A 144,179-nucleotide genomic window follows, 5' to 3' on the forward strand; every position below is an offset into this window, starting at 1 on the left:
CCGAGTCTCTAGGAAACGAACATTATCTGGGACCTCTCTTAGGTAGAGAATTTGCTCCTCCATCTCTACCAATCTGTCCACATGGGACTTGTTCAGGTTCTTCGTCGCCAACATGATCACTGACCTTCCCTCTGTAAGCCAACCTGGTCTCTGATACCAACTGTCACAATCGCTCTTTCGGAAGCTTCTCTTGGCGATTGTGCGGCACTTGTTCCCGCTCACGAACAAGTCAGCCAACTCGAATACGGACTGCCGATGGCACACCGAGTGCCTCTCGCAACCTCCACCCTCGTTTTAGGGAAAACGGTTTTAGAAAACGGGTTTGGAGAAAAGGTTTTCGTAAGGAGTTTTTGTAAGTGTGAATAAAGAAAGAAAGATTGTAGTAGACTAGAAAGCAATAAGCAACAACAACAGCTTTATAGAGTACTACTCCGGGTATGAGAAAGTGATGGTTAGTCTTATCCCCATATAGTGCATTCTGAACAAAAAGTCAACTGGCGCCTTTGCATATTCAAAAGGGCGAGTGGTCACTTACAATGAAAATGTAAAGAAAGCAAGCTAACTAAACTAATACAATACAAGATATGAAAGTATGCTAGAAGGGGGTTGGATCGGGCATGCAGCCATGGGCAACAGTCCCTGGACAAGCATGACCGTGACAAGAGACATCCCACATATCGTTGGATGATAGACAATCACCCAACTCTTAGCTGGACAACTGTGGGTTATTTTTTTAATTTTAATTTTTTTAATTTTTATAAAAGTTATTATTGGATTTTTTTTCTCCAAAATTTATATTGGAAAATTTCTCCAAAATTTATATAGGTCTACTTTAGCTATGTTACACAAGGTCCAAGCCCCTATTAAAATAAATTATATTAAATACTTTTTTGTGATTGAGATATGTTTCAATCATTGATCATATCAAATACTTTTGTAATCGAGAAATGTTTCATGTACTTATACTTTTAAAACATTTCATTTTTATCTTTTAACTTTTAAATTAGTTCTAAAAAGTATTCTGTTATTTGAAACTGCATCCAATAATCTATCTTTCTCTGAATAAATGATGAAAATATAATTTTAAGGGTGGTTTGGTTCATTAACGTGCATTGGTAAAAATTATAAACTCAATGTTTGACCCATAAAATTGAAATATTGATGAAATTGACTTAGTTATTTTAATAATCTCAACTCAACTCGCCCCAAAACACTTCAACCTACTCTCCCTTCAATGTTTTTAATGACCCATTTGCCAACTATCGTTGGAGACTACCACCACCTCTCTATGACCAACTCTAACAACAACCTCCCATGACAATTTTGGCGAAGATCAACCTCTGATGATCGTTTTTCACCAACAGCTACCTTCATTGCCCAATTCCAATCCAACCACCAATTTCATTGATCATCTCTAACGATTAAGTCTAATGACCAACTCGATCAATTATATATACTAACAAGAAGATTATTATTAACAAAAAGAAAAGGTTTTTAAATACAAAAATGAAATTATTAATTTATAGTGCTAACAGTAGTTTTTATATAGTAACTTGACATTAATAGAAGTATTTTGAGTATCTACTAAACCAAACAAACTTGTATACAAAATATTGTTAAGAAAATGTAGTCAAACACATGATAAAATAAATAATGACTTTGAAAAGTATTTTTCCTCGGCCCAATCCAAATGAGCCCTAATTCAAAAAGAAAAATGTCGAAAGAATATCAAATGATATGTTAAAAAAAAAAAAAAAAAAAAAAAATCAATTTTGTCCCTAAACTTGGTAGGTTACAATTCTAACCCTAAATTTTCGATTTCATGCGTTTAAACTTCAAACTCAGGTGAATTGTACCAATTTTAACCCTTAAACTCTCAATTTTATCAATTTAAACCTCAAACTGAATAGTTCAATATAAATTTTAAACGATAAAATCAATGATATTGGCGATATCTCATGATTTGTTTTGGAGAAAAAAAGAAGATATTTTCCCCTTATATCTCAATAGGTTGCATGATAGTAATGTATCACCAATATATCACAATTTTTTGATAATTGGTTTAATTATATATACAATAGTTGGTAATTAGATTTCACTTAAAACATGAACTATCATTGTAATTGTTGTAAAAAAGAACAGAAATAGGAAAAAGAAAAGCTCGTCCCGTTCAATCAATTACTATCACGACAGACAAAAGAGATTTTAAGAAAATGATGCAGTTCAAAAAAATAAAAAGAAATTTTGTTTTTAAGTTCGTAACTGATGGATACGTTTATTCATGTGTCGAGAACGTGACTAGTTTCTTTCTCGTGTTTTTTAGTTGAATAAAAAAATATATTATTTGTTAAAAAAGGTCAAAATAATTAAAGTGGGGATGTGAGACGGAAATAACGAAGCCCATATATATATAGAGATAGATGTTATACTGAATATTTAAATTAATAAATTAGTATTTTTTTCTCCTTTTTTAAATGAATATCATTACTACCTAGTTTACATTATTCATATATATGTTTATATATTTTTTTTTATTATCATCTAGATATAATAAAAATATCGATTTATCTTTCCTGTTGATATCAAATCATGAACATATGAAATATTGATGACAATTATTTGTGTGATAGATTTTTAATATAAAAATATTTGGTCCGAAGTGAAGTGTTATATAATCCTAATGATCACTTATTAAGAAATATTATTTAATATATAACTAGAGAAAATAAAATTTTAGTTTCATTTTAATTTCTTCTTCTAAATTTTTAAAATCTTCATTTAGTTCTCAAATTTTTATGTTAATTTTGAGAATATCTATTTTTATTTCAAAGTCTTCCCACATGGGTTAGAAGCAACTATTAAGAAAGCCAGTGTTAAGATTAAAAAAATAATAGATAATACAATAAGTAGTATTTTTAGAGTTAAAAATTAAGTATATAATAATATTTTAAAAAATTTTAAATATAACAAAATTTATTAGAGGTCGTTTAGTTAATTTCCAAAACAAAAAACAAAAAACGTAATGATTATCAGATCTTAATAACCTATTACATATTTTTAAACATTTAAAAATTCATTGAACATTGAAAGTTAAATAACCTATATTAAACACACTTTATAATTTATGGACTAAATGAACACAGAGCTGAAATTTAAGCACTTTTTGGCATCAATTTCATTTTTAACTTCTTTTATGAAATTTATCTTTCTATTTCCTCCCAATTTATCAATTATAATATCACATTTCTTATATGCACACTTGAACTTCTAGCAAAATTTCGAAGAAAAAATAATTAAATCTTTTTTTTTTTAAGAAAAAAAAACCTTTGACTTTATTTTTGAAAAAAATTGGTAGAAAAGTTAAAACAAAACATACAAATTTATAAAATGGAAGTATAAATAATAAGCTTAATTTTTTAAAACCAAGTAGTTATAAAAGGATGTCATAAAAAAATACATGTGTAATTTAAGAAGCTGTTTGGGGATTGGTTAAGTTATGAAATTTGAAGTTAATATGTTGGGGTTAGAAAATTTGTATTTATTGTGCAGAATTCTAAGATATACTTCATCGATAAATATGTAGACTTTAATAGTGTAGCGATGTAATGGAGAACTAATGAAATAAAAGAAAATCGAATCTCCCAAACGACATCAACATCACAGACATACGAGGAAGAAGAAGTTCTCTTCTTCTGGTAATCTTCTCCTTCTCCTTCTTCTGGTAATCTTAATAATCTTTTTTGGTAGAGACAGAGAGAATAAGAGGAGATGTGAGAGAAAGAGAGAGACAAAAAGAGGATGTGAAGACAAAAGAGATATTGGGAGTGAAATAAAATGAGAATGAAGGAAAGATAAGAAACCCTAATTATGATTGATGTGGTTCGATTCTTTTCAAATATGATAAAAACCAATCAAACTCTAATCGAACTTATTCGGATTATCGGTTTGATTTGATTTTCTACACTCTTAGTGAATACTATTAGAGTTGAATTATTTAACACTGATTTATGAAGTTTGTAGACCAAACACCCTAATGATATAGTTTTATTTTTTCAAACTTTCTATTCTTGTAGGGCTACTAAAGATTTAAATATGACAGCATTTTGGTAGATTTTATTCATTATATGGGTGGACAATATATAATATAGAAAGAGTCTAAATAATTTTTGTTGCAAGCCATTTATGGGTAAATAGAATTATTAGTTAAGGGCTTAGGTCTTAGGGTGGGGGTAATATTGGGCTAGTTGGGAAAAAAATTGACGCACATGACAGGGAAATAACAAGATACAAATTACAATAAACCACGTGCTTTTGGAGGTTAATGAAGACGATCCTCCCCCACCATGGGCACATGATTCATGTATAAACCCATCTCACAAGTTTTCTACAAAAACGAGTGGCTTTGTTTAGGGCATTTGCAAAGATCTTTGTAAGAGGTGGGTCCCACTCGTCACGTTGAAATACTACTTCCGTCCTTGCACTTTCAGCTTATTTTGGTTTTGTATTTTCAACATTGGTTCGTTTTAGTTCTTATACTTTCAAAGCGTCTCTTTTAATTTGTGTGTTTCTAAAAATTGAACATTTTGATCCTTTAATTTTTATTTTTATTTCGATTTTAAGAGACTAAAATGGTCACTTTTAAAGAGTATAGAGACTAAAACGAATTAAAGTTGAAAGTACAAGTACTAAAATCAGTGGTGAATCTAGGATTTTATGTAGGGGCACAAGTTCACGTGAATATAATTTTAGATGCTTCGATATAATATTCAAATTATATAATATCACTAAAATGAGAATAACTAACTTACATACAAACAATGACAAATCCAAAATTTTATGTTAAGAGGGTACAATTTTATATAAGGTTAAAATTTTAACACATTAACATCTCAATTTATGTCATATGTAGTTCTTGAACTTTAAAAAATATATACTAGTTCCTTGACATCTTGATTACGTGTCCAATATGTAGTACCAAATAACTTTTTAAAAAAAGAAATAAGATAACTATTGACTACAAAAATGAAATTTTGAGGTTCACATAGAAACAAAAAATACTTTTTTTGTCTTATATAATAGTTAATTTTTAAGTATTTTATATATTTTATGAGATTCTTAGATATTAAATTGTATCTTTATATATTTACTAGACATTTTTAAGAGATTTATTATATTTAAATTGAAATTAAAATTAATTTTAAAATAATAGTAAGTAAATAAAAAATAAATTATATGTGAAAATGGCGTTTGTATACCTTAATTTTTTTAAAAAAAAACTAAAACTAATAACTTAAAATATAACGTGAAAAAAGAAAATTTGTATATAAACATAAACGCATAGTGGAAAGAAAAAAAAATGGATTTTGGTTTTTCTAACACGTTATATATATATATATTTGAAATTTTAAAAAGGAAAAGAATTGTGACTTAGCAGATTCGAACCCTGGTTACTAGTGTAATGAAGTTCACCATTCACCACCGACTACTGTATATACACAATATAAGTAATATTTTTTACTTAATAAAAAAATAATATATTTATATGTAAAACAACACGATATGAGGGAACACATGCCTCCCTTGCTCCTTCATTGATCCGTCATCGACCAAAATGATCATTTTGAAAATGTAAGGACCAAATTAATCTAAAGTTAAAAGTATATAAATCAAAATGAATATTTTAAAAATATAAGAACTAATGAACTAATGAAATTACTAGGACCATAATAGTATTTAACCTTAAAAAAAATCAATTTATACATCTAAATTGTAGAGTTATACTAATTGAAATTTTGAACAAGTAATGATATTGATTTAAACTTTGGGATTGATGAACCAAAGTTGAAAGTATATAGATCAAAATAAACATTTTAAAAATATAAAGACTAATGAACTAATGAAAATTACTAGGACCATAATAGTATTTAAACCTAAAAAAATCAATTTATACCTCTAAACTTTGAGAGTTATACCAATTGAAAATTTGAACAAATAATGTTATTGATTTAAGTAAAATACTTAGGTGCAGGGTGTCACGGTCATGCTTGTCCAGGGCCTGTTGCCCATGGCCGCATGCCCGATCCAACCCCCTTCTAGCATACTTTCATATAATGTATTGTATTAGCTTAGTTAACTTGCTTTCTTTACATTTTCATTGTAAGTGACCACTCGCCCTTTTGCATATGCAAGGGTGTCGGTTAGCTTTTTGTTCATAATGCACTATATGGGGATAAGACTAATCATCACTTCCCCATACCCGGAGAAGTACTCTATAAAGCTGTTGTTGTTGCTTATTGCTTTCTAGCCTACTACAATCTTTTTTTCTTTATTCACACTAAAAAAAACTGCTTACGAAAACCTTTTCTCCAAACCTGTTTTCTAAAACTGTTTTCCCTAAAACGGGGGTGAAGGTTGCGAGAGGCACTCGGTGTGCCACCGGCAGTCCGTATTCGAGTTGACTGACTTGTTCGTGAGCGGGAACAAGTGCCGCACAATCACTAAGAGAAGCTTCCGAAAGAGCGATTGTGACAGTTAGTATCAGAGCCAAGTCGGCTCATAGAGGAAAAGATCAGTGATCATGTCGGCGACGAAGAACCTGAACGAGATCCCGGATAATAACCGTTTCCTAAAGACTCGGCTACAGGAAGTTGCTGAGAAAGCCGATGGAATTGATGCGGTAGTGGGCAGCCTAGACGGATTACCCGTCAGAGAATTGATGATGAGGGTAGAGACCCTCGAGACCAAAACAACACGGTCCGGCAGTTTTGAACGTGACGATAGCTCATCGGGCTCTATTGCCCACATAGAGGAGCGTGTCAAAGAGTTGGACGGCTCCCAAAAAGCAATACTTCAGATGGTAACCGATTTGTCTGAAGACTTTTGGTCGGCCCTTGACGTCGTCAGAGCGAGATAGCAAATGTGAGCGCAAGGGTGAATCTCACCATCCGAGCGGTAAGGAACCAAGCCCTATCTAGGGGAGCAATGACAGTAAGCAGAATAAAAATCCCAAAACCGAAACCCTTCAGTGGGGTGCAGGAAGCAAAAGCCCTGGAAAACTTTATCTTCGACCTTGAACAATACTTCAAGGTGACGAACACAATAACTGAAGAGTCGAAAGTCACACTAGCAACGATGCATCTGGCTGAAGATGCAAAACTATGGTGGAGATCACAATTTACAGATATACAGGAAGGACGATGCACTATTGATACTTGGGATAGATTGAAACAAGAACTTCGCTCGCAGTTCTTCCCTGAAAATGTCGAGATCTTGGCTCGACAAAAACTCCGAGAGCTGAAGCAAACAGGTAACATCAGGGACTACGTAAAACAATGTGCATGACTCATGTTGGACATACGAGATATGTCCGAGAAAGACAAGTCTTTTTCTTTTTCGAAGGGCTGAAACCGTGGGCGAAATAAAAATTATAAGAACAGAGAGTACAGGATCTCCCCTCTGCCTATGCGGCAGCTGAACGACTTTTTAAAATTTCTGGAAAGTACAGCGAATAAATTTAGACATCTATATATACTAAAAACAAATAACACAACAAAAATATTTTCAAAGGAAATTCTTATTATATAATACTTAAATATTTTTTTCTCAAAAAGCTAATTGTTATTTCTAAAAAATAGTCGTGACCTTTTTAAAATTCATAAATTTACAAAACACAAATTTGGAAGTCTATTGTCCTATTATATAAAATATATAATTTTATATCAAATAGATCCGTTAATTTTAAAAAAATATATTGGATATGTTAAAGTCTATTAGACACGAGAATGAAAGTTTAGGAACTTATTTAACAATTTTAAAGTTCAAAGAATTATTAAGCATAAAGTAAAAAGTTATGAGATATATTAAATATTTTGTAACGTTGAAAGACCTATTAGACAAAAGCATGAAAGTTTGGAAACTAAAATGTAATAACATATTTTAAAGTGTTGTCATTGTTAAATTTGTGACTATTATATGACATGTTGTGTTAATTAGACCAAAGATTTGTGAATTGACATACATTATCTAAAATAATAAGACAATAAAGACTCTTTAAACAACTTAAAAAAGCTAGAAGATCTTTTTTAGTTCAACAACAAGACCAAATCGAGCACAATTTAATCGACATACAAATGTACTAGTAATCGTAAAATATTTGGTTTAAATTCTCCTGTCCTAATTATACTAAAAAAAGTTCAACAACAACTTAACTAAATTTAAAACATAGTTAAAATTACACTTCTATAAATTTATGGGATGGACATTTTTCGTAGAATTATATATATATATATATAAATATATTTATCGAGTGGAAGATTAAAATTTTGACGTGGAGATTGAAAGTAGATACTTTGATATAATTGAGTTAGGTTAATTTGGATTACTAACATTTTTTTTCTTGCTTCTGTGGAAACAAACCAAATTAAAAAAATAAAAACAATAACTAATAAATCCCTGCCCAAGGCCTACTTGATTAATAAAAACTACAAATACATATTAGAAAAGAAGTATGACCACTAATATCTTTTGATATTTGGTGGATTGCACTTTTTTTTTTCTTTTCTTTTTAAAAATTCAACTGGTGGATTGCACTTTGCTTTCACTAAATATAAATAATATACTACAGAAGTGGACAATTTTCCCATCTGATTCTTGCCTTGAAGTGAGCAAAAAAAAAATTGTTAAGAGAATTTGGAAATTTTTTTTACCCATAAGGCTGTCCCAAGGGAACTTTGCAGAGATATAAAAATCTTGTCTAATGGGAATGGGTTTAGAATCTAAATAGACAGGGATGTACTTTGGGCATTGAAAGTGAAACATGAAGGCTCTCTTTTATATTATGGGTTTAATTACAAGTTCCGCCTTTGTATTTATTTAGTCTTTGAACGATCTCTGAATTTTTAATTACGACTTCTATAAGCCTCTAACATAGTCAAAATTTTAAAAATTTAATTTATTGGTTGGATATAAAGTTGAGTTTTATGTTTATTAGAGATCTTGAAAATTTTAATTTTATGTTTAATATGTCTGTAAAAATAGATGAAAAAGTCCATGACTTGTGTTGAGAGTTGCCCCTAATGCAAGCCCAAAGCCCACATGTGAAGCCAAACTCGCAAGGTACCAAGAGGAAGATTGAGGAAATGTACGTCTCAAAAGAGAAAAGTCAAAGCCTCGAGTTTCGAGTCAACCAAATAAGCTCCAGATGAGCTCAATGGATAACCGAGCCAAGCTCAATGCTCCAGCCCAAATAGACGAGCTCATTTGGCGCCTTGGAACTTTGAGACTCACGATCTCCCTGAATCGACAACGTTACACATAACCACATGCAAGTATCACCAAAAGGAAAACCATGAGTCTTGCAACCACCCTAACATTGTTAGCATTACATGTAATTAGAGGCGAATGTCAGAGGGATGATCTATAAATAGCCTCACTCGACGACTCCAAAGTAGAAGAGTAAGTAATATCTAAAAGAAGGCTTTGGTTTTACTTATTATGCGCTTAGCTAAACTATACGCTCAATATCACACCAATGCGAGAATTTCTCATGCAGATCAGGTCAGAAAGGGAGACTAGACAAGGAGAAGTGGACCGAAGGTCAAGCGCACGAGAGACCCGCAATGCCAAGGAACACGGATAAGATCCAAGCGCCAACTTGTTAGACAAAAAATTGACCACGACTTATTGCATGAATTTAAAATTCTAAGAACTTGGTTGACACTTTTTAAAGTTCAAAAACTTATTGGATACAAAATTAAAAATGTATAGACTAAACGGACACAAATTCAAAATTTATAAACTAAATTTGTATGGAAATTCTTTTTGTACTTGTGAAGATGTTCAAACTAACTTTTGAAGTTTGTGGTCCTTCAAGATTATTCCACATATGAGATGGCATTAAATAGTTTACGGTTATACTTTACCAGAAAAAGGACGATAAAACCATCAAAAATTTATTTTATAAGAAGTAAAGAGAAATATGATCTGACACAAGAAACTCATCATCATTATTATTATTATCTTTTTATTTATTTATTTACAACATGTGAGTTGGAGAATCGAACTCCCGACCTTGAAGTTAGTACTATAAATTCAAGCCAATTGAACTATAATCATGTAGGCCGAAACTCCTCACCTTTAATTAAAAAAGAAAAAGAAAACATATTAGGTGAAGAAAATATCTAAATGAAATCATATCCATCGATGTATTTGTTAGGCCCATCCAATGACCATAGTTTGTTGATTTAAATTTTAGAAAATATTGGAAAAAAGTAGATAACGAAATTAAAAATTTGGAGATGATATCTAATTTATATACCATTTTTACATATTCCTAATCATTTCAATTTTTTGTAAAAATTGGTAATATGTGCACATGTTATGCTTATAAAGTTAGATACAAATGTGTGTTAGTGAAGGTAAGGAAATGTTACTTTGAATCTGCTTTTGCCAAACAAGACATCTCTGTGCTTTCTATCAAGTACAGCTTTAAGAAGAAATTTCCCAAATAATTGAGTCAGCCAACTATTGTAAAGCAACCATGCAGGACGAAACTCACTGTTCGATTTACCCGAGGAATCAAAATCTGAAAAAACCGAGTCTCATTTCATGTTGTTCGTCTGCTCGAGTATGATTCTTTAGATCAGAACTAAATACACAATTCAACCGGTCGAGTCCGATGCTAATGACCCAATAATGGTGAACAAATCCAGCAAAACTTAGATGCAAACAGAAAAAGGTTGGTATGTTACATGTTCCAAACTACGGGGTCACTCCTAGTAATAAATTCAACTGTTTCTTTTCACTTTGTGGTGGCCCTTGCACTCATAGAGGAGTGGTAATTGGTACTTCTTTGCTTTCTATAAGAAGTATAAACATCATCATATTGACTATCCTCATTTGGATTGGCTGTTGCTCCGAGTCCTAACCTTCCTGAGCCTTTTCGATCTACACTTCCATCGGCATATGCACCCGTCTCTGGGTCAACCTGAAGGTTGGGAGGAGGAGGAATGCAAGCTCCGCCCTTACGTACCGGTGGTTCTCTCTCATACTCAAAATCGTCATCTTTGGCATCAGAACTCATGGGTCCTTCTGAGGGATTAACCTCACCAATCTCTTTAAAGAACTTAGACACTCTCTCAAGAACTTCGGAGGGAGATATATTGGATGGAGGAATTATAGTTGGAATATCCAAAGGGCTCATGGGAGAATATGGGACTCCACTTCCAATCTGCATTTTTCTCACCATTCCAGGAATGAGACCAGGAGGGAACAAAGGATATGGTGGCAATTTTTCACCCACAGCAGCAGGCTGTGGAGGCATTAATTGGGCATTGGGCTGTTGGTTTGGTGGTTGAACAGAAGTTGGCAAAGGAATGGAGCTTACAAAAGCAGCAGTTGGTATTGTACTTGGTAGAAATTGCTGTGGCGTCACGGATCTTGGCAGAGCCTGGCCTGAGGGAACAGCCTTATCGGGGTGCTCTTGATCAGGAAAACTTGGGATGGCGCCTTGCCTGTCAGGTTGCCATTGGTGCACGGTGTGGTTATTTGTATGCTGTGTCAATCCTGCATGGCACCAAGAAGTTTAACAAAAACTATAACCATTTAACCAGAAAATATCATTTTTGCACAATGGCACTCTCCAAATGAGAACAGACGTGAATGCATAATCCAAAATAAGGGAGAAAAATGAGAGGGGCCAACCAGCAGCTGAATCTACTGCAACGGGTAGCTCTTTTGGATGCCCTGGCAAAGCTTTAGTTGGTATCCCTTTAATCATTTCACTCTCAAGTGCGGTAATAGTATCCTGATCATAAATCTCCTTGGACGCCCAGAACTGTACCAACTTCTGTAATTTCAACTGGCTTTCCTCCTTCATTTGAGGGTTGTGATATACTCTTGCAAGCATGGAACCTAAAACTGGTTCGAATGCTAGAGCTTCGTTGTCAAGGTCATTTGAGTTGATTCTTCGCATCATGCTGCAAAATTTGGAAGAAAAATTAATGGGTTCATACACCTTGAATAATTATATTGCAATACTGCTAAAAGATTAGTTGGTCAACACGAAAGATAATTTATTGAATAAGCTTCTAAGAAAACAATCCACTGATTTGATTCTATTTAAGGAGCCAGACAGGAGAGAACATCCCTCACTTCACGAGCAGTTAGTTTAGACAAGTATAAGAAAATAAAGAAAAGCTGAAAATGGTATTCAACAACATCACGAACTTCAGCATGTTAAGTGCACTAAACCAAGAAATTATAAATTTGAAATAACAATAACGGAAGCAATCATATGGTAGCGAACCTCTCAAAAAGAATGTCATTGACAAGGTATATTATATGAAGTTGCTTCTCGGAATCATCTATGTTAAATATCATGTCTCTAAGTGCCTCAGCCATGGCTGGAGCAAAAGGAGACCGCTGCATGAACCAAGTTTTAGCACCTTTAATGGATTCTTTTGCGCCAGTAAGGTTACTGAGCACATTGTTGAGCTCCAGAGCAACATCTGAAGGAAGAGGTCCAGAAAGCCCTTTAAAAGATTTTGAAGATTGATCATAATCCGACCGACCAGGGATACCAAAAGCCTGTTGATGGTGCTGCTGCTCATAGAAAGAAGCAAAAGGAGTTTGATGCATTTGAGGACCCCCAATTATTGATGCAGAAGCATTCAATGGAGGAGCATTAAGGGGAGATGGACTTGTCATAGGATTTGGATGGGGGTGCAACATGGGCATAGATGAAGATGGGAAGGGAGAATTGAACGGTCCTCCAAGATGGGGGCGAGTCATTAGCCAAAGCTTATAACGGTAGTAACTCTGCCCCTCCCCGCCAAAGAGAAAGCCGTATGCTGGATTGTCCTGTTGTTTTTCTCGTATCATGGATTCAAATTCAGGGCCATTCTTTATGATATACTCCACGAGTTTGTCTATCCGTTTTTGGAGCTCAGGGTCTGAAGGAGGTGGAACTGGTGGTGGAGAAGCAGAATCATAGGGGCCATGGTAAGGTGAAGGACCCATGGGAGGAGGTAAATGAGGAGCAAAAGCTGGTGGTGGTTGCTGCTGCTGTTGAAGATGAAGAAGGTGAGGGTGGGGTGGATGATGTGGGTGAAGTTGTGGTTGCTGCTGCATAGGGTGGTGATAAGGGAACTGTTGCATCGCAGGATGTGGCGGTAGGAAAGGGGGACCTGGAACAGATGGAGGAAATTGTTGATGTTGGCCATGAAATCCAAAAGGCTGCTGTTGTTGAAGATTAGTCGCTTGTCTTTGCTGTTGTGCATACGCAGCCATAGCAGAAGCAGCTGCATAATCTTGAGACTGTCGATCCATTAGCTACTGAGAATTCTATATCGGTAATCAGCTGGATAACAATCTCGACAGAATCTCCAATCTACAGGCACAAATCTGGCAAAGAAAAAAAAAGAAAAGATCACTAATCATCCTCCAAACAATCAAAAACTATAATTTCGTATCACCAAACGAGTCAAATTTGGAAGTAGGTGTCAAACAAAAGCTATAATTGTCGCAGCCACATTTCAGACAATCAAACAAGTCCAAATTGAAAGTAAGTATCAACCAACTACATATTACTTAATCCCGAAAGTTCAACATTAAAAACCTCGAAAACGAGCAAACATACATAAACCGCTAGCTTGCGGTGCTTTCACACGGCATTTCAAGAACATCGTGAACAAAAATCCTATAATTTCTTTCTATCTTTGACATCAGAATCTCAGCCATGTAACGGAGATTCGTCCAAACTAGTTTTAAAAAAAAATGTCGAAGTGCCAGAACATATCTACACTAACCAGCGTTGTCTTTCACACAAGCCTCCGAGCTCCTTCACACTCTTTCTTGGTCCTCCTTTTCTTCTCTGTCTTCGTTGTTGCAATTCCACGACGACTCCGGCGAGGTTGTTTGCGGTCGCCGCCGTAATTTCCGGTCTTCGAAACGGTTCCTTAGGGCTCCAAGCGAACCCTGCGATAAACGGATTCGTCCGGGTCCTAGCTCCGAGATTGAACTAGGGAAAATGTATTGTTCTTTTTTACTTTTCTGTTTCCAGTTTTAATATTTAATAAAATGTTAAAATAACGGTAATTTCATTTCATTTTTAATTCACGTATTTTTATTTTTTAATTGTCAAATTTTAGTTTTATAAATCTTTGATTTAAGAAAACCGTAAATCTATAAATTTGATTAAATAGTAATAACACTTTTAATGCGAGAAAAATATACCGTGGTGATTTATTAAATGGTTTTAGAAAAATCAATAATGAACCGTGAAAACTAGTTTTTTAGATTTACTACGAGTATAGTGACTAAAATTGAATTCTGAAAGCATGTAAATCAAAATGGTATTTTATCTTTTATTAACATTTACATACATTTTTCTTTCACCGTTCAAATCGATAACATATGGTCACGTGTGAATAAGATTGAGACCAAAGTAAAATGGACCTCAAAATTTATATTGAAAGTTATTTGGTCAGTAAGAGAGATAGAGAGCTTGGGTTTTGGCATGATCTCTATCTCGACATAAGGGTGAGGCTAAGGTGCATAATTTAGACATGCCTCTAATATAATAAAATTCGTGTTGATTCTCAAGACGTAGGTAAAACTTTCCTTTTAAATCTATCATTATAATTTGAACCCTTGTTTTTACACTTTTTATTCTCCTTGACTTGAGTTCAAGGAATGTGTGATAAGCATCACGCCGATGCTGAGTATTTTTTATTGCATACTACAATCTTTTTTTCTAAATATATAAATTAATTGTTGAGACACACAAATGTCAAACACCTTTTCTCTTATACGGAGTTTTCATCAATAAAATGTTTGCTATTTGTTATTTAGTGGTGGAGAATGGCATGATGAAAAATTGCTCTTTTTCTTCCTATTTCATAATTTTGTATGTTTGGAATATAATTATATTGCCTTGAAACACTTTTTTATATGGTCAAGTATTTTGCCAAATTATTATTTGTTGTCAATGGTCATATTAGTAGTAATAAAACCGAAAAAAAGTTGATAAATATAATAGAAAACTTTGAAATTTTCTCGGTATTCCATTTCAGTCGGATGGGTTAATTGTGAAAAATACAAAACAAGTTGTGTTTTCTTAAAAGTTTAAACGGTAAACATACATAAGTTTTAAAAAATTGTGATTCTCATATTAAACACGTTGATGTCAAACTTTGGATAGAAAACAATACATTTGATCATCACATGACAGCAATTGTAAATTTGTAATATGAAGAAAACGTGAACGGCAAAACACAAAGAATATAGGCACCGATGTAGTACTTGTCAGATGTATCTAAATAATAATACGTCTAACTAGAGTATGAACTACGTAAGTTGATTGATATTTCATCTTGCCAGAACGCTTTGCCTCCAATGCATATGTCAGTAGGAGATTTTTGGTTGTAACAAGAGTTTTTTTCCCGGTGCAGAGGTGTAACAAGAGCTTTCAAGGACGATAATAAAACCACTTTGATGTATTTATGGTGAACATCAGGTCTAGCGCGTTCATATAGGGTCTTTAGGTCGTATTAGGTTAATTCTTAAACCCAATGGATAAACATGCATTTATCATGCCACATTCATCAAATGGGGAGGCTCGCCCTTGACTAGCTTAAGGCCGAAGAGGTTAGTTTGGACTTTCGACCTAAACTATCATCTTCTCAAGACCAAAATAAGTTGGACATGCCTCAACCATCAAATGGGGAAGGTTAGCATTGATCTTAGCCTCGTACCCGACTTAGATTGATCAAGTTAGTATGGGTCTTGACCCAAACTCCTATCTTCCCATTTTTAATTGGGCCATAAGGGGTGTGATTTTCTACCTCAAATTTCACGAGTTTCTTGATTGGATAGTTTGCAAATTATATAAATTTGATTACGTCCTCTAATCCAAATCGATCAATACCAACACACATACTAACTTTGTCGACCATGATTCTTGTTAACTTTTTGATTGAGTTAATTGAAGTGAGGATTGCATCACAAATTTAATTTGGAAGAAGTTTGTCTTATCCACGTATACAATACTATTCTAATTCATTATGAAACACGTATAAAGCTATAATTGGTAATCAGTTTTAAACTTGACATATTAAACGGGAAAAAACCCTTCAAAATAAGAAACAAGAGAGGTGAGAAAAAAATTATATATAAGAAAAAAAAATGTAAACTTTTGAATTTCGAGGTCATATTGATTTAAAATCGAAACTAACCACTGCATCAATTTAATTGTGAACTTTCATAAGTATATCAATTTAAACCTCGAATTCTCATAAGTATGTCAATTTAAATCATTTATTTAGATACATTTATGAAAATTTATAGTTTAAATTGATATATTTATGGAAGTTTAGAGTTTAAACTGATATACTTATGGAAGTTTAGTGTTTAAATTGATATAATTATTATTTTATAGTTTGAATTGATGGTACTAAAAACTTAAAGAGTTTAAATAGATAATAACTACAAAGTTTAAAAATAAAATATAATAAGAATGACACAGCCCTAATGGAGTGACGCGAGAATGGCTGCTTTACTTAATCCCAAAACCTCTCATCCAAAAACCCCTCTTCTTTGGCGCCTGGGTTCTTTCTGAAACTGTGTTCGTCTCACTCTCTCTCTCTCTGTACCCGAAAGTGAAAGTTTAGCCGAGACAAGCTTGGAAGCGAATATGGTCGCCAATTGATACTGTTGACGCAATGAGCCAGCTTCAGAGGAGCTTGTTATTGGCCACTTCTTCCAGTAACGCCATTTCTTCCTCTGTATTTTCAACAACTCCGTCTGCTTCATCCTCGCGACTCCGTCCTTTCATGGCCAAGGTTCTCATATTCCACCAATTGTTCTATGATTTTTTTAAAATATTTTTTTTTGCTGTTCTTTAACCTTTAAACTATTGCGTTTTGTCTGGCAGCAATTATTTCATTAGAGCTGAACCGTATGAATTTTTTTGAAAATTTATCTGGTAATGATCAATAATATATCTCTATAACGTTCGAAGAGTTGCAATTTTATACTGGCTTGAAGTCTTGTTAACGAACGAGCAAACTTCTGGTGTTCGACATTTTGGTTGCTTCCGCTCATTTGTTCGTTTTCTAATTGTTTGGGAGTGAATTTATATGTTTGTCAAGGTGGTAGTGTGTTTGCTACCGATTTTTCTCTGCTGTTTAGTATGCTGGTTTTGAATTATTTAAGTTATACTTTTACATTCTGACTTAGAGATTTGTCTCGCAGCATATACTAGAGATGAACGGTATGAAAATTTTAGAAACTTACGTAATAACGGTCTATGCAACCTTCATAGAGAAGAGTTGGAAGAGTTGCAGTTTTCATACATGCTTGATCTTTTGTTAACGAACGTATAAACTTCTGATATTTGACTTTTTGGTTACTTCCGCCTCTTGGTTATTTTTCTGAATGCGTTGGAGTGGCTCAGTGAATCTATGTTTTTATGGCAGTGAGACATTGTGTTTTCTACCAGTCTCTCTTTGTAGTTTCGTTGGTTGTATTCAGAGTTTTTTAATTTTCAGACTCACAAACTCCTGTTTATTGATTCGTTTTGGACTCTTGCAGCAAATATTAGGAATAGACTTTTTTGAATATTTTAAAAATTTATGTGGTAATGGGCAATCATATCTAATAAGGAAAAACATTCAAAGAGTTGCAACTCCAATGTCTGTCAATGCTGTGCAAATTTCTGCAATTTACAATTTAAGTTGCTTCCGTTGACCTTTTGTTTTTTCCAAGTATTATGTACTTGCCCGGTGGGTAATAACGTGTTATTTTGTTTGATGTTCGTGTTACAGTTGCAGAGCAGCACTATTCAAAATTATACTAGCAAATGCATACCCGTTTTACCTTTTAGCACTACTTGTAATTACGCTAGATGTTCTCAGCTTGTTTTTAGAAAAGGCAGAGTAACATTTGCTATCAAGACTGAACGTGCAAATGCTGGGCAGTATCGTACACGTGATGAGCCAAATTGTGTTTTCACTCTATATTCTCGCTTACCATTGGGATTTGTGCATTCTGTTGCATCACCAAATGCTCCTAATTGGCAGTTGTTAAATGGCACTTTTACACCTAAACTTCCTAATTATAGAGCGTTTGGAAAGAAGTTCTTTTCTAAAACTACAGAAACATTGAATGGAACTGAGAATAAGAACGTTAAATATGTAAGGAATGGAACAAGTACATTGCCATTTGAAGGATTGAATAAAAAATGGAAGGGTGCAAAACCTGTTGCTACGTCCAGGCTAAAGAGAATCAGTGCTTCAGGGCCCTCAGGCTCCACTAGTGTTGATGGAACAAATTCAAGCGATCAGTTGGTTGGGACTACAAAGGAGGCAGGTCTAGTTTCATCTGATTCTTCGTCATCCATTAGGAAAGCATCCAAGGGTTTGAAAGAAAAGAAGTCTGGGAGCAAGAAAAAGAAGGAAGCTATTTCTTCAACCAATGATGCAGATGTTGAAGCAGCATGCAAGGATGGTCAGTCAAAGAGCTTAGATAGTAGCAATATTGATCAGGATGTTGTACAAGATCCAAAGGTTTGCAAATTGTAATTGATGGATGTTTTTAATCCATCCCTCCCTCCCCCCCTCCCCCCCCTTCTCATTACATTATTTTAACTAACAGTGCAGTTTTTCAGAAAAATGTTACCGGGAGTACTTCCAAAGGTTCTGCTTCAACAAAACAACAATCCAATAAGAAAAAAGGTAACTCTAGCAGAAAAAGAGAAGCTAAAAAAGACGCTAATAAGTTGCCACAAAAGCCAAACTTTGTAGTGGATGCAAGGGGGAAATCTCAGGGAATAACAACTTTCAAGCAGCTATATCCCCCAATGGGAAAGTCTGTTATGGTGGTGGAATCTGTTACAAAGGCAAAAGTTATTCAGAATTATCTTGGAGATATGTTTGAGGTGCTACCTAGCCATGGCCATGTTAGAGACTTGGCTGCAAGGTCAGGTTCCGTAAGACCTGATGATGACTTCAGTATGGTGTGGGAGGTTCCTTCTGCTGCCTGGACTCATCTGAAAAGCATAAAAGTTGCCTTAAACGGGTATGCATCTGGGTTCTGTTGTTAGCTTGGCCTGCATGCAACTGTATTTTTGGCTAGTTTGATAATGATTGTTAAGTTTACGTGTACACACACATGGACGTTTGTATTTCTTTTATTAAGTTTGGTCTGCTTTTTGTATATGGTTTTCATCGTTGTGCCTGTGCATCTGTGTCATTTATTTTGTGATGTCTAATATGCCTTATTTTCTCTTACCTCCAATTATGTCATTTATTTTGTGATGTTGTAAGACCCCTAGTTCCTTTCTTTTCTAATATACTTTCTTTTTTCTTACCTCCAGTTCCTTCAGGTTTAACTTTCTTTTATTTTGTTTTGTGTTTATTCCTCAGAGCAGAGAACCTTATTCTTGCATCTGATCCAGATCGTGAAGGTGAAGCTATTGCTTGGCATATAATTGAGATGTTGCGGCAGCAGGATGCTCTACATGAAGGTATTAGCATAGCAAGGGTTGTTTTTCATGAAATAACTGAGACTTCTATCAAGAGTGCCCTGCAATCTCCTAGAATAATTGATACAAACTTGGTTCAGGCTTACCTTGCACGGCGTGCTTTAGATTATTTGATTGGATTTAATATTTCACCATTATTATGGAGGAAATTACCAGGTTGCCAATCAGCTGGGCGTGTTCAATCAGCTGCACTCGCCCTAATATGTGACAGAGAAATGGAAATTGATGAATTTCATGCGCAAGAATACTGGACTATTGACATTAAGCTGAAGCAAAAAGATCCTTGTTCTTCAGTGGAAGAATTTGCAGTCCCTGCACATTTGACCCATTTTGAATCTAAGAAGTTAAATCAGTTTGCAATCAGCTCCAACACAGAGGCAAAGAATATAGAAACTGCACTGAAATCAGTAAATTTTCAAGTGCTTAGCTCTAAAAAGAATGAAGTGCGGAGAAATCCTCCGATGCCATATATAACATCTACACTTCAGCAGGATGCAGCAAACAGATATAATTTTCCTGCAACTTACACAATGAAGGTACGTGGTAATCTTGTTTGCCCTCATCATGAAGTTCCCCATGATATAAGATAATGCAGTCACGTTGAGTTAAGATTACTTCTAATCACCAGTAAGCACCAAATAGTTATTCTCCCCTATTAATAATGTGGTATATACTAATGTGTTACTGAATGCCGGTGCCTATGCTAGTTGTAAGATCTTTATGGACGTACCAGCTGTAAGAGCCTTGTGGGTTGTTTGGTCAGTCGCCTCGCTGAAACTAAGGATGTTTTTATGTAGTAAGTTAGTTATCATTATTATTATTTTTATAATGAAAACAATTATTTTTATTGAGAAAAAAAAAAGAGCATAAAAAACCAAGGCCACTAAAGAAGGGAACTCCACTAAAGAAAGGGAGCCCTAGCTATACAAAATAGTGCTCATAGAACAGTAATAAAAAATCTTCGAAATTGAAGCTTGTAGGAAAACATAAAATAGTGCGTATAGAGAGTTATTTATTAAGTGGGCAGTTCAGATATTGGAAAACTCAGTTCTATTTCTCGCGTGGTTTGGAAATGACATTATCCTTAGAAAGTCAAATGCTTTTGCTGGTATATTGTGTTAGGGGGTCTTAATACTCAAGAACGGATCCAAATTAGGAATCTTGGTTTTTTGCTTGTCTTCAATACAGGAAGAAGTTGAAACATTAATTTTTTTTTAATAGGGAATGGAAGAAGTTGAAAAAAATCAAGATAATTTGTTCTTATGGCTTCCTTTTTGTGCCCTTAGAGAAAGTCTCTCTCTCTCTGTCTCCTTTTTTTTTCTGCCTCTTGGTAATTGTTCTATTATGATTACAGAGAAAATATATCAAGCCATAGATGGAAAGTGTACAAGCTAAACTAAAGGTTTGGGGTAGAGGAGACCCCCTGCGAAGGGAAACTATTACGATAAACACCTCCAATTGAGGTTGAGAAAAAAAAATGTCATGGCTAAAATAAAAAGTTGTTATTATTATTATTATTTGTTTTGGAAAAGAAACAATTTCATTGATAAATGAAATATTCAGAGAGAATACAAAATACAACCGAGGAGATACAAGTGGGAAATCCATTTAGAAAGATATAATAGAAACCATGGGCCAACAAAAGAATAGATAAATAGAAAGATGTATTGTGGATTGAAGCTGCAGAAAACCTTCATATCGAATGAGACAAACTAAACAAACCAACAATCCAATACATAAAACCATAGCGACCTAAAATCAAATGAGAACCTAAACAGATAAACCCCTGACGAGTAAAAAATAGCAATGTAGATACACTTGATGAAAAGGAGAAAGGAAAGCCAAAAGTTGGACAGGAGAAACGTAGAGCAATGAAAAGTTCAAGCCGATAATGATCCTTCTCTAAGCAAAGATGATGCTTTTTTTTTTCCATAAGAGATCGATCATTCCAAGTTTTGGATTTTCTCGAATATGTTTCCTTTGTTTCACCATTTGCTTGTTTTTCTTTGTCCTAGCGGGAATAGCCATAATACAAAGTCCATTTTCTCTGAACCAAGGTGCCAATGCATTTATGTGAGGACCCAGATGAGTTCGGTAGAGGAATGGAATAATACCATTATGCCTTTAGAGGCTCATAAAAGGATGGATGAGGAGAGCCAAGTGGAGTTGGGACGGGGCTTGTTAGGTAATCTTCCGAATCAGCATCAAATGGAAAAACCACAATGGCAGTGGAATGCTTTACACCAGGGCGAAATGTTGTCTTAAGATGGGTGTCGGTTGATTGGGATGGTATGGGCTTGTTGCTTATCAAAGGGAAAGATGAGGATGGGGGAAGAGACAAACTCTCGGTGAAGGAAGAAGGAAGAGTTTGAGTGTGGATGTGATTTTTCTTGAGAGAGAGGGGGGATGTGACCGGAGGAATTGTTGGGACTGGTGGAGAGATAATAGTGGACCAATGAATGCCTTATGCAATCAAATATGTGAAAGGGGTTATTTTGATTGGGGGAGAAGGTAAAGAAGGGGAAGGGAAGTCAAAAGTTGTTGGATGGGAAAAGTCAGCAGAAGAAAGGGTGTCATTGGGTGGATAAAACAATAAAAAGTTATTTTGAAGGGCACTCCAACAAGTGGGATATGTATTGTTCAAATTCAGGAAAAACTACCTAATTTTCTGACTACCTTGAAAGAATCTTTGGCTTGTTTCTGACCACAAAACCATGGCAAGTTGGCTTTGTCTTTCAGTAATCTTAACTCTATTGTTGGTTTGACACTAACTTCAACTAATTTGATATTAGATCTCATTTTTAAACATTGGAGAAAATATATAGAATAACTTATATAAAAGTTCAATATCAAATAAATTAATATATTGATATAACTATTTTTTTCCAACATATCTTACTCTCTTCTTTTCTAAATCCATTCTTAGTAAATAGTGCCTATTACTGAAGATAAATACCTATTTCTATTTCTCATTTAATTTTTTCCCACTACGATTTTATGTCATTGGAATTAGTTTGATCTTAATTTACGTTCTGAATGTTTTCCTAGTAGATGCCTTTTGCCTTTGGCCCTTCTCCTTTTTGTATAAATGTGTGTCTGGAGGTTGAGAAACTACTCAATGGAACATGAGTATAAGTGGTTTCATATGTGATTCAAGACGTTAGGCAATATTATTTATTTATTTATATTTTTTTTTTCCTTTCCTTTATTTCTTGACAACTTAGAAATATAGGGGGGGTATTTTATGCTCCTGCCACTTATATGACTTTCTATGCAGCTTGCCCAGAAACTTTATGAGGGGATTCAACTGGCTGATGGAAAGGCAGCTGGGTTAATAACTTATCCAAGAACGGATGGGCTACATGTAAAAGCTTTTTTCCTTCAACTATACCTCCATGCTATCTCTTTTTATTTCTTTGGCAAGACAGCTGGGTTTGTCTTGTTGCCTAAGTCTATTTTTACCAATTAATTACTATGTGATTTTATTCTTTCTTTGATGTTACTTGTGTAATTTCTCATAACAATGCATGGAAGAAGGTGAAATTATTTCTTAGGTTGATGTTCTATTTCACTTTTGTCCTGTTCATGCTGTTTTGCCATTTTTAAAAATCTTAGGTGGTGGTCTAACCCTCGTTGCTTGAACCACTTCCTATTCAGATCTCTGATGAAGCTGTCAAGGACATTCGCTCCTTGATTAGGGAAAGGTGAAAGTTTAAATTCCACTTCTCTTTTCTTTGTAACTTTACTAAGGCTGTAGCGCCCTTTCACTTGAGGATGGTCTATATTTCAATTTTCTAGGTGCAATTTGTATTCTCTCCATCCTAAATAAGGGTTTTAGTGCATCTAATTTTTTATTCTTGAAAAACTTACTGTTTACAGATACGGGCAGAATTTTGTATCAGAAAGTGGACGCAAATATTTTAAGGTCAAGAATGCTCAAGAGGCTCACGAAGCAATCAGACCCACTGATGTGCAACGATTACCCTGTAATTATATAATCTTCTGGCTAAATAATGCTTGATTTGGGAATATACATATGTGTTATTTTATCCTAGTAACCTACTCCAACTTTGTTAACTCGTAAGACTGTTGCTTTAGCCTTCCCATTTTGGTGAAAACATTTTAACCGATTATTGTTCATTTTATTTCATTGCATTCACTTCCAGCAATGCTAGTGGGAACACTTGACGAAGATTCTCACAAACTATACTCTCTTATTTGGCTCAGAACTATGGCATGTCAAATGCAACCTTCTATCACTGAACAGGTCAGGATGCATTGCATTACTGTATTTATTTTATCTTATTCAGTATTTTGCTTTCTTCAATTGTTTAAGGATAAATTTTATCATAGGAATGTGTGGCTTATATAATAGAACTATCATTATTGATTCCATTTATTATTTTTTCTTATTAAGATGGTACTAACATGAGACCCTATATCATACAAGTTCTTGTGGCTTAGAGAGGTAGAGATACCGAGGGCTAGAGTCACCCTGACCTAAAAATGAGATTATTGTGGCTTAGAGTGGGATTATAAATCAAGATAGGTTCTATATTACTTTCCAAATGTCAATGGATAATTTGTGTATCTTCTTTTCCGTCTGTAAGAAATGAAGTAAGTTGTGGGTGTCTTTTAGAGAAGACTATTACTGCACATTTTCTCTTTATAAAGGAAGTGCATTGTATTTGTCCGCTAGTTTTCTTCACTTTTGTTTCTAAATTGTAGTTAACTTCAATTTGGGTGTCCTTTTTAGCAGACTATGACTACACAATTTCTCTTTATAAATATATGTTATATGTTACCAGATTCAAATTGACTGTGGACTTGCGGATGAGTCCATCATTTCCCGATCTACATGCTCAAGAGTTCAATTTCGTGGGTTTCAAGAAGTTTTTGAGGTATGAGAGTCCTGCTAAGTATTCTTTGAGAGAGAGATTGATTAATTTGTTTACTTGCATGTAACGGATGCTTTCAATTATTTACCTTCCATCATTCTGTTAGTCAATCTCAACTTCCAGTAATCAATTATAACGCTCTTTATTGAAAAAAAATGTACTGGGGAGGGAGGAGGGAGGGGGGGGGGGGGGTCTTTTTCTTTTTCCTTTAAATTATTTGATTTTACTTTTGCTGAAACTCATGAAGTTTTTTGGTTATCCAATAGGAGGATGCCTAGAATTCAATGAATGGAATTGCATTCTTCGGTCAAAGTTCACTTTAATGATAGGAATTTCACTAGGGTATCATTAGGATATTAGTGGTACAATAGTGTGACTAGACAGGGAGTTTGTTATAAATAGAGGGAGGAGGGAAGGATAAAGATAGACATTATTTGGTTAGTACATTGGAGCTCGAGAGTGATCCCATGGAGGGTCAAATACCTCAAAACACTTGATTTTTGTAGTAGCTATTGTATCTTTTGTATTTCAAATGTTTGAACTCTATCATATAATTTAAGCAATCGGGTTTTTCTATAAATTTTGAATGAATATTTAAAGCCATGAAGATGGAAGAGAGAGTTGTCTGGATGATTGGAAGTTTCCCCTCCTCCCATTGAGTTTGGTTGCTAGACATTAATAACATCACAAATAAAAATACATTTCTGTTGGAAAAATGTTTCTGGAGTTTCCATCTTGGAAGGAAAGGCCTTTGGCAGAAGATCGTAATAATATGAGATTGATGAGAGAAGGGCGTTCAAGGATTTGTCTAGTTTTTTGGATTAACCTTGCCTTAATCTTGTAGTTAGTAGGTCTTTCTTTCACACATGTTTTCTCTTTCATATTTTTAATCTTATGTGGGTATTAGCTCTAAAACCAAGGTCTGCAAGGAATGTTTGTATAAGACTGTTTCCTGATTAAACTTGTTGATAGCTGTTTTCAGCTCTAACTGTCTAATCCTTGTATTGTAGCTTCCACAACCACTTGGAGTTCGCCTTCTAAATGTTTTTGATATCATTTACCAACTATTCATGTTAATTGGTCCTACTTTTAGAAGTTAAGGGCTTTTGCTTTGGGAGGACATCTTATCTACCCTCATGTTTGCCCATCATTTCACCTTGAAGACCTGTTTCTTACTTAATATTTCACTTTTGTGGGGTCGGGTACTTTTGGATTGTAAAGATCTAATAATTTGTCAGGATCCAAAAGCTGATGCAGTCAAACATAAAGACCATGAAGAAAACATACGGGATGAACTGTTCAGAATTCTGAATGCATTGAAGGTAAAAAGATTTTATATTATTGCTTCCGGTTGGTAATTGTTTTTCTGTTAATATCTACTAAAGTGTAACCTGTTTCTGTTTGGTAGAAGACTTTATGATGTTAAGTGTCTATGTATATGGATGTGCATCTGTTATTGAAACATCAAAGAAATTACTTCCACTCGATTTTTCCTGCTGGAAGTTTGCATGGAATTTTCAATTAATTGAGCAATTTTTTTTCTTATTTACTCCTCTCCCTTTTGCGTGCTCGCAATTTGTCCTTGAATATTATTTTCGAATGGTGATTAGCAGTACAAATGGCTCTGAAATGTATATTTATAACCAGTTATTTTTTAGCCAGGGGATCAATTGTCTCTAGTTGACGTTGAACTCAAGCAACATTTTACCCAGGCCCCACCCCGCTATTCTGAGGGAACATTGGTAAGTGCTACCTAACTGTTGGACGCGAAATTTTGTGCCTATAATAGTTGGAAAATATTATTATTGTCACCGTTTATAATTGAGATTCAAGAGCTTTTGCAATTTCTTTTTCTTTTGAAAAAAATTGGGTTCCTGTCAAATGCAGTAGGAGGTTGTATATCTCCGGGTTTTTAACTTTTTAAATTTAATTTAATTTTGATATATATATATATATTTATATAAATTTTAAAAGTACTATTATTAATAGTAATATCATTATTTACCATTTTTCATTTTGTTATGTTCACCCTACTGCATTTCATTATTTAAACGTATGCATGTGAAACATGCTTTCCATATTCTTCATTTTATCAACATATATGTTTATCACAAGAAATGGTTTCTCATTGATATAATGAAAGAGTAAATGTTCAGGGTACAAACTCTTGGAGTTGGAGGGAGTGAAAATGAAATAAAATATAAAATATAAACTAGAAACTTAGAGCAAATGCAAACCAAAAAAGACCAGGCATGATAGCAGTAAATTTTGAATGAAAGTTATAACCCAAAATCAATCCTGGAGAGACTAATAAAAAAAATAATGAAGATGAGTTCCTTTTCATCATATCTAAAATTTAATTCCAAACTGAAGACGAGTTCAAGAGCTTCAAGTTATTAATGGATGGCTAATCAAACAGTATAGAGAACCTGGGACTGGACTTCCCGTTTTTTAGGCTGTTTACTTGATGAAACCCATGTTCAGAAAATTTTAAGCTGCACATCTAGTTATGGAAATTTAAATTGTCGAGATTAGTCGTTTGATGTAAAACAATAAATTTAAGTACTAATTTTTGTTGAATATGTAGGATATATTTTCAATTCAGTTTTGTGCCGTTCTGCTATATCAGATGTATGATAGGATTTGTGGGCCTATTTGGTAGGTTATGATCTGATAGAACTTAACATATGTTTTCTCGTTCTGACACCATTTGCATAAGCGCCCCCATAATGTTAAGTGAAAAGGAACTTTTTGCATCCATCTGGTTTTCCTTTTGAAGTTCTTATTTCACTGGGTATCTAGGTTAAGAAGATGGAGGAGCTAGGGATTGGAAGACCTTCCACATATGCAACCACGCTAAAAGTTTTACAGGTTACTTTAGATCATCGCAAACTATAAATTTGAATTTCTTTCTTTTCTTTTTCTGTTTGATGAAGTTTCATGAATATGATGGATGATTGCATCCTATCACGTTGAGGAATATCCCACTCCGGCATCTTTTTTTCAATAAGAATATGCCACTCAGGGATTGCTCCCCTTCTTTCATATAAATCACATCAATGAAATCTTGTTTCTGCTAAAAAAAATTATGTTGAGGAATAGCTCAAGAAGATATATCTGTTCTGAAAAAATAGTACTTTTGCTACCATAACTTCCAAACTGAATGTTGAGACAACCAGCATGGAACTGCAATTACGTTTTGCAAGTGTTCTTAAAACTTGTTGCTGGGATGCATGTTAAATTTCCTACAAAAAGAGAACTTAGTTGGTACCTTGGTTGTGTTAGCATTTTAAATGTTACATGCCATGATACACCCGTTATGTATTTATCAATGATTTTGTTTATTGCCGTCCAAAGCGATAGATTACATCGGAGAGTAAGGCGATTAAGAATAGAACTTGAATCTCTTTTTGAGGTCCGTCTGTAACATATACTTGCTTTTGACTATTTGATTTATTTTACTATCAGGACAGGAAATACGTGTTGGTGAAAAGTCGTGTTCTACATCCAGAGTTTCGTGGGCGGATGGTATGCCAGTAGCTCTTAATCACTGAATTTTCTACAAAATTTAATTTCGTTGCTATTTTAATATCATAGCCGCATATAGGATGTAAAGAATTGCATCTTCTGAACAAGTCTTTTTCGACTCCTCGGCTAGCATCATAGAAAGTAGGTGGATGGTCAAAACAGAAGTTCCATTATCCACTATATCTTTTCCGTACTGGTCCCACCACAAAACTGCAGATTATTTATAGAAAGACAGAGAAAATATTCTTAAGGAAAAGAATAAAGGTTGCACTCGATATTATCTTTCTGCATTATTTCATAACTATAGTTCATAGGAGTTTCTTTTCTGAACTCATGGGGCTTTTTGGGTTTTTTTTCTATGTATCCAATGAAAGATATTCTTATTTTCTTGAAAAGAGAAAACTTAGTCTCAGCAAAGGTCATCGTGTAGATTATAATGAATCTATGGCTTTAAAGGTATTCAACTTTACTGTGAATGGAATTATGACGAGCAATGTATATGTCGACGGATTCATAAATCCAAGTTATGGGTATGAATAAATGGGGTGTGATATTTTTTCTTGAAAATGTCAATATTCTGTCAACAACATTGTCCATGACATATTCATATACCTTATATGTCATCCTTTTGTTATATTCATACATATCTCTGTTTATAAAAATCAACATCTTAATTTTAAGATATACCTTATATGTTTTCTTTTGTGACAAGGACACTAGTTTCTTTCTTTTTTTGACACTTATCTTACGTTGCTCCCTTGGCATAAATTCTCCCTTATTTCCATAGTTCTCATTTCCTCTCATATCTCATTGGAAGTGTTTTTGTAATTCTATTGGCACTTGGGCTTCCATTTTTTTTGTATCTTCATATTTTATGTGAGATGTTGGAATTTCTGTTTCTCATAAAAAACAAAAAAAATCATAAGTTGCTTTGTGCTATTATTAATTCCGTTTTTTGGTTTATGAAAAAAAGGTGAGTCAACTTTGGTGGTTTTTCTTTTATTATGGTGTACACGATTAGTACATGAGAGCCAAAAAGAAAAAGAATATAATTACAAAAGAATTTATTGTGCCCATCAGTTGGGTGTTGTATTACAAAAGTAAGCCACTGAAGTTGACTTATCTTAGGTAGCTTTGCTTTTAAAAGAAAAAATTGTATCTATCTCTGTACTTTTTATAAATGATCAAATTATTTCTTTAAAATTTACTAACTTAATGCATGAATTTATAAAGCAAATTACATCGAAGTTGTGTCTTTTTTTTTTTTAAATAAAAAAAAGTTATACAAAAGAAAATTTTTGATCTATTAATTTGGACAAAATTTACAAGTTTCCATTGTGTATAATTTTTTTCCTTCAAATATTGAAATCAGAATACTAAGTAATATTGATTTAAAGGTCTACCTTAATATTTTCTTCGTTAATACTTTTTTTTTTCTAATCACTATCTTAAGCACTTTGTTTTTGTTGGTTTCCCTGGTGATAGTGTTTATTCAATATTTGCCTCCTTTCACAGATTTTTGTTACCTTGGGACTTGGTGTAAATCCAACCCCCCCCTCCCCCGCCAACCCACAAGCCTACTCATCCTTCTCCAATCGGAGAAACCTTTGTAATCTCTTACCTGGGGGTTTCCTCTTTTTACCATGTAAGAGATGGCAAGGTTTGGGTTTTCGATAAACAGATTTTTTGTAATTATCTGAATATCTGTATGTAGTCCAAAAACAATTGTACTGTGCCATTGCAAATTGCTTTTATAGGCCCCATTTGGTAACCGTTTTGTTTTTACTTTTGAAAATTAAACCTATAGACACTACTTCCACCTCCAAATTTCTTCATTTGTTATCTACTTTTCACCGATGGTTTAAAAAACAAAGCCAAATTTTGAGAATTAAAAAAAATAACTTTGAAAAAGTTGTTTTTGTTTTTGGAACTTGGCTAAGAATTCAACCATTGTACTTAAGAAAGATGCAAATCATTGTAAGAATTGTGGATGAAATAGGCTTAATTTCAAAACCAAAAACAAAAAGCCAAATGATTATCAAACGGGGCTATAATGTACAAATTTTGATGAGTCCTATTATAATTCTAATTTTCCTTTCTATCTTTTTAATTTAAGGTGTCGGCATTTCTTTGTCATCATTTCTCTGAGGTCACTGATTATAGTTTTACTGCAGACATGGAAACTGAGGTGAGTCAATTGTTATTGAAGTTTTTCTACCCGCTACTGCCACTTATGGGATCACAATCACACACTTCCTGTGTTCTGCCTAAACTTTAGTAGCTCACAATTTGTAATTTTGTATATTGGGTATGGTTGACATTTACGGAAGTCGTGTATTATTTGAGCACAGAATACCTCATTACGACATTACCTTTACGGGAAGTCTTACATTTTAACAAATGTTCTACTTTAATAACCATATCTACTTTTTTTTCTTCAGCTTGATAACGTCTCCGCTGGTTTAACTGAATGGAAAGGCCTCCTAAAAGAATATTGGACCCGGTTCAGCTCATATTGTGAACGTGCTAATAATGTTCATATTCATCAGGTGAAACACCTTTTTGTTTAAGAGGTGGATACAACAAATGGTGTATTATAATTAAAAGTCTCCCTCCATCACCAAGAAAGAAAAAGAGAGAGAGAAGAAGAAGAAAACAGTTGTAATACTTCAGCTGTCTGATATTTCAGGTGGAAAAGATGTTGGAGAAGAAATATGGGGACTTCTTATTTTCATTTCTTCCTGATAATTGCAGAACATGTCCAAGGTATGTGTTTTGGCTATTGTTCATCCATTTTATCACCTGGTTTTGGTCTCTTTGAAAAGAGAAAACTATGATGTAGAAAAAGGGACTATTTTGTTGAAGGAAAAATTTCCTGTTCATTCAGGAAGAATAGGGAATCAGGAGGCTTAAGACGAGAAATGTACTACGCCATCCTGTTGTAAAGAATTGAACATGATCTTGATGCCCATATAAAGCAAAGTACTTTGCTTTTGCTTTCGTTGTACGAACAAATGTCTTGTGCAGAAAAGTATGGAAGGCAGATTAAACAGTCACTTAAATCTCAAAGAATTTTAGGCCTCCAGAGTACTGAACACTGTCAATTGTTTTGTCAAAGTGGGCTGATTAGTATATGAGATGATTGCCACGGGCCCATGCCAGACATCGGAAAACAGAAAGTTCTGAACAAGTATTAGAACATTGGCATACCATAATCATCATTTGTCGACTCATCTATTTGGTGTTGGCCTTCTTTTGTTGCTCTATTGTTTTCTTTCATGGTTCTCAATGAAAGTTTGGCTCCCTCCTTATCAACCGAAGAAGGATGAAAATCTGATTTTTTTTTTTTTTTGAAACAAGAAACAAGCCTCTTTATTAAGATAATGAAATGAGATTAATGCTCAAATTACATCAAGATATTAGCAGAACAAAACGGATCATGAGGTGCACCCAGGTATCTCAACTAGGTTGACACCCCATAGCATCCTCATCACATATGAGGAGAACAATATGAGCAAAAAATACACCTGGGAAACAAAACAAGGCCCAAACACTGAGGGTCCATCTAATACAAAGTGCTACAAGCAGCAAAACAAGCAAAATAATTTGATACAAACACCCAAAAGGGAACAAGAAACTCAAAGATCAACTCTAAAAAAAGAGTGTGCATGGTAGAAGAATGGCATATAAGTAGGGGTGGCATCTTAGAGGTCCGGGTTCATGAAGGCTCTCCAATTGATACATATATCTTGAATTGAATCATCTGCAAAGGCCTTTGATAGAGAACACCATGAGGAAGCATTCAGTTTAGTCGTCTCGAAGCGAGAAAACCAAGGAGTCTCTTTATTGTGGAAAACCCGTTTGATTTCTTTCAAACCATAAATCTGTAAGCAAAGCCTTAACAACATTAATCCAAAGGAGATTTGGTGTCGGTTTAAATTTTGGCCTCACGAGTACTTGTAACACATTTTCTTTAAAAACTTCTCCAAACACCCAACTAGTGTTGAAGCAAAAAAAAAAAAAAGTTTCTGCCAGCAATTTCTAACATACCAAAAGTCAAAGAAGAGGTGCTGCAAATCCTCTCAATCAGCTTTGCAAAGGGCACACATATTAGGAGCTAGACATTGTGTAGGCATTTTCTTTTGCATAACCGAGGAACAATTAAGAAGCCCAAAAAGCATGATCCAAATCATTATATTACCCTTCGAGGGCTCTTGGATGTCCATAAAGCTTTCTTTAAATGCTTATCTGGAGGGAGGCCAATGATGGATGTGTAACAAGAGATTTGACCAAGAAAGATCCATTAGATTCAAGCAACCATGAGCACTTGTCAAGGGCATCCCGCACTAGAATCTTAGAAATGATGCTCAACAAGTTCTGAAAGTCAATAATCTCTTCCTCTTTTAAAAATCTATGGAATTCGATGGACCATGAGGAGGTGGAGGAATCCCAATGCTCTATGACTGAACCATTGGGCTTAAGTGCTATTCTGAATAGATTCGGGAAACTGACCTTTAATGGAATATTATCTAGCCAAGAATCAATCCAGAATGCATTCTGCTCCCATTCCAAGCTTGTAAACCGCCAATGCTTCTACCTTTAGCCAAGATCTTGAGATACCTATCCATGGACTACGAAGGCTGAAGCTTACTTTTCCAGAAGTGTGCCAATTGAACATGTCCCTCCCATGAATACTCTTTACTACTTGGCTCCAAAGGGAATTTTCATTATTTATTAGATGCCACCCACCCCTATTTGGCTAGGAGAGCCAAATTTCTTGCTCTTAAGCCACCAAAGCCGAGCCTTGAGCCTTAGTAATGAACGACCATTTTACTAAGTGATTGATCTTCCCTCCTTTGTGGCCCTCCCAAAAGAACTTCATGATTCTCTCCAATATGATGATCACTTTTTCTGGCAACATAAATAAAGACATATAGTAAGTGGGTAAATTTGAGAGAACGGACTTACACAGTGTGGCCCTCTCTCCTCTAGATAAGTTAAACCTTCTCCATTTATCTAGCTTTCCTTGCAATTTGTCAATGACCGGTTGCCAAACTGACACTTTTTTTGGGGTATCCTCCCAACGGTAAGCCAAGGTACATCAAAGGTAGATGCTCCACTTTACAATTAAGTTGTGCAGCTACTGAATTCAGCTTATTGTCCTCTATATTGATCCCACTTGCAGATCTTTCCCAATTTACCTTTTGGTCGGAACACCATTAGAAGATTTCAATAGCTTTTCTTAGATTTTCGATCATCTCATCATCATATTTGCAGAATAACAAGGTATCGTCAACAAATTGAAGAGTGGAGATATGCACCTTATCTTTTCCCACAAGAAAGCCTTCATATTTCCCTTTTTTGTGCAGCCTTGCAATCAACGAACTTAGAACCTCACTGACCAAGAGGAATAGAAAAAGAGAAAGTGGGTTTCCTGCTTAATGTCTCTTGTAGCCTTAATTCTACCTAGGTCTTCCCTTTATAAAGATAGAGAACTTTGGAGTAGAAACACAACCCATTATCAAATGCTTTTTCTAAATCAAGCTTTACAACCCAACCTTTTTTCTTCTTGGATCTATACTCTTCCACGGCTTCGTTGGCAATGAGGATAGGATCAAGAATTTGCCTTCCTTCAATAAACACACTTTTTGAAGGGGCTATTATGCTTGGCATAATTACTTTGATTCTTTCGGAGAGGACTTTTGCTACTATCTTGTAAGTGTAGTTAAGCTAATGGGCCTAAAGTCTTTAACCTCACTACATCCACCTTTTTCTGAATTAAACAAATAAAATTCTCTTTAACACAAGAATTAATCTTTCCATTGCCATAAAATTCCTCAACCAGCTTCATGAAGCTATCATTTAATAAATCCCAGAATTTAAGGATGAACTCTAAAGTATATCCGTCCGGACCAGGGGCTTTATTCTTCCCCAATGCCTTCACTGCTCTTCTAATTTCTGATTGTCCACGAGCTGACTGTTTTGCTTCCTAGACACTTTTGCCCATTGTAGGTTAATAGGAATCGACCTTAATCCATCAGCCGAGTAGAGGGATGTATAGAAGCCTAAAATAAGGTCTTCAATTTCTCTAAATGATTTGGTTAGGATGCCCTGGTCATTGATCAATTCCGAGATCAAAATTTTCCTCTTTTTTGCTGCTAAAAACCGGTGAAAGAACGTTTTGTTTTCATAGCCCAAATTTAATTTAACCAATTCAGCTTGCTTTTTTGTAGGAGGTTTCTTTCATCCATTTGGTAGAGGGATATTAATTCTGTCTTTAGTGCTATTCTGATGCTTTGTTCCAGCTCATCAAGATCTATGTTTTCAGCAACAATTTCTCTTCTTTCTATTCTTTTAGCAAAAACTCTTCCTTACTCCTACTTTTCTCAGATTCGGAGTGCCATTTTTTAAGGAAGTTTTCAGGTTTCTTAAAGAAATAGCATAACCGGCCCATCCTTGCTGGCAGTCGACCACCAATTTCTTTCAATCAAATGACCAACATTCTTTGACATTCAACCAACTGTTGCAGACTTGAAAGGGGCTGGACCCCATTCGAATGCTCCGGCTTCAAACAATAAGGGGAAATGATCGGATAGAAGTCTAGCTTGCCTAACTCTTGAATTGTTGAAAACCTCCTCCCAATTGTTTGATATGAAGAATTGATCAATAAGTGATCATGAAACTATCGATTCTTTTCTTGACCATGTGAATCTTCCATTAGAAATGGGGCTTTCCAGCAAGTTAGTAGTATCTCCAATGAACTTATTGAATTTTCTCATTCCTCTTGTCATTCTTCCTATAGGGAATCTCTCTTGAACACAACGGGTCATATTGAAATCTCCCTCAATGCACCATGGCTCTACATAGTGATTAGCAGAAGAAGGCAATTTCGACAATAACCTGCTTCTTTCTCTATAATCTGTTGGGCCATAAACATTTGTTATCTAACACACTTTTTTGAAAATAGACAAGCATTTGACTGATAAGGACATTTCCTTTTTGATGACCTCTATCACTGAGATCTTTCCTTCGTCCCACATGGTTAAAATACCTCTTGATTCCCATCGCTTCAATATAATACCATCCAACATCCTTTGAGCTCCATAAGCTTTTGATGAACACTCAATCAAACTTATCTCTCTTTGTTTCTTGAATTGACACTAGGTCCGGATTTAGTTTCTTAAAAAATCTTTTAAGTGTCGCTCTTTTTGTCTTGTCTTCAAGTCCTCTTATATTCCATGAGGCCATCTTCATCGAAGTCAAACTACTATCTTAACAGAATATTCAATCTCAATTGTCTTCCACTAACAATCTTGATCATCCAAGAGTGATTTCACAGTCTTCTAATAGGGAATGCAAATTTTGGGGAATGTCCCTCTTGTTGAGGGGAGGGAATGAGAAGAATTCAGATTTATCCACTGTGGGAGCTTCCTCAATTGATCCATCTCCTTGCCATATTCATCCAAATCAATAGATTTCTCGTGTTTCTTCTGCCTCCGTATTCTCAATCTCTTCACTGCTCACACTTACAATTGAATCTTCATCAGAATCTTGCTGCCTCTGCCTTGACTTGGAGTACCTCGCACGAAAGATAAATCTGAGCTAGGTAGTTTAAGATCGGAGAGAGTAAAAGAGCACTGTTGTAAATTAGAATTTTCTAACTTGTTTAGGAATATGTCGGGGATCTAAATTTTAACACAACATTCTTCGAGAAGATTCGAGTTTGTAATTGATGTCCATGAATTAAAAAAGGTCATCTTCTTAGCAAAGTGTTTAGGAAATGGCTTCGGCCAATTTGCAAGTTTTTTTTCAATCTGAGGATGGTTTGTTCGTGCTGCTTTTTGTTTTTAGATTCATCGGAGAGAGACTTTTCTTCTGTTGGAACTTATCAATTTCTTTCTGTCCCTGAGAGAGGATTCTACTGTAATCACTAACTTTCATGACCTTACTGCGGAGTTGGCAACTTCAGAATTAGAAATATCACTCTGTGTTGGCTTTGAGACAGCTTTGGGCATGGTTTCATTGATTGGGGAGTGGTAATCGATAGAAACAGTTGTGTTTTCAACAATCTTAGACGTTTGAACTTCCTTCGAATAGCAATCAACGGACAAATTTTGAAAATACCTTTCCGCGCCTTTGCCAGCATTGTCCCTCGGATTTCCATCTGATTTTTGAGGCACAGTCGAATTCTCTCTCCTCATTAAGACGTTATCTTTGTTCACACCTTACTGGATTGGGCTTTTGTTGAGATGAACTTCCGCCTGTGGTTGGGAAACAAGTGCCGGAGATTTCCTGCGACCACACTCCGGCGATCTCCCCGGAGAACTCTATATCAGATCATTCCTCCGATTTTTCTTCGAGTAAGATGCAAAAGGGTTCCTTGAGAAGTTGTGGGGGGTTACTGGGAGTAGCACGAAAGGCCCATTCTTGATTCAAACCAGAGAAATCTATATCTTCATCTTTCAAAGCTTGTTTAACCGTACTAAGTCAATTGGGTTGGAAAAGTCTTTAACAAGCAGTGCTCCTTTGACTTCATTAGGGGGGTTTAAGAACTCTATATCTCCATAATTCAAGAAAATGCTACCTATGTTCTCCTCTGTAATTTCTATGATATAAAACCACGTAACTTTCGTTTAACTTGAATTTTTACTTCAGTAACATTAATAAAATTCAAAGTTTCGAGTGTAATAGATTCTAATCCGCCAAAGTAGGCCCCAATAGCTTCAAACGTTTGCCTGCTCCAGTAATCTAATGGTAGATTTCTAATTGAGATCCATCCTCTATATCCCTTTACGACATTTGGTCGACCATGCACTTGTTTGTTTCATTTTTCAAATTTCAAATGAAACTGACCACATTCTTGCTATTTCCCTGGATAATCTATTATTTCTTCCAAATTACCTTACTCCAATTTGATTAGAGCATTTTCTGTAGGCAGAGGGTTGATAATGACGTTTGTATCAAATTATAACTTCAGTGTGTGAGCTATTTTTGGCCCCCATCCATAAAATTCAAATAGTCGTGAAACAATCCAGAGGTTGTTCAAATCTGCCTTAAAAACGTCGTAGTTTTTCCGAATCCAATAGGAAGGTTTGCTCTATTTATCGGGTGCCAAAACGGGGGCGAATTGGGTGCTGAATTTGACGTCTTCCTCCAAGCTTTTTTTTTTTGCTGCAGTGGAACAGAGTATCGAATTTCTGGTGATTCCTTCATCTTTAGTGAATTTTTGAGCATTTCAGCAAAAGCCTGCCATCCTTGTGTTGAGACGTCCGCAGGAATATGTAAAAATTGTGTGCCTCTTAAAGATAGCCAAACTACAGATCTCATAATCCAACCCGAAGAGATGTGTAACTTGGGTAAGTTTGTTGCCCTGCTTCCATCCCTTGCATTTTTGAGGAAAAAACTAGATAGAGAGCTTTTGATCAAATTTGATATATTTTCCACGAACCAAAAAATTTGCGATTTTGTGAGGACGAGTTGTTTCCCTACAACGTCTTCCACAATATATTTGCCAGATTCTCGCCGTGTACAGAAAACAAGTTGTTCACCTTGCAACTCTTTACTTCCATGGTCAAAATATTTGGGGTTTCGGGTTTGGGGGACGATAGGTTGATGGGAAAGGAGGTGGATGCTGGTGGCTGGAGTTGTTGGATAGAGAGAGGGAAAGAGGTGGATGCTGATTGGAGAAGGAAGAAAGATGCCAGAGCTATGGTCGGAGAGGGAGAAATGGGGAGAGAAGGGAAGAGAGAGAAGAGAGCATTTTTCCACTAGTCTTCTCAACTTTTCATGGAAATAATGGATAGAGAGACTAATGCTCGATACAAGCTCCACAGAGGAGTGAAATAAAACTGTAAAAGACAATAAAAATAGCAATTACTATATATATATACATACATACATATATATATAATTTCTTAAACAGAACTCAAAGATTTCCAACTAGAAACTTTTTTTTGATAAGGAACAAATTTCATAGATGTATGAAATTTACAAAAGAATGCCAAAGCCGATTGGTCAAAAGATTTCCAAAGGAGTTACAAAAGAGATCTACAATTGGTCAAAAGGGAAGAAAGAGTGTATAGTTTAAATGAAGAAGAACATTTACACCAACTCATAGCATGAAAGATAATGAGTTATAAAAAACAAACAGAAGAGTTGCCTTTGTCATTGAAAAGATGATAGTTCCTCTCTTTCCAAGTGATCCATAAAAAAATACGGATTAGATGCATCCAGATGAGCTTTTTTTTTTGGCAAAGGGGTGTTCGTTGAGAGTATAGGATAAAGCATTTTCAATGTCCTTTTGGGGGGCAGAATGCCATCCAAATGACGAAAAGATCTCTTTCTAAAATCTCTCGGCAAAATGACAATGGATGAATAGGTGACTGGATGATTCATATCCAGACTTGCACATGGGGCAACATTGGAGCGATAGGGCCATGTAATTTCCAACGAGAAACTAATCCATGAAGAATAGTTTGTCTACTATTCTAGAGTATTGGACTAGTTTCATGTAATTATCTCTTGATAGGACCTTAGTCAAAACCATTTCATTGATAAGAATTTATCTGCTATCAATTATATGGTTCTGTTTCCTATAAAAAATGAAGAATAGTGGTCGATAAGCATTTCGTTTCTAAGAATTTAGCTGCAGGGTTTGGTTTTTCTCCACATTTCATCTATCTAATAAAATGTCTTGGTTTCTCAAAAAGTTAGTTAAGAATGCAGAAATGTTCTCGAAAAGGTCAAACAAATTGCGTACTTCTATCTTGCATATTAAAACTTGTCTCTTGTAAGTATGATGCTAACTTTTAGTTATTTTTATTTCAGTTGTCTGGAGGGCGCTCTGATCTTCAAAGTTAGTCGGTTTGGGGCAGGCTATTTCATAGGTTGTGATCAACACCCAAGATGCAAGTGAGTTTAAAAAAGAATACCTCACTTTAGTCTGGACGGCTTAAATTTTCCTAGTCTTCTCTCCGCTCTACCATTCGGGCATCAAGTAGAGAATTTGTTGCTTTTGCCACGTCCTACAAAGTTCATCCAAGCAATACATTCCTTATAAACATACTGAATGGTACTTAACTTTCTTGTTGTCATTAGATATATTGCAAAAACAATATATGGTGAGGATGAAGAAGTTACTCCTCAAAATAACAACAGTGTGGAAGAGCCAAAGTTGCTTGGTCTTCATCCAGTTTCTAATGAAAAGGTTGCGCTTACTGCTGATATATTTTTTCACACATTTGTTCATTCTATATGATTTTGTTAATTATAAGAATATTTCCTTTCAGGTTATTTTGAAGAGTGGTCCATATGGGTCTTATGTACAACTTGGTGAGGACACGAAAGGGTACTTGCCCAAAAGAGCCTCTGTTTCCCAGGTATGAGGTTCTCCCTCCCCCCCCCCGTCTTTTTTCCTTTTCTTTATTTTCTTCTGTTGACGCATATATATAAGAAATACTTTGTTCTGGATTATCTGAAACATAGTTTACTTCATGCAATTTCTTCTGAAGTAAGTTTATTTTGTTTTTCTCTTTCTCGTTTGAGACCTCTTTGTTTAAAATTGAAACGGAAATCACTATTTCTTTTATAATTTTGAATTTGACCTTTTTGTCTTTTTTTCCGGAGTGTGTCAGCATCTTACCTTGTTTAATCTTTTTGGCTTCCACTCTATATATTAGTTGTTAGGTTTAGACACGTCAGAAACAGAGAAAGAAGTTCCTTTAAATAAAACAACTCATCCAGTTTTTTAATCGTGAAATTTATTTTCATATATTCTTGTATCCCTATAGAACCTTTAAATCTTTTGCATTGCTTAAAATTCTTAGGAGGAGTTCTTTGTCTGCCACAATTTGCATACGAAATTCACTTATTCTTTCACATTAAAGGAAGCAATTTTTTTTCTTGGTTAATGTATGTGAATTAATGGGATTGGTTGTCTGTTCATTACACAAAATGATTATATATGCTTTCAATTTTGTGTTAGTTGATCTTTTTCTCTATATAAAACTTGTTTGATTATGTGTGTGTTTGGAATACATTTTCAAGTGTTTAATTTAGAAAATGTCATTTTAGAAAAAATTGGAGTGTTTAGCAACCACTCAAAATAGCTTTTCAAGTGTATTTTAATCCGTTTTTATCAAAAGTGTTTAAATAAAAATGAGTTTTTTTTAAAAACACCATTTTCTTAAGTCAATCCAAACGGGCCCTACATGTGTCAATTGAAGAACCAAGCTCTTTTGATATTGATGCATCGAATTTTAACTTTAGATACTTATGTTCTTCCATTCTCGATAAGAAAAAATCATATCAATTGCCAAACATGTAACGAAGAGAGGGGGAAAAAAGAAGACAATTTTCACTTCCTTCAAGTTTTCAAAATCCTGGCAGGGTTTATCATTTCCTGGAAGTAAGGGTTTGTCTACATGATAAAAGTTTTTGTAATTCTTCTTCTAAGAAGCATGGAAACTTAAGTTTGCCTAGCGTGTCTGTGTTCGACACATGGGACATTCCAACACTTGTTGGACACATGTCGAGACACTTGTTAGTGTCAAATGTGTTAGACATGCATAGAACACTTGTGGTGTAGACTAAAAAGATACATGTGGCTATAATGATAAATTTTGCATGAAAAATAAATTTTGTCAAACTATTTTTAAATTTTTTTTAAGCATATAAATGCATCTCTCTCCCACCTTGTCGTCCTTGCAACCTACCCACCCACCCATCCGCTCCTAGTGGTCATGAACACCAAGAAACTTTCACCATGTCGGCCGCAAACCCTTCTTCATATCAGATAGAGAAGAAAACATTCTCCATAGACCACCGAAATGGACCCGTTCGTACCAAAATCACTGAGACTACAAAAAATTGCTCTTTTTTCATCTCCGCAAAACAACCCATCGTTCACTAATTGATAAATTGTTTTAGAGCTCTACAACATGCCCCACTAAACCAACGATTCTTCAGAGAAACTAGACATGAAGATCAAACGATTTGGGTAGAGAAAACTACAAACCCCAAGGAGGAGTCGTCGAAATCGCAAAGCTAGACAATAACGGGGGATTAAATAAGCTTTTGATTCATGTGGGAGAAGACAGAAAAGGTTGGCTCGGTTCCTTAGCTCTCCTCACTGATTGCCCCAACCCACCAAACCCTTACACTACACCATAAAGAAACCACAACCTACAAAGATGTTCTTGGTAAGGGCCAACCTTTTGACAGAGTGACAACGAAAGAAGCCCCTACCATAAAGGTTACAACCACACACACGCGAACTAAGCTAGACACCTTGGTTATTGTCTACAGATTATCATTCCATGATGATTGGTTAGGGCACTACAACAACACAACTATTTTTGCATCGTTAACCCTTTCTTAGCTGATCGTGCACTCTTGCGGTGTGAAAATGATCAGGTTGATACTCTTTTCATGATAAAAGATTGGTACAAGGTTAGCCCCTTTCCTCCTGAAAATCGATTGATGGAACCTAACCACCGCCTTTCAGAAACAGATGATCCCTTCTTATGGGGGTTGGATCAAAATCCGAAATCTCCCGCTCAATAGATGGGACGAGGATACCTTAAAAACCATTGGTGACCAATGTGGAGGCTTCATTGAGACATCAAGGAAGACCGTTTCTAGATTGGATTTCTGTATAGATTGATCCCTTCTTTGTGGCTGAAAACCACATTGGATACATGGCCAGAATACAGGTGGCATACCACCGGAGAACACCAGTACTGATCATGGTGCTCCTAAACAGAAAGGCATCCTCGGTCCTTTCCTCGATGATGGGGCCCACGAGCCCTCAAACACAAGGACATCGCCCTTGAGAATTTCAGTCTGTTTGACTGCTGTTCCCTTTGCTCCGCCGGCTCCGACATCACATGGCCCTATTCCTCTTCCTTTTCCACCTATACACCCTACACGTCGACCCCTTACTCCACCCTTACCTCTATTTACTGAACCGGACCCGATCCCTCTTCTTATTGATCCAAGCCCATCCTCCCGTAACAACATGGGCCCAACCCATTTCTCCTAAAAACCCTTTAACTCATACAGAACCAATCTCTGACCCTTCGACCTTTCCTCACATTAGGCCAAAGACCCAAAAGCCCAAATGCCCAAAACATCTTGATCCAAAAAGCCCATCCAGTCCACAAAGCCCACCTGGTCATCCCAACCAAAATCACCCAGCCCTCTGTTACTTGACCCATCCACCTTACCCGACCCATCTATCTTACCCGATCCATCGACCACTATTTCTGCCCTGATTACCCGATCCATCACCATCAAAGAAAACCAAACGATCTTTGTATTGGGAAACAAATTTTCCACAAATCCACTGCCATTAGAGGATACCAACACAAACGGCTACCTCTCTAGCCCCATTCCCCTCACCATTGCCCCCCTTTCTCCCCTCCATCATCGCTTAATCTGATATAGGACACTATTGTTGGACAATTGCTGATGGAAACAATGTACACTTCTCCTCTGACCATGGAGCGATCTCTATCATGGATACTGACATAGAAGACACCACGGAGGATCTGAGTCACTACTTGAAATTCCTCCTCCCTTTGGCTTTTTTAATAAAAGGCTTTGTATCATGGCAATGCCTGCAGCAAAGAAAAATCATAAAATGGCCAAAAAACAGAAGCAATTCTTTAGGGAATTATCCGGGGCCTTAATGAATGGGAAAAACGAGCTCTCATTAAAAGGGAAATCGTGAAATATAATCTGACTGTTATTATCCTCCAAGAGACTAAAATGACTTCTTTTGGCCATTTGCTTATCCAATCATATGGATCTCACGCAATATTGGATGGACCTCTCTGAAAGCAAGCGGATCATCGGGTGGTATTCTCATTTTGTGGAGTGATTCAACTCTCTCTATCTCGGATATCACCAAAGGTTAATATACTTTATCCATTCTCATTTCTATTGCTTATGGTTTTAGTTTTTGGTTGACGGGTCTACAGACCTTGTTGTTATAGGGGCAGGCCTTCTTTTTGGCAGGAGCTGGAGGATTTATTGTCCTTGTGCATGAATGCTTGGATTTTAGGGGGGTGATTTTAATGTCTCTCGTTGGAGACATGAAAAATCTTGGGTTGGACTAATCACCAACGACATGAGACAGTTTTAACTCTTTCATTGACTGCACAAACCTTACCGATCTGCCTCTCAACAACGGCCTCTATACATGGTCTATCAGTAGGGACATCCCCACTTTGACCCTTATTGACAGGTTTCTTGTTATGGATCCCATTTTGACAAAATTCAAAGAAGCCACTGTGAGAAGACTTGACAGGCCTATACCCGGCCACTTCCCAATCTTACTGCAGTTGGGTTCTATTAAATGGGGCCCTCACCATTTCGATTTGAGAATATGTGGATGGAACACTATTCATGTCTTTCCCTGATTAAAAAGTGGTGAAGTGATAACCCTTTGACAGAATGGCCAGCCCATGGTATTATGCAAAAATTGAATGCTTTTAAAGGGATTGTCAAGGAATGGAACAAATCTCTCTTAGGATGTTTGACTACCTTGAAAAATCAGCTTCTCTTTGATCTTGTTGGACTTGATTCCATGGAAGAGCTTGGCCCGCTCAACCCATCTGACATTGAGAAAATGAGACAGATAAAGGCGCAGATTCTCTCCATTAATCCAAAGGAAGAAATTTCTTGGAGACAGAAAAGTAAGCATATTTCATTAAAAGATGGAGACTTGAACTCCTTTTTCCATCGCCATATAAATGCAAAGAAAAGAAAGAATACTGTGAAGGAGGTGTTATCGAGGGAAGAAAACAGTCTCCTTACCGAAGGTGAGATTGAGATTGAGTTTATTTCTTTTCATGAAGCTCTATACTCGAAAGATGATGGCCATAGACATCTGCCCCCGATTGACGAAGGGACCCTATCACCCCTCTACAAGCAAACGAATTAGAGCTTCCTTTTACTGATTAGGAAATATTTGCAGCCATTAGGGACTTGGTTCGAACAAGTACCGGGTTCGGACGGCTTCACTGCTGAATTCTTTAAAAAATATTGGAACATCCTTAAGAAAGACATCAAGAGCATGTTCTAAGATTTTTTCAAGAAAGTTATTATTAATGCAAGCCTGAATGAAACATACATCTGCCTTCCCCAAAAAGGTTGATGCTAGATCTGTGAGTGACTTTAGACCCATTAGTCTTATCTCTTGCCAATATAAAATCATTGCTAGAGTCCTTTCGGAGAGGCTCAAGAGGGTATTACCACACACTATTACTCCTTACCAATCCGCATTTGTTGAGGGTCGACAGATCCTTGATGCATCTTCGATTGCTAACGAGATCATTGAAGATTATACCAGGAAAAAGAAACAGGGGATTGTGGTCAAGATTGAGCTTTTGATAAAGTTGACTGGGTTTTTTGGACCTTGTTCTACAGGCCAAAGGTTTTGGCACCACTAGGCACAAATGGATTAGGGGTTGTATCTCTTATGCAAATTTCTCTATTTTGATTAACGGTCCTCCTAGCGGCAAGATCCGTGCTTCAAGGGTCCTTAGGACAAGGTGACCCTTTGTCACCTTTCCTATTTGTCATCATCATGGATTGTTTCAGTAGAATGCTGATTGAGGCTAGCTCTAGGGGTGAGATTAAAGGCTTCTGCATTGGACCGAAATCTTTATAGGTGCACCATCTCCTCTTTGCTGATGACATCATCCTTTTCTGGGACAATATTGATGACCCCTTTAAAAATCTCTTCGATCTCGTTAACACTTTTGAGAAGGCTTCTGGTCTTGATATAAACCACAAGAAGACTGAATTATCACTATTATCGAAGATCTGGAACAGTTACCTGGGACGTATAGCTCTAGAGTGAGTCATTGGCCTTGCTCTTACCTTGGTCTTCCATTATTTGATAAACCAAAATCGATCTCCTTTTGGAGCCCTATTATTGAGAAGATTGAAAAAAGGCTTCATACATGGAATCATAAACAGATTTTCAAGGGGGGTCGCCTCACTCTCTTACCGGCCACACTATCCAATCTTCCCACCTATTACTTGTCCCTATACAAGCCTGCCAACACTATGGAAAAATTATTCAAAAATTTTCTTTGGGAGGGTACCTCATCAAATGGTGGATCTCATCCCGCTAGATGGGATAAAGTCACCAAGACAGATTAAAGGGGGCCTCGGGTTACAAACACTGATTGATAAAAATCATGCTGTTCTTGCAAAATGGGTTTGGAGATACTTACCTGAAGATGGGGTCCATTATAGAAACAGATTGTGGATGCTAAATATGGGGTGACTACAAATAAATCATGGCCCAATACTCTTTTCCCTAATTACATCAAGGGTTCATGGAGTGCCATGATGGAACACTTGAACCTTATTAAAGACAATGTTACTATAAAGGGGAACGGGAAAAACACTTCTTTTTGGCATGACAGATGGATTAGAGCCACACCTCTTAAAGAGATCTACCCCTGTTTGTTTTTATTGACCAACCACTGACGGTCTTCTATACACGATCTTTGGGACTCTAGACAAGATTAGTCTCTTACATATAGGAGAAACATCAAGGAGGAGGAGATTGAAGATTGGCTTGACCTTTTGAACACCATCAATGGTATCCACCTCTCCATTGCAAAGGACACATGGATCTGGCAACCCGACTCCACCTGCTCCTTTTCCACCAAGTCCCTCACCCATGCTTTGGGAGATGACTCGGAAGCCACTGATCACATTTGCTATTTGGAAAGATTTTTACCCTAAAAAGATTAGATTTTTCCACTGGGAAGTTAGTTACAACCTCTTCCCCCAATGTTGCCTCATGTGTAAGTCTGGATTTAGATCATCTACTCACCTATTTATCCATTGCCATTTTTCCTGTGAGATTTTGGAAAGAGATCTTTTCATCATTTGGATGGTATATTGCCCTCCCAAAGGACACAGATAGTGCTTTATCCTACACTCTCAACGGACACCATTTTGCAAAAAACAAGCAGCTCATGTGAATGCATCTTATTCGTACTTTCTTGTGGATTACATAGAAAGAGAGGAACAATCGTCTTTTCAATGACAAGGGAAGCTCTTTTGATTTTTTTTAAACTCATTATCTTTCATGCTATGAGTTGGTGTAAATGCTCTTCTTTTAAATCATACACCTTTTCTTCCCTTTTGACCAATTGGAGATCTCTTTTGTAATTCCATTGGCTCGGGCTTCGGCCTCTTTTGTAAATTTTATTCATCAATGAAATTTATTTCTTATAAAAAAAACATATAAATGCATCGACACATGTATTTTGAATTTTCTTCTGGTATAAAAATGATATGTATTTTGATAAACGTGTCTTTGCCATGTCCGTATCCTAGAATTAAGAAATGATGCATCGTTGTGTTCATATTATGTCGTATCGGTGTCTTGTATATGTATCTTTGCTTCTTTGCTCTTTTTTAATTTCTTCCGAGTTCTGCTTCAAGAGTGGGTCTGTTTCTTTCAGATAAAGGATGTGGACTCTATTACTCTCGAGGATGCCGTTGAACTATTACGCTACCCAATTACTTTGGTATATTTATATTCTCCGGACGGATGATACTTTTTTTTTCCCTTGTCAATACAATTCTACTCATTCTTGTTTAACACTTCTTGATAGGGAAACCACCCAAAGGATGGTCAACCAGTGATAATAAAGATCGCAAGAGCTGGATTCACAGTTAGACATCGACGGACGATAGCTTCCGTTCCTAAGGTCATTCTTTTGTTTCCCCCCATTTTCAATTTTGCTATCAAATTCTTTAGGATGGTTAACTCGAAACTTGATAGTTATTTGAACACGATGTGTTAATCATTGACAACACAAAAACAAGAGAAAATAATCCCTTCTTTTATTTAGTTCTGGTATCGATGCATTAACCAGTTGAACACATGGATTGTTTTCTTTTCTTCGATCTTAGGGTGTAGCTTACAATTACTTAATAAATTTGAGTTTTTTTTTGACAGAATTTGAAGCCGAGTAATGTCGATTTAGCGAAAGCGTTGGAGCTTCTGTCAAGTAAAGATGTTAGAAGGTGTGGGCGACCTAAAAGCAAGCCCAAGGTTGAGGAAGCTGTTGAAATATTTTAGGCTTATCAAAATAGGGGATTCATGTGCTGCTTTTCGCTTATTTATTCATTTTTGTTACGAGGCAAGATTTTTAATAGGAATTGTAACTTTATTTTAAATTTATCTTTTCCTTGGGGCTTATTCCCCTTTATTTATTTTCTATTCGGTCTGTATTCATTCATGTGAAAGTCATTTTTTATTATTAATTTCTCTCAGGAATAGCTTTTAAATTACTCAAAGTTTTTTACACTAGAAAAAAAACTTCTGATTGTCAACAATCAATTAAAACGTATTTAAACCCACTTGAAATAATAAAAGGTTAAAATAACATTTTAGTTCTTATTTTTTGAAGTCTGTTCAATTTTAATCTCTATATTTTCGATGATTTAATTTTAATCACTATATATTCAATAAATCTTGAATTAATATTTTCAAAGGTGTTCATAGAAAATTCAATTTTGTTTATGTTTTTTTTCAAGAAAAAGTTGCGGATTTACAAACATGGTTAGCCCCTTCCATCTTTGCTTGTCTAATATATAATCATGAAATGAAATTATAAAATAATGATACAAAAACAGAAAGAGAATTTGTACATCATTGAAGCAAATGATGATCAAAAGAAAAATATATCCCAATTGTATATACATAAATTGCCCGCCCTTGGTAAAAAAAAAGGGCTTTCCCTTCAGCATCATACCTACTTCCAATAAAGCAAGACTTCACTCTCCACATTTGATCATCGTCTAAAGTTAAGCTCTAAAACACATTTGATGCAATTAAGTTCATCTCGGGCTATCAAATATGTTATGAATGATAATTAACATGTGTGGTCTAATAACATTTCAAAAAATAGTAAAATAAAATGCTTCTATCCCTTGTGTTTATTTTTTCCACCAACCAAAAATTAGCTGATGGATTTCTCGAGCCTTTGTATGATTGCGGAGATGAAGCCATTGCTCCCTGCAATAGATTTAATATGAACTAGTGTATATAAGAGTGCTTGAAAATGATTTTGACATCGTCTAATGAACTTATGCTTGAATGTATTTATTCATCAAAATCATTATGTTTGAAAGGACACAAAACGAGAAATCTTTCTATACTACGGGAGTGAGGAAAATTTTCCATATTCCCTCCATTTATTGTGTGTCACATTATGAAGATATTCCTGTAGTACTAAAATTTTCTTGACACAAAATGGACTAATGTTTTTTCAAAGAATACTTCAAAAGTAATTTTAAGAGTTCAAAACTTAATGCCAGTGTAGTTTGTTGTTAGAACACTTTTTAGAGCTTTACTTTTGTTAAAAACACCCATTTCTAAAAGGGGAAAATAAGGTTAAAAGTAGTTTTCTTGAATCAAAAGTAGAAATTATTCTCATGAAAGTAAATGATAATACAATGTTAAACTTACCAATTGAAGAGAAACTTGACTGTTGTTGTGAGAAGGACGTGTCTCCCATCAGTGTTGGGTGCATTATTTCTTCTGTAATAATTCTTAACCTATAAACTCTGGAAGGATGACCTTCCCAAGATCCGACCTATCTTTAAGTCTTAACTCGACGCATTTAAGCGACAACTTAGCAAAAGACAAAGCTTCTTCAACAGGCCAATTGGGGATGATTGGATTGAGAATATTTTTGAACGTTCCCTTCTAGCTCTTTAGACTTGTGAGTCAATCCCATTGGCGGCCTTGAAGTTATTAGTTGGAGAAACATGATACCTAGTGAGTATATGTCGGATTTCACATCGAGTGTACCGGTTTGCTAATACTCTGGATCAATGTAACAAAATGTTCTAGTAGTTGATGTCATTTGATATTGTGTTATGCTATCAGTAATCGACAGCGGTACAAGCCTGGCCAAGACAACATAACTGATCTTACGGACAAAGTTACAATCGAGCAAAATGTTAGTTGGTTTCACATCATGATGCACAAGAGGCTTTGGCTTTGTTTGGTGCAAGGAAAACAATGTTGTTCCAGTTTCGGCTGCAATTTTGAACCTAAGTTGCCATGAAAGCGGAGGCGTGTTTCCTCATCGCAGAAATCAGTCTTCTAAGCTCCCATTAGCCATGAACTCACCAGACGGCCGTACTCGGGGCAAGCTCCAAGGAGGAGAACCATGTTTAGATGACGTATACAACTGAGTACTTCTATCTGAATGGAATGATTATCTTTCAAATCGGTTGATAAAGTTCCAGGCTTTAATTTTCCAAAAAATGTACAATTCTATACATTTTAAGATTGACCTATACATTAAAAATTGTTAGCTGAGAGTTATGTTTGGTAATACACCTCTTGCTTAAACTGAGATCGTCCTTCAATCGCATTCGGATGTAAAACCTTAATGGCAATAGGATTATGATTCTTAAAACACCAATTGACCCAAAAGCTTAAGGTAGTGGGTAAAGGCGAATTTAATTATATCATCTAACACTCTCCCTCCTATGCGAGCTTGAAATATGAAGAAGAGCCAAGTAAATGGAAATGAATATTAAATGGGAAGGAAACAACGTTATAGGGGCTTGAACACAAAATATCTTGAACCAACATGCTCTGATACCATATTAAATCACCAATTTGTAAACAGGACCATATCCTCCTTCTCTGATTTCGAAAAGAACTCTGTTGCCGTGTCAATCTCCTCGATTGTTTACTTTCTATACCTTGTATTATCAGTTTGTGCTGATGTATCAAATGCCTTTTTCTTCTCTTAAGCTTTTATGAGTGCTTTCATTTCAGCCTTCCTTTTTTTTTTTCTGTGCGTCTAATTTTGCAATTCTTTTAGCTACTTCAGCCGCTTCAATGGCTGCTTTCGACTTCATCTTCTATTGTTCAGCTAGTGCCAATGCAACTTCCCCCGCCAATCTCGCCTCTTCTAATCTTTGTTCTTCTTCTAATTTCCAGCATTGTAGCTCAACGACCTGCATCACAAACAATAAATATGATTGCTGCAACAATTGAAAGTTAGTCATGATGTACGTTAATCAATCGACTTCTCTTACCTTTTGTTTTGCTGTAAGAGCTTCCTTACAAGTTGTGTACATTTCCATGGTTTGCTTGAGTTCTAGCTTCAGCCTCCACATCTCAGCCTCGACGTCTTCTTGGGCATATTGTATAAAAGTTAGAGACAATAAACAAAGCTTTATGGTTATTGTATATAAACTTAAGCATGTATATGAGATGTACAAGTGGATCATGTCTTAAGTGATAACCTAAAAAGGTGTGCAGTATAAGGATTAAGAAGAGATACTTATACTAGTGACACTACAGATACGACCCGCTTTGTAGAGGTTTACAAGTGTTGTGAACTACTACAGATGGTAGATCCTGGCCATTCATGTGGAGACATGTGAGCGGGGGTGTCCTATACAAAGAGTTTGTATAAGACCAGACCACGAGATGACTAGTCTCTTTATATAATGTCGTTGATACTTGAGACTTACATCTCACCTAAAAAACCATAGGTGACATGACCTTAATCCTGAATGTTTTGGAAACTCCTACCTTTGAGGGTAGTCCTTTGATTAGTATGGGTGAGAGCGGCCAGATTGCCAACTCAACAAGCCTACCTTTTTGGGGATTTTTCTGATTTAGGAGTTGGAAACTCAGTTACACAAGATGAAATTCACTCTTTCCCCGGGACAGGGGTAAGTAGATAGATTGCTCTCTTAAAGGCTGATTCTGGATTTTGAACATAGTGGCCATAACTTCTCTTTGGAAGAGATGACTCAGTCATAGTAGAACTATGACTTATGTTCATTAGAGGGATTAGTGGTGCTTAAAGAGTTAGATGTAACTACAGGGGCATAACGATAAATTGGCTCAGCTGTACTTACAAACGATCTATAAAGGGTTATCGCACTGTTGGTTGATATGGACACAAAATATATATGTAGTGAGAAGAGTGTAGCTGTGGGTCTTTAGTGAAGTGCCTGGCAGTTAATGGATGGTGAATCTTGTGACTAAAGAGTTTAGTAAGTTATTCACATACCATTGGAACTTCAAGCTACAGGTCCATAAGGTCCCCTTGGTAGCTCAATGGATTCAAGTTGAGAATCAGTTCTTGGTGTTGATTTGAAATGTTCAAGTTGACAAGAGGAAATTTGATTATATATGATATAATCGGTGTGATGTATGAGATACATCAAGTGGAGGATTAATGTAAATATGATTTACATTAAGTACCATGAAATAGAAAAAGAGCTATGGTTTATATGTTTCATGAGATTCTCACACTTTTGGATTCTCACACTGAGAATACCAAGGTAACCATTGTGGTGGTGTCCTGACTCAATTCAACTAAGTTCGAGGTTTTGAAGGCCGTTCATCGTGTGTTCGCGGTGTTCGTGTTGTGGTTGCTGTTGATCATGCTGTGTTATGGTCGTTGTGTTTGAGGGTTCGAGTATTGCTGTCTTGGAGACTGAACGAGCGTTCTTGATCGAGGGAGTTCGAAGAATGAGTATTCAAAGGTATGTGTACTGTATCCCTTGATCTCATCGGTAAGCATGTTGTAGTTTCGTATTGTGCATGACCTATAAGTTTCGTTTCTTGACTGTAATTGTTTATGTTTAATTTTGAATGGAATTTGGAACAATCATTCTGCTGCTCATAGAAATCCTCATGCCTGATTTCCTTCAATTGGTATCTGAGCCAAGTTTTTCTGATATTCCAAATTTCATCTCTGATTTAAACTTCTTTTACAGTTGTGGTTGGTTTTCTGCATTGCGTTTAAGTGATAAATGCGTTTATGGATGGATGTTGATGAACTTTTATGGGTTAATTGGCTCTGCTTAAAGCTTTCTTTTGATTACAAAGTGTTAATTTGTCAGGGCCCCTGTGTTTTTTGGGCATAATTAACAAGCAATCGAGCCTGTAATTCAAAGTGTTTGACTTGGTTGAGTCGTTCGTGATGAAGTTTTGAAGCAAGGAGATGCGGTTCTCAGCGGGGAAGAAAACCAAAAGTTGGTCGTATCGTGTAGCCTATGGTAAACAATCGTTGAGATTTGGCTAAACAATCATGTAAATTTTTCTACGCGATCGTGTAGTATTTACTAAATGATCGTTTAGTTAATGCTAAATGATGGGGTAAAGTATTTGCTCTATCGCGTAGTGTTGGTTTCCCGATCACGTGGACGCTGGAGGTAAACAATCAAGTGGGAGCATTTGATGCTCATCGTTTAATAAAAGGCACACGCACTAAACGATCGTGTAGTTAGCATGCCTCATCGCATAGTTATTGACTACATGATCATGCGATATACGATACTTTGGTGCTCGCTTAGCGATCGTTTAGACAATTGTGCTTCACTGCATCGTTGTCATTTAGACGATCATTTAAGGTTTGCATTATGCGTTGTGTGCTGCACGATCGCGTACCTCATGCTTCATTGTATAGTAAAGGTACACGATCGTTGCTAAACGATCCTTTAGCTCTGGAAGCATAGGTAAACGATTGAGTAAAGCATTTACTCTTTTGTGTAGGCGATCATAAGGAAGTTAGTACATGATCAGTGGAGACACGGACTTCGACCAGACAGTTCAAGACCCGGTTCGCCTGTTTGAACCGGTTACTCTTTGCTATTTGTAATAATTAGCTTTATTTTTGAGGATTTGAGGCAAATTATCCTGGTTCATCAACTTTTGTTTTATATACATGAGATGTATGTGGTTTATATGGCATAGTGTATGACATATAGATTTAAAACCCACCTTAGGTTGTACAATTATTCATGCATCATGTATTATAAGTGTTATAATATGACATGATGAAATTACAAGATAGCATGTGCATGCATCATGAAATGTAAGATTTATGTTTATGCATGCTGTAAGCATATTCATGCATCATCTTTATATTATTAGCGTTATAGTATAAGGGTGAATGGAAGCATGTGTGCTTGGTTCATTGCTTATTTGTATAAGAGTTATATAAAAGTATAAATGAACGAATAATGCATGGAGCATGACACTTAGGCTAATTTATAAGCGTTATGAATGCCTTGTATATGTTTGCTTCACATTGTAGTTTATTTTGGTTGTTTCTGTTATAAGCGTTATAATGGAATTAGAAATAAAATCGATAAGAAAGAGTTGCATGCGGACTTAGGTAAACTCATATTTAAAAGGGTTTTAAAATTGGATTGAGATAGACCTAAGTTCAAAGTTCTAATGGGATTTGCAACCTAAGTTTAATCTTTTAAATTGATTGGCATAAAAGATTAAAATTGTATTAAATCTATCTATAAGGGACTTTTTGTCTAAGACGGGTTCTGTCTAGGTTGGGGTACTTAAGCTGGCAGAAACGGAATACCCCTACTTGGGAACCTACCTGGAAAGGTGAATTAGATAGATTTTCTACAAGCATGCGACAATTGGTCAAAGACTCCGTTAAAGCGTTTAATGGATGATGATCAAAAGTTGTTTCAACTATCCAAGATAAATGTTACTCTTGGGCAAACCTAAAAAGTCACTTAGTTAAACTTCTTAGCCGTGATTTTTCTAAGTAAACTAAACCATAGGTTATAAAATATTCAGTGAGAGGAAGAGATATATATGATATGTCAATGATTCCACTCACGTTTCTCCCTGAATGTTCACGCCATGAGATTCATGCTTGGCCTCATGGTGCCCTGAGAGCATCCCCCTTCAGATGGTGTTTACATGAGTCAATATCAAGGTGGACAGAGAGAGTGTTTATAGTAAATGGATGAAGAGTGTGTGTCAACCCGTCCTGCGGTCTCCTTAATTGGTTTGCACCGTGAGATCATTCTTGCACTCCCTCGTGGCGCTCTGGAAGCGTCCCCCTTCGGATGGGTTTCGTGCAGTTGGTCAATATGAATGTGAACTCTAGAAATAGATAGGGTCACTTTAAGTTTTTCCCTAATCGGATTTTTTCCCTTTGGATTGGCTGTTTGCGGCGGAACTCTAAGGCATAAAATGATGGGTCACACTTATAAGAAATTGTGAAGTAAGTTAATGATTTCTTGACCAAATCAATGGCTGGTTGAGAATGTCTCAATTCGGAGGAGGGATAAATTGACCACCCTTCGGTGACTTTTGTCCTAAACCTTTGAAGCGTCATTGCGAAACTAGATGTCACACGGGGTTCATGTTAGTTTTTCTAAATTGTATTGGATGTTGTATGTTTTTTCAATGAGTATTTGCTTAAAACCTAACGTAGGTCAATATGTTTTTGTTTTTAGCGACATGTTTGATTTTTGATTAAATGCCTCTAGTTTGATCGATTTTATACAGTGGAAAGAGTCTTGTAAAACATATTTCATAGTAAACGACCTCGAGTTTGTCATGGTTGAAGAGTGTTCTCAAGTCCCGACCCTTGATGCACCGCGAAATATTCATAATGCGTATGAGGTGTGGATGAAAGCTAATTCATTGGCCCAACTTCACATTTTGGCTAGTATACTTGATGCTTTGGCCAAAAGGGTTGGGAACATGGTCATTGCATGTGAGATCATGGACTCGTTGCAAGAATTGTTTGAATGTCAGTTCTTACTTTTCGAGCACAGAGGGATGGATGACAAAGACACCAATAGTGTCAGTTCCCAAGTTAACCTCTAGGAAGTGAAAGCAAGTATTGCTGACTCTGTTAAAGTTCATCGACGAGAAGTGTTCTCTGAAGTGGAACTTGGAGCTTATTTAGGTTATGATACTGATCCCACTACTCTCCAAAAGAGGAGGAAGTCTAAAGATAGTAAATATGATTTATTGATCTTGGAGATGTGTTTGGTAGAGAATGATGATTCTGCTTGGATCCTTGATTCGGGTGTTACTAACCACGTCAGTTCCTCTTACCAATGATTTAGTTCCTGGCAAAAGTTGCCACAATGAGAGATGAATCTTCGAGTCGGTACTGGTGAGGTTGTTTCAGCTGTTGCTGTAGGTAGGCTGAAATTATTTTTGGACAAGAAACTTTATCTATTACTGGATTATGTTTTAGTAGTTCCTCATATCAAGAGGAACTTAATCTCGGTTTCTTGTCTCATTGAACAAGGTTATACCGTTTCCTTTTTTTTTAGAGTAAAGTTTTTATTTTCAAGAATGGTATGGAGATTGGTTTTGGTTCAATGGAATGTAACTTATATGTACTAAGGCCGTTAGTCATAAAAGCCTTGTTTAATACTGACATGTTCAGTACGACGACAACAACTAAAAGGCCAAAGATTTCTCCTAAGGAAAATGCCCATCTTTGGCATCTAAGGCTAGGTCATATCGACCTTAATAGAATTGAGCAGTTGGTGAAATGTGGACTTCTAAAGATTTTAGAAGAAAACTCCTTGCCGATGTGTGAATCATGCCTCGAAGGCAAGATGACCAAATGACCTTTTACTGGAAAAGGTTATAGAGCCAAGGAAGCTGATGCATTGTGAATGTGATGAAATAATGGTGTATAATTGCGATGATGGTCTATGCATTGCACATGCAAGTTTTCCTAGTAAAACCCAAGTATAAATCTTACTAGGTTTCCTGGTAAGTCCAAGGTCGAACACAGGGACTACTAAGTTACTATGCGACAGTAAATTTTTGATTCCTTTGCGGTGACAAAAACAAATAAGTGGTTGATGTATTGTGTAAGTATATTTCCTATGCGACGGAATTGAGTAAAAAGTTGATGAAATCGAGAATACAATGAGTATGCGATGAACGGGTTGAGAAGGGATTTAGCTAACACTTCCTAAGCTTCCGTCAAAGTTATGCGATCATGCTACACACACACAACAACATGCTATCTCTCAATGCAAATGTCATAGTTCCTATTTCTAGGACGCATGCGATGTATACGATAATGTCGATAGGACTTACGTTTAAGCATCTATTCTTGTCTATGCGATGATGAATGATACACACATACACAAGGTGACTGCATACTATAATATCCTATTTCTAGGGTGCATGCGATGCATAATAGCAAACAGAACTTATGTCTAAGTTTCTAACTCTTGCTTATGCGGTTCTAATCTGACTCTTTCAAGCCTAGATTCTAACCCGACTTTCTCAAGTTTAGGTTCTTTCTTTAGACTACTCTCTCAAGTATCTCTAAAGGGTAGTTGACGCATACATAAGATAAGATGATCGCATAAAGTGAAGATCTTAGGTCATGCTAGCTAAGTACTTCTCAACCCATTCGGAAATTTAGCTACTCATACGAAATGTGAAGAGGTTGAACAGATGTTGAGATGAGAGTTCCATTTTATAGATAAAGTCAGAATACAAAACAACAATGGAAAGTAGGGATAAGAAGCTCGATAGCAATGTCTTGCTTCCCGAGGCTTTTACATTGTCTTTATGCGGCCACCTGTTTGAGCAAATTCTCGCGAGTGCATACGATTGCATGGCTTTGCGGTCGCAATCTTTTAATGCGCGCGGTCGCCAAATTCCTTGGATTGTAATTTGCTGCGCCAACGCATTTTCCTACACAAAATGAGTAAATTAGCTGCTTTTATGCGATGGGCACATGCGATCGTAATATTCTTAGTTTAACTCTTTTGGACATGATTTTGTATATTTTTATCGTTGCATACTCACATTTTTTTACATCTTTGTGCTATAATAACGTGCATTTCTGTCCGTTATCACACCTCCAAATTTAAAACAATGCTTGTCCTCAAGCATAAACTAAAGATTTTCTTTAGAGAGTCAGCCGCCTTTTCCTTACCTAGATTTCTCAATGTGCCTTATTCAAATTCTATGAACCAAAATCCTCTTAATTTCTATCCTGGTCTCTTCTTAAAATATTTCTAAAACTTAGGGACCGCAAGTTTAATCTTAAAAAAAGCTTTACTTGTTTCCAGTACATCGCATGATTTATTTCAAAACTTTTTCCAACCGGTGTGTTTCCATATGATTTTTATCCTTGTGTAGTTTAGATATTTTTTGTGACCTTGCGCTGATCCAAGTGCCTTGCCTTCATTTTGGCTTTCCCCCAAGGGTGTCATGCAGACATCCAACTACGAGCAAGACGCTCTTTTTCAGTCTAAACTTATGCCCCTTTGGCAGCGGAGTTATGATCACTTGATTTATGTGTTGATCACGATTCCTATATTTGTTTTGGCTTGCCCCCACGGGTGTCATGCGAACATCCAACTACGAGTAGGATCCGATCTCAACGTTGTGATTTTTTTTTGTTGTTGAATGTCTAAAATGTAGCAAGGTTGAAAATAAATACCGGCACCTCCAAATTTAAATGTAACAATGTCCTCAGTGCTGATAGACTAAAATAATTCATGCAATGCTCTTAGAAAGTTTTGTAAAACTTATTTTGAAAGAAAACTGGTGGACCACTAACTTCTAGAAATATTTCATGAATTGACTGTCCTGAAATTAAGTTGATTCTAGTACATATGATGAGAAATAGAGGCATGCGTTTCATCATTGAAATCATAATTGGTACGGAAAAAATGCGGTGACTGACTAAAGTAATCAACATTTAATGATTGTGCCAACTAAAGAGGATGCGATGATAAAATGATCACTGTTAAAAATGAGATGCGATAATGCAAAATTTGGAATAAACAAAGTCAAAGAAAGATACAACTCCCAAATTTTCTCTGTTGCCCACATCATCTGTGATCGCATCCTTCTTTACGACGAGCTGATTTCTTCGATTGCGATGGGCTAAACGAACTGGTCGCGTATTTCGGTTATCCTGTAGCTCCACCGCAATCGTTTACCACGATCGTTGCTAAACAAAATTCGAGAAGGTAAAAAATATATAAAAGACAGAGTTGATAATATTTTTTTTTGAAGTAGTGGTGTAAAAAGGATATAAAAAGGTAGAGTGAGTTCATGAAATAAAGATATAAAAAGGATACTCTAAAAAATGCGTCCCTGATGAGTTTTTGTCGCCTATCAACGCAGGGACCGCTTATTCCTTTTTCAATCTGGACTCTTTACGTCCATGGAGGTTTTCTCTTCTTTTCTCGATCTTCTGGATTGTCTCAATCCGAAGCTTTTTCCTATTAATGTTTATCACGATTTCTCCCTTGTGCACATCAATTTGAGCGTGACCGGTCGATAGAAATGGTCATCCCAATATGATGGGCGTATCTTCATCCGCTTTGTGATCCAGAATGATGATGTCTTCCGGTAAAATGAATTTGTCAATTGAGACCAAGACATTTTTCAACTCTCCCTCAGGGTGTACTCGGGATCTGTCTACAAGCTGGAGAGTTTTCGTCGTGGGCGTTAGTTTTCCCATATTCAATTGTTTGAAAATTGAGAGTGGCATTAAATTTATACTCGCTCCAAGATCGCATAGTCCCTGACCGATGTAGACCCCTTCAATTGAGCAGGGTATCGTGAAGCTTCCTAGGTCACACATCTTTGGTGGTATTACAGTGTTTGCCCTTTGCGTTACTGCCACTGTGGCGATCTTTTCCTCATCATCCTATTTCTTTTTCAATCTTTGCGGGAATGGTGGTAGTTGTACTTCTTCTGTTTCGTGTTCTAGAGGCTTGAAGATGGGCGCAACTTCTGGGTTCATCTTCTCGTGCTCTTCTGATTCATATGTCAATGGGTTCTTGGGTTTTGTTGCATTTGGGTTGGTCCTGGTGGGCTCTTTCCCTTCTTTCGCTGTCGTTTTTCCACTTAGCAAGGAGACTACTAGGCATTGTTCCTTCATGCATTCCTCGAGTTGTGAGGGAGCTCAGTTGAGCTCGACAACGTCCATTGCGGTCTATTTTTCAGCTCGCTCGCAATCTGTCCTATATGGATTTCAAGATTGCGGATTGAAGTCCCCTGATTCTGAAGCACCGTCTCGTTCTTTTCTATGTACTGCTTTAATAGGCTCTCAAGGGAAGAAGATGGCGGCAGTTGTGAGCTGCTGGCTTGATTTTGTGCTTGACAGTTCATTCGCAGGAAAAATTCTGGCGGCCCTTTCTTTTGCGCCATAGGTTGATAACTCTGTTGTTGATTTTTCCACGCAAAATTGGGGTGGTTTCTCCACTCGGGGTTGTAGGTATCAGAGAACGGGTTGTTCTTTATGAAGCATACTGACTGCAGGTTCCTTGGGCATTCTTCAATTGGATGTGCTTCTCTACAAGTGGCAGAACTTGTGTTCGCTTGAACGATTGCGTTGACCTGCCCTTTATGCGTTCCTGGGCTATTAATTGCGATGCCCTATATCAGATTCATCATCGCATTCATTTGACTTTGTAGGGATGCGATGGCCACATTATTTACGTCACCTTAAGTCGTTGATCGCTTTCCCTCCAGTCTTTGTGATTCTTCGAAATGAAATCAAGAATATTTTTAGCCTCATCATACATTTTGTCAAGTAGAACTCCAGCTGCTACCGCATTGGCAGCCATCTGCGATGCAGGGTTCAAACCGTGATAAAAAATTTCCATTTGGAGATAGTTGGGTAAGCCATTGTGGGGACAATCTCGCATCAGTCTCTTAAACCTCGCCTAGGCATCGCTGAATGATTTGTCAATATCTTGTTCAAAATTTGTAATCAACTTCCTCCTTCTTTCGTTCTCGATCGGGGGAAGTATTTCTTCATGAACTTCTCTACTACTTGTTCCCAAGATGTTATCTCCTCTAGTTTGAGAGAATAAACCCATTTCCTTACTTGGTCGCACAGCGAAAATGGGAACAATGTTAGTCGAACTTCCTCAGCTGAGATGTTTGGGAACACAAAAGTATTGCAGATTTCAATGAAACTCTAGAGATAGGCGTGCGGATTCTCGCCACGCCTTACACCAAACTGTCCGGCCGTCTGAATCATTTGCAGCATAACTGGCTTCATCTCGAACCTCGATCCGTCCAGGGCGGGCCTCATTATTCCTGGGGAGAAATCATAGAGGTTAGGTGACGCATAGTCCCGAATGGGTCTATTGCGGTTGTTCGCCAAGAGAATGGGGTTTTCCATGATGTTATTTGCGTTTACTACTTTGTCTTCCAGTTGTTCCGCCATGTTGGGATTTCTCTCTGTTTGTCGGTGGTTGATTCTTCGTTTTCTTCGGAAAGTTCTTTCAATCTCTGGGTTGTAGTTGGCTCAGAAGCTTGTCCTTTGCTCATACGACACTCTTTTTCTTCCCTTACCAAAGGAGAAGCAGTGCACAGAGGTTGAAAGCTGCAAAGAAAATAAAAAAGTTACTGTTAGCACAATATGTACTGCCGTTGTCCCCGGAAACGGCGCCAAAAAATTGATGCATTGAAAATGGAGTAAATAAATATGTGTTCATAGTTCATTCTCCATGCGTCGGTGGACGTGCGCTAGACTAAGGAATATGCAATATGCGTCTAAGAACCTATGCGATGACCATGCGTTCCTGCCATAAGTTTTCTTGCTCTCTCGCCAAGTATAACGAGATCGCAAGTTTCTCGAGTGATCCGAGGTCGAACTCAGGGACTTATAGCTAAATGTTATGCGGTGATGTGTTTGCGGCGAAGAAATAAAAGAATGATGAGGGTTATGAGCTATGAACTACTTCTATTCCTAACTAAAAGATTAAGCGGTGGAAGTATGACTGAGATGTAGAGAACGACACTTGTTAACGCGTAGTAAAATGCACAGAAAAATAGATAAAATAGTGAGGATGCCTTCACTGCAACACTAAGCTTGACCGTTAGGGTAACCCTAGCCAACGCAAGCTATTCGAGTATGCTATACACACTTGACGAAGACGCATGCGAATGCGATAGCGTCGGGAGGACTTATGTCTAAGTCTCTATTCTTGCTCACGTGCTCCCACACATAAAAAAGATGATCACATACCATCATATCCTACTTCTGGACGCATGCGATGTGACCACATACTTTCATATCCTATCTATAGGGTGCATATATTGTGTAATAGCAAATAGAATTTATTCCTAAGCTTCTATTCTTGCTTATGCATTCCACTCTGACTCTCTCAAGCCTAGATTTGGTTTTTAGACTACTCTCTCAAGTATGCCTAAATGATGAATGATGCGCTCATAAGACAAGATAATCACATAAGGCATGGTTGACATAAGATTATTCCTATCTCTAGGAACACTGCTTACTTTGCTTAATACGTTCAACTACTTACCCTCTCGGGCAGTTAGTTGCTGCTGATTCTGCTCATAGACAAGCGTTGCTACAGCCTCACATTAAGCAAAGAGGATTTTCTCACAACACCCACGCAACGCACATCTCTCAGTGGTTTGCTACATACTTCATATGTCTATGCCGCATGATTAAGTATGCGATACTCTAGCAATCTTACTTAGTCATTGCAATGAAAATAAAGGATGATAAGAAGAAATAAATGAAGATGGAATCGAAGGAAATAGAGAAATGCATTGATCACAAAATGTATTAATCTCTTAAGCCACAATGTAATACAATATAGAGATAGAAGAGATATGGAGGGCCAGACGGGCAATGTCTTGCTTCCATCAGATGTGTGTCAAGGCTGCTGGTGGTGCCATGGATGGGCGACGAAGTAGTCTCTCTCAAGATCTATCTCCGGTGGAGCTCTAGTTGTCACTCGGAATGGTTGGAAGGATGAAGAACTCTCCAGAATATCTTCTCACGCTTTCGTCTGGATCACAAGGATCTGCCTTAAGGCAGAAGGTCGGATGATTGCAAGTTGTGCTCTAAAGCTTCTATTTATAGAGCTCGATCGCCGACAACATTAATGGTCCTTCTCTGAAATTCTGCAGCTAACGACATGATGAACCTGCTTTGAATCTCTGCTACTAACGGCGTGGTAGGTGAAATGTCAACATCGCCTTTTGATACTCCCGAGGTATGCGTTTATGCTTGGTTTCCGAAGTACCAACGCATTCCACCACCTTTGCATTCATCTCTCTATTATGATTATTACTCTGTAGCCACAATGTTTATACGATGGACGCAGACGATTAATGGTCGTAACATCCATGCGTCGAATGTACGCGATTTCCTCTGTGATAGCGAGATTCACCGCATGCGATCGATTCCTGCGTTAGCTACAAAAATAGACAATTGGATGTAAAATAACGCATAATAGTGGGTTAGCCGAGATTTTCATTCCTGGTTGACGCAAGCTCACTTTCTCATGGATTCTTAGTATAATCGCCACATATTCTTCTTAACAACCTTCATAATTCTAAATAATAGGCCTATAATAACATACATTTCTGCCCGTCATCACACACCCAAACTTAGAATCATGCTTGTCCTCAAGCATGCTTTATACTTAGGAAATTTATAATTCACCCTCTGGCTTTCCTTTATGATGACTACCCTCTCAGAATATAATTTACTCATACCTCTAACCTTGGCAGCAATGCTCTCCTCAACTTCGGCTACCTCTTCAACGAGTTCTTTTCTAAGTTTAAATCAGGCAAGTCTCTGCTAAAAAACTTTTTACTCAAGCCTCACAACTTTGCTTTTAGCTTTTAACAATGCATTCGTTTAAAACAATTCAAGCTCTGCAATTTATTATTAGCATGCGGCGTTGAACCTGATTACGCTCTTCGTTTTGGCTTTCCCCCACAGATGTCATGCAGACAGCCAACCTCGATTGCATGCCATATTCAACTTAACTCTTGCCTTGGCTTAATTTGGGCTTGCACCAGACAGAGGAGTGTTCTTATGGGTTGATCATGGCCACTTACTTTCATTTTGGCTTACCTGCACGGGTGTCATGCGAAGTATCCAACTACGGGTAAGTGCCTTTCACAACTTAACTCTTATCAGTTTGAGTTTCCCTTTTGCACTGACAGCGGAGTTTTTGTTCCCAAACATTTATTTATTTATTTAGCATCGCAATGTGATAGACGCATTTTTCCGGGACCACTGCCACCCCCAAACTTAGAGAGCTGCAGCACTCTAGCTAAAAAGCTAAAGACAAATTCATCAAGAATGCGATAACAAATGTTTGAGTAGAGGTTTACACATAATAAAACTTAGACTGTCAAACCTTGAAGAAGCTATCAAAAGTAAGGTGAGCCTTGCAATGTTTAGTTAGCGGAGGTAGGAGGCTAAATTATCAATGCAAAGGTAGGCAAGCGAACAAAAGAGAATTTGAAAAGGATAATGCATAAAAGATACAAGAAAAGAACCTTTGAGTAGAATAACACTTGCGACCATGCCTTAGAATTCATGCGGTCAAAGCCATGTGTTGAATGATGGAGAGGATTCTTCCGAGTTAACTGCCCACCGAGGAGAATTATTGTCGCACCTACAAGGAGCGAACATACCACATCCAAGAAAGCAGCTGCATATCCAGAATAAAAATAATTAAAATAAACTAAACTAAAAAAGCAAGGTAAAGATAGAGTAGAAGACGTCATTGGAGAAATTAAAGTGAAGCCACCGCGAGGAGTCTTCCATGCAGAAGATTGATCTCAACTGTTTAGGTCAAGAGGCTCGCCCTGACCATTGGAACTTCCGGTAATTGTTGGACACATGTTGGTCGACACACATTTATACTGCCTTCAGCCCATGCAACTGATTGCCTTTCTATCTTGGGGTCAATACTGGCTTTCGGCGCATCGCCTACACTTCAAATATTGTTTGCAACTTGATCGCACAAGGTACAATACTCCCAAGGTAAAAAGGTTGCCTGCAAAAACACAAAACTCAACAAACTGTTAGCTGCCAAGTCCCCGAAAATGGCGCCAAAAACTTGATGCATTGTGAATGTCATGAAATAATGGTGTATAATTGCGATGATGGTCTATGCGTTGCACATGCAAGTTTTCCTAGTAAAACCCAAGTATAAATCTTACTAGGTTTCCTGGTAAGTCCAGGGTCGAACACAGGGACTACTAAGTTACTATGCGACAATAAATTGTTTATTCCTTTGCGATGACAAAAACAAATAAGTGGTTGATGTATTGTGTAAGTATATTTCCTATGTGGCGGAATTGAGTAAAGAGTTGATGAAATCGATAATACAACGAGTATGTGATGAATGGGTTGAGAAGGGATTTAGCTAACACTTCCTAAGATTGCGTTCAAGTTATACGATCATGCTATACACACACAACAACATGCCATCTCTCAATGCAAATGCCATAGTTCCTATTTCGAGGACGTATGCGATGTATACGATAATGTCGATAGGACTTATGTCTAAGCCTCTATTCTTGTCTAGGCGATGATGAATGATACACACATACACAAGGTGACCACATACTATCATATCTTATTTCTAGGGTGCATGCGATGCATAATAGCAAACAGAACTTATGTCTAAGTTTCTATCTGTTGCTTATGCGGTTCTAATCTGACTCTCTCAAGCCTAGATTCTAACCTGACTTTCTCAAGTTTAGGTTCTTTCTTTAAACTACTCTCTCAAGTATCTCTAAAGGGTAGTTGACGCATACATAAGACAAGATGATCGCATAAAGTGAAGAATTTAGGTCATGCTAGCTAAGTACTTCTCAACCCATTTGGAAATTTAGCTACTCATGCGAAATGTGAAGAGATTGAACAAATGTTAAGATGAGAATTCCATTTTATAAATAAAGTTAGAATACAAAACAACAATGGAAAGTAGGGATAAGAAGCCCGGTATCAATGTCTTGCTTCTTGACGCTTTTACACTATCTTTTTACTCCACTCTGTCCAGAAGAATATCCTTGTTTTCGTAAGTGTCGACCCTTTCTCTGTTTATAGCGCCTCCTAGCAGTCTTTCGAGCTATCCAGGAGTGATCTTTCGGCGTCTTTTTCTTCTTGCTCGCCTCCGCCTTTAAGTATATGAACAACTACAGACTAATGACTAACTAATTGTATATTCTATCTATATATATGGCGAACTGTGTCAAATTCCCACTCCTTTAATGATGGTGGCCTTCGATATTTATAGAGCTCAAGGTGAAGAAGCTTTTCTCTCAAATGATTGCAATGATGGGTGGTCATTAAATCTTCTGTCTGATACGCCGATTAATGGTCAACGATAAGTTGAATGTACTTGCTACAGTGTGTTGTTAACGGCTTGTCAACTAAATTCGGATTCGACCGTCATCAACTTTCCGTCCCATCATGATTTATTATGCTTTCACCTTGATATGCCATCTTTATGCGGCCACCTACTTGAGCAAATTCTCGCGAGCGTATATGATCACATGGCTTTGTGGTCGCAATCTTTTAATGCGCGCGGTCGCCGAATTCCTTGGATCACAATTTACTTTGCTCCAACACATTTTTCCTGCGCAAAATGAGTAAATTAGCTACTTTTATGCGATGGGTGCATGCAATCGCAATATTCTTAGTTTAACGCTTTTGGACATGATTTTGTATATTTTTATCGTCGCATACCTACATTGTTTTACATCTTTGTGCTGTAATAACGTGCATTTCTGCCCGTTATCAGAAGCCTTGGGGCTTGTACATTCAGACTTCTGTGGTCTAGTGAGTGTTCAGGCTCGAGGTTGTATGAATATTTCATCTCTTTTATAGATGATTATTTAAGGTATAAATATCTCTACCTAATGCAACAGAAGTCTGTAGCCCTTGACAAGTTCAAGGAGTATAAGGCTGAAGTTGAAAACTTGTTGGGTAAGAAGATAAAAACACTACAATCTGATCGTGGTAAAGAGTACATGGACCTCAAATTCTAGAACTATATAATAGAACATGAAATTACGTCCCAACTCTCGACCCCAGGTACACCTCAGTAGAATGGTGTATCAGAAAGAAGAAACAGAACCTTGTTGGACATGATTCGATTTATGATAATTTATGCTCATCTTTCAGACTTGTTTTAGGGTTTTGCAGTGGAGACTGCATGTTATATTCTAAACAATGCTCCCTCGAAAAGTATTTCTGAAACACCTTTTGAGTCGTGGAAAGGTCGTAAAGGTAGTTTACGCTACTTCAGAATTTTGGGTTGTCCGACCCACGTGCTTGTGACTAACCTAAAGAAGTTGGAACTGCGTTCGAAATTTTGCCTCTTTGTAGGCTACCCCAGGGAAACGAGGGGTGGATACTTCTATGATCCAAGTGAGAATAAAGTGTTTGTTTCTATAAATGCTATCTTCTTGGAAGAAGACCACATACTGGATCATAAACCACAAAGTAAGCTTGTTTTACATGAGATTTCTAGTGAGACTATTGAGGGTTCAAACACGAGTTGTTGAACAGGCTGACAAATCAACAAGAAGAATTGTTGAGGTCGGTATATCTAGTCAACCATCTCAAAAGTTAAGACAGCCTTGACGTAGTGGGAGGGTTATGAACCCACCAAATCACTACATGGGTTTGATTGAAGCCCAGAACGTCATTTGTAATGATGGGGTCGAAGATCCATTGTCTTATAAGCAAGAAATGGAGAATTTGACAAGGATGAGTGGATTAAGGCCATGAACCAGGAAATGGAGTCTATATACTTCAATAAAGTCTAAAAACTTGTGGATCAGCCTGATGGGGTAAAACCTATCGGGTGTAAGTGGATCTACAAGAGAAAAAGGTGCAAACCTTTAAGGCTAGACTCGTGGAAAAGGGTTATACCCAGGTTGAAGGAGTGAACTATGAGGAAACTTTCTCACCTGTAGTCATGTTAAAGTCTATCAGGACACTTCTGTCCATAGCCACATTTTATGATTATGAGATATGGCAAATGGACTTTAAAACTGCCTTTCTTAGTAGTAATCTTGAGAAGATCATCTACATGGCTCAACCAGAGGGGTTCGTAGTTCCAGATGAAGAGCAAAGAGTTTGCAAGCTTAATAGGTCTATTGATGGGCTGAAACAAGCATTTAGATCGTGAAACATTAGATTTGAAAGTGCAGTCAAATCATTTGGCTTTGATCGAAATGTTGATGACTCTTGTGTTTACAAGAAGATCATCAACAACTTAGTAGCTTTCCTGGTACTGTATGTGGATGATATCCTACTCATTGGGAATGGTGTAGGGTTTCTGACTGACATTAAGAAGTGGCTAGCTGCCCAGTTCCAAATGAAAGATTTGGGTGAGGCTCAGTATGTTCTAGGGATCCAGATTATTCCGGATCGTAAGAACAAGAGGTTAGCCTTGTCTCAGGCATCGTACATAGGTCAAACGTTGATCAGGTATAAGATGCAGGATTCCAATAGGGGTTTATTACCCTTCAGGCATGAAATCGTTTTGTCTAAGGATCTATGTCCTAAGACACCTCAAGAGGTTGAGGAGATGAGACGAATTTTCCTATGCTTCAGCTGTTGGAAGCTTAATGTATGCAATGTTGTGTACCAAACCCGACATTTGCTATGCAATAGGAATTATCAGTTATTATCAGTCCAATCCAGGATTAGATCACTGGACAGCGGTCAAGACGATCCTCAACTATCTTCGGAGAATGAGGGACTACATGCTCGTGTAAGGAGACAAGGATTTGATCCTTACAAGATACATAAATTCTGATTTTCAGACTGATAGAGATTCTCGTAAATCGACATCGGAGTTAGTGTTCACTCTAAATGAAGGGGTTGTAGTGTGGCAAAGCATCAAACAAGAATTCATCCCGGACTCCACTATGGAAGCCGAATACATAGCTGCTTGCGAAGTAGCTAAGAAGGCTGTTTGGCTGAGGAAATTCCTTATAGATTTGGAAATTGTTCCAAATATGTATTTGTCGATCATTCTCTATTGTGATAACAACAAGGTTGTGGCAAATTTGAAGGAACCGCGGAGTCATCGTAGAGGCAAGCATATTGAACGAAAATATCATTTGATCAGGGAGATTGTGCATCGCGGTAATGTGATAGTCACAAAGATCGCGTCGGAGCACAACGTTGCTGATCCATTTACAAAGGCTCTCATGGCTAAAGTGTTCAAGGGTCATCTGGAGAGTCTGGGTTTATGGGACATGCGACATTTTGTCTAAGGCAAGTGGAAGATGATGCTAGGTTATAGAGACTTGTATTTTTCATGTATTGTACATTAGTCTCCTGAGGCATTAGGACAAGTGGGAGATTGTTGGGATTGGTGTCCAACTTTTCCCAGAGTCTGGTATTTTTGTAAACTATACACATTGTTATGAATAAAATAAGAGTTATTTGATTTTGCATGTACTCATATCCAATAAACGAAGCTCCATAGTTATTGTATGTAAATTTACGCATGTATATGAGATATACAAGTAGATCATGCCTTAAGTGATAACTTAAAAAGGTCTGTAGTATAAGGATTAAGAAGGGATACCTCATCCTGGTGACACTACGGATACAACCCGCTTTGTGGAGGTTTACAAGTATTGTGAACTACTGCAGATGGTAGATCCTAACCATTCATGTGGAGACATGCGAGCGGGGGTGTTCTATACAAAATGTTTGTATAAGACCAGACCACGAAATGACTAGTCTATTTATATAACGTTGTTGATACTTGAGACTTACATCTCAGCTAAACGAACATAGGTGACATGACCTTAATCCTGAGTGTTTTGGGAACTTCTGCCTTTGAGGGCGGTCCTTTGATTAGTATGGGTGAGAGTGGCCAAATTGCCTACTTAACAAGCCTACCTTTTTGGGGATTTGTCTGATTTGGGAGTTGGGAACTCAATTACACAAGATGAAATTCACTCCTTCCCCGAAGTAGGGGTAAGTAGATAGATTGCTTCCCTAAAGGTTGATTCTGGGTCTTGAACATAGTGGCCACAACTTCTCTTTGGAAGAGAGGACTCAATCATAGTAGGACTATGACTTATGTTCATTAGAGGTATCAGTGTTACTTAAGGAGTTAGATGTAACTACAGGGGCATAACGGTAAATTGGCCCAGTTGTACTTACGAGCAGTCTGTGAAAGGTTATCGCACTGTTGATTGGTTGATATGGACACAAAATATATCTGTAGTGAGGAGAGTGCAGTTTTTGGTCTTTAATGGAGTGCTCGACAGTTAACGGATGGTGGATCCCGTGACTAAAGAGTTTTGTCATTTATTCACGTACTATTGGAGCTTCAAGCTATAGATCCATAAGGCCCCATTGGTAGCTCAATGGATTCAAGTTGAGAATCAGTTCTTGCTTTTGATTTGAAATGTTCAAATTGACAAGAGAAAATTCAATTATATATGATATAATCAGTGTGATGTATGAGATACATCAAGTGGAGGATTAATGTAAATATGATTAAATACCATGAAATAGAAAAAGAGCTATAGTTTATATGTTTCATGAGATGAAATATTAAAACTATAAGTTATAAATATAATATGCTAAATTGGTTATCATATATATTTATAATAATATTAATTATTGAATAATTATCTCTTTTTCTCTAATAACCAAATGACTGGGAGGTTGTTGGTGGTTTTATGGTAACCGTGAGATAAAAGAAAAAATATTTTCCTAAATTTAGAAGATTTGCTTAATTCGAAAAATACTCACATAAAGACTATCAAGTGAAATAGTTTCACTAAACGATAGCTCACAGAGAGACTAAACGATCGTGGAGTGTTATTATGCGTTTGTTCACTCAGCTGGTCGTAGCTAAACGATCGTAGGGCATTATCTATACGATAGGTTGCCTTCTTGTAATCGATTGAGCATTCGTTTATACGATCGACTCTTCTCATCTCTCACTTGCTCAATCGTCTACACAATTTTTGTTCCTCCGGTCTCTTCCTCTAACCAAGATCATATAGAGCCCACACTTCTAGATTCTCACACCAAGAGTACCAAGGTAACTGGTGGTGTCCTTACTCAACTCGACTGAGTTGTAGGTTTTAGAGGTTGTTCGTTATGTGTTCGCGATGTTCTTGTGGTGGTTGCTGTTGATCGTGTTGTGTTGTGGTCGTTGTGTTCGAGCGTTCTTGTATTGCTGTCTTGGACACTGAACAAGTGTTCGTGATCAAAGAAGTTCGACGAATGAGTCTTCAAAGGTATGTATACTGTATCCCTTGATCTTATTTGTAAGCATGCTGTAATTTCGTATTGTGCATGACCTGTAAGTTTTTCGTTTCTTGACTGTAATTGTTTATATTCAATTTCGAATGAAATTTGGAATGATCATTCCGCTGCTCATGGAAATCCTCACATCTGATTTCAACAAACCTATCATTTTGTGGATTCGTCTTATTTGGGAGCAGGGAACTCAGCTACATAAGATGGAATTCATTTCTTCCTCGAAGCAAGGGTAAATAGATAAATTGCTCCCTTAAGGGCTGATTCTGAGTCTTGAACAATGTGGCGCCACACCCTTTCTTGGCCCGAGAGAGGTTTAGTCATAATGGAACTATGATCTATTATTCATTAGAGGGACCAGTGGTACTTAAGGAGTTAGATTTAACTACACAGGCAAAATGATAATTTGGCCCAACTGTACTTACGAACAATTTGTGAAAGGTCATCGGACTATTGATTGGTTATATCCAATGAACATAGAAATATATCGGTAGTGCGAAGAGTGCAGCTGTCGGTCTTTAGTGGAGTGCTCGGCAGTTAACGGATGGTGGATAATGTGATTAAAAAGTTTAATGAGTTATTCACGTATCGTCGGAGCTTCAAGCTATAGGTTCATAAGGTCCCCTTGGTAGCTCAATAGATTTAAGTTGAGAATAAATTTTTGGGTTAATTTGAAATGTTCAAATTAATAAGAGGAAATTTAATTATATGTGATATAATTAAGTTAATTCAATTATATATGATATAATTGATATAATGTATTTGATACATTGTCATTTAATTGGAGGAACAAATATTTGAATATGATTCAAATATATTTTCTATGGATAAGATTCATAGTTATTAAATTTAATATAAATATGATTTATATTAAATGCCATAAAATAGAGAAAAAGAACTATGGTTTATTTATTGTATATGATGCGATATTAAAACTATAGGTTATAAATATAATATTATAAGTTAGTTATCATATTTATTTATAATTTATTACTTATTTGATAATTATTCTTTTTTTCTATAACCACCTTTAATAGGTAATTATTTAGTTTTATGACAAAAGTGGGATAGATGAAAATTGGTTTTTGTTATTCCTGAGAGAGACAAGCATTACTCGATAGAGTGACTACACACTTCTTGAGAGACTAAACGATCAAGTAGGAAATCTATGCGATAGACTAGTTCGTCTACACGATAGTGTTGTTCACTACACGATCGTCTTCCTCCTTCAAATTCCAAACTTCCCTCTAACCAAAATTTTCCAGAGCTCACCACTTCTGGATTCTCACACTGAGAATACCAAGGTCACCAAGTGGTAGTGTCCTATGTTGGGTTGATGCCTTAAATCTCGTAGGGTCCTGTAGTTTGTAAACACCTGTATGAACAAACTCTTTGTGATGTAATAATATGAGATATTTTATTCACTTATGTCTATGAAATATGAGATATTTTAGTTGCATTAACCACAAACCAATAAACTAAGATCCCCGGTTGTCATTGTAACTTAAGCATGTATATGGAGACATACAAGTGGATCGTGCTTTAAGTGATAACTTAAATGATCTATAGCATATGGATAAAGGAGGGAAATCTTATCCTGGTGACGCTATGAGTATGACCCGTTTTGTAAATGTTACAAGTGTTGTAAAGGCTACAAATGATATGATCTTGACCATTCATGTATTAGACATGCGAGCGGAGATGCTCTATACAAAGGAGTTTGTATAAGACCGATCCACAAAATGTTTAGTCTTGTTATATAACGGCGTTCATGTCAGAGACTTTCATTTCATTAGGATGACTATAGGTAATATGACCTTAATCCTAAGTGAGTTGGGAACTCCTGCCTATGAGGGCGGTCCTTTGATTTGCATGGGTATGAGTGGCCAAATCGCCGACTCAAACCTACCACTTTGAGGATTCGTCTGATTGGTGAGCAGGGAACTCAGCTACATAAGACAAAATTCACTCATTCCCTGAAGTAGGTGTAAGTAGATAAATTGCTTCCTTAAGGGCTGATTCTGGGGGCTTGAACAATGTGGCACCACACCTTCTCTTGGCCCGAGAAGGGTTTACTCATAGTAGAACTATGATATATTGTTCATTAGAGGAATCAGTGGTACTTAAGAAGTTAGATGTAATAATAGGGGTAAAATGGTAAATTAGCTCGGCTGTACTTACCAGCGATTTGTGAAGGGTCATCGTACTATTGATTGGTTATATCCAATGGATACAGAAATATATCTGTAGCATGAAGAGTGCAGTTGTCGGTCTTTAGTGGGGTGTCCGACAATTAACGGATGATGGATATCGTTATTAAAGAGTTTAGTCAGTTATTCACGTACCGTTGGAGCTTCAAGCTACAGGTCCATAAGGTCTCCTTGGTAGCTCAATGGATTCATGTTGAGAATTAGTTTTTGGGTTAGTTTGAAGTGTTCAAATTAACAAGAGGGAATGTGATTATATATGATATAATTAAATTACTTCAATTATATGTGATATAATTGATTTGATATATTAGATACATTAATTGGAGGAATTAATATCAAATGCCATAAAGGAGAAAAAGAACTATGGTTTATATATTGCATGAGATGTGATATTAAAACTATAGGTTATGAATATATTATTTATTTAGAATTAAATCAATTACGGGATAATTGGTTTTGGTTTTTTCTCCTAATAACTAACTTAGTGGGAAGTTGTGATCAGTTAAGGTAACTAATGGATAAAATGAAAATCGGTTTCATTTTTTAATATTGAACAATAATCGAACGCACATTAAACAAATAGCTATACGATAGCTTAAGAGAGTAAATGATCGTGCATCGAGTTTTCTATATGATAGTCACTCACTTTTAAACGATCGAGTACCCAAGTCTATAAGATAGACTCCTATCTTCTCCCACTTACTCGATCGTCTACATGATAATTCAATTCCTCCTTCCCTCTATCGAATCCATACAGAGCCCACAACTCCGGATTCTCACACTGAAAATACCAAGGTAGCCTCGTGGTAGTGTCTGCTTGCTGTTCGAGAGTCAAGGGTCGAGTGTTACTCGTTGCTGTTTGAGGATATTGCTAAGGCGTTGCATACATGTTGTTGAACGTTCGTCCTGGTTGATTGAGGAAGTACGAGAAGAAAAGGTTCTTCAAGGATATGTTCACTCGATCTTCTATACTTTCATTTTGAAGCATGCTGTAATTTAAAGTTTATGCATAACTATTGTTGTTTGATTGTAAATGTGTATGTTCTGTCAAAATGAGGTTTGGAACGATCTTCTTCCACTCACTGGTTCTTTTTGTAAAGAATTCCTTCAATTGGTATCAGAGACATGTTATTCTGATATTCCAAATTCCATTGATGCATTGAATTACATTTGCAGTCTTGGTGGGTTTTATGTTGTCTGTAATTCGTTTAAACATTAGATGTAGTTGTGGATGTGAAGTGATGGATGTTTCAGGATGATTGCCTCTGTTTGTTCAAGCTTTATTTACATTTCAAGTCAATTTGTAAGAGCCCCTGTGTTTTTGGGCATAATGACTTTGCTATCAAGATTGTATTCAAAGTGTTTGAGTCTGTAAGAGTCGTTCGTGATGAAGCTTCAGTGCATGTAGATGTCGTTCTTATCGAGGAAGAAGACCAAGGGTTGGTCGCATCTTGTAGCCCAGGCTAAATGATCGTTTAGATTTGGCTACGTGATCGTGTAGAAAAGTTCTACTCGGTCGTGTAGTATTTGCTAAAAAATCGCATGGTTGATGCTATGCAATCGAGTAAAGAGTTTACTCGATTGTGTTGCGTTGGCTACTCGATTGCATAGACACTAAGGTAAATGGTCGTTGAGTATATAATACTCGACGCATGGTAGGTGCGCGCACTAAATGATTGATTAGCCCAACATGCTTATTGCATAGTCACTGGCTACTCGATCACTTGGTATACAATACTTGACGCTTGCTCCACGATCTTTTAGACGATCATGCTTCATCGTATAGTTGTCATCTACTTGATCATTTAGGCATGTGTTACACGATGTGCGCTGCACGATCGCGCGGCCTTCATGCTTCATTGCATAGTCATAGGTGTTTGATCCATGCTACACGATCGTTTATACTCGTTCAGAATTACTCGACGATCACTAGGAGCTACTATACGATGAAGAAGCGAGGCTTCTGATGATGGGTAGAAATGCACGTCATTATAGGCCTTTTATTTAGAATTATAAGGGCTGTTAAGTGGAATATGTGACGAATATTTAGGAATTCATGAGAAAATGAGTTTGTGTCGATCGGCATTAAGAATCTCAGCTAACCCACTATTATGCGTTATTATGCGTTCAATTGTATATCTTTGTAGCTAACACAGGAAGTGGACACATACGCGAAAGCCGGGCTATCGCAAAGATGACCGCATGCGAGGAATCTCTCTATCACAGAGGCGAACGTATACATTCGACGCATGGATGTTACAGCCATCAACTGCATGCGTCCATCGCATAGAAGTTACGGCCCTCAAGCGAATGCGGTCATCGCAGAGAGATTGCGGCTACATAATGATAACCATAATAGAGGAATGAACGCAAGGTTGGTGGAATGCAAATATGAACGCATACCTCAAGAGTATCAAAAGATGATGTTGACATTTGACTTACCACGCCGTTAGCAGCAGAGTTTCAAAAAAGGACCATTTCATCGCGAGTGTCAGATTCAGAGCAAGTCCATAAATTATGTCGGCGATCAAGCTTTATAAATAGAAGCCGTTGAGTAGAATTTCAAATCATCCAAGTTTCTACCTTCGGGTGGATTCTTGTGATCCGGACCAAAGCATGAAAAGATAGCTTGAGAGTTCTTCATCCCTTCAATCATACCAAGAGACGACTGGAGCCTTCGACGAAGTTAGAGCTCGAGAGAGTCTACTCCACCACCCATCCATGACACCACCGGCAGCCTTGACACACATCTGCTGGAAGCAAGACATTGTTTCCTGCTGGCCCTCCATTTCTATTCTATTTTTGCATTGTATTACATTTTGGCTTAAGGAATTAATACATTTTGTGATCAATGAATTTCTATATTTTCCTTCGATTCTATCTCCATCTTCTTTTACTTAGCATTCTTTACTTTCATTGCATCACTGAGTAAGATTGTTAGAGTATCGCATACTTAATCATGCGACATATGAATATGAAGCATGTAGCAAACCATCGGGAGGTGTGCATTGCGCGAGTGTTGTGAGAAAACCTTATTTGCTTAGTGTGAAGCTGTAGCAACATTTGTCTATAAGCGGACGCAATGCTTGTCCATGAGTAGAATCAACAACAACTAACTGCCCAGAAGGGTAAGTGGTTGGTCGCATTAAGCAATGTAAGCAAGTGTTCACTAGAGATAGGAATAATCTTACGTCAGCCAGGTTTATGCGATTACCTTGTCTTATGAGCGCATCATTCATCATTTAGGCATACTTGGGAGAGTAGTCTAAAAACCAAATCTAAGTCTCGGGAGAGCGGATTGAATCGCATAAGCAAGAATGGGGAACTTAGAAATAAGCTCCGTTTGCTATTACACAGTGTGTGCACCCTTTAAGTAGGATATGGTGGTATACGGTCATATTGCTTATGTGTGAGAACATGTGAGCGGGATATAGAGGCTTAGAAATAAGCTTATCGACACCATCGCATATACATCACATGCGTCTACGTCAAGTGTGTATAGCATGATCGCATAGCTTGCGTTGGCTGGGGTTACCCTAACGGTCAAGCTTAGTGTTGCAGTGAAGGCATCCTTACCATTTTATCTATTTTTCCATGCATTTTACTATGCGTTAACAGTTGCCGTGTCTCTACCTCTCAGTCATACTTCCACCGCTTAATCTGTTAGTTAGGAGCTCATAACCCTCATCATTTTTTTATTTCTTCGCTGAAAACACATCACCGCATAACATTTAGCTACAAGCCCCTGAGTTCGACCTCGGATCACCCGAGAAACTTGCGTTCTCGTTATACTTGGCGAGAGCGCAAGAAAACTTGTGACAGGAACGCATGGTCATTGCATATGAGATCAACGCATACATTCCATTCCAATGCATGACCACCGACGTATGAGAACCAACGCACAACCTAAGACATGCATCGCATAACTGTGTTCACCAAATTAACGTCACCAGCTTCACCCGGGTGGTTCAAGACTCAGTTCGCCTGTTTCAACTGCTTGGCTCATTGGTTTTGTAATAAATAGCTTTTCTTTTTCGATTTTTTAGGCTAATCATCCTGGTCCATTTATTTTTTATGAATGTACATGTGATGTATATTTAGTTATATGTCATAATGTATGTCATATAGTTTTTAAACTCACCATAGGTTATGCATTTGTTCATGCATCATCTTTATATTATAAGAATTATAATATAGTAGCTTGCATGATTAAATTACTTTAAAGCATGCTCATGCATCATATAATATAAGAGTTATAATACATGCATGCATTTAGCATATACACACATTATCTTTATATTATAAGTGTTATAGCATAAGGGTATATGAAAGCATGTATGTTTGGTTCATTACAAATTATATAAGTGTTATATATAGTAATGAATGAACATTGCATGAGGCATGACATATAGGTTAATTTATAAAAGTTATAAATACTTAGTCTAGCTTAACAATGTGGATAGTTTTAGTTGTTTCTTTTTATAAGTGTTATAATAGAAATTAGAACTAAAATCAATAAGAAAGATATGCATGCACACTTAGTTTTAATCATGTTTTAAAAGAGTTTTAAAATTTGGTTGAGATATACCTAAGATCACAGTTCTAATGAGATTAGAAATGTAAGTTTAATATTTTAATCAGTTTAATAGGATTAAATTGACTAATAAAAGATTAAATATGTACCAAATCTATCTATAAGGGACCTTTTATCTAAGGCGGGTTCTGTCTAGGCTAGGGTATTTAAGCTGACGGAAACGGAACACCCCTATCTGGGAACCTACCTGAAAAGGTGAATTAGATAGATTTGATGCATGCATGCAAATTTGATGATAGTATGTTAAAATGTTTAATAAGATTTGATTCAAACTTGTTTAATTATCAAAAGCAAGAGTTGTTTTTTAGCAAATTAAACTCACACTTAGATAAAATAAGTAGTCAGATTGTCTAAGTTAATGAAACCCTAGGTAGAACATTCAGTGGGAGGTACTTGGAGTATATGATACTTCACTTAAACCTCTATACGTTTTTCCCTAAAGTTCACACCATGAGATTTATCCTCGACCTTGTGGCACCATGGGAGTGTCCCCCTAAAGGATGGTGTTTGGGTAGGTCAATACTAAGGTAAATGGAGAGAATGTTCATAGTAAGTGAGAGCGGAACGTGTGACAACATATCCCAGGATCTCTCTCATTAGGTTGGATAACGTTTTGTACATCGCCTTGAGGCACCCTGGGAGTGTCCTCCTAAAGGATAGCAGTATTTGCACAACTCTTTATCTGATCTCCTGAAAAGGATAAGGTTGTTTTAGTCTCTTGTCCTAATCTGCTTTTTTCCCTATGGTGGGTGCATTAGGGCAGAATTCTATGGCCTAAAATGAGGGGTTACACTTACGCAGAATTGTTAAATGTTAACAAATCTGAACCGAACAATGGTGACTGTTAGAATCAGTTACAAGAGTTGTTTCTATCTAATGGTTGAGAATGTCTCATCCTAGTGAAGGAGCACTTGATCACCCCAATGGTGACTTTTGTCCTGCCTCGCTGGGGCATCATTGCAAAATAGATGTCATTTCACTTAGGGTACAATAGAACTATTTTGCTAAAACCTAAAATTGGTCTTAAAAGTGGTAATGCAAGTAGACTTATTAGTTTGTTCTTGTTTTCAGCAACTTCTAAATTATGGCAATTGCTACTTTAGCTCTTTTAGTCATCGACAAACTAACTGGCGACAACTACGCTAGTTGGAAGAACTCAATACTCACAATACTTATCATCGATGACCTCTGATTCGTTCTTACGGAGGAGTGTTCTCCTATTCCACCTCTTTCTGTTGCTCGAAACGTTCGAGATGTGTATGAGCGATGAAAACGGGCGAATGAGAAGGCCCGAGCGTACATCTTAGCCAGCCTGAACGACGTCCTGGCCAAAAAGCATGAGCCCATGGTCACTGCACATGAGATCATAGAGTCCCTGAAGGGAATGTTCAGACAACCATCCAGGCAGCTCAAGCATGACGCTCTAAAGTGCATCTTCAACTCCAAAATGAAGGAAGGTACATCTATTCGAGAACATGTTCTGAACATGATGGTCCACTTTAATGCGGTAAAAATGAATTGGGCTCGCATCGATGAGAGCAGCCAGGTTAGCATTATTTTACAAATATTTCCGAAAGCTTTCTGCACTGTTTAAGCAACGCTGTTCTGAACAGTGTTGATTACACCCTTACAACTCTCCTCAACGATTTGTAGACATTCCAATCCTTGCTTTCAGCAAGGAGAAGAGAGTTCGTGAGGCAAATGTTGCTTCATCATCTAAAAAGTTCCATCGAGATTCGACCTCAGGAACTAAGTCTGCACCTTCTTCTTCCAGCACTAACAAGTGGAAGAAAAAAATGGTAGTAAGGGGAAGGGGAAGACACCGACTAACCCATAACCTGCAGCTCAGCGGGGTAGGCAACCAACGCCGATTTAAAAAAGAAAATATTTCCACTACAACCAGGATGGACACTGGAAGCGGAACGACCCACGTTGGTTAAAGGAGAGGAAGAAGGCAAAGGCCAAGACCAAACAAGGTAAATGTGATTTATTGGTTTTGGAAACTTGTTTAGTGGAGAATGATGATTATGCCTGGATTATAGACTCTGGGGCCACTAACCATGTTTGTTCTTCTTTTCAGGGAATTAGATCCTGGGGGCAGCTTGAGGCTGGTGAGATGACAATGCGAGTAGGCACCGGGCACGTCGTCTCAGCTGTGGCAGTAAGAGGCCTTCGGTTGACTTTACAGAATAGGTTTATCATTTTGAATGATGTATATGTTGTTCCCAAGTTAAAGAGGAACTTGATTTCTGTAAAGTCCTTGCTTGAATGTAAATATTAGTTAATAAAGTATTTATTCTGAAAGATGGTGTTGAGATATGTTCAGCTTTACTGGAAAATAATTTGTATGTGCTAAGATCATTAGCAACAAATTCCCTCAATAACACAAAAATGTTTAAAACTTCCATAACTCAAAATAAATGACTTAAAGTTTCTCCGAAAGAAAATTCCCAACTTTGGCACCTTCAATTAGAGCACATCAATCAATAGGATTGAGAGAATGGTGAAGAATGGACTTCTAAATGAGTTAGAGGAAAATTCTTCACCTATGTGCGAGTCATGTCTTGAGGGCAAGATGACTAAAAGACCTTTTACTGAAAAAGGTTGTCGAGCCAAAGAGCTTCTAGAGTTAGTGCATTCAAACCTTTGTGGTCTAATGAGTGTGCGAGATAGAGAAGACTATATGTTTATTTGATGCAACATAAGTCAGAATCCTTTGAAAAGTTCAAAGAGTTCAAGGCTGAAGTTGAAAACGCATTAGATAAACAAATTAAGACACTTCGATCTAATCAGGGTGGAGAGTTTTTGGATTCTGAGTTCCAAAAGTATTTTATAGAACATGGAATTGTTTCCTAACTCTCAGCACCTGGTACATCTCAGCAGAATGGTGTATCAGAGAGGAGAAACTGAACCCTGTTGGACATGGTTCGATCGATGATGAGTTACGCTTCCTTACCAGACTCGTTTTGAGGTTTTGCAGTAGAGACTGCAACTTGTATCCTCAACTGTGTTCCTTCCAAGAGTGTTGCCAGAACACCTTTGGAGTTGTGGAACGGGCGTAAAGCTAGTTTGCGTCACTTCTGCATCTGGGGTTGCCCAACACATGTGTTTGAGGCTAATCTTAAGAAATTGGAACCACGTTCGAGGTTGTGCCTATTTGTAGGCTATCTCAAAGGGACACGAGGGGGTTACTTTTATGATCCTAAGGAGAACAATGTGTTTATGTTGACAAATGCTACCTTCCTTGAGAAGCATCATATAAGGGAGCACTATTTGAGAAGTAAAATTGTGTTGAATGAACTTTCAAAAGAAACTACTGAAACTTCAACAAGAGTTGTTGAAGAGCCTGAACAAGAGTTGTTGATGGGAGTTCATCTAGTAGGTCAAATCCACCTCCAGAGTTAAGGGAACCTTGTCGTAGTAAGAGGGTTGCGAACCCACCTGTTCGCTATATAGGTTTAACTGAAATTCTGGCTATGGTAGCCGATCGTTGTCTTATAAGAAGGCAATGGAGGATGTTGACAGAGATGAATGGGTCAAAGTCATGGATCTCGAGATGGAGTCTATGTACTTCAACTCAGTATGGGATCTTGTAGATCAACCTGATGGGGTTATACCTATAGGTTGTAAATGGATCTACAAGAGGAAAGGGGGTGCTGATGGGAAGGTGAAAACCTTCAAGGCTAGACTTATTGCAAAGGGTTGTACCCAGGTGGAGGGAGTTAACTATGAGGAGACTTTCTCGCTTGTTGCCACGCTTAAGTCTATCTGCATCCTCATATCCATTGCCTCTTATTATGACTATGAGATATGGCAAATGGATGTCAATAATGCCTTTCTAAATGGTAATCTTGAGGAGACCATTTATATGGTGCAACCCGAGGGATTCATAGTCCAAGGTCAGAAGTAAAAGGTTTGCAAGCTGAATCAATCCATTTATGGACTGAAACAGGCATCTCGATCTTGGAACATAAGGTTTGATACTGCGATAAAATCTTATGGCTTAGACCAAAATGTTGATGAGCCTTGTGTTTACAAGAAAATCATCAACAGTTTAGTAGTTTTCCTAGTGTTATATGTAGATGATATCCTACTCATTGGGAATGATGTAGGTTTACTGACTTCAGTTAAGAACTGGCTAGCAACTCAATTTCAAACGAAAGAACAAAGTGCTAGCACTGTCTCAAGCTTCATACATTGACAAGATAGTGATCAAGTACTCGATACAGAACTCCAAATGGGGCCTTTTGCTTTTTCTTCATGGAGTTACATTGTCTAAGGAGAAATGTCCTAAGACACCTCAAGAGGTTGAGGAAATGAGACGAGTCCCCTATGCATCTTTCGTTGGTAGTTTGATGTACGTGATGTTATGTACTAGATCTGACATCTGCTACATTGTGGGGATAGTCATTAGATATCAGTCTAATCCAGGATAAGGTCACTGGACAACTGTCAAGAACATCCTCAAGTATCTTTGGAGAACGAGGGACTACATGCTTGTGTATGGTTCTAAGGATTTGATTCTTACAGGATACACGAACTCTGATTTTCAAACTGATAAGGATTCTCAGAAATCCACTTCAGGATCAGTGTTCACTCTTGACAGAGGGGTGTAGTGTGGCGAAGCACTAAGTAGGGGTGCATCAATGACTCCACCATGGAGGCCGAATATGTGGTGGCTTGTGAAGCTTCTAAGGAGGCCGTTTGGCTCTGGAAGTTCCTGACTAATCTAAAAGTTTTTCCAGACATGTCTAGGCCCATCACCCTTTATTGTGATAAGTGGTGTTGTGGCGAATTCCAGAGAGCCTCGGAGTTACAAGCGCGGAAAGCATATAGAGCAAAAATACCATCTCATCAGAGAGATTGTGCATCAAGGGGATGTGATTTTCACGAAGATAGCTGAAGAGCACAACGTTATTAATTCTTTCACAAAGGCTCTCACGACTACCGTGTTTGAGAGTCACCTACAGAGCATGGGTCTACGGGACCGTCCGCGGCTGGACTAGGGCAAGTGAGATTATTATTGTACTGGGCTTTTGTGCCCTAGTTTATTGTTTTATACTTGTAATTTTCTTGTACACCCCACTAGCTTTAAGAAAACTGGGAGATTGTTGGGGTTGATACCCTAAATCTTGTAGGGTCCTGTGTTTGTAAACACCTGTATGAACAAACTCTTTGTGATGTAATAATATGAGATATTTTATGAAATATAAGATATTTTAGTTACATCAACGACAAAACAATAAACTAAGATCCCAAGTTGTCGTTGTAACTTAAGCATGCATGTGGAGACATACAAGTGGATCGTGCTTTAAGTGATAATCTAAATGGTCTGTAGTATATGGATAAAGGAGGGAAACCTTATCCTGGTCACACTACGAGTGTGGCCCACTTTGTAGATGTTACAAGTGTTGTAAAGGCTACAAACAGTCTGATCCTGACCATTCATGTATTAGACATGCGAGGGGGGATGCTCTATACAAAGGAGTTTGTATATGACTGGACCACGAAATATTTAGTCTTGTTATATAATGTCTTTCATGACAGAGACTTTCATTTCACTAGGATGACCATAGGTAACATGACCTTAATCCTAAGTGAGTTGGGAACTTCTGCCTATGAGGGCGGTTCTTTGATTTGCATGGGAGTGAGTGGCCAGATCGCCGACTCAAACCTACTACTTTGGAGATTCGTCTGATTGGAGAGCTGAGAACTCAGCTACACAAGATAGAATTCACTCATTCCTTAAAGTAGGGGTAAGTAGATAAATTGCTCCCTTAAGGACTGATTCTAGGGCTTGAACAATGTGGCGCCACACCTTCTCTTAGCCCGAGAAGGGTTTACTCATATTAGGACTATGATATATTGTTCATTAGAGGAATAAGTGGTACTTAAGGAGTTAGATGTAATTACAGGGATAAAACGGTAAATTGGCCCAGCTGTACTTATGAACGATTTGTGAAGGGTCATCGTATTGTTGATTGGTTATATCCAATAAACACAGAAATATATCTGTAGCACGAAGAATGCAGCTATCGGTCTTTAGTGGAGTGCGCAGCAATTAACGGATGGTGGATATCGTGATTAAAGAGTTTAGTCAGTGATTTACGTATCGTTGGAGCTTCAAGCTACAGGTCCATAAGGTCCCTTTGGTAGCTCAATGGATTCATGTTGAGAAACAGTTTTTGGGTTAGTTTAAAGTATTCAAATTAACAAGAAGGAATTTGATTATATATGATATATATAATTAAATTGCTTCAATTATATGTGATATAATTGAGTTGATGTATTAGATTCATTAATTAGAGGAATTAATGTTAAATGTCATAAAGGAGAAAAATAACCATGGTTTATATATTGCATGAGATGTGATATTAAAACTATAGGTTATGAATATATTATTTATTTTTAATAAACCAATTATGGGATAATTGGTTTCGGTTTTTTCTCCTAATAACCAACTTAGTGGGAAGTTGTGCTTAGTTATGGTAATTGATGGATAAAATGAAAATCGGTTTCATTTTTTAATAATTGAACGATAATCGAAAGTGCATTGAACAAATAGTTATACGATAGCTTGAGAGAGTAAACCATCGTGCATCGAGTTTTCTATATGATAGTTGCTTACTTCTGAACAATCGAGTACCCAAGTTTATATGATAGACTCCTGTCTTCTCCCACTTACTCGATCATCTACACGATCATTCAATTCATCCTTCCCTCTACCAAACCATACAGAGCCCACAACTCCTGGATTCTCACACCTAGAATACCAAGGTAGTCTCGTGGTGTTGTCTACTTCCTGTTTGAGAGTCAAGGGTCGAATGTTACTCGTTGCTATTCGAGGATATTGTTGAGGTGTTGCATACGTGCTGTTGAACATTTGTGTTGTTGGATTGAGGAAATACGAGAAGAAAAGGTTCTTTAAGGGTATGTTCACTGGATCTTCTGTACTTTCACTTTGAAGCATGCTATAATTTAAAGTTTATGCATAACTATTGTTGTTTGATTGTAAATGTGTATATTCTATCACAATGGGGTTTGAAACGATCTGCTTCCGCTCACTAGATCTCTTTGTAAAGAGTTCCTTCATCCTGTTGGTTTGAGGATTGAGTTTTTGCTTGCTGCTTGTTCAAGGAGTGTTCGAGTTCTTTGACGCGTTCATGAATGAGTTCGTTGGAGGGATTATCTTGAGGAACTGTTCTTCAAAGGTATAATCTCTTATTCCTTTGTTTTATTTCGAAAGCATGTTGTAATTTAGTTTCTGATGCATAATCTATTTTATATGACTGTAAATGTATGCATTCAATCACAATGGGATTTGGACGATCTGTTTCCACTCAAAGGTTCTCTGTAAATAGAGCTCCTTCAACTAGGACATCAGATACTATTATAAAGTGCTACAAAGTGGGTCGCATTCGATAGTGTTACCAGAATAAGGCACCCAACCTTATTCATATACTATAGACCATTTTGGCTATTTACTCAAACTTGATCCATCTTTATGTTGCCACATAAAGTTCAAGTATTCATATAATAGCCATGGATCTTAGTTTATTGGATTTAATCTTTACAAGTGCAATTTTCATATTCAACAACAATTTTATTGAATAGACGTCAATAATATCTTTGTTGATAATAGAAAAGTTTAACATTATAAACTGTGAGTTTTAAGACATACAACTCAACAATCTCCCACTTGGACTAAAACTCTAATGGATTTTACATATATACAAATATATACAATGTTGAGTAATGATATAGTAAATATAATAATACAGATACCCAATATTATCACTGTCTATCACTATTTATCACAGAAGAAGACAATAATAGAACCATATTTAATTATTTAAATTCAAATGCCCGATTTCATAAAAAAACCACCAGTAATGGTGATAGACATATTAATACAATTCAAAACAAAAGAGGGATAAAAATAAAGAGATAGAAATTGATGAAGAAGAAACTAAAAGCTAATGCTTTGTAGAAGAAAGAAAAGAAAAATAAGAAAAATAGAATAAGGAATATATAAATTTGGTGTAAAATTTTGTGAAGAAGAAGAAGGAAAAAAAAACACATTCACAAAAAAAAAAATTGTGAAGAAGAAGCATACCTTTGGATCGAAGATGAAGCAGAAGTGAGTTGTCGAGATGAAGAAGATGAAGCCACAGAGATGAAGTCGATGGAGATAGTGATGAAGAAGAATGAAATCCACGAAGAAGGAAGAAATCGACGATCATATGCACACAAAATTCAAATATGTATGGATTACTGTTGGTCCTTTTTTTTTCTCTATATTTATTAAATATTTGCATATTATTTCATTCTTAACAATTTCCCTTGGTCAAACTTTAAAAAGTAATTAAAAAAGTTTTTTCTTTTTTAATTCAACTCTTGGAATGTGGATGGGAACTTGAATATGTATTTTTAAGCACTTTTTTTTAAAAAAAAATTATTTCAATAAAAATTTGCTTAAAAAAGCTACTTAAAATGATTTTTCATTGCGCTATATTCAAAAGTGTAATCATAATTTTTTTTTCTTACTACCTATTTATGAAGACTTTTGGCTAATAACTTAAAAGTCATTTTTTATTACTAATCTATCTTTGAGGAATAGCTTTTAAGTCACTCAAAGTTTTTAACATGAGAAAAAGGAACTTCTGATTGTCAAAAATCAATTAAAAAGTATTTAAATCCCCATGAAATAATAAAAGTAAGGTTAAAATAACATTTTAATTCCTATACTTTGAAGTTTGTTCAATTTTAGTCTCAATTTTTTAATAAATTTTAAATTAATTTTTTTCAAAAAGTGCTCATGGAAAATTTGAATTTGTTTATTTATTTATTTATTTTGAAGAAAAAGTTGCCAAACAATGAGCAATTGGATTGACAAACATGACTAGCCCATTCCATCTTTGCTTGTCCAATATAAAAAATGAAATGAACTTATAAAAGAATGACACAATAACAGAAAGAGAATTTGTACATAATTGAAACAAATGATGAACAAAAATATATATATCCCAACTTTATATACATAAATTACCCACCCTTGGTACTCAAAAAAAAAAAAAAAAAAAAAAAAAAAAAAAAACAAAACAAAACAAAACAAAGAAAGAAAGAAAAAAAAAAAAGAAAAAAGTCTTCCCTTGAACATCATACCAACTTCCAATAAAGCAAGGTTTCATCCTCACATTTGATCATTGTCTAAAGTTAAGCTCTAAAACACATATTCTGTAATTAAGTTCTTCTTGGGCTATCAAATATGTTATGAATGATAATTAATTTGTGTGGTCAACCTTCCTGCCTTCAATATAACATTTCAAAAAATAATAAAATAAAAAGTTTATGTGTTTATCTTTTTCACAATAAAAAATTAGTCGACGGATTTCTCGAGCTGTTGTACGATTGCGGAGATGAATCCATCGCTCCCTGCAATAGATTTAATATGAATAACTAGATAAGAGTGTGCTTGAAAGTGATTTTGACATCATCTAATGAACTTATGCTTGATCGCATTTATTCATCAAAATCATTATGTTTGAAAGGACACAAAACCATAAATTTTTCTATACTACGGGAATAAGGAAAATTATCCATACTCTCTCCATTTATTGTGTGCCACATCAACATCATTTTAAAATTAAAATAGGGTCTATTAGAATTTATGAAGATAAATCTATGGTGTGAATAAAAGGAGTATGATACTCCTGTAGTACTAAAAATTTTCTTGACACAAAATGGGTTAATGTTTATTTAAAGAATACTTCAAAAGTAATTTTAAGAGTCCAAAACTTAATGCCAAATTAGTTTTTTGTTAGAATACTTTTTAGAGCTCTACATTTTTTATAAAAAAAAAAAAAAAAAAAAAAAAAAAAAAAAAAAAAAACCTATTTTTAAAAGGGGAAAATAAGGTTAAAAGTAGTTTTCTTCGGAAGCAGAAATTCTTCTCATGAAAGTAAATGATAATGCAATGTTAAACTTACCAACTGAAGAGAAACTTGACTGCTGCTGCGAGAAGGGCTTGTGTCTCCATCAGTGTTGGGTGCATTTTTCTTCTGCCATAATTCTTAACTTGTTAAGCTCTAGAAGGATGACCTTCCCAAGATCCGGCCTATCTTTACGTCTTAACTCAGCACATTTGAGCGACAACTTAGCAAACGACAAAACTTCTTCAACAGGCCAATCGAGGATAGCTGGATCGACAAAGCTTCTTCTGCCATAATTCTTAACTTGTTAAGCTCTGGAAGGATGACCTTCCAAAGATCCGGCCTATCTTTACGTCTTAACTCAGCACATTTGAGCGACAACTTAGCAAACGACAAAGCTTCTTCAACAGGCCAATCGAGGACAGCTGGATCGAGAATATTTTCAAACGTCCCCTTCTCGATAGCTCTTTTGACATGGTGAGTCAATCCCGACTTTGAAGTTATTAGTTGGAGAAACATGATACCTAGCGAGTATATGTCGGATTTCACACCGAGCATACCGGTTTGTTGATACTCTAGATAAATGTAGCAAAATGTTCCAACAGTTGATGTCATTCGATATTGTGTTACGCTATCAGCAATCGATGGTGGTACAAGCCTGGCCAAGCTAACATCACTAATCTTAATGACAAAGTTACGATCGAGCAGAATGTTAGCTGGTTTTAGATCACGATGCACAAGAGGCTCTGGCTTTGTTTGATGCAAGAACAACAATGTTGTTCCAATTTCAGCTGCAATTTTGAACCTAAGTTGCCACAAAAGCAGATGCGTGTTTCCTTGTCGCAAAAGTCGGTCTTCTAAGCTCCCATTAGCCATGAACTCATACACCAAGCAGCCGTACTTGGGGCAAGCTCCAAGGAGGAGAACCATGTTTGGATGGCATATACAACTAAGTACTTCTACCTGTATGGAACGGTTATCTTTCAAGTCAGTTGATAAAGTTCCATATGGTTCTAATTTTCCAGAAATTGTATGCTTTTATTCATTTTAAAATTGGCTTGTACACTAGAAATATTTAGCTGAGAGTTATGTTTGGTAACAAACCTCTTATTTAAACAAAGATCGTCCTTGAGTCACATCCGGACGTAGAATCTTAATGGCAACAAGAGTATGATCAAGATCACACTTGTAAACAGGACCACATCCTCCTTATCTGATCCTACGAGATTCGGAAAAGAACTCTGTTGCCGCTTCGATCTCCTCGATTGTATACTTTCTATACCTGATATTATCAGTTTGTGTCAATGCATCAAAGGCCTTTTTCTTCTCTTCAGCTTCTTTGAGTGCTTTCATTTCAGCCTTCATTCTTTTCTGTGCTTCTAATTCTGCAATTCTTCTAGTTGCTTCAGCTGCCTCAATAGCTGCTTTCGACTTTTCCTTTTCTTGTTCGGCTAGTGCCAATGCAGCTTCACCTGCCAATCTCGCCTCTTCCAATCTTTGTTCTTCTTCCAATTTCCAACGTTGTAGCTCAACGACCTGCATCACAAACCATATATATGATTGCTGTAGCAATTGAAAGTAGGTCATGATGCACATCAATCAATCGACATCTCTTACCTTCTGTTTTGCTGTAAGAGCTTCCTTGCAGGCTGTACTGTACATTTCCATGGTTTGCTTGAGTTCTAGCTTCAGCCTCCGCATCTCAGCCTCAACGTCTTCCTGCGCACATTGTATAAAAGTTAGAGACAGTTGCAAATATAGCAATGAGACCCAAAATATCAGCAGATAAAGCACAATGCAAAAGAATTTACAGATATAGCAAAATTTAAATCCAACTCTAGGAGTTTATCAATCATAGACTATATAGCTAGAGTCTAACATCGATAGATTTTGTAATATTTGCAATTATTTAAAAATGTAGTTAAACACTTAATTATTTCCCCTGAAAATGTTGTCCATTACAATTACCCTAAAAGTTAATATAAAAACAAAGTTTTATAATGTAATCTCACAACTGAATCCTATGAATATAGATCAAAGATATATGCAAAGAATTTGTACTTCTAAAACTCTTCATGGCATAAATTGTATGAAAGAGGCTCTGATCATCAATATAAAAGATAGATATCCACAAGAATTACAAAAGTGAACGAAACCACTGATAACAAAAACAAGTAGCTCAGAACTTTACCATAGATTGTGATGAGATAGACAGTCTGTCACTATTTTGCGAGATAGAAGAGAATTCAGACGGAAAGTTTATATCGACCGACATTCGTCCCAACTGTAGAGACTCAAAGCTGAGAGTCAAGTCAAGATCTGTACTGCTTAAAATTTGTGGTGGTCGCTCTTCCTCCCACATCTTGACTGCCATAAAGTGAAGGAAATATATGATCGATGCTCGGTCTTCCCAAGCTAACAAAAGTTATATCTGAATCTTGCATAGACAAATCTCCATATGATGCTTTGTAATTATATCCTTTCCTTGTGAATGGGGACCTGCTTCCAACAATATTTTCCTCATCACTCTCCCTAAACATAATCAAGTTTTTCCTTTTGGTTTTACTACTACTTGAACACCATATCTTACTAAAAATGTTGTATTTTTCAATATTAATAGCTCACGTGTTAAATTTCATGCAATTTACACATACGGGTAGAGTACTAAGAACAAAAGATTAAATATATAATAGCTTACCAACTTATTGACTTAAGCTTATGAGTTTTGTACTAGTTTAACATCAAATCATACTAAAAGCGAGCACGCATACAAGTTGAGTACAAAGAATGAAAGATTGAATATATCATAGCTTACCAATTTATCAACTTAAGCTTATGAGTTTTGCACTAGTTTAACACTATATCACACTAAAAGTTAGCTCATGTACGAATTGAGTGCAAGGAAGAAAAGATTAAATATAGAATTAGCTTGCCAACTAATCGACTTAAGCATATAAGCTTTTGATAGGAATCAAGTAGAGATTGTTATTGAAATTAAACATGAAAAACATAAAAGAGTACGATTCTAATCTTCCTCCTACTCTAGAGGAAAATACCACACCAAAAACATAGAAAACAGATAAGTCCTTTTCCATTTTTATCCTTCGTCTCACAAGTATATATTACAAGTAGTCTAACATTACTCCCCTGCTTCAAAATTCAACTTGTTCTCAAGTTACAAAGTAGGAAATTGACAACAAAAATCATCCAACACCTCCCCATATAGCCTCATGAACTAGTAAATCCTTTCCATCGCACAAGGACCTCCCAAGCCTGAGTATACGGATTATGCCAATAACAATAGACCAACTTTGGTTCAGTTATCCACTCAAATAAGCCAGTGAATAGTGGTGAAGGACAACAATGAGGACCCGCTAACTTCTTCAATCGAGAAACATGAAAAACTTGGTGAATAGTCCCTCTATCTAGTAACGCTAACTTGTAGGCCAATATTTCTACCCTTTGGTGAAAGTTTCTCATTGCTTTTTTTAGCCAACAAAGTCTCACAATACGGTCCGATTTTCAAGAACACCCAATCACCCACTTCATACTCAACCTCACGCTGCTTCTTATCAGCAAACTTTTTCATTTGATCCTAAGCCACACGTAAGTGCTCTATGAGAATATTGAGAGTAGCATCCCTTTCCTTCAGTTGTTTATCCAATGTAGAATTCAAAGTGCTCGAATTCCAATAATAAATTAACGGCAGAGGCAATCTACCATACAGTGCCTGAAAAGGAGTGAGTCCTATGGAAATATGGTAAGTGGTATTGTACCAATATTCAGCCTAATGCAACCACTTGATCCATTCATTCGGACGCTCACTACAAAAAAAAAAATGTAAATATGCTTCTAAACAACAATTCACGACCTTTGTTTGTCCATCCGATTGTGGATGATAAGCTGAACTATGGTTCAATCTTGTTCCTGTAGCACAAAACATCTTTTACCATAAATGGCTCATAAACACTTTATCATGATCAGAAACAATGGATTTGGGATATCCATGAAGTCGAACAACCTTCTTTACAAAGATATCAGCCACGCTCTTGGCTGTAAATGGATGTTTCAAGGCCATAAAGTGGTTGTATTTTCTCAATCTGTCAACTACAACCAAAATAGCATCAAACTCATTAGCTTTCAATAACCTCTCTATAAGATCCACAGAAATATGCTCCCATAGAGCTTTAGGTATTCCTAATGGCAATAATAAACCAGCTACACTCATGGCTAAAGATTTATTTTGTTGATAAATCAAGTGGTTCTTTACATATTTCTTCACATCATTTTCGTTCCTTCCCAATAAAGTTCTTCAATTAATCGTTTATACGTCCTCGAGAATCCCGAATGACCACCAAAAACAGAATCGCGATATGTATGCAAAATAGTGGGTATCATTGTGGAAGTCTTGAAAAGAACTAATCGATTTTTATACTTGAGAACACCATGATTCAAAGTGAACCATGGAACACTACTATCATCCATCTACGATAGTTGAATAATTTCACTCAACTTGGGATCCTTTTCTATTACAGCACGAACAATCTGAACATCAAGGATTGCAGAAGCTGACAAAGAAGCAAGATTGATCATTGGAGGAACTCCTGGCAATGCATCAACTACCTTATTCTCAACCTCCAGTTTGTATTTCACTTCAAAATCATATCCCAACAACTTAGCAATCCATTTCTGATGTTGAGGTTGGATTACCCGCCGATCTAACAAAAACATCACATCTTTCAATCCATTCGTAACACAAATTTATGTCCCAATAGATAAGGTCGCCAAGGTTGTACAACTAATACTACGACCATTAACTCATGTTCATAAATCGACTTTGCACATTCCATAATATAAAAAGTCTGACTATAATAAGCTATTGGACATTTATTCTGAAGAAGAACGGCCTCAATTCCATGACCAGATGCATCCGTTTAAATTTCAAAAGGTTGTGTAAAATCAGGCAATGCTAGTACCGGCAATGTCACCATGCCAGTCTTTAATCTCTCAAATGCCAATTGTGCTTCAGTGGTCCATTCAAACATTTCTTTCTTCAATGATTGACTTAGAGGAGCAGCTAAACTTCCATAATTTCGAATAAGTCACTGGTAATAAATTGTAAGTCCCAAGAAACCCCTTACCTTCTTAACCATGGTTGATGTAGACCATTATAACATTACTCACAGCTTTTTAGGATCTGCCTCAACCCTTTTTTTAGAAATGAAATGACTCAAGTATTCAACTCTATCATATGCAAATTGATACTTCTTCTGATTGGCATACAATTCATTCTCCTTCAACACTGAAAGCACCAGTTGTAAATGCACTAAATGATCTTCTAAGATTCTTCTATAAACCAAAATATCATCAAAGAAAACAAGGAAAAACTTCCTTAAATACGGTCGAAACACCTTATTCATCAAGGCTTGAAAAGTGGATGGAGCATTTGTCAAGCCAAAGGCATAACTAAAAATTCATAATGGTCTTCATGAGTGCTAAACACCGCTTTTTCAACATCTTCATTGTGCATCAAAATTTGATAATATCTCGACTTTAGATCAATCGTTGAAAAGTAACTAGCCCCATGCAGTTCATCGAACAACTCTTCTATCATCTGAATTGGAAACTTATCAGAAATTATCACACTGTTCAAAGCTCTATAGTCAACCCAGAAACACCATCCCCCATCTTTCTTTTTCACCAACAAAATTGGGCTTGAGTAAGGACTGACACTTGTACAAATAATGTTGACATCTAACATTTCTCGAACTAACTTTTCCATTTCACTCTTCTGGTGGTAAGCATATTGATTCAGAAGAACATTTACCAGTTGAGCTCCAGTTTTGAGATGAATGTGATGCTCAATTCCTCATTTTGGAGGAAGTTGCCTTGGCCACTCAAAAACATCCAAGTACTCCTTTAATACCTCCACTATTAATTCCCTTAAAAGTTACCACTTCATCAATTCCATACCATTCTGCCAAGGATACCTTACCTTCTGTCCTTCGACATTCAATTAGGTAAGCTTGGTCATTCGATTCCCATGACTTAAATAGATGTTTCAAGCTTACCCTGGATTTTGTCAAACTTGAATCTCCCTTCAATACAAATGAATGAGCACCTTTGTTGATTGTCATGGTCAAATTTCTCCAATCCACCTTTGTTACCCCCAAAGTGAATAGCCATTGCATCCCGAGAATCACGTCTACACTTCCCATCTTCACGAGCAAAAAAATCTCATGGATAACAATGGAAGCCAACTTCAACTCAACATTCTTACAAATTCCCTTCCCTTTCACTGTCTTACCAGTACCCATAATAACCCCATAATTGGAAGTATTGAGCACTAGCAACTGAAGCGTCTCAACTACACGTTAGGAAAGAAAATTATGCGTAGCTCCACAATCAATAAGCACAATCACCTCCTCCATACCAATTGAACCTCACAGTTTCATAATGTCTGGATTAGTCAAGCCTACGAGGGAATTCAGAGATAACTTAACCACTGGTTCCAGTTCCACCATCGTCTGTTGCAATTCCACTATCCTTCCTTGTTCCTCCCCATCATCAAACACTTTGAACTCTTCAGCATTATCTTGAAGAAAAAGAATGTGCAACCCGCATTGATCCCTTACCTTTACAACGATGTCCAATTGTGTACCTTTCATCATAGTGAAAACAGAGACCTTTCTCCCGTCAAGCCTGAAATTCAGCACTGGATAGTCGTTTTAACAGTCCCCCACGTCGATTTCCATCTAGTACTACCCCACGTAATGTGATAGTTCTCATTGGAACCACGTCGATCAATTGCTTTTCCTCTTCTTTCTCTGTAACTTGAATAATAGGAGGTTGGGTCTTACCATCTAAGACACAGCCCAAACCAGCGACTTCTTTGTTTTCAACAAATTGACCACAAATCGTTCCTTGTTTTGTCGAACGGAAACTTTCCACCAAACGTAACTTCAAATCTTGCCAACTCTAAAATGGTTCATGTTCTTCCATCTTAAGATACCAATCAAGCGTTGCTGATTCGAAGTTAATAACTGCCACTGTTATCTTCTCCTTTTCCGCCATTGTGAATCTGAAAATATTGATCTACTCAAAACAACCATGAATCCAAATCGGTACCATCAAACACTAGCATTTCCATTTTCTTGAACTTACTCAGATCTTCGTCTCTTTCGTATGAACCTAATTGTGGTGTTTCCCCTATTTCTTTAGTAGTCTTTCGATTAACACTTGGCCTATCAACCACAATGCACAATGCATTCCCCTGAATGAGGACGTTTCAAAACCACTTCAGACGCTAAAGATGTAAAAAAAATTTGTATTTCATCTAATGTTTGTTGCTGTTTTTCAGCTTGGACATTCAAGCATTCAATACTTTTCGTGAAGGAAGTAAGACTTTCATCCATGAGCGGCAATTTCTGAAATTGACATTAATCTCTTCAATTTCCTTATTCGTCGCCTCCAAGCATTCCTCGAATCTCTTTTGTGCCATCTTACCTAATTTTCCCAGATAGAGATCTCTGATACTAATATGAAAGGAATCAAATAGAGATTCTTATTGAAATTAAGAGTGAAGAACATATAAGAGTACAATCCTAATCTTCCTCCTACTCTTGAGGAAAATAACATAGTAACACCACATATATACCCACTAACCGTCTTTTGTCCATCGACTCTCCAATAACTAACTCCTTCTTTTCCCTTTTTACCCCTCCTCTTATAAGTATGCATCATATCTGGTCTAACAACTTTCCACTAATTTAACACCAAATCAACACACATACGAGTTGAGTAATACTTGATTGTAGTCATCTCCATGTAGGCCATCATTTATCACAGGGGAGACAAAATAATAAACTTTTTTTAAAAAAATCAAATTTTGTTGCCACATGGCATGTTTTTAAGTGGGCTACATGGAGATGGGTGCAGCGTAAGTATTTTTCAAAATTAAATATATCATAACTTACCAACTTATCAAATTAAGCTTATGAGTTTAGCACTAGTTTAACACCAAATCATATTAAAAGAGAGCACATATAGAAGCTGAGTACAAAGAGCAAAAGATTAAATATATCATAACTTACCAACTTATCGGCTCAAGCTTGTGAGCTTTGCACTATTCTAATACCAAAACATACTAAAAGCAAGCACATATACGAGTTGAATACTAAGAATCAAACATTTATTTGAACCATGTAAAGGGTCCACACTAACCTCATGAAATTAGCCTCGTCTTGCGATTTACTAGGCACATCAAGGGGTGACTTATCCAAAGACACTGCTAACAAATTCAATATTAGTTCCATAGAGAATATTGAGACAACCTGTGTATTAGGTAAAAGGAAACTGGCTTGAAACAAGTTACCTCTTGCACTTGTAGAGTGAGTGACAGGGAAGTGGATGGGAACTTGAAATGTGGATGGGAACACTTTTTTAATTCAACACTTGGAATGTGGATGGGAACTTGAATATGTATTTTTAAGCACTTCTTTTTTAAAAAAATTATTTCAATAAAAATTTTCTTATATATATCTTGCATGTTTTAAAAAGCCACTTAAAATGGTTTTTCATTGCAATATATTCAAAAGTGTAATCATAAATATGTTTTTTTTTTTTACTACCTCTTTATGAAGACTTTTGGTTGATAACTTGAAAGTCTTTTTTTTTTTTTGTTATTAATCTATGTTTCAGGAATAGCTTTTAAATTACTCAAAGTTGTTAACATTAGAAAAAGAACTTCGGATTGTCAAAAATCAATTAAAAAGTATTTAAACCCACATGCTATGAAGCACAGATACTTCATGTGAGGTAAAGAATCAGTATCAGACACGTATCGGATACCGATACTTCCAGATACTTCCCAGATACGTATCTGACACGCGATTTGATGTATCTATAATTTCATATACTTTCCAGATACGTATATGACACCTAATTTGACGTATCTATTTCTATGCATTTTTTTAAAAGAAAAAAGACACGTAATTCATCTAATCTTTCCCAATCTAAAATTAAGTAACCTATTTAAAAAGCTCACTACTCAGTCCAAAACTAAAAGAAAAATAAATAAATAATGGACCAAACCCTAAAGTAGAATCATCTAATCTCCATCTTTACATTTGAGTCCCCACAAAGTCCACCAAAATATAAACCATTTGGATATCTTCAACAATAAGTTCTTCGTTTATCTTCATACTTATCTCTCTAATCTTCTTCTTCTTCTTTACAATATGAATCACTTTTTTATTGCATTTTATTAACTATTATACTTCAACTTTTTAGATGTTATTTTTTTTGTATTGTATTTTAGTGTTTGTATTCTATTTTGTGCTATTGTTATTAACTTGTATGCTAAATTTATTTATATCCTATATTTTTTAAAGAAAAATAATGTATCTTCAACGTATCAGTATCCTCATTTTTTTAGAAATATATATATATTAAAAATATATATATAAATGACGTATCCTTAGACGTATCCATATCTTAGTTTTTTAGATATTGACGAATTGCCGTATCGATCGTATCCGTATTGTGTAGCTGTATCTGTGTCTGTGCTTCATAGCCCACATGGAATAATAAAAGTAAGGTTAAAATAACATTTTAATTTCTATACTTTGAAGTTTGTTCAATTTTAGTCCCTATACTATCACAGTGTTCATACTATCAATCTCGTATTTTAAGGTTCGATTCCCCCATCCCACACTTTAATTACAATATCTTTCTAAAAAAAAATAAAATTAGTCTCTATACTTTCAATAAACCTTAAATTAATTTTTCCAAAAGTGCTCATAGAAATTTTGATTTTTTTTTTTTTTTTTTTTTTTTGAAGAAAAGTTGCCAAACAATGAGCAATTGGATTTACAAACATTACTAGCCCCTTCCATCTTTGCTTGTCTCATATAAAAAATAAAATGAAATTATAAAAGAATGGCACAATAACAAAAAGAGAATTTGTACATAATTGAAACAAATAATGAACAAAATATATATATCCCAATTTTATATACATAAATTACCCGCCCTTGGTACTAAAAAAAAAAAAATAATAAGAAAAGAAAAAGAAAAAAGCCTTCCCTTGAGCATCATACCAACTTCCAATAAAGCAAGGCTTCACCCTCACATTTGATCATCGTCTAAAGTTAAGCTCTAAAACACATATTCTGTAATTAAGTTCTTTTTGGGCTATCAAATATGTTATGAATGATAATTAACTTGTGTGATCTACCTTCCTGCCTTCAGTATAACATTTCAAAAAATAATAAAATAAAAAGTTTTTGTCCCTTGTGTTTATCTTTTCCACCAATCAAAAATTAGTCGACGGATTTCTCGAGCTGTTGTATGATTGTGGAGATGAACCCATCGCTCCCTGCAATAGATTTAATATGAACTATCTAGATAAGAGTGTGCTTGTAAGTGATTTTGACATCGTCTAATGAACTTATGCTTGAACGCATTTATTCATCAAAATCGTTATGTTTGAAATGACACAAAACGAGAAATTTTTCTATACTACGGGAGTATGAAAAATTGTCCGTACTCTCTCCATTTATTATGTGCTACATCAACATACTTTTAAAATTAAAGTAGGGCTATTAGAATTTATGAAGATAAATTTATGGTGTGAATAAAAGGAGTATGATACTCTTGTAGTAATAGAAATTTTCTTGACACAAAATGGGTTCATGTTTATTTAAAGAATACTTCAAAATTAATTTTAAGAGTCCAAAACTTAATGCCAAAGTAGTTTTTTGTTAGAATACTTTTTAGAGCTTTACTTTTAAAAATAAAAAATAAAATAAAAAACCTATTTTTGAAAGAGGAAAATAAGGTTAAAAGTAGTTTTCTTCGAAAGTAGAAATTATTCTTATGAAAGTAAATGATAATGCAATATTAAACTTACCAACTGAAGAGAAACTTGACTGCTATTGCGAGAAGGGCTTGTGTCTCCCATCAGTGTTGGGTGCATTGTTTCTTCTGCCATAATTCTTAACCTGTTAAGCTCTGGAAGGATAACCTTTCCAAGATCCGGCCTATCTTTACGTCTTAACTCGGCACATTTGAGTGACAACTTAGCAAAGGACAAAGCTTCTTCAACAGGCCAATCGAGGACAGCTGGATCAAGAATATTTTCGAACGTCCCCTTCTCGATAGCTCTTTCGACATGGTGAGTCAATCCCATTGGCGGCTTTGAAGTTATCAATTGGAGAAACATGATACCTAGCGAGTATATGTCGGATTTCACACCGAGCATACCGGTTTGTTGATACTCTGGATCAATGTAGCAAAATGTTCCAGCAGTTGATGTCATTCGATATTGTGTTACGCTATCAGCAATCGACGGTGGTACAAGCCTGGCTAAGCCAACATCACTGATCTTACTGACAAAGTTACGATCGAGTAGAATGTTAGCTGGTTTTAGATCACGATGCACAAGAGGCTCTGGCTTTGTTTGGTGCAAGAACAACAATGCTGTTCCAATTTCAGCTGCAATTTTGAACCTAAGTTGCCACGAAAGCGAAGGCGTGTTTCCTCGTCGCAAAAGTCGGTCTTCTAAGCTCCCATTAGCCATGAACTCATACACCAGGCAGCCGTACTCGGGGCAAGCTCCAAGGAGGAGAACCATGTTTGGATGACGTATACAACTAAGTACTTCTACCTGTATGGAACAGTTATCTTTCAAGTCAGTTGATAAAGTTTCATATGGTTCTAATTTTCCAAAAATTGTATATTTCTATTCATTTTAAGATTGGCTTGTACACTAGAAATATTTAGCTAAGAGTTATGTTTGGTAACAAACCTCTTGTTTAAACTGAGATCGCCCTTGAGTAGCATCCGGACGTAGAACCTTAATGGCAACAGGAGTATGATCAAGATCACACTGGTAAACAGGACCATATCCTCCTTCTCCGATCCTACGAGATTCGGAAAAGAACTCTGTTGCCGCTTCGATCTCCTCGATTGTATACTTTCTATACCTGATATTATCAGTTTGTGCCAATGCATCAAAGGCCTTTTTCTTCTCTTCAGCTTCTTTGAGTGCTTTCATTTCAGCCTTCATTCTTTTCTGTGCTTCTAATTCTGCAATTCTTCTAGCTGCTTCAGCTGCCTCAATAGCTGCTTTCGACTTCGCCTTCTCTTGTTCGGCTAGTGCCAATGCAGCTTCGCCTGCCAATCTCGCCTCTTCTAATCTTTGTTCTTCTTCCAATTTCCAACGTTGTAGCTCAACAGCCTGCATCACAAACCATATATATGATTGCTGCAGCAATTGAAAGTCGGTCATGATGCACATCGATCAATCAACTTCTCTTACCTTTTGTTTTGCTGTAAGAGCTTCCTTGCAGGCTGTACTGTACATTTCCATGGTTTGCTTGAGTTCTAGCTTCAGCCTCCGCATCTCAGCCTCAACGTCTTCCTGCGCACATTGTATAAAAGTTAGAGACAGTTGCAAATATAGCAATGAGACCCAAAATATCAGCAGATAAAGCACAATGCAAAAGAATTTACAGATATAGCAAAATTTAGATCCAACTCTAGGAGTTTATCAATGATAGACTATATAGCTAGAGTCTAACATCGATAGATTTTGTAATATTTGCAATTATTTAAAAATGTAGTTAAACAGTTAATTATTACCCCTGAAAATGTTGTCTATTACAATTACCCTAAAAGTTAATATAAAAACAAAGTTTTATAATGTAATCTCACAACTGAATCCTATGAATATAGATCAAAGATATATGCAAAGAATTTGTACTTCTAAAACTCTTCATCGCATAAATTGTATGAAAGAGGCTCTGATCATCAATGTAAAAGATAGATATCCACAAGAATTACAAAAGTGAATGAAACCACTGATAACAAACAAAGTAACTCAGAACTTTACCATAGACTGTGATGAGATAGACAATCTGTCACTATCTTGTGAGATAGAAGAGAACTCGGACGGAAAGTTCATATCGACCGACATCCGTCCCAATTGCAGAGACTCAAAGCTGCGAGTCAAGTCAAGATCTGTACTGCTTGAAATTTGTGGTGGTGTCGCTCTTCCTCCCATATCTTGACTGTCATAAAGTGAAGGAAATATACGATCGATGCTCGGTCTTCCCGAGCTAACAAAAGATATATCTGAATCTTGCATAGATAAATCTCCATATGATGCTTTGTAATTATATCCTTTCCTTGTGAATGGGGACCTGCTTCCAACAACATTTTCCTCATCACTCTTTCTAAACATCATCAAGTTTTGTTTTTTGGTTTTACTACTACTTGAACACCATATCTTACTAAAAATGTCGTATTTTTCAATATTAATAACTCACGTGTTAAACTTCATGCAATTTACACATACAGGTAGAGTACTAAGAACCAAAGATAAATATATCATAGCTTACCACCAACTTATCGACTTAAACTTATGAGTTTTATACTAGTTTAACATCAAATCATACTAAAAGCAAGCACGCATACAAGTTGAGTACAAAGAATGAAAGATTGAATATAACATAGCTTACCAACTTATCAACTCAAGCTTATGAGTTTTGCACTAGTTTAACGCTATATCACACTAAAAGTTAGCTCATGTACGAATTGAGTACAAGGAAGGAAAGATTAAATATAGAATTAGCTTGCCAACTTATTGACTTAAGCATATAAGCATTTGATAGGAATCAAGTAGAGATTGTTATTGAAATTAACCATGAAAAACATAAAAGAGTACAATCCCAATCTTTCTCCTACTCTAGAGGAAAATACCACACCTAAAACATAGAAAACAAATAAGTCCTTCTTTTCCCTTTTTATCCCTCGTCTCACAAGTATGTATTACAGGTAGTCTAACATTATTCCCCTGCTTCAAAATTCAACTTGTTCTCAAGTTACAAAGTAGGAAATTGACAATAAAAATCATCCAACACCTCCCCATATAGCCTCATGAACTAGTAAATCCTTTCCATCGCACAAGGACCTCCCAAGCCTAAGTATACAGATTATGCCAATAACCATAGACCAACTTTGGTACAGTTATCCACTCAAATAAGCCAGTGAACAGTGGTGGAAGACAACGATGAGGACCCACTAACTTTTTCAATCGAGAAACATGAAAAATTGGGTGAATAGTCGCTCCCTCTAGTAACGCTAACTTGTAGGCCAATATTTCTACCCTTTGGTGAAAGTTTCTCATTTCTTTTTTTAGCCAACGAAGTCTCACAATATGGTCTGATTTTCAAGAACACCCAATTACCCACTTCATACTCAACCTCAGCCCACTTCTTATCAGCAAACTTTTTCATTTGATCCTGAGCCACACGTAAGTACTCTATGAGAATACTGAGAGTAGCATCCCTTTCCTTCAATTGTTGATCCAATGTAGAATTCAAAGTGCTTGAATTCCAATAATAAATTAATGGCAGAGGCATTCTACCATAATTGCCTGAAAATGAGTGAGTCCTATGGAAATATGGTAAGTGGTATTGTACCAATATTTAGCCCAATACAACCACTTGATCCATTCATTGGGACGCTCACTACAGAAAAAAAAATCTTAAATAAGCTTCTAAACAACAATTCACGACCTCTATTTGTCCATCCGACGTTGGATGATAAGCTGAACTGTGGTTCAATCTTGTTCCTGCAGCAAGAAACATCTTTTACCAAAAATGGCTCATAAACACTTTATCATGAATAGAGATAATGGATTTAGGATATCCATAAAGTCAAACAACCTTATTTACAAAGATATCAGCCACGCTCTTGGCTATAAATGGATGTTTCAAGGCCATAAAGTGGCTATATTTACTCAATCTGTCAATTACAACCAAAATAGCATCAAACCCATTAGCTTTTAGTAACCTCTCTATGAAATCCACAAAAATGTGCTCCCATAGAGCTTCAGGTAATCCTAATGGCAATAATAAACCAGCTATACTCATGGCTAAAGATTTATTTTGTTGATAAATCAAGTAGTTCTCTACATATTTCTTCATATCATTTTCATTCCTTCCCAATAAAGTTCTTCAATCGTCCTCGAGTATCTCGAATGACCACCAAAAACAGAATCGCGATATGTATGCAAAATAGTGGGTATCGTTGTGGAAGTCTTGGAGAGAACTAACCGATTTTTATACTTGAGAACACCTTGATTCAAAGTGAACCATGGAACACTACTGTCATCCATCTACAATAGTTGAATAATTTTACTCAACTTGGGATCCTTTTTTATTTCAACACGAACAATCTGAACATCAAGGATTGCAGGAGCTGACAAATAAACAAGATTGATCATTGGAGGAACTCATGGCTATGCATCAGCTACCTTATTCTCAACCTCTAGTTTGTATTTCACTTCAAAATCATATCCCAACAACTTAGCAATCCATTTCTGATGTTGAGGTTGTATTACCTGCCGATCTAACAAAAACTTCACATCTTTTGATCCATTCGTACCACAAATTTGTGTCCCAATAGATAAGTTCGCCAAGGTTGTACAACTAATACTACGACCATTAACTCATGTTCATAAATCGACTTTGCATGCTCCATGATATAAAAAGTCTGACTAAAATAAGCTATCGGACATTTATTCTAAAGAAGAACAACCTCAATTCCATGACCAGATGCATCCGTTTCAATTTCAAAAGGTTGTGTAAAATCAGGCAATGCTAGTACCGGCAATGTCACCATGTCAGTCTTTAATCTCTCAAATGAAAATTGTGCTTCAGCGGTCCATTCAAACATTCCTTTCTTCAATGACTGACTTAGAGGAGCAACTAAACTTCCATAATTTCGAATAAGTCGCTGGTAATAACCTGTAAGTCCCAAGAAACCCCTTACCTCCTTAACCATGGTTGGTGTAAACCATTCTAACATTGCTCACAGCTTTTTAGGATCTGCCTCAACCCTTTTTTTAGAAATGAAATGACTCAAGTATTCAACTCTATCATGTGCAAATTGACACTTCTTTTGATTGGCATACAATTCATTCTCCTTCAACACTGAAAGCACCAATTGCAAATGCACTAAATGATCTTCTAAACTTCTTCTATAAACCAGAATATCATCAAAGAAAACAAGGAAAAACTTCCTTAAATATGGTCAAAATACCTTATTCATCAAGGCTTGAAAAGTGGATGGAGCATTTGTCAAGCCAAAAGACATAACTAAAAATTCATAATGATCTTCATGAGTGCTAAACGTCGTTTATTCAACATCTTCACTGTGCATCAAAATTTGATAATATCTCGACTTTAGATCAATCTTTGAAAAGTAATTAGCCCCATGTAGTTCATCGAACAACTCTTTTATCATCTGAATTGGAAACTTATCAGAAATTATCACACTGTTCAAAGCTCTATAGTCAACCCAGAAACACCATCCCCATCTTTCGTTTTCACCAACAAAATTGGGCTTGAGTAAGGACTGACACTCGGACAAATAATGCTGACATCTAACATTTCTCAAACTAACTTTTCCATTTCACTCTTCTGATGGTAAGCATATTGATACAGAAGAACATTTACCAGTTGAGTTCCAATTTTGAGATGAATGTGATGCTTAATTCCTCGATTCGGAGGAAGTTTCCTCGGCCACTTGAAAACATCCAAGTACTCCTCTAATACCTCCACTATTAATTCCCTTAAAGTTACCACTTCATCAGTTCCATACCATTCTGCCAAGGATACCCTACCTTCTGTTGTTCGACGTTCAATTAGGTAACCTTGGTCATTCGATTCCCATGACTTAAATAGATGTTTCAAACTTACCCTGGATTTTGTCAAACTTGAATCTCCTTTCAGTACAAATGAATGAGCTCCTTTGTTGATTGTCATGGTCAAATTTCTCCAATCCACCTTTGTTACCCCCAAAGTGAATAGCCATTGCATCCCGAGAATCACGCCTACACTTCCCATCTTCACGAGCAAAAAATTCTCATGGATAACAATGGAACCCAACTTCAGCTCAACATTCTTATAAATTCCCTTCCCTTTCACTGCCTTACTGGTACCTATAATAACCCCATAATTGGAAGTATTGAGCACTAACAGCTGAAGTGTCTCAACTACACGTTGGGATAGAAAATTATGCGTAGCCTCACAATCAATAAGCACAATCACCTCCTCCATACCAATTGAACCTCGCAGTTTCATAATGCCTGGATTAGTCAAACCTACGATGGAATTCAGAGATAACTCTACCACTGGTTCCAGTTCCATCATCGTCTGTTGCAATTCCACTATCCTTCCTTGTTCCTCCCCATCATCAAATACTTTGAACTCCTCAACATTATTTTAAACTAGAAGAATGTGCAACCTGCATTGATCCCTACCTTTACAACGATGTCCAATTGTGTACCTTTCATCACAGCGAAAACAGAGACCTTTGTCCCGCCAAGCCTGAAATTCAACACTGGATAGTCGTTTTAACGGTCCCCTACGTCGATTTCCATCCGCTACTACCTCATATAATATGATAGTTCTCATCGAAACCACGTCGATCAATTGTTTTCCCTCGTCTTTCTCTGCAAATTGAACAATAGGAGGTTGGGTTTTACCATCTAGGACACCACATCCCAAACCAACGACTTCTTTGTTTTCAACTAATTGACCACAAATCGTTCCTTGTTTTGTCAAACAGAAACTTTCCACAAACGTAACTTCAAATCTTGCCAACTCCAAAATGGTTCATGTTCCTCCGTCTTAAGATACCAATCAAGCGTTGCTGATTCGAAGTTAATAAATGTCGCTGTCATCTTCTCCTCCTCCGTCAACTTGTGAATCTGAAAGTATTGATCTAATCTAAACAACCACGAATCCAAATCGATACCATCAAACACTAGCATTTCCATTTTCTTGAACTTACTCGGATCTTTGTCTCTTTCGTCTGAACCCAAATGTGATGTTTCCCCTATTTCTAATAGTCTTCCGATCAACACTTGACCTATCAACCACAATGCATTCCCCTGAATGAGGACGTTTTAAAAACACTTCAAACGCTAAAGATGTAAAAAAAATTCGCATTTCATCTAATGTTTGTTGCTGTTTTTCAGCTTGGACGTTCAAGCTTTCAATACTTTTCGCTAAGGAAGTAAGAGTTTCATCCATGAGCGGCAATTTCTAAACATTGACCTTAATCTCTTCAATTTCCTTATTCGTCGCCTCCAAGCATTCCTCGAATCTCTTTTGTGCCATCTTACCTAATTTTCCCAGATTGAGATCTCTGATACCAATATGATAGGAATAAATAGATATTCTTACTGAAATTAACAGTGAAGAACATATAAGAGTACAATCCCAATCTTCCTCCTATTCTAGAGGAAAATAACATAGTAACACCACATATATACCCATTAACCGTCTTTTGTCCCACTCGACTCTCCAATAACTAACTCCTTTTCCCTTTTTACCCCTCCTCTCATAAGTATGCATCACATCTGGTCTAACAACTTTCCACTAGTTTAACACCAAATCAGCACACATACAAGTTGAGTAATACTTGAGTGTAGTCATCTCCATGTAGCCATCATTTATTATAGGGGAGATAAAATAATAAACCTTTTTTTAAAAAAAATCAAATTTTGTTGCCACATGACATGTTTTTAAGTAGGCTACATGGAGATGGGTGTAGCGTAAATATTTTTCAAAATTAAATATATCATAACTTACCAACTTATCAAATTAAGCTTATGAGTTTAGCACTAGTTTAGCACCAAATCATATTAAAGGAGAGCACATATAGAAGTTGAGTACAAAGAGCAAACGATTAAATATATCATAGCTTACCAACTTATCGGCTCAAGCTTGTGAGCTTTGTACTAGTCTAATACTAGAACATACTAAAAGCAAGCACATATACGAGTTGAATACTAAGAATCAAAGATTAAATATATCATAGCTTAACGATTTATCGACTTAAGCTTATGAGTTTTGCACTAGTTAAACATTTATTTGAACCATGTAAAGGGCCCACACTAACCTCATGAAATCAGCCTCGTCTTGCGATTTACTAGGCACATCAAGGGGTGGCTTATCCAAAGACACTGCTAACAAATTCAACATTAGTTTCATAGAGAATATTGAGACAACCTGTGTATTAGGTAAAAGGAAACTGACTTGATACAAGTTACCTCTTGCACTTGCAGAGTGATTGATAGGGAAGTCGGGCGTATCGGATTTTGTGCTGCATTGTTGCACTAATTGACCTCGTAGAGCACTTACCGATGGAGCAGGACGTGATGCCGAACGCATCGATTGGATTTTACCTTTAGAAATGACAAACACATTACAAAAATCTGGTGCTCCTTTGACTATACTGCCAGGAATATCAGTTGCCTTGAATCTGCTCAAAATAAAATTCATTCCAAATTAATGTTAACTCCAAGCATAATATGGTCAAAACATATACTAAATTGTCAATGGGTTGGGTTCAAAGGGATCTTTTCAGCTCAACCCGACCGTTCAAGATGGCAAGATCGAGTTTTTTAGGTCAAATTTTTTTTAGAATACTTCTACCTAAAAACAAAATTGTATGTATTTTGAACAAATAAAAACATGCCTTAAGAAGCCAGATTTTGCTGAAGCACCCACGACAATATTCTCTATGGCTGTATTTGCAACATACTCAATTATGGCCTTTGCTACATCTGTATCTTCCAACACAATATCTTTGCATTGTATCTATAAATCACACCAAAACATAATTCAATATTATGAACAACAATTTATGTCAAAATAAAAAAGTAAAAGTAAAAAATTTGAACGTTAAAAAAAAAAACTTACATCCTTTCGAGTACAAAAGCAACGAAAAGGAAGGAATAATTCTTTGACACTGGCTTCAGGGTCCGATTTCAAACTCATCTCTGCACCCAAAAAAGAGATCCTCATATGAAACTTTGTCTCGTATTGTTTTATGAACTTCATTGTTTTCCAATAAAATTCTATACAAAAGAGCATTCTAGGCACCAAAAGCAAGATAGATTTTGCTAGAAATGCACAAAAAATATGGAACTTTTCAAGTTCAAAATGAGAGATTCTATAACAACAAACAATTTTAGGTCAAATGAGTCACACGACAAAATCCGAGAAAATTTTCGATACTATGATATATATTGCTTCCTACGTCAATATGCTTTTAAAAATAACATGAGCATCTCTTGCATTAGAAAAATATTTATGAAGAAAATTTTTGAATGTGAACATAGAAAATATGATATCCCTTGTAATACTAGAATTTTTCTACAAAATCAAGAAATTGTGTGTTTTGAGATTTCATCATCATTTTACCGATTACAATTAACTTTTGAAAGATTTGAACCAAATTGAACAAAATAGACTAATGTTTATATTCAATTTTCAAACCCTTCACAATTCATTAAGACATCTGTTTAAAGACAAAAGTTTAGATAGGAATGTATATGGGTTGGGCTGAGTTGGGTTGAGGAAATTTTTAGGACCAACCCGAAAATTTGGGTTGGTCGGATTAGCAACTCAAATGACCCAAATAAAGTCTCTAATCCAACCCAATCCTTAAAATTCAGGTTGGGTTGGGTTGTCAATTTATAACTTATTTTTTCTTTTTAATAAAAAATGTGTAAATTTATATATAACACATAACTAATAATTAAAATCTCGTAAAATTCAAATGTTAAATACTAAATAACTATGATATTTATTGCAAACTTTAAACAAAGACAAATATTATACCAATTTTTTTAAAAAAATCATTAAAAAGTTAACAAAGTAATCAAACTTATATAAAGTTCCGGATGGATTAGGTCAAACCAAATTTTTTTAGTCAACCCACGACCCAACCCAACCTAACAAAAAAAAATTAACCCAATTCAAGAACAAAACTAACCCAACCCAACTCTTATATTTTGGGTTGGGTAGTCCGGATTACTCGGGTTGACGAGTTATTTGAACACCCCAAGGTTTAGATCTCTGCCCACATGATTGAACTAAAAAAGTAAACCCACAAATAAAGATTCGGTGTGATAACTATTTAATTTTTGAAAATTGACCTTATAAATAGTTTTATAACACTATTTACATTTTCTTCTATCAACTTTCTATCAATATTTTCAAGATTCATATCAAGTTCGCGAAAAAGAGCTTAGCTCAACCGGTATCAATATATGCTAAGGATCAAAAGGTTCAAATCCTTCCACCCCCAATTTGTATTTTTAAAAAATTTATACCAAATTTTAAAAATTGAGGGAAAAAGTTTCGATAAACCAAACAGTTACGAAACGACAAAAGTAAATCAAACATCAAATCGTAATACGAAAACAAAAGGGTTTAGAGAGGGAGAGAGAGAAAGAAAGTACTTTGGGAAGAATTAGGAGATTTGAGTTTGACATGAATGAGAAAAACAGTCTGTCCTCTTTGAAGCAAATGATCAATTGCCCATTTGAGAGCTCCTTGACTTCCTTTGTCTTTATCAATTGCCACTGCCACAAATCCATTCACATTCAATCTCTCTTTTCTTTCTAAGCTGTATCTTGGTAACCACATTTTTTTCTCTCTTTATTATTTTTCTTCTCTTTTTTTCCCTTTCAAAAACAAATCAAAACAAACCCAAAACCAATACCAAAGAACCGAAAATTTTACAATTTGAGTTCTCTGATTTTTTTTATTCTTTTCAGGTGCTCTGTTTCTTCGAAACAAACAAACAAACAAGAAAGGTTATGTTTCTTTTTTTTCCAAAACTAATCTTTTCTCTTTCATCGATTTTGGTCATTTGGTGGTTCTTATTTATTATGGATAATTTGGTTTTATTTGAATTTTTCAAACTGTAACTGCCATCCCATGTATTTCGATCGCATTTGACTATTTTTTACATTTTTTTCTGTTGAAGACACAAGGAGAAAAAGAACAAATCGCTTTAGACACGGACTTTTGCTTTTACCGTACGTCTAGTCCTGAAATTAACATTCTTTTATTTTTTTTAATTTTATATTTTTTATTGGAAATAATACTCTCTTTATTTTTGTCAAATCTAGTTTCCATTTGTTTATAATGTTGAGTTTCAGTAATGTTGATGTCAAATTTTGGACCAGAAAATACGTACATGACCAACGTGACACTAACAATGGATTTTGTTTGAAGAGAAGAAGAACTTGGCTTGCCAAAAAAAATGTACACATTGGTGTGGTATTTACTACAAATACTCCAATGTTTAAATCAGAAATTGAAAAAATGTGGAAGCTAGAGAGTTTGAGAGTAGGGCTCTAATTACCTCATATAAAGTTATAATGATATATTTATAGAGAAAATTGACCTAGAGTATTCTCGAGGGTTCCGAATTGCCTTAGGATAATTAAATAATCGGTCGGGCCAAGGGATGTGCTCGGTTTTATGTTTGGCTACGATCGGCCTCCACCTTAGTCAAGGTAGAGCAGGCTATATCTTGGACTTAAAATGCTGCTTTGGGTTGAGGCATGCATAAAACTTGTCTCATTAGACATTTGGCAAGGGTCGATCTCGACCAAGACCAGGTGTCTTTCTAGTCCATATCTTGGGCCTAAAATGCTACTTTGGGTCGGGCATGCGAAACATGCCCGTTAAGTATTTGGCAAGGGTTGGAGGCTGAGGTTACTGGCTTGGGCCAGCCCCCTTCTACTCATTTCTGTCTTTAGTTGACACTTTCAATTCATATCACGCTACTTCTTGACTTTTTCATTTCTAGATGTCAATTATACCCTTCGGTTCAAAATTAACCATAACAAATAAAACATTAGAAATGCAGTTGTCCGATATTAAAAAGTTCAAGGAAGTTATGAGCTCTAAGTACTATAAAGGAAGTCTATGTCTTCGATTTCAAATTGTCTATTTAAAAACACTTTAAGCTTAAGTGTGCTAACTCTAATTAAATTTCTTTTATGTATTCTCTAGTTTAAGAGTGAAAAAAATAATATGAGTAGTATAAAAGCTTTAAGATAGTGCTCTTATACGTAGAATCAGAAGAGATTGCTTTCTGCTCTTATACATAGAATCAGGAGAGATTGCTTTCTTTTATTTTTATTTTTGTGATTTTCTACTTATTCCTATGGTAGTAGTAGAGATGACTATGTGGTAGTGAAATCCCCCACAGGGATTGGGGTAAGAATTATTACTAAATTGTTTATTATTGTTAGTTTTTCATGACAATTTGAATTTAAAGATAAATTACTCAAAATTTGACCTAAAAAACTAATCAACTTTATTAGTAGAAAAAATAAATATAAATCAAATTATTCATATAATATAATCTAAATTTAAATATTCAATTTAAACATATTCCTTATCTAACCAATAAGTAAAGTTGAAATGTAAATGTAATATTTATATTATAATAATAATAACATAACATTAAATAATTATACTAAATAAATAAATAGAGATTAACCAGGGATGGGAAACAGGGCAGGGGCAGAGACGGGGAATGTCCCCATCCTTGTTTAGCTCACGGAAAATCTTTTTCCCCTACTCCTTCCCCCATTCTCCGCCTAATCGAGAATCTCCACCCGTTTGGGACGGGTCCCATCTCCGCAGGAAAATTGGACACCTCTAGGTAATAGTGAGAGGTTTTTTTTTCCTAACATGTCAGATAATGACCATCCAAATATCTCCGCAATAATATGATATTATCTACTTTTGTTATAAACTTTCATAGTTTTGCTTTTAGTTTTACTCCATAAAAAACCTCATACTATAGTGGATGTCTTCACTTGTATCTTAAGAAAAAAAAAAGGGGGGTTATGGATACATAAAAGATGGGTGTAAGGACCAAATATCTCGTATTAAAATTACACCGACCAAATTTAGACAGTTAAAACTAAAATAACCCCTAAAATTTAGGGACCAAAAAACAAAATATAAGAAAGTCACTCCCTCTCTATAGATCGGACTTCCACTTCACTACCATAAGATGAATAAAATTCATCATCAGTACTACTTTCCGTTTCCTTCAACTCCTCAATCTTCTCCACCGCCTCCTTCAATCCCCACCGTTGATCCTCCTCCTCTTCGCTGCAATTCATTCCGATCCGCAGCAGCCGCACCATTTCTCCGTCTTCGTTCTTCGTCCCTTTCATCATATCACCGTCGAAAACCTCCGCCGTCCACTCCTCTCTCACCGCCGACTTCACCCACGCCGCCAGGTCGCCGTTGGCCGCGCCTCCCCCGTGCCGGAGATAGTTCGCCGGAAACTTTCCGGTCAGAAGCTCCAGGATCAGAATTCCTAAACTCCACACATCGGTCTTTCTGGAGACACGCCGGTGCCGGATGTACTCCGGCGACTTGTACGCGGCCATGAATTGGTGTGCTTGCTCCTGGCAAACCAGAGGGTCGAGGCCGAAGTCGGTTAATAGAGGCTCGTTACTGCTGTTGAGAAGAATGTTCGAGGATTTTAAGTGGCCGTGTGGTAGGCTCAGGCTCGGTAGCTCTCTATGTAAATGGACCAGGCCTCGGCCCACTCCTTTGATGATCCGTAGCCGTGTGGGCCAGTCCAGCCCAATATTTCCAGGCGTGCGCTGAGCTGGAATATTTTGAATTATTATTTTTTTTTTAGTTACAAAAAGCAGATGTAATAATATATATGTAATTTTCTAACTAGATCCTTAAATTAAAAAAAGAGTCATTTATTTACTGTAAGAGTGGAAATTTACCTTTTTATTTTAAGTTTAGAATTTGAAACCTCCTACATTGATTATTATATTAAGAAGAAAAATAATACATATATATTTTTTACAATATGTGGGATAGGAGAATTAAACATCCGACTTTGAGATCGATAATACAAACATTATGTTAGTCGAACTATGCTTATTTAAGAATGAGCAATCAGTTACACTCAAGTTAATATATTTATTTTTCCATTGAATATAACTAAGTGAATAAAACAACAATTAAGATCTCAAATATTGATATTGAATACCTATTCCTACAATTTTTTTTTACTACAAAAGAAACGGCAAAAAAGGGAAGAAAAAAAAACACGTCCATTAAGTTACGAGTCCAATCATTGTTTTCAAAACCATTTTGACTTTTTTTTTTCTTTAATCTAATGGTTATGGTTTTTTGGATGGTCAAATATTATAGTAATTTTTCTTACAAACTTTCATTTTTAGAAAAAAAAAATATAACAGAAAATCTCTCTTTTAAAAAAAATGTCTGGTGAACCATGCCATAACTCATTAACTACATGTGGAACTAGATTGAAATCAATAACAAAGTCATACTATTTGTTAATTTTTTAAATCAGTCAATTTAAATATATTTCAGTAAATAAGACATCAATTATCATTTCAAAAGTCAATGATTCGATCTTCTATCTTTAAAATTGTTGAATTAAAACAAATATAAAAACACTCAAATTCTTCTTTATAAAGAGGTGTTAAATTCAAGTATTAGATGAGTTGGAGATCCTACCATGGCCATGAAGATGATCAGCCAAGTTCCCATTCCCCATGAACTCAGAAATCAAAAGCTTATCTTCATTTCTATAATAGAAAGCCAGAGGAGGAAGCAAATTGGGATGTGAAATTGAGCCCAGCTTTTTCATGTGCTCATGAAACTCTTCGAACCCAACACATCTCATGGGCCGAAGCCTTTTCACTACCACTGGAGGCCCATTTGAGAGTAGGGCCTTATAAGACGACCCAAAACTTCCACCGCCCAAAACTTCTGCTGGGGCCCTCAACAGCTCCTCTAAGTCAAAGATGGGCCTGTCGGCCCGAACGAACTGCAGCTTCGCATTTTCTTCTGTTTGCTCCTGATATTGGGCCTTTGCCAGGCCCAATTTATCGTGGGCTTCTTCCGCCGCTAATGATAGAGCCTTGCGGCGGCGGTAGCGATGGCGAATGACAATGATAGCTAACAAGATGATTCCGACGGTTACTCCGGTGAGGATGTACCATTTCTTTGGAGACTTGCATCGACTTAGAGGTTTTCCACATAAATCGTTATTCCCTGTTGGAGACAAATGAATTTTCATTTTAGTTCTCATTCAATATAATGTTGCGTTTGGTAAGAGATGGATTTTGAATTCTCAAATAATTTGAAAATTGATGTGTTTAATTGAAAAAGACGCTACTGTATGTAAGGTTATAAACTACTTATTGATTTGTTAGCTGGAGTGTTTTTAAAAATTAAGGAAACTTTTGAAAACTAAAAAAAAATATTTTTTATTTTTGGAATTTGGATTAGAATTTTATTTAGTTCGGAAAGATGGAAACTATAATAAATGAGTGTGTAAGATAAATGAGTAAAATTTTTAAAGACCAAATGTTATCAAACAGAGTCCGAAGAATTCAATGTAAAATGAGTTGCATTATTATATATTCACTATATATATATATCCAAAATTTGAAATTAAACATACAAGGAAGTAAATCAATGTTCCTGTCGACAAAAGAAATCGTTAATAACAATGAATGAAAAGTAAAAACTCGCAGCCCAATTTTCAATTATAAACTTAATGTTGTACTGATATCTAAATTAAAGATTAAGATACAAAAAATGATTGTGCTCTAAAATTTTAATCACAAAAAAATTATATTAAGTTCATGTTAATTTAACATTATTTATCCTATCTATAGCCTATACCGGGGATGAAAAGATTGGATATAGTTCGTTTTCTGCTAAAATTGACATGGTTAAATTATTTTCTCCCAAAGTTCGATCAAATCTTTAATTTAAAGATATATATTTCACGAAGAAAATGATAATTATGTCACTCCATTAAACAGCTAAAGATAATCCTACAGCAATTCCAAAGAATCCAAAACTGGATAGATTATAATAAAGATAAAAGCGATATATATTTTATTTTTTTAAAAAAATTAAACCTACGAATACTACTTCCATCATTGATTTCTCTATTTTGTGATCTCCATTCTAAAAGTATTTCTAAAATCGAAGCTAAACTTTAAAAGTAATAATAATAATAATAAAATATTCTTCGTTTTTAAAATTTATCTACAAATTCAGATGTTTATTTAGGAAAGATGAAAACATGATCGAAAAATAGTGAGAAAACAAATATTTTTCTAAACTCAAATGGTTATTAAATGAGTTTAAATTATTTTAATTTCTTTTTCACATTTGGCTCAAAGTTCCTAGTTTATGTTTGTGTGTAAGAATACGTCTCGCAATGATTTTTGCTCATGTAAGACGATTAAAAGAAGATTGAAAATTTTTCTCAAAATACTCGTGGATAAAACGCCTTACTATTTCAAAAGTAAAGAGATGCTTCACCAAATTCTTTTTACCAAAACATTAAAAAAGAATAATTTAAAATTATAAGTTTTAAAAAATTATACTTGTTTCTCACGAGTTTTTGATAAATCATTCCGAATTCTAAATCTAAACTAAAGATAAAAGAAAACTCATACTTGAGGAAAGGACATCTTTTTTATATATAGTTCAACAATATGTGAAAATGGAGATTTAAACTTCTTGCCACTTAGTCGATAAAATATACCTTAACTAGTTGTATTTTTAAATATTTTTGAAAAAAAAAAAGAAGAAAGAGTAAATTGCAAAAACCACACCTAAAATATAATACTTGTTGCAATTATACCTTCAAATTTTCAATTGAAAAAATTGCTCTCAAACTTATTCAAGTGTTAAAATTGAACAATCGTAGAAATTTTAATGTTGGTATAAGTTTAAGGATTCACTTTTTATCATTTGAGGGTTCAATTTTAACATTTTTGCACGTTTAAGAGTGTTTGAAAGTATAATTGTAACTACCATCATACTACGAGATAATTTTTGCAATTGGCCCAAAAACAAACAAACAAAAAGACCATCCAAGTTGATATATATAGCTTCTTCACCTGCAAATGCATTGGAGTCGATATTGGCTAAGCCAGAGGGTATTGCACCCTCCAATTGGTTATTGGACAAATCGAACAACTTCCAATCCCTTGGAATAAAATCAGGAATTTTGCCTTCAAATCTATTCCCTTCAAGGCTCAATTCCACCAATGCTGGCAAACTAGAAAGGGAACCTGGAATTTGTCCTTTAAAATCATTCTCTTCTAAACGCACCGTTTTCAACGACCTCATATCTTGAAAAGCATCATCAGGTATTGTACCAGATAATTTGTTGTATGCAAGATATAAAGCTCTCAGTGCGCCCAGTTTCTTAACCGGAGGCATTGAACCATGAAAGCTATTGTTCATGAAGCTCAAGCTCCTTAGAGATGGCAAGTTCACGAGTGTGTCTATGTCGATAACGCCGCTTAAGCTCATGTTCTCAAGCCGTAACCCAAACAGAGTTCCATCCTTGCAAGTCACACCAGTCCAGAATTTACCTCTCGTTTTTGGATCGTCATCACATATGTTGATAGACACATTCCAATTGTCCAAGGCGGCGTTTATAGAAAGAGAGCTCTTGAACTTGACGAGAACTTCGGCCTCCGGACTGGTACTAGAGGAAGTGTTGCAGCACCACACTAGAAATAAGATCAGTAAAAACAGGTCTGCTTTATGAGCCATGGGTGAGGGAAGGTCTTGCAAAAGTGTACTTGTAAGGGAAATGAAGGAATGATGAAAATGAAAAAGAAGTAGAGAGAAGTTTCTTGTTTTGATGAGCTGTTGAAGGCTGGTCCTTTTAAGTGATATTGCATAGTTTGTTCCCCCCCCACTTCCCAACAAAAGGAAAGGAATAACATAACATAGTTTAATGAGTTTGGAGTTTTGTAGTATCTTTCTTGTTATTCATGAAAAAAAGAATCCATTGGTCTTAGAAAAAAGAACAAAAAGAGGTTTTCATAAATAATCATTGGATTGGGTTTCTATCTTTAACCTGGAAAATGTCGACAGCATTTTACCGTTGCTCGCATGGCCAACTTGACATTTTGTCTGTAGGAGGAAAGATGAGAAGATTCAAAAGTGTAATATGTAATCAAACTGGCAATTTCCTAAGTGCTAACAAAATGATTTATGATTTAAACACACATCTACAAAAGGAGTTGAAGATACCATAGGAGAGCAACTCTCACTTGGTGGGTTAATGCAAACCGAAATTTTCATAATGTGAGTCACTCACAATCTTCAAGCAGGCCACGGAGATCGTTAATAGTGTTGAGAATATCTCCAAGGCATCTGATAAGCTTGCTCCCTTGATGCCTTACCAAATTAGTTTGGTCCTTGTCATTCTTTTCATCAGAAGTTGCATATTCTGCATTCTCAGACACAATTGCTTGAACTTTTTCTGCATTTTCAAGCAAAAACTTTGCCATCATTTGCTCTTTGGGTTCGAGATTATCGGTCACCTTTGATCCATTGTTTTTGATGTAGCATTCACGAGGCTCTACTTCTGGAAAGCTTAATAGAGGTTTTTCTTCTTCTTCTTCTCCATCTTCTACTTCTTCTTCTTCCTTACATTCTAAAGATTTCTCAAGGGCCCGATTTCTCTCACATTCCAGAGATTTCTCAAGGACTTGATTGCTCTTAGACATTGAACGACGTCTTTGCCTTTTAGGCCCTGGCATTACAAAATCAGACAGAAGAAAAAGACCAATATTATTGAAGTAATTTGAAGACAGCAATTATAAGAACCATCCCCACACATTACAAGCTGCTTCAAAGCAATTTATACAGTATGACATTTTTGTCAACCAGCTCTTCTGGTTTAAAAAAAAAATTAACAATTAAGCCTTATGTATGACTTCCATCTCCATGAGAAAATTGGGACATCAAAATAACTCTGAAAGGAAAACCCGTCCTATCAGGTCTAGTATGATAAAAGTTAGCAGAATACCAAGTTCAAATTGCACCTAATGGATTATAAGGAAAAGAAAAGAACCAAACAATCTAGATCCTGGAATGGCTATAATACTGACTGCGAGTTCTCTTCAACATAATGTTTCACTGCTCCAATTCTTCAAGTCACTGCTTAGGATTGAGTGAGGGTAGCTCTTTCAACGTTTTGTTTTGATTTGTATAAAGATGGTTTCTAGATACAACAAAATATATTCATGAAATGTTATAGGCAGACGCTATATCTGAGATTCTGAAGTAGTTAAACTACCCTTTCCTTAGAGTTTTTAGCTTTAATTTGTTGTTTAATACAGTCGTCCACACAACTGGCCAGATAAAAGGTCCAAAACCAATGGTTCCATACCTTTGAAGAGCTCATAAAAGATGAAACATAAATCATCATTCTCATTGATGTGGTGTAATAGAAACAATCATGTCGCTCAAGATTTATTACCAAGAACAAGAAATAAAGGTATTTGTTTCGGTTTCTATTAATTTCACAGCATTACGAACAAGAAGAAAACAAAAAAGATTCCTCAAATTTCCTCAATCATTGATCAAGAAACAAAATAATAATAAAAATATTTAATTTAATAGCTAGGCTATCAAATCCCCTGCTTGCATGATGCTCATGACTCACGCAGCTAATCTCTAGGAAGTCACTAAGTGAAGCAAGAAATGATTTATGTTCTCCTAATATCTATGTATAGCCGTCTGACCCTATTTCATTTGGTTGTTGAAGATATTAAATCTTGGGCAAGTGTCCACCATGATTTAACTCATTCCATCTAAGCCCTTTTTATTTTCATGGCCTTTGTTGACCACAAGGCCAAAACTAAAAGATGATTATTATGAAGTGTATTCAATGAAAGTCTAGAGAGGACAAATTCACATGAAAACTTGATCTATAAGCACTTTAGGAAATAAAGTACCATACCAGGCTCTGCAATTTCATCAATGTTCTCAACAGCAGCCTCCGGATCACTATCCGGCTCCGTATCCGACTGATTCGCCCTCATCGTTGCAACATTATCAATTGCTTTGAACAGCTCCTCATCAAAGTTGTCAGGAAGTCCCAATTCTTTTCTCCTTCCACTTTCCAAACACCAATATGAATCATCCTCCGGCATCTTTAACTCCCATTGCTTGATAACATCATGTTCAATCAGCAAACAGTCCCACTTTCTCCTGCATTGATTCGAAGTCCGAACCACATCCAAAGACGTGCAGTTCTCTGCAACAATCTTCCATTTCTGATAGCTAGACAAAGCTTTCAAACAATCGGCCTCCACAGCCGCAATCACATTAACAAGAACAAGACAATCCGCCGCCGTCCAATCCGGTGCTACTGCTATCTGAGAACGCGTCCGACGAGAACCTGAAACCCCCAGTCCACGGTTGCCGGCGTTTTCCTTCTTCATTTCACACTCAAATGTTCTTCGTTTCGAGTTTTGAAATTCATCAATTCTCTATTTCAAATCCAAATGCGTTTATCTACGATGCATGCAAATTAGACGATGCAAAATCAAACGCCATTCCGTAGTAGAAACAGAAGAACCATAAATTTATGAGATGAAACTGAAACAGCGTTGATTCGATCAACAATAAATGAAGAATCAAATGATATTGGCCAGATTAAACGCTTACAGCCTCGATTTCCTTCGCCTAGGGGAGGAATTTAGACGTGAATCAAAGTAGAACAGAAATGATGTGAGGAAAGTTGGAAAGTGATCGAAATTGCAAAATAAGTTGAATGAATGAAGATGATAATGCAATGCGGAAGAAATTTCCAGTTGAGAGAGAGTTGTTTGAGTTTTACTTTACCAAATTTCAGAGGGAGTGGAAGCCACAGCTTTCTGCATTGCCCATTCGCTTTCGATGCCCAATCTTCGGCTTCGCGGTAGAATTGAAGAACCCACAAATGCCCCATTCTCCTCGGGTTTCTAACGCGCACTTTCGCTCTCAATTTTAAATTTTAAATTCTTTTTTCATCCAAAGTTCGGTGACTTTCTTATTTGTGTGTACTGTGTAGATACATATATGCGGTTTAAAAATCATTTTTCTCTTTAGAAAACCAAATTCCAAAATTTTCATACGACTAATTAAACTAATTAGGAAGTTTAATTTATAATGATTTAGTCCTCGTCGTAAGTATATTATCTTTCTTCCGATTTCTAAAGAAGAAAATCACATCAATTATTAGAGATAAAAAAGTGAATATTTATTTGACTAAATATGGAGACCGATCCATAGAGCGACCATAAAACCATAATGTCCAAGTATAAAGGTGACCCTCAGGAAAGACCATAGAGTTTGGACAGGCCGATCCTGTAAAGGTAAAGATTATGCCTACTATTATACTTTTGCACTTGTTTTGATCACTAGTGAAATAAATCCGACAATTTACAACAATTAGTAACAGTTTGATTAATAACTTGAGAAATTAATTAGTGAATAATCGTCACAAAATCTATTTCTATATAATTGAAAGGGCTCGTGATATTTGAGATACGTTGAAAAGCTCTTTACTTCCTAAACCATTACTAACTTGATCGTTTGAGTGTTAGTGGTCAAGCATCATACCAGTGCGAGTTTTTCCTCTATTGTGCAGGGCGATCGTCCAATTCCTCCCAAAATTACAAATTCATATTTGGTACCAAATTTTGGTAGCAACATCAATTACCATTCAATTGAGCTCACTTTGATTAAGATGTAATAATTTTTCTTACACGTGTATATTGATAAACTAAGAATTAAGTTTGTTTAAAATTATAAAGACTAAGGTGTTATATAATCAAAATTCTCAATTCAATTTGATGAGATTTTTCATATTAGGCTAAATTGTTATAATTTTTTTAGTAATGGTGGATCGAATTTTCAACCTTTAAAAATGAAAGTAGTGTCAATTACGGTTGAACTAAGCTAACTTTGGCAAATTGTTAAAATTTTGAAAGTATAAAGACTAAATTGTTACATGCTAAAGTTCAAGAACTAAATTATTACAATTTTGAAAAATTGTGGAAACTAAATTATTAGAAATTGAAGTTTAGAGACTAAATCGTGACTTCAATAAAAATTCATCGACAAAATTTGATTTTTAGCCATATATTTTAGTACAATGATAGTGAGAATGAAGATTGAACTTTTGATCTTAAATAAAAGAGTACATATCAATTATGTCTGAGATAAGTTCATTTGATACTTTTAAATTCGTATATAGATGCAAAAAATTTAAATTTTATATTTAATAATCTTAGAGCTTCAATTTTATGTGTACTACATATAAAAAATAATTTAAAAAAAAAAATTTAAAGGCATGTTAAACAGTTTTTAAGATGTATGGACTTGTTAAATAAAAAGAATTAAAAGTTCAAAATCTATTGAACAAACTAGACACAAATCTAAATTTATTTTCATTTCTTCAAATTATTATATTATTTTAAAAAAACTACATTCAATTATAGGATCACCGGTTCTAGTTCTTGCTCAGATAAATTATATTTTGACCATTAAACTATAGAAAAATAATAATTTATTGGTGAAAACAATATTTAGGATGATTTAGGAAGATTCAGAGTTGTAAATTTTAGTATGAATGAGATGGAAATAAGAGTTTGGTCACATCTAAATTAACTAATTTAACCTTAAACCCAAAAGAAAAAGGATTTGTTCACACCTAATTAACTAAATTAAACTTAAATAATAAAATCAAAATTTATATAAAAATTACAAAACAAAGGATAAAAGTTACAAGTAACTACACTAATTAAGAAAGTACTCAAAAGCCCCTACATATTTATACTCCATTTTTAGATTGTATCCATTAAACTTTTAAACAAATAAAATTGTATCATATTCAAATTTTGAATTTTTATAAATATATTAATCTATACCCTTAATTATAATTTGTTTGGGTAATATTGTGTGAAATTTAATAAATAATTTTTTAGTATGACAGATAAAAATTGAGTCTCTAATTTTTAGTAGGGTAACATGACAATTGTCAATTACTATTAAACTATGCTCATTTTTACTATAATTTTGCACTAGTTTTCTATTAAAAAAAGTTTAGAAGATTTCGAACTAAATGACCTTTTTTTTTTTAATTTATGTTTATGTTTATGTTCTTGTTCGACAAGTTTTCCACAAAAATTTAATTCGTTGAATTCAAACTTTGTATTTGTATTAATTTATGGTATGTAAATGTACAATCTCTAATATATATTCTTTTGATTCTTATCTCAAACGTAATAATAAGTTTAAGTCTTCCAAATCTATCTACAAGTTTAGTTCTGAAATCTTCAGGAGCTTTGAGCCTTAGTCTTCCAAGTCTTCGGTCTTGAGATCTTTAGGGCTTCCAATCTTTAAGTCTTCCAAATCTTCCAAGTCTTCCAAGTCTTCTAAGACTTCAATCTTCAGAACTTTTTTCCCCTTCCAAATGAAAGGGCACGATCTCTATTTATTGAGGATTTCTATGGATTTTAGGTGGGCTTGGGCCCCATTTACCTTTGAATTTTTGAGCTTGGGCCCAACTGCTTTCTGGGTTTGAGCTAAAATTGGGCTTGAGCCCAATCTCTTTTCTTTAGCCCAAATTTTTCACTGGGGGCTTGAATTTGGTTAAATTTTGGACCCGAGCAATTTTAAATACTCGGTCCAATCCAATTTACCATTCAAAGTCCAATCAATCATCCAGCCAAATTTATCGATCGTGGTCTAAGTTTTACCACCTTTGAAGTTGATAAGCCCATTATTATGATCAAATGACTAGATAAACGGTACATGACATTTTGTGATTGGCCGAAATTTCTAAAATATTTTATGTTTTGAGCAATGATTTAAGTTTAACTTATCAAAATACGAATTTGGTTCAATATTTGATTTTGCATTGATTTTGTCCAATTACAAAGACTTATGGCAAGTGAGTTTCAATTGAATAGAAAATGAAATTCATTCAACCAATTAATACTTAAAACATGATTAATTTTAGACTATACTTTCAATTTCGTAAACCATTTTCCTTTTCAAATTTGGCTAAGGAAGGAATTTTGGCTTTAAAACAAATAAATTATTTTTGTTTTGCCCGATTAAAACCCCAGGATATTCTATTTAATTGAATCCATTTTTTTAAAGCTTAAATCCCAACGAAATAGAAAACTGTATATATGTCTACTTACTAATTTGTTAAAATCCCAATCTCAAAATCAACTGGAAAAGATTTTTTTTCTTTCTAGTATTTGATCTCAAAGTTTGCTAATTTGAAGGGAAAAAAAAGCTAAACGTATATCTCTCTTTTTCTTTTTTTAATAAATTAGATTTCAATGCCATGATTTAGCTTTTGAAATCCTAACTTACTTAGATTTAAATCTCTAACTTCCTGGTTGATTTGATTTCAACTAATCACATAGTCCCCATCTTCACCAAAAAAGTAGGAAACATTTCAATTTAGATTTGAGGACAAAACTCAACATTCTCAGAACCCCAGCTTTTCATAGGACAGATTTTTGGCTTTAAAATAAACAAATAAAATATGGTGGTAGAATCGTTCCATCTCGTCGTCGACATAGACCGAGGCGTGGTCTTGGGGAACGACACGTTCTGATATGGAGTGACGACATTTGTTAGCGGCGGAGGAAGCCATAGTGGGATTGGGAGAGACAATGGATGAACGGCTTCAGAAAAGAAGAAAGAGAGGGGAAATGGAGAGTTACGTGTGGTAGGATTGGCAAAAATTCCTACAGGGTCGAGTCCGTACCCCGATCAGGACAAAAAATCCCCGGTCGGAGAGGGTATCCCAGCCCCGTCCCTGTCCCCAATTAATTTTTTTATTTTTTAATATATATTAACTACAAATATATATATATATATATAAATAAACGGGGATGGTCCCCGTTGGGATCCATTTCTCTAGTAGGGATAGGGGGAAATACCTTGTGGGGACGAGGATGGGGAGTCCCCTCCCGCCCCAACTCTGTTGCCAACCCTAATATGTGGTGTAAAAGAAAAAGAAGAAAGTTAGAGTTTATATATATATATATATATATATATTCCTTCTTTACCTTCTGATTTCTTTCTTCTTCTTTTTTTTCAACTCTTCTTATTTGTTTATTTATTTTTTTCTTTTCGATATTTTTTTATACTTCTTTTTTTTATTCCTAAATTTTTTGCTCTTTTTTTATTTTATATTTTCCTTTATTAGCATTCACTTTACTAAATATTTGCTATATGTTTCTCTCTCTCTTTTTTTAAATCCTCCTTTATTTTATTTACTTTTTTTTTTTCAAAAACTCTTTCTTTTAACTCCTTTAATTTTTGTTCTTCTTTTCATATTTTTTAACTTTCCTTTTTTTTTTTTCATACTTCTTTTTTTAATAATAAAAAAAACTTACTTCCCCTTTCTAATTTTTTTTTTGTTTTATATTTTCCTTTATTAGGAATCACTTTTTTAAATATTTGTTTACAACAAAATTTTTTTAGCAAGTGAATTGAAATTGTCATACCTTTTTTTTACATGACTTATTGGCAATTTCATGGAAAAAAAAACAACTCAATTTTCTTATCTAAATTTCTAGAGGTAGACCTACATACTATATATGTATATATACATACATATTAAGAATCATACTTTTTGTATAACCCTGGTGGTTATATTCTTAAATGTTTGACATGCTTGCTCCCTTACAATGAGATCATCACCAAAGTTGCTCACTGCTAGACACAGCCTCTATGTGAGTGATTGTATAGCTTGCAGGGGTGGTCGCCAGCTTCGCCAACAATGATCTAACTCCTGTTAGATACAACCCCTATGTGGGTGACTGTGTGGCCTGCAGGGGTAGTCGTCATCTGCGCCAACAACGATTTGACTCTTGCTAAACACAACCTTTATGTGGGTGATTGTGTAGCCTATATGGGTGGTCGCCAGCTTCGCAACCAACAATCTAACTCCTGCTAGACACAACCCCTTTGTGGGTGACTGTGTAGCCTGCAGAAGTGGTCGCTAGCTTTGCCAACAATGATATGATTCCTGTTAGATACAACCCCTATGTGGGTGATGTGTGGCCTGCAGGAGTGATCATCAGTTGCGCTAACAACGATCTGATTCATGCTAGACACAACTCCTACATGGGTGACTGTTTGGCTTGCAGGGGTGGTCACCAGTTTCGCCAATAACGATTTGACTCCTGCTAGACACAACTCTTATGTGGGTGACTGTGTAGCCTACATGGGTAGTCGCCAGCTTCGCCAACAATGATCTGACTCTTGTTAGACACAACCCCTATATAGGTGACTGTGTGGCTTGCAGGGGTGGTCGTCAGCTACGCCAACAATGATCTAACTTCTATTAGACACAACCCCTATGTAGGTGACTGTGTAGTCTGCAGGGTGCTTGCCAGCTTCACTAACAACGATCTAACTCCTGCTAGACACAACCCCTATGTGGGTGATTGTGTAACCTGTATGGGTGGTCACCAACTTCGCTAACAATGATTTGACTCTTGTTAGACACAACCTTTATGTGGGTGACTATGTAGCCTACAGGGGTGATCATTAGCTCCACCAACAACAATCTGACTTCTATACACACAACCCCTACTGTTGGAGTTGGCATGCAATTGGTGGAAGTAAACATAATCATTAAACACTCTAATTCATCAATTTTAGCAATTAAAAAAGTATGTTCATAACAGAAAATAGCGTTTTGAGAAATTACCTTTGAAGACTTCTTCAATCCATGAATTCAACTTGATTTTTCACTCCAAAAGCTTGTAGACCACTTGATCTTCCCTACTATTCTCTTGGACCTTAGATTGGGTGGTGAAATCCAAAATGAGCCAGTGTTCAGGGGATTTTAGTGGGAAAAAAAAACTGGTTTTCAGCTTGAGAGGGAAGAACACCTTCTTCAACAATTGGACTCTCAAAATTCTGATTGCATGGCCATCTATCTCAACTTAATTCACTAAGTTTTGTCAAGCTTCTTCATGCGACATTGAATTGCTAGATGACAGCTCCTCCTTGAGAGGATTAATGGAAGTTGGGTGTTGAAAGTGAGAAAAACTCATTCATAATTCAATGAATCAATTTTTAATTTAATTTCCAAAATAAAATTTTAAAAAAAATTATTTAAAAATGATTTTAAATCAATTTATTGTATTTTTCATTAAAATTCAATTTTAATTTAATTTTCCAAAAATTAAATTAAAAAAATTGATTTTCTAAATTTGAATTTTCATAAAATTCAAATTTTCAATTTAAATAAAATTAATTGATTTAATTAATTAAACAATTTAATATCCAATATTAAATTATTGAAAATAAATTCCACAATCATGAATCCCTATTCATGTAATTAATATTTAAATCAAATTTAAATATTATCCAATTCTCCAATTTCGTTTAATTCGATAACTAAATGTATAATTATATCGTATATAATTACCAATTCCCTTAATTCAAATTTGAACACTTCAAATTTACTTATTACTCTATTTTAAGGTTTAATCCATTTGTGAGCTAGTAGGGGGACCTAATGGACCTACAGATCATGGGCTCCAACGATCTGAGATTAACCGACTAAACTCTTTAACCCGAATTAACCAACATTCGTTAACTACCGGGTCACTCCACTAAAGTTCAATAGTTGCACTCCCCTCATTATAGATATATTTTGTCCATTCGATATAACCATGATCAGTAAGTCAATCCTTCACAGGTCGTTCGTAATAACGGTTGGGTCAAAAGCTGTTTTACCCCTGAGATTACATCTTGTTCCTTAAGTCCCACTGATCCTCTAATGAACAATTGGTTTGTGATTTAATCACTAAACCGAGTCCCTCTCGAGCCAATGAGGGATGGGGCCCCTTATTCAAGACCTGGAGTCAATACTTAAGGAAACAACCTCTATATTATCCCTAGAAGTGGGTATGAGTGAATTCCATCTTGCACCCTATGTCCCTAACTATCTACCCGGTCTTACCCCTGAAATGGGAGGCTTATTGAGCCAGCGCTATTTAGCCAATCCTCACCATGAAAATCTAACGATAATACCGAATAAACATGAGTTCACGGTTAGCTCAGGATTAAGGTCAAGTTACCTAGGTAATCGCTTTGAAAAAGTCAGTCTTAAATAGTAAACAACATTATAAAGTAAGAGAGACTAATTTCTTGGCTTGATCTTATACAAACTTTTTGCATCAGACGCTCCCCCTCGCATGTCTCCACATGAACAAATCAGGATCACTTCATTTGTAGCACTTTACAACAATTGTAACATACAAAGTGGACCGCGTCTGATAGTGTCCCCAAAATAAGATAGCCAGCCTTATCCATATACTATAGACCATTCTGGCCATTTACTCGAACTTAATCTATTCTTATGTCTCCACATAAAATTCAATTATTCATGTAATAGTCATGAATCTTAGTTTATAAGATTTAGTAAAACGAAATTAGCAATTCATGCATTCAATAACAACTTTATTGAATCAAATTTCAATAACTTCTATATTGATTAACATAATAAATTTATTGTTTACAAGCTACGAGTTTTAGGACATAAAATCCAACACTGATATGGGTGACTGGATGGCCTGTAGGGGTGGTTGCCAACTTCACCAACTATGATCTAACTTTTGCTAGACACAGTCACTATGTGGGTGACTGTGTGGTCTACGGGGGTGGTCGCCAGCTGCGCCAACTGCGATCTGACTCTTACTAGACACAACCCCTATTTGGGTGATTGTGTAGCCTACAGGAGTGATTGTCGGCTCCACAAACAACGATCTAACTCCTGCTAGATACAACCCCTATGTGGGTGATTGTGTGGCTTGCGGAGGTGGTCGCTAGCTGTGCCAACAGGAATCTGACTCCTACTAGACATAGCTCCTATGTGGGTGACTATGCAGCCTATAGGGATAGTCGTCAAATCTACTGCGTTTATTATATATTTATTCACTTAAGCCATTTATTACTTTCCTTTTTTTTTTTTAACATGGCAATTGACCCCCCTCCCCCCCTCCTTTTTTTTTTGTTGCAGAAAAGTCCTTTTTCGTCGTGGTGTATTTCACATAACATCCTGACCCAAAAGAAATATGCCAATTCTATTTTCCTAACTCGATGGTCTAAAGAGCGACTTGTGGGGCCTAATTCATCATTGAAGGCCTGGTTTCTAGAGTCTTCAATACATAACAAAGCTCTAAATGAAAATTCAGCGTCAACGTTGGGTTGTCAAATTATCAAAAACAAGAAAGATTGGTGGGGTGCCTCGTTAAAGATTCATGGGGAATTTTTCTACATCTCCCATTATTGGGAATGGTTAGAGGTCGTAGTTGCTCGTAATACAACAATACTTAAGAGAACTCATTTGTTCTATGTTGTTTTGGCTTCCTTATACACCTATGATCGTAATAGCGATATTGTTTGAGCTTTTTTTGAAGCATGGTGTCCCTCAACAAATATTCTCCATACTTCATCTGGAGGGATGTCTATTTCTTTATGAGACGTGTGGAAATTAGGAAGTTTTCCCATCAAAGGCAGATTTTATGACAAAAACATTCCCAGCTATAAGGATTTACTGGGGTTGTCTGAAGAAGAAGACTGTATGAAAAGTTGTGAATATCTATTTTCTGCTTATTATCACATTGCTTGTCACACCCCTCCCCGAGCCCGTACTCCTGAGCCTGAGGAGAGGCATGAGGGACTGCAGATACCACTCTTTTGTGATACCTACTGCCTATCTGAACCTCTGTACTACACTCAGTAAACTTTAAGCTAAGGAGACAACAATAACTGATTAAGTATGCCCATTTTATTACTACAATGAAATTTTTATACAACTTCAAGACTTAACTACAAAGTTTACAACAACCACTCTTAAAACTCTCATAAGTGTAACTGTGGCTTGTGGCAGAACTTGACCTTAGCAGCACCCTGAAACTTCTCACCTTTCACTACCTGGGAAGAGAGATATGAAAGAAAAAAATGAGCTTCACAAAGCTCAGTGAGTGGTAAGCAACTTCTAGAGTCTATTTCAACTCATAATAACAAGCATATCATAAATACGAGGTTACATTCAAACCTCAGCCTTGAATGAGGCTGTCCTCAACTCTATCTACACGCATGGTAGATAGCTAAACTAATAACTATTTAGAATGAGTATGTTTCCTACCTACACACACAGTAGATAATTAACTGTTACTAAACATAAACACTTACTCTTTTGCGTTCCCTTTGTTTCCTATGTCTCCTATGTGCACATAACTCCCCGCTCATGGGCTCAGAAGCTAGGCTCGTCGGCCCTCTGACCATCCCATACGAGGATCCTCCCACAGGCACAAGAACTAGACCTCTCGGTCCCCTGACCATCCGGTGAGGTTCCATTTAGGGCTCAGGGATTATTGATAATTAATTTTGGATTAATTTGAGTTTCTCATATTAATGGAAGGAATTAATTATATATTTATAATTCATTAAATTAATTATATATGATATAATTAATATAATGTATTCAATACATCGTAACATAAAATTTATTTTGAGGGGAATTAAATAATTGAATATGATTCAAATATTAAATATATGAATGAATTTCATATAATTAAATTTAATATAAATATGATTTATGTTAAATACCATAAATGGTATAGATGAATTAAATATTAGAATATGATTCAAATATTAATTATATGGATGAGATTCATATAATTGAATTTAGTAAAAATGTCATTTATATTAAATACCATGCATTTCTAGAGAAAATAAAACTATGGGTTATATTATATATGATACAATATAAAAACGATAGGTTATGTGTTATATTTGATATAACATCTAGTATGTATGTATGTATGTGTGTGTGTATATATATATATTAATAAATTAAATTAAATTATTTTTAATTTAATTAAAGGGATAAAGTTAATTCCATCCCTTTAATTCTCTCTCAATAAGAACGTGAGGGTTTTCTTTTTTGACAAACGCTCAATCATTTTCTTACTCTGGCTTGACAGAGAAATCGCTCTGGTTTTCTCTCGTTGGAATTCACAAGAGAATAAAAGTTTTTCTTCTTCCTCTCAATTTTATCCATCTTCCAAAAGAAGCAAAGTCCACTATTCCTGCTGAATTCTCAATCCCGAGAGAATACAAAAGGTTTTGTTTGTGGTGGTGGCCATTTGGGATTTTGTTTTTTTGGAGATTGAGATCCAAAACGATGGGTTCGTGATCCAGATCAAAAGAATTCATGAAGATTTTTGGCTTCAAGGGTAATCATAATTTCTCCTTCTTTCTTCTTGTATTAAGCACGATGTAAATTTCTTTTAATATATAATATTTTTCTTGTTCTGTAAAATTGAGATTTTGAAAAACAAAATGAAAATTGGGATGATCCCCTTCCGCTATGAACCTGACTCATTCTTGTCCTTACTCGACTCATAACCCAGATGAAGCTTCTATCTGACGTCCCGATTGGTCCGAGGATGAACTTAATTTATTTTTTGGACTAGCCATCGTAGATGAATTCAAGGATAAGACTAATGGTTGCATTTCTTTCCTACTGGTTGTGCATGTTCGTGTTTCCCTACAAACAAACCTTTTTCCGCCCAGAGATCTTTAAGGCTAGTCTTATGGCTGAAGACTACGTTTTAAGCCTTGTTGTTCCTATCTTGGCCAATATTTTACAGTGGACTATGCTAGATTCATGATGTTTCTCCTTCTGCCGGTTATTTAAATGCATGCTTTCCTTTGCATTATGTTCATGGATGGCTTGTCGTTTATTTCAATACGCATTACAAAGTTCCAACGGGTGTAGGCAATTAATGGTTGAATTCTCTATCGAAGGTAGAGTTATATATTATACTAATTTTGAAGCTCGTGTACGCATTCATAAGGGTAAATATGTGTCTTGGCATGCGAGTCTTCAAAAACAAAATAAAGAAGAGCTTTTAAGAGATGATGGAAAACTAACTTTCTCGCTTTCTTCTTTTTCCGTGAGTATCTGTTCCTGCCTTTTATCCTCGCAATACAGGTCTTCCATATTCATTGAGACTTATAATCCTTGTTGATTTACTTAGCAACTTGGATTTTACCAAGATGTTCCATATAACTTGCATAGGGAAATCCGAGAAGCTAATTTCACCAGCGTTTTGTGGCATTGGATGATATGTGTCCTTGATAATACTTTATCCCAGTTGTACCTTTCTGCACGTCTATTGAACTTGCATACCCATGTACTTCTGAAGGAACTCTTATTCAAGAGTACCTACGAGCGGAAGCGGATCTTTCCAATTCATTGTGACAAAATTTCCACATATACATTCAAACATACTAAGTTATTGACATGCTCAAAGGAACAACAAATAAGAGATCGAGAGATCATACCAGTTGAAGACTTATTCTTCTTAGAAAATCTCGCTTTCGCTGAGACGGTAAGCTATCGCTCAGCAAAACCCAATCGTCTACCTCGAATAGTCTCCACATGAACAGAAGGAAACGGGGACAACACCACCACTCAGAGCTCTCAGTATTCTTGGAGTGAGAATCCAAAGGGTGGGCTTTGTTCGGATGTGGTAGAGGGAAGAAGGAAGGGATATCGTATACAACGATCAAGCAAGTGGAATATAGGCTCATCTATCATATAGACAAAATGCTTGATGGTTTAGGTGAAGTATACGATGGTGTAGAAAAAAGTAAGCGATCATCTAAATGATCGTGTAGGAAAAACTAAGCGATCTTCTATACGATCATTTAGTAAATATCGGGCACTAAACGATCGCCTAGGAAAAGATAAACAATCATTTAGTAAATAGCGTGCGCAGGTGTAATCGTTAAGCGATTGCTCAGCACTATCATATAGATAAGCGATCGTTCAAGTACTATAATATAGGCAAGCACTATCGTATGGCACAGGTTTTGCTAAATGATGACATTCTTCAACATAATGTCCGCACATCCAATGCTTAACACACCATGAGCTATTTAAGCATCTTAAAGTGATTTTTCAACTTACTCATTCGTTATGAAAACAGAAGAGACGCCATCCTATTACCCTTTTAACCATCCAATTAATAGATAATGAATATCATCATAACATATTCATAACCTATGAATGAATATCATATATTAATCATAGTATTTTTCTTCCACTAGATATAAATCATATTTATATCCAATTTCCTCCAAATTAATGTATCTCATACATAAAGTTAATTATATCATATATAATTAACTAGTTCAATTATATCATATATAATCGAACTCCCTCTTGTTAATTTAAACATTTCAAACTGACCCAAAAACTGACTCTCAACTTGTATCCAAGCTACCAAGAGAACCTTATGGACCTATGGCTCAAAGCTCCAACGGTACGTGAATAGCTGACTAAACTCTTTAGCCACGATATCCACCATCCGTTAATTGCCATGAGTTCCACTAAAGACCGACATTTGAACTCTTCTTACCATAGATATATTTCTATGTCCATTGGATATAACCAATCATCAGTACGATGACCCTTCACAGATGCTCGTAAGTACAGTTGGCCAATTTATCGTTTTACCCCTGTAGTTACATCTTGTTCCTTAAGTACCACTGATCCATCTAGTGAATAATACAACATAGTCCTACTATGTGTGAACACCTCTCGGGCCATGAGAAGGTGTATGGCGTCACATCGTTCAAGCCCCGGTATCAGCCCTTAAGAGAGCAATCTATCTACTTACCACTGTTTTGGGAAAGGAATGAATTCCATCTTGTGAAACTGAGTTCCTAGCTCCCAAATCAGATGAATCCTCAAAATAGTAGGTTTGAGTCGGTGCTCTGACCACTCGTACCCATGTAAATCGAAGGACCGCCCTCAATGGCAGAAGTTCTTAACTCACTCAAGATTGAAGTCATGTTACCTATGGTCATCCTAGTGAAGTGAAGTCTCATCATGAACGAAGTTATACGACGAGACGTTAACACTTCGAAGTCGGTGAACGAAGTTTCTTGTCACAGAGAAACCTTACATGAATGATCAGGATCAAACCATCTGTGACAAGTCACAACACTTGTAACTATTCCACAAAGCGAGCCACGTCCGTAGTGTTACCAGGATAAGGTTTCTCTCCTATATCCATATACTATAGACCTTTTTGGTTGTTACTTAAGACATGATCTACTTGTATGTCACTGGATATTAAGTTTATTGGTTTTTAGTAAAATAAAAAAACATCTAAATGTGCAAAGTCAAGAAGTGAAGTAAATATCATATATATTATACATCACAAGTGTTCTTACAAAGTTGTTTACAAACTACAGGACATGAGACTTTAGGACACAAACCCTAACAACTTTGCATTATAAAAATTGGTGGCTATCAAAACATGACACTTATCTTGAATAAAGGATACAACATTTAGTAGATAGTACCTCATCTCCTCTACCAAATCTAAAGTCGCCAAAAGGACCAAAAATGATATAGGAGGTAAAATAATCTGTATGTTTGGAACTGGCGGATCTACTTCTGTGCATGCTGAAGAAAGTCATAATAGAAATGAAGACTATCATTGGAAAAGATTCAGAAAGTTCGATAAACAACCGATATGTGAAGAAGAATTTTTTTACGAAGTACCAAGTGCTTCAAAATTTTTTGATATCACCACTTTTGAGTTAAGTGTTTGGCGTCATTTTTTCTTACCCCTTTCCGTATCCTCTCTTTACTATTATTTGCTTACTTATAATTACCTTTACTTTGCAGTCGTCTTTAGATGATCTCATCCTAGACATTGGAGAAACCTCAAAATCTTTTGTGAGTCTAGATGGTTATTATTCTATATTCACTCGCGTCGACAAATTTAAAGCACCAGTGGACATAATTATAACTCCAACCTGTTCTCTTGTGATTAATGAATCACCTAAGCAGGTAAAAAAAAAAAAACAATGTTCGTGGTTGCTTCCGAGATCTTCGATTTTTGTGCTTTCGATGTGATCTCTGATGTTCAATGTCATATTGTTTCGACCATGTGGGAGACTATACATAAGAAAATCATGCGTATGCTTTTTGATAAAGTCCTTTATCTTGAAGATGAAACCCGCCAGATATTTGAGGCAATTTCTGACATTTGTGGTGTTAACCCTCCTCCTCTAAAAAAACTTGTCAATGAATATTTTCGAAAAGTAGAGAAGTATAAACAGTTCTAATCATCATTTTCTTCCCAACTGAGTCAGGCAGATAAAAGTCGTCAACTGGAGGAAGCTAAGTTTGACTTATAGACGGTGTTATATGGTGAAAGTAGCATACTTGCCCAAAAGAAGGGACTTCCGGAGCGTGATTCACATGCATTGCAGGAAGAGAAAAAATTATTAACCAAGCTAGAAACTATCAAAATTGAACGTGCTAAGATATTCAAGCCGATTTTTGAAAGCGACAAACTTTTAAAACAACATAAACTCGATGCTTCTAAAATGCGAGAGAATATAAGTCATCTCGAAAGCACTCATACTCTTACTGAGAAAGATACCAAAGCTCTGGAGATCCTTCGTGGAATGTTAGAGGCAACACAACAAGAACTGGAGAACTACAATTGAGCATCATGAGCTAGCTTTATCTATTTTATCTAATTGCGTGCAATCTATTGTAATGGCTTTATGGATTTGATCATTCCTAACTTGATTTTCTAGTGTTATGTTGATGAATCTTCTTGACATATGATTTTTTTTTACTTGACCGAGCTTAAAATTTTCTTTTAAGGTTCCTACGTAGGGATCAAGTCATAATATAGTTCAATGATTTTTTAAAAATACTTATCAAACATAAACTTTCTAAAGAAACTTGCCATTGATTAGGCCAATTCTCCATCCCGATCAACGATCTTGTATTTTTCATTTGTGTAGACTTTTTTTACAATGTAGGGTCCATCCCATTTAGGTGTCAACTTAATTTCTGTATGTCTCTTCGTGATAATGAGTCTTCTTACAGCAAGTACCAGATCACTAACTTGAAAAGTTCAAGGCTTCATGTGTCTATCAAATTCTTTGGACATTCGTGCTTGATAACATTCTAACGCTTGTTGAGCTTCCAGCCGTTTTTTATCAAGTGCTTCTAATTCTTGAAGACGTAACTTGACGTTGTCTTCTGTGGTCAACCCTTCTTGCACTACCATTCTCAATGATGGGATCTTTTTTCTAAGGGGAGAATGGCTTCAACTCCATAAATAATAGAGTATGGTGTAACTCCTGTAGGGGTACATTAAGTAATTCGATAAGCCTATAACGCTTCTCCAATCTTCTCTTGTCAATCTCTTTTTGTTTTGGAAACCACATTTTTCAGTAGATTATACAGGGTTTTGTTGAATGTCTATGCCAATTCGTTTGACAAGCTCCATAAATAAGAGTGTCCCACCGATGACATAGGTATTATGGGTCCAACCAGGTCGAGTTCTCAAGCTTCAAAAGACCATGAAGCTACTGTTGGATGAATAGGTTATGGTGGTTGATGTATAAAATTTGCATGGAATTGACAAGCTTCACAATGCTTTGCATACTGCATTGAGTCGTGGATCAGGGTAGGCCAATAGTAACCCATTCTTTTTAATTGATGTTGGAGCTTTGGTCCACTGATAAGCACCGTAGATACCTGAATGTGCTTCTTCTAAGGCTTTTGCTGATTCTTCATTTCCTAAGCATCAAAGAAAGAGGCTTTCGTATGAGCATCGATAAAGTGTATCATTGTAATAAATAAATTGCATAACTCTCCTTCGTATCTCAGCTCTGTTGGGTTGTATGTCCTAAAACTCGCAGTTTGTAAAGTTAAACACATTTTATTATCTATAAAGATGTTATTAACATTTATTCAATAAAGTTGTTGTTGAATATGTAAATTGCACTTATAAAAGACTAAATCCAATAAACTAAGATCTATGGCTATTACATGAATACTTGAACTTTATGTAGAGACATAAAAATGGATCAATTTCGAGTAAATAGCCAAAACAGTCTATAGTTTATGAATAAGGTTGGGCACCTTATTCTAGTAACACTATTGGATGCATTCCGCTTTGTAGATAGTACAAACAATGTGATCCTGAATTGTTCATGTGGAGACATGAGAAGAGGGGGCATCCTATGCAATGAGTTTGCATAAGATCGGACCAAGAAATAAGTCACTCTTACTTTATAAACATTGTCTATTGTTTAAGACTAACTGTTTCGAATAGATTACCTAGGTAACTCGACCTTAATCCTGAGCTAACTATGAACTCTTATTTATTTGGGATTATCCTTAGATTTTCATAGGTGAGGATTGGCTCAACAGCACCAACTCAATAAGCCTCTCATTTAAGGAGTAAGACTAGGTAGATAGTTGGGGACATAGGGTACAAGACGAAATTCACACCTACCCAATTTAGGGATGGGAGAAAGGTTGTTCTCTTGTGTACTAAATCCAAGACTTGAACAAGGGGCCCCATCCTCTCATTTGCCTGAGAGGGACTTGATTTAGTGATTGGATGAAAAACTAATTGTTCATTAGAAGATCATTGGGACTTAAGGAGCAAGATGTAATTTTTTGGGTAAAATAGCGTTAGACCCAGTCATTATTATAAACAACTTATGAAGGGTCGACTTACTGGATTGACAGAAATATATCTACAGTGAGGAGAGTGCAACTATCGAGCTATAGTGGTGTGTCTCAGTAGTTAACGAATATTGATTAATTCGATCTAAAGAGTTTAGCCAATTAATCTCGAATCGTTGGAGCTCATGATCTGTAGGTTCATAAGGTCTCTCTACTGGCTCGAAAAATATTAATACCTTGGATTAGTTAATTGAGTGGTTTTGAAATGTTCAAAATAAAAGTTAAGATTTTCAAATTGAAATGTTCAATTTGAATTTAAGGTTTTTAATCTGAAGTGTTCAAAGCAAACTAGGGTTTGAATTTGAAATGTTCAAATTCAAATTAGGGTTTGAATAATTATATTCAATATAATTAACGTTTAATTTTGTTAAAATTAAACGAATTTGGAGAGTTTGAAATATTTAAATATTGATTTAAATGTTAATTACATGAATTAGATTCATGTTTAAATTATGTGTTTGGTTAATTTAATATTTGAGGTTAAATTATTATTTAATTAATTAAATTTGTTTGATTAATTAAAATCAAATTTATTTTAAATTTTTAAATTTTCAAATTCAATTTTGAGAAATTGAATTCTTATATTTGATTAATTTTGAATTAATCAAAAAGCAATTGAAAATTAAAATTTAGAAAATTGGAAAATTAAATTTGATAGTGGAAAGTTCCAATTTTATTTGTTTTGAAGTGGATTCTTTCTATTCCAACACCCAACCCATTTGCAAGGTCAAATTGAAGTGTCAATCAGTATTATGGTTGATTGCTTGCATGTATTAGATACATAAATTACTTCAACTGAAGGAGGTGGGTTGCGGAAAATTTTGAATTTCTGCAAAAATGTTTTCTCTCTCAAGAACCCCCTCTTATTCCATACTCAATCCACTTCAATTTGAGTTCCAACACTCCAATCCAAGGGTGAGAATAGTAAAGAAGATAATCTTGGTGGTCTACTACTGATTTGAAGGTCAAATTCATGCAGAGCAGCTTGAATTCAAAAGAATTTATCAAAGCTATAAGTTCTGAAACCCTTTTCTTAGTAAGTTGTTATTTTGCATGCTTTTAGAACTCAGATTAAGTGTAATTAAAGTGCTTATTGATTGTAATTGCTTCCTTTCTATGTTTGTACATTCCATGAGGCTCTACGTCAAAGATCAGTGGAAAGCTTTCCGTGTTCGAGATAAGTTATAATGGGTTGACGTCAGTCTTCTTCCCTAATCACGTAAACAGATATCGTATCGATTTCTTCATATTGATCTTCGTTTGGTGGAACAATCCATTTTTGACAAAGAGAGATGTTTATAGGTACATCATCTGGGGTCGTCAAAGCAGTGGCTAAATTTGCTAGTGTATCTGCTATCTTATTTTCTGATCTCGGTATATGTTCCAGTATTATGCATTCGAACTTATCTATTAGTCTTCTGGCATAAATAAAGTAGGGGTTTAAATCCTCATGTTTCACATCATATTAGCATGAGAGCTAATTTATAATTAGCTTTGAATCTCTATGTACTTCTAGGTATGCTATCCTGATCTCTAGAGCCATCTGTAAGCCAATGATGAATGTTTAGTACTTAGCAACGTTACTCGAACACAGCTCACTGAGTGTGAAGCTATACGAAAACATGTGTTTCTTAAAGGAAATGAAGACAACACTGACGCCTGCTTCACTTCCTTGTGTTATGCCATCAAAGTACACAGTCCAAGGCTTCATACTTTACATGAAATACTTCTTCAACGGGCAAATCTTCACATAATTTCCAATTTGATGGAATTGGATGGTCAGCCAAGAAATCTGTCAATGCTTGACCTTTCACTGCCTTTTGGGGTATATACACAATATCATATTGAAGAAGTATGATTGCCCATTTAGTGAGGTGTCCTGCGATAACTGACATGGATAAGTTATATTTAATAGGGTCGACCTTTGCTACCAAGTGTATGGTGAAGGCTTACATATAGCGTCTAAACTTGTCTATGGCAAGGAACAAGGCGAAACACATCTTCTCAATTGGAGAATAATTTAGCTCAGCCTTAGTCAAAGTTCTACTTAGATAATAGAGCAAATATTCCTTGCCCTTCTCATTTTCTTGTGCAATTAGTGCTCCAAGAGATTCTTTTTGAACGACAATATATAATATCAACAGTCTTCCAACTGTAGGCGCACTCAGGACCGAAGGATTGAGCAAATACTTCTTTATGCTATCGAAGGAATTTTGGTAGGTTTGATCCCATTCAAAGACTGTATCCTTCCTCATCAATCTCTAAAATGGTTGACATTGTCCCGCAAAATTAGATATAAACCTTCTGATATAGGCCAAGCGACCTTGAAAACTTCTTTACTCTTGTAGGTCTCTTGGATTTGGCATTTTTTGGTAGCATTGATTTTAGATTGATCAATTTTGATTTCTTGGTGCCTTACGATGAACCTAAGAAACTTTCCTGAAGTCAAGCCAAACACATATTTATGAGGGTTCATTCTTAATTGAATATTTCCTCAAGTGGTCGAAGACAGGCTTTACGTTCTTTAGGTGGTCACGTCGCTTTTTAGACTTCACTACAAGGTAATCGACATAACACTTGACTTGTTTGAAGGATCTCTTATCGAAGAGTTTCATGAGCATGTTCGGATCGCTCCGATCTCACAGTGACCAAAATACATATAGTACATTCAAGCATATAGTTATGCAAATAAATCTTAATTAACGGCATGCTAAGAACAAGATATAACAAGGGAGAGAGTTCCATACCAGTTAAAGACCATCTTCGAAACTTAGGAACTTACCGCAACGAAAACCTCCACCCAATCGTCAATATAGCAGCATGCACAGCTGCAAACTCACGACCGCAACGAGGATGACACCACCAGAAAAGAGCCTCGGGTATTCTCGGAGTGAGAACCCAAAGTGGTCTTTGGTGAATTTGGTAAAGGAAGGAGGAATACCAAACTGTGTAGACAATAAGCAAGTGGGAGGGAAAACAAAGTGCTATCGCATAGTAAAATGCTTATCGTTTAGAAGAAGCTACACGATTGTGTAGGTTTTATTGAACAATCGTCTAGGAAATGGTATATGATCGTTTAGTAAAATCGGCACACACTACGATCATTTAGAGAAGCTATCCGATCGTGTAAGAACTAGTGTGCGATCGTTTAGGCGCGAGGTGGATGATCTTTTAGGCGGGGAGGAGCTATCATATAGGCTCTCGATTCTTTAAGCGATTGTTTATCAAAACACCAATGCACACCTCACTTTTTCTTTTTGGACGATTAACGAACCATTCAAAAAATGAAACAATTTCATTTTTATTTAATTAGTTACAATAACCGACTCATTCCCACTAACCCACGTCCATCTCACTTAATTACCGTTTTTCCCCTGTAGTTACATATCACTCCTTAAGTACCACTGATTCCTCTAATGACCAATACAACATAGTCCAAATATGTGTGAACACCTCTTAGGCCAAAAGAAGGTGTGTGGCACCACATCGTTCAAGCCCCGGAATCAGCCCTTAAGGGAGTAGATATCTACTTACCCCTACCTCGAGGAAGAAGTGAATTCTATCTTGTGTAACTGAGTTCCCGCTCCCAAATCAGACGAATCCTTAAAATGGTAGGTTTGAATCGGCGACCTGGCCACTCGCACCCATACAAATCAAAGGACTGCCCTCAATGGCAGGAGTTCCCAACTCACTCAGGATTGAGGTCTGATGCCTGTTTTTATGCGATGAAATAGTGGAGTGGAATCCAATGGTGGAATGTGCGCTGAGCATGCAAGTTTTCTCAGTAAGACCCAAGTATAAATCCTACTAAATTGCTTGGTAAGCCTAGGGTCGAACACAGAGACTAAGGAAAACAATATGCGTTGGTAATTTTAGATCACTTTGTGGCAACAATTAAATCAATGGTTTGGTTGATTTGTTGTTTAAGGTATACAATGTATGCGGCGGATTTGAGAAAAGAGTAATTATGCAACAAATACCATGAGTATTCAGAGGAACGGGTTGAGAAGGTCTTTAGCTAGCGTTTCCGAGAATGCGTTCAAGCTATGCGATCATGCTATACTTATGTGATAGCAAATCATTTTCCAATACAAATGCGATGGCTCCTAATTTTAGGACGCATATGATAAATGCGATAATTTCTATAGAGCTTATTCTTAAGTCTCTACTTCTTGCCTATGCGATGATGCAAGATGCACACAAGGACAAGGTGACCGCATACAATCATAACCTATCTCTAGGGTGCATGCGATGCGTTAATAGCAAACAAAGCTTATTCCTAAGCTTCTATCTCTTGATTATGCGGTTCTAATCTAACTCTCCCGAGCCTAGATTCTAATCTGACTTTTTCAAGCCTAGATTCTATCCTTAGACTACCCTCTCGAGTATCTTTAATGGACGAATGACGCATACATAATACAAGATAATCACATAGAATGAAGATCTCAGGTCATGCTAGCTAACTTCTTCTCAACCCATTCGACAAATTTAGCTATTCATGCGTAATGTACAGAGAGTGGACAGATATAAAGATGCAATCTCCATTTTTATAAATAGATTTAGACTACAAAATGACAATGGAAAATAAGGGTAGAGAGCCTGGTAGCAATTTCTTGCTTCCCAAGGCTTTTACACTGTTATCTTTATTCTGCCCAAAAGATGTTATTGCTTCCGCAAGAGTTGGCCCTCTCTCTGATTTCAACGCTCTCCATCACTCTTTCGAGTTCACCGGGACGATCTCTCGGTGTAATCTCCCTTCTCTCGCTTCTGCCTTCTCAATAAAAGAAAAACTATGAACAAGGCTAACTGATATCTATAAGGTGAATTCTGTAACTGAGCGAATTGAACTAACTAACTCCTTCACTGAAGGTGGCCTTCGGTATTTATAGAGCTTCAGGGTGAAAGGCTTATTCTCTCTTATGATTGCACTGATGGGATGACATTAATTCTCTGTCTGATGCGCCAAATATTTGTTACCGAAAAGTTGAGTGTACTCGCTACAGTAGGTCGTTAACGGCTTGTCAACTTAATTTTGAATCGACCGTCACCAACTCCTATCGTGATTTATTAAGCTTTCACCCAGATGCGGCCACCTTCTTGAGCAGATTTTCGCGAGCGCAAACGATCGCATAGCCTTGCGGTCGCGATCTCTCAATGCGCTCGGACATTAATTTCTTTGGATCGCATTTTCGCCTTGCGTCAATGCATTTTCCTGCATAAAATACATAAGTTAGCTATTTTAATGCGATGGACGCATGCGATCGCAATGTTGTGAACTTAATGCTTTTGGATGCAACATTGTGTATTTTTACCATCACAATCCTGCATTGTTTTATAATTTTGCACTGTAATAATGTGCATTTCTGCCCGTTATCAAGGTCATGTTACCTATGGTCATCCTAGTGAAGTGAAGTCTCTGTCATGAACGGTGTTATATAACGAGACGTTAACACTTCGTGGTCAAGTCTTATACAAACTCTTTGTATAGGACGCCCCCGCTCACATGTCCCCAACACGAATGATCAGGATTAGACCATATGTGACAAGTCACAACACTTGTGACCATTCCACAAAGCGGGCCGCATCTGTAGCGTTACCAAGATAAGGTTTTCCTCCTTTATCCATATACTACAGACCATTTTTGTTATCACTCAAGACATGATCCACTTGTCTGTCACCATATACATGCTTGAGTCACATACAGATAACCAGGAATTTTATGTTTATTGGATTGTGGTAAAGCAAATAAAACAAGCAACTGAGCAAAAATACAAGATGTGAAGTAAATATCATATATTCACAACACAAGCATTCGTACAAACTATTTACAAACTATAGGATAACCCCAACAGTGTTTATGTAGCATATCATCGAAGATCTTCTACATAGCACGTTGGTATGTGGCATCTGCATTCTTTAATATAAAAGGCATCACCTTGTAACAATATATACCTTTTGGAGTTTGAAACACTGTTTTCTCTTCATCTTCTAGAGCCATTCAAATCTGTTTATATCCCGATGACCCGGGAAATATAGAGCTTCATGCCCGGTGGTAGAATCCACCATAATTTCTGTGACGGGCAGGAAAAAGTCATCTTTTGGGCACGCATTATTTAGGTCACAAAAATCCACACATACACGTTGTTGACCATTTTTTTCCCTTACAGGAATAATGTTGGCTATCCATATTGGGTACTTGACTTCAAGTACAAATCCAACATCTATTAACTTGTTAACCTCCTCTTCAATTTGAGGAATCAGATATGGTCGAAAACATTGTTGAGCTTACTTGATTGGCCGATACCCTGATTTAATTGTCAGGCGATGGACAATAACTTTTGGGTCAAGCTCGAGCATTTCTTTATCATACCAAGCAAAGACATCTTTATATGTCGTGAGTAGCTCACATATTCCTTTTCTTTGTCATCAGCAAGTTGTGCACTTATGAAGGTTGGACGAGGCTCTTCTATCGTTCTCAGATTGACTTTCTTCAGCTCATCAACCATTGATTGACCACAATCCTTCGGTGATAAAGAAGCTTCTTCCACATCCTTTGTTCTCTTCTACATAGCGGGTTGGTATATGACACATGCATTATTTCATCCGAAAGGCATCACCTTATAACAATATATACCTTTTGGAGTTTGAAACACTGTTTTCTCCTCATCTTCTAGAGCTATTCAAATATGATTATATCCTGACGACTCGTCCATGAAAGATAGAGCTTCATGCTCGGTGGTGGCATCCACCATAATTTCTGATGGGCAAGGGAAAGCCATCTTTTGGGCACACATTATTTAGGTCATGAAAATCCAAGCATACATGTAGTTGGCCATTTTTTTCCTTACAGGAACAATGTTGGCTATCCATGTTGGGTACTTGACTTCACGTATAAATCCAGTCTCTATTAACTTGTTAACCTCCTCTTCAATTTGAGGAATTAGTTCTGGTCGAAAACGTCGTTGAGCTTGCTTGATTGGTCGATGCCCTGATTTAATTGCCAGACGATGGACAACAACTTTTGGGTTAAGCTTGGGCATTTCTTTATACAACCAACCAAAAACGTCTTTATATGTCATGAGTAAGCTCATATATTCCTTTTCTTCGTCATCAGCAAGTTGTGCACTTATGAAGGTTAGACGAAGCTCTTCTATCGTTCCTAGGTTGACTTTCTTCAGCTCATCAACCAATTGTTGACCACCATCCTTCAGTGATAAAGGAGCTTCTTCCATATCCACTTCAAGCACGTCAGAATATGATGCTTCTTCTATTGTGACATGGCAACAACTTGTCGCATCTTTTTTATCATCTTGATCATTCTCTTTAGGTCGAATGATAACGACATCATGTCGTTTTACTTTTATCAAGTCCTCTGTATTTATGAAAACAAGCAGCTTCCTTTTCATTCTTGAGGGAATAACATTGCAAATTTTTTCGTCACTTTTCGCTTCACATGCTTTGCTTGAGAATGCTATGGGAGATTGTTTCTGGCTTCTTGTTGTGGTCACGCTTAATCTTTTGAAAACAGATGCCGGTGTGGCTAGAGTCAGACACACACTATTTATCTTATTCGAGTTTGCATTTAGCCTTCGAAAGGCTGAAAGTTAGGTGAAGCCAGATGGTGAATGTTGATTTTCATCTTTAATAATAGATGTGTTTAGTCTTTGAAAATTTGAAGAACATGCAACTAAAGAAGTAATGCGACTAAAGACAAAAGTCCTTTGAATTTCACTTCTCGTGTCCTCTTTAGAATCGTGGCTCTCTTTTATAGTAATGTGACATGACTATTGTTGTCCCTTTTCTAGTTATGCGAATTGGCTCAGAGGACTTGTGTCACTCCCCCTCCCAGATTACCCTCTTAACCTAAAAGGAGATGTAATGGCAGTAGTTACCAACCCTCTTGTTGGCAAGCACTGCCTATCTTGCACTCATAACCCATATAAGACCTCAATAAACATTTATAACCCAACGTCAACGTTTATAAGCAAAACCAACAAGTATAACATATTTACAACTTCAGGGTTTAAGCATACTAAACATATATTTGACATAACTATACAAGATCAAATACGATGGGTCCTCTCCCTATACATGTGTACATTATATACATAGATCATAACCTAGATCTTTCCTTCAACTAGATCTTCAAGTGGAAAAGTAGTAGTAGAATCAACCTCTAGGTATCTGACCGCTACCTGGGGGTGGAAAACATGTTAAAACATGGTGAGCTGGTTGCCCAGTGAATGACTTAAAGAAAATAGAAAATCTCATGCTTAACCATTCATATAAAACATGTATAGTTTAACTGTAAACTCATTAAGCAACTTTCTTAAAACATGAAGCATAAAATATAACACCATTCTTTAAAACTATCTAAACCTTAGTTGAGAACGAACATTCATCACTCAAGTTCCCAACATCATGCTATGGCTAAGAGAGACCCATACTTCGATCTCTCAATATTGAACTGTGGCCAGGAGACCCATACTTCAGCCTCTCATACTGAACTACCTACGTGCACGTGGAGTTTGCTAAGTACCGTTAACACCTTAGGTACATTACTCAGATACCTTTCCTACCTTCAGTATGGGACACTAGGGCTATATAGTTCTTAAACACTTTGATAAATGAAGCTTTTAAGCATTGCATAAAACATTGTAAAACCTTTGCTTCAAACATAACGTATGCTTCAACTATTGGAGAACATTTAGCTTTATTCAAGTAAACTATCTCATAATACCTTGGCATGCGTTAGAACATAGATAATATATTTAGGAAATCATACTTAGGAAATGCTATGCATTATCATACTTTCTTGAGCATAAACATTAGTTTCTTGAAAACATGTAAAACTTAGCACGAGAACATTTAAAACACATGGACTTTTAAAGCATAAAACATTAAAACACTTAGTCACTCACGGGTCTTGGCTTATCCTTCCACAAGCTTTGTAGGCTTCATCAATTGGCATTACTTCTACACACAAGAAAATTACTTTAGCTACTACAATGGTCTCCCTTTTGAGACTAACTCTACAAACCAAGCTCACATTATTCTTATCACATTAGGCTTTCCATAGTTACGTTAGGGTGTCAAATACTTAGTCAAATTTGGAGGGCTTAAACTTCAAGTGATCGCTCCCTTTCTAACGGCCACACTCAACACTTAGTCAATTTTTCAGGTGTCAAACTCACGCCTACAACACACTCCCTATCGC

The 144,179-nt window shown here is 36.1% G+C and overlaps 4 protein-coding genes and 3 pseudogenes across 6 annotated transcripts; 1 reads left to right on the plus strand and 6 right to left on the minus strand.

Moving 5' to 3' along the window:
* Positions 1-10,583: 10,583 nt before the first annotated feature.
* On the minus strand, positions 10,584-14,070 carry LOC120085818 (SWAP (Suppressor-of-White-APricot)/surp RNA-binding domain-containing protein). Its single transcript, XM_039042027.2, has 4 exons — positions 13,806-14,070; positions 12,305-13,401; positions 11,701-11,975; positions 10,584-11,562 (listed from the first exon to the last, which is right to left on the minus strand). Exons 2-4 carry the CDS (start codon positions 13,324-13,326, stop codon positions 10,799-10,801), a joined length of 2,061 nt encoding a protein of 686 aa, XP_038897955.1. The 5' UTR covers positions 13,327-13,401; positions 13,806-14,070; the 3' UTR covers positions 10,584-10,798.
* A 2,439-nt stretch (positions 14,071-16,509) lies between these two features.
* Positions 16,510-47,295, plus strand: LOC120085817 (DNA topoisomerase, type IA, core). Of its 2 annotated transcripts, XM_039042025.2 has the most exons (22): positions 16,510-16,838; positions 17,823-18,563; positions 18,665-19,074; positions 19,422-20,076; positions 22,818-22,904; positions 23,198-23,244; positions 23,420-23,526; positions 23,707-23,807; positions 24,349-24,441; positions 25,677-25,760; positions 26,097-26,180; positions 27,241-27,309; positions 27,907-27,966; positions 30,083-30,154; positions 30,408-30,515; positions 30,656-30,732; positions 38,794-38,877; positions 39,064-39,172; positions 39,255-39,344; positions 46,461-46,526; positions 46,614-46,709; positions 46,961-47,295. In XM_039042025.2, exons 1-22 carry the CDS (start codon positions 16,719-16,721, stop codon positions 47,081-47,083), a joined length of 3,483 nt encoding a protein of 1,160 aa, XP_038897953.1. In that variant the 5' UTR covers positions 16,510-16,718; the 3' UTR covers positions 47,084-47,295. The 2 variants fall into 2 exon arrangements, with proteins under 2 accessions (XP_038897953.1, XP_038897954.1); XM_039042026.2 differs by lacking the exons at positions 30,083-30,154; positions 30,408-30,515; positions 30,656-30,732; ... (4 more) ...; positions 46,614-46,709; positions 46,961-47,295 and adding an exon at positions 29,482-29,867 and having other exon boundaries at positions 16,526-16,838.
* A 598-nt stretch (positions 47,296-47,893) lies between these two features.
* On the minus strand, positions 47,894-59,391 carry LOC120084853 (U-box domain-containing protein 52-like; annotated as a pseudogene).
* Positions 59,392-59,736: 345 nt separating this feature from the next.
* On the minus strand, positions 59,737-96,501 carry LOC120084854 (U-box domain-containing protein 34-like; annotated as a pseudogene).
* A 142-nt stretch (positions 96,502-96,643) lies between these two features.
* LOC120084855 (U-box domain-containing protein 52-like) lies at positions 96,644-108,294 on the minus strand. The gene is made up of 10 exons (XM_039040669.2): positions 107,934-108,294; positions 106,387-106,466; positions 106,163-106,284; positions 105,735-105,946; positions 105,584-105,647; positions 99,501-99,810; positions 98,928-99,029; positions 98,415-98,846; positions 97,518-98,273; positions 96,644-96,983 (listed from the first exon to the last, which is right to left on the minus strand). Exons 1-10 carry the CDS (start codon positions 108,118-108,120, stop codon positions 96,921-96,923), a joined length of 2,328 nt encoding a protein of 775 aa, XP_038896597.2. The 5' UTR covers positions 108,121-108,294; the 3' UTR covers positions 96,644-96,920.
* Positions 108,295-110,336: 2,042 nt separating this feature from the next.
* Positions 110,337-115,092, minus strand: LOC120085464 (pollen receptor-like kinase 2 pseudogene; annotated as a pseudogene). The gene is made up of 3 exons (XR_016531731.1): positions 114,351-115,092; positions 112,018-112,557; positions 110,337-111,124 (listed from the first exon to the last, which is right to left on the minus strand). The product of XR_016531731.1 is annotated as a pollen receptor-like kinase 2 pseudogene (transcript).
* Positions 115,093-115,342: 250 nt separating this feature from the next.
* Positions 115,343-118,370, minus strand: LOC120085465 (sequence-specific DNA binding transcription factor). Its single transcript, XM_039041443.2, has 3 exons — positions 118,183-118,370; positions 117,296-117,852; positions 115,343-116,083 (listed from the first exon to the last, which is right to left on the minus strand). The coding sequence occupies exons 2-3, from the start codon at positions 117,777-117,779 to the stop codon at positions 115,638-115,640; spliced, it is 930 nt and encodes a 309-aa protein (XP_038897371.1). The 5' UTR covers positions 117,780-117,852; positions 118,183-118,370; the 3' UTR covers positions 115,343-115,637.
* Positions 118,371-144,179: the final 25,809 nt, after the last annotated feature.

Source organism: Benincasa hispida, chromosome 9 (assembly GCF_027475165.1).
Source record: "Benincasa hispida cultivar pf3 chromosome 9, pf3_genome.v1.1, whole genome shotgun sequence".
Lineage (NCBI taxonomy): Eukaryota > Viridiplantae > Streptophyta > Magnoliopsida > Cucurbitales > Cucurbitaceae > Benincasa > Benincasa hispida.

Bases quoted from the DNA above. Each gene is read 5' to 3' on its own strand.
- LOC120085818 (XM_039042027.2), bottom strand. From the start codon at position 13,326: ATGGATCGACAGTCTCAAGATTATGCAGCTGCTTCTGCTATGGCTGCG. The intron at 11,976-12,304 runs GTTCGCTACCAT...CAAATTTTGCAG, and splicing joins AATGACATTCTTTTTGAGAG to CATGATGCGAAGAATCAACT. The intron at 11,563-11,700 runs GTTGGCCCCTCT...GGTGCCATGCAG, and splicing joins TGCAGTAGATTCAGCTGCTG to GATTGACACAGCATACAAAT.
- LOC120085465 (XM_039041443.2), bottom strand. From the start codon at position 117,779: ATGAAGAAGGAAAACGCCGGCAACCGTGGACTGGGGGTTTCAGGTTCT. The intron at 116,084-117,295 runs GTATGGTACTTT...TTGTAATGCCAG, and splicing joins TGATGAAATTGCAGAGCCTG to GGCCTAAAAGGCAAAGACGT.
- LOC120084855 (XM_039040669.2), bottom strand. From the start codon at position 108,120: ATGTGGTTACCAAGATACAGCTTAGAAAGAAAAGAGAGATTGAATGTG. The intron at 106,285-106,386 runs GTAAGTTTTTTT...TGTGATTTATAG, and splicing joins GCTTTTGTACTCGAAAGGAT to ATACAATGCAAAGATATTGT. The intron at 98,274-98,414 runs GTTTGTTACCAA...TGTTCCATACAG, and splicing joins GATCTCAGTTTAAACAAGAG to GTAGAAGTACTTAGTTGTAT.
- LOC120085817 (XM_039042025.2), top strand. From the start codon at position 16,719: ATGAGCCAGCTTCAGAGGAGCTTGTTATTGGCCACTTCTTCCAGTAAC. The intron at 27,967-30,082 runs GTATGCCAGTAG...TTTTAATTTAAG, and splicing joins CAGAGTTTCGTGGGCGGATG to GTGTCGGCATTTCTTTGTCA. The intron at 30,155-30,407 runs GTGAGTCAATTG...TTTTTTCTTCAG, and splicing joins CTGCAGACATGGAAACTGAG to CTTGATAACGTCTCCGCTGG.